The sequence below is a fragment of the Lygodium microphyllum genome, chromosome 15 (genome assembly GCF_053477565.2).
Source record: "Lygodium microphyllum isolate KBCC chromosome 15, Lygodium_microphyllum_v1.1.10, whole genome shotgun sequence".
NCBI lineage: Eukaryota > Viridiplantae > Streptophyta > Polypodiopsida > Schizaeales > Lygodiaceae > Lygodium > Lygodium microphyllum.
In genome coordinates, this window is record NC_141149.1 from 14,087,082 (window position 1) to 14,231,260 (window position 144,179).

General features: G+C 41.8%; 2 protein-coding genes and 1 pseudogene across 4 annotated transcripts in view; all 3 read left to right on the forward strand.

The window, feature by feature from the left end:
• The window catches only part of LOC148024279 (pentatricopeptide repeat-containing protein At1g74600, chloroplastic-like), a 6,104-nt gene extending 3,333 nt beyond the window's left edge, over positions 1-2,771 (forward strand). The window contains exon 1 of the mRNA XM_087693887.1: positions 1-2,771. This exon is cut by the window's left edge and continues 3,333 nt beyond it. Coding sequence (XP_087550013.1) covers positions 1-1,286 — 1,286 coding nt within the window. The 3' untranslated portion in view covers positions 1,287-2,771.
• A 53,846-nt stretch (positions 2,772-56,617) lies between these two features.
• Positions 56,618-95,211, forward strand: LOC148024280 (uncharacterized). 3 transcript variants are annotated; one of them, XM_087693890.1, is made up of 6 exons: positions 56,618-56,762; positions 79,038-79,372; positions 93,581-93,744; positions 93,833-94,064; positions 94,267-94,534; positions 94,732-95,211. In XM_087693890.1, the coding sequence occupies exons 1-5, from the start codon at positions 56,690-56,692 to the stop codon at positions 94,507-94,509; spliced, it is 1,047 nt and encodes a 348-aa protein (XP_087550016.1). In that variant the 5' UTR covers positions 56,618-56,689; the 3' UTR covers positions 94,510-94,534; positions 94,732-95,211. The 3 variants fall into 3 exon arrangements, with proteins under 3 accessions (XP_087550016.1, XP_087550014.1, XP_087550015.1); XM_087693888.1 differs by having other exon boundaries at positions 94,708-95,210; XM_087693889.1 differs by lacking the exon at positions 94,732-95,211 and having other exon boundaries at positions 94,267-94,627.
• LOC148024281 (cyclin-dependent kinase G-2-like) lies at positions 56,934-58,023 on the forward strand (annotated as a pseudogene).
• Positions 95,212-144,179: the final 48,968 nt, after the last annotated feature.

A 144,179-nucleotide genomic window follows, 5' to 3' on the forward strand; every position in this document is an offset into this window, starting at 1 on the left:
CATTACATGTTGATGCTTGGAGCAAGGGGTTAGTCAAAGATGTTTTTGTGGCAAACACATTGATTGATATGTATGGAAAATGTGGAAGTGTTGTGGAAGCAGAGAGCGTGTTTGATAGATTATCTAACTGCACCATTGTGACTTGGAATGTGATGCTTTCATCCTATGTTAAGCAGGGCAAAGGAGGAACTGCTTTACAGCTGTATATGCAAATGCAAGAGGAAGGTGTCAGCCCAAGCCAGCAGACGGTTGTCATTGCAGTTCAGGCTTGTAGGGCTCTTTTGGACACTGGGCACCTAAATCATGTGGTGTCTCTGGAGATCAGTAGAGCATTACACATCGACGCCTGCAGAAAGGGCTTTGGCTCAAACAGCTTTGTTGCTAGCACACTTGTATCCATGTATGGGAAGTGTGGAAGCATTGCAGAAGCAGAAAAAGTTTTTGATAGGCTACTTGAACATAACACTGTTGCATTGAATGCAATGCTTTCAGTGTATCTGGAGCAAGGTCGAGAAGATAATGCTATGCACTTTTACAGGCAAATGAGAAAGAAAGGTGTTCCACTTGATGACATTACTATTGTGTGCGCGTTGGCAGCATGTAGATCAACTGGTTCCGCAGAGTTTTGTAAAGAGCTCCATTTTGATGTCATTTTTATGGGGTATGACCTCAACCCAATTCTAGGCACTGTGCTTTTTCGGGCGTACAGCCATTGTGCACACATGATTGATGCTCAATCAGTTTTTGATAGGTTGGTACAGCACGATGTTGCATGCTGGACTGCTTGCATTGCTGGGTATGCACAGGAGGGCAACAGTTTGGCAAGTTTACAGACATTTGAGAAAATGCAGTTGGCAGGGACCAAACCCAATGAAATTACATTTCTTTCAGTTCTCTCTGCTTGCAACCATGCTGGTTTCTCTGACAAAGGTGTTGAACTATTGGGTTTGATGAACAAGGACTATGGCTTATCTCCAAGTCTGGAGCATTATATTACTGTCATAGATCTTCTTGGCCGTGTTGGAAAATTTGAAGAGCTTGAGGAAGTTCTGTTTAACATGCCAGTTCAGGCTGATTGGGCTACTTGGATGTCTGTATTGGCTGCATGTCGTACATATGGCAAATTGGATCTGGCTAAGAAAGCTTTCGATCATGCAGTGCGTTTGGAACCCAAAGAGGCGGTTGCATATGCCCTAATGTCAGAGATATTTATTAATGCTGGATTGCAGTTCTGTGCAGATGAGGTTGAAAACTTAAGACTTGTGAAGGGCACATGGAAAAGTTAGGTGAGAGGTGCATGTCAGTGGTTTAACTGGACCTCCCCTGCTTGCATGTAACAATTTGTTACCCATGGTCCAGGGCCCACTGGTGTATTGAGTAAATATTTAAGACATGGAATGCACAAGGTAGTGTGAGAGTGCACACAATGTGAACACGGAGAGAAAAGGACAAGGGAGAAGACAGCAGGAAGAGAAGAGAAATCTGCACTCAATCTGAGATGGATGCTGAATACAATGGTGGACTGATCAGTCTCTACACATAGGCCAAAGCGTCAGTGAGGGCACTGGATCAGGCTGGAAAATGATGACAGCACTAGAGATAATGATGGTGACAGACGGAGTCAAAGTGTGCACCTGCAAGAGAAAGAAAAGAATGATCTGCCCCAAGCAGAGGGCTGGCTATATACAACCAAAATATCCTAAAACTGGCCGACCTGCCAAAAAGGACCTCTAGATATGCAGTCGGCTAGTATAAAAACAATCAAACCAGCACATACTGCTCATGAAAATGATGACATGGCATTGGAAAATGATCAACAGAAGCTGGCAAGGTAGATCTCAATATGCAGGGGGTGCACAAGCTGTCTGGCACCTAGCAGCACAAGGAAATGCACACTAAAATGAATCAGAAAATAAATGCATGCTTTCAATAGAGTTGCCTCCTTTGTCAAAGCACACGGCAGACATATCAAAGCTCCTAATGTGGGCTATACAAGCTGCATTCCCTTTCTCTTATGTAGGATCCTAGAAGGTAGTTGTCCATTGCTGCAATCGTTCTCGATTGTGCACCATCTTTCACACAAGTTCCATTCCATTCCCCACCATCTCCTCTAGTGGTTCCCTTGTATGTCCCATCCCTTTTAGAGGGGGAAGATCTTAGTGAGGCATTGGCACTCTTTCTATCCACATCTTTTTTGGCCTTTATCCACATCTAGGATCTGAGGGGGGTGTTAGCAGTCATGTTTGTCATGTTCTACCATCTCTTGCTTATGAGCCTTGGTTGAGTCAAACAAGGACCAACTTGTCATTAAAAGAGCTCATGCAGAAGAATCCTCAACAAAAACAGCTTGTTTGGTGAAGATAACCTGAGTACACAGACTAGTAGGGCTATGGACGAAGAGGAGTGAAAAACCCAAGTCTGTAACATGTAGAACTTCCAAAATAGAGCTTGAGGAAGAGGTTGGCAATAACGGCAAAGTGCCAACATGACTAATAGACACTAAACAAATGTCACCAATAGTAACAAGACCCTTAGATAGACGAAGATCTTGTAGCAAATCTCCTTGTGGAGTTGTATGACTTGAAGCACCATTGTTAATAAGCCAAGGCCTCTCGAAAGATGAGGCATCCACTAAAGAAGACTCTGGTAATATTCGGTGTCTCTATATCTACAAACACACTAAATTTGATGCATTTGGCTATAGAAGAGGTTGAACAACAAAGAGAATAATCAGCTACACCTGCAAGAAAAAGGTTGTAGATATCCAATCTTTGTCAAAAACACTTGTAAAACGCAAAAAACTTGCATTTTTTATATTAAAATAGCAGGCTGAAAATTTTGTGTTTTCAACAATAAAGTAGTCTTCTTTGAAGGAAACCTTTTCATCCTCACTTAGACGATGATACTATGTGAGTACGCAATGGAAGAGGAACACAAATACGGAGAAAAAAGGAGAAGAGAGAACAATACGAAGAGAAGAGAAATCTGTAATCAATTTAAAATGAATGCAAGATACAATGGTGGATTGATCAATTCTTGCGCTAGCCCAAAGTATCAGTGAGGACACCAGATCAGGCTAGAAAATTATGATAGTACCGGAGTTTGTGACAAAGATGGAGTGTACGACTAGCAGTCTTTGCACGAAATGGAGAGGAATGGCCAAGTCAGAGTAGCAAAGAATGATGTATCCCAAGTGGAGGGGTTGGCTATATATAGCCAAAATACCTTAAAATTGGTCAACATGACAAAAAAAATATCCAAATATATAGTCAGCTAGTATAGAAACAATCCAATTAGCACATATTAGTCATGAAAATGATGATGTGACACAAACAAAATGATTGACAAGGGTTGGGAAGGCAAATCACAATATGCAAGGGATGCACAAGTTGTCTCGTCCTTGATAGCACAAGAAAATGCACATTAAAATGAGTGAGAAAAGAAATGCATGCTTTGAATAGAGCTGTCTCCTTCGTCAAAGCACATGATAGACGTGTCAAAGCTCCTATATCCTTGTTTGACTCAGATTGAGGCTTATAGATAGGAAATGATAGTGCATAGCAAATATGACTGTTAATAGCCAAAAGAAGGCATCCTCTTGTAGGCAAGAGACTATACATCCAAAACATTGTGGAGCTAAAGATCTTACATGAGGTACATGATAAGAAACTAGGACAACATAAGGGGCAAAGCAAGAGCTTAGAGGCCTCATGGAGAGAGTTTTTCTAGCCAAACATGAAGAAGGATATCATTGATTACATAAAGACTTAACCCAACTTGCCACATGGTGTAAACCCCTTGCACAAAGCCAACAAGCTCACTTCAACCGATGCTTGTATTAGATCACCCATGGATGTCATTAACATGGACCTTATTGTGAAACTCCTCGAGTCCCATAATTATACCATAATCTCTATAGTAGTGGAGTACTTTTTCAAGCAAGCACACTTCATTCAAGCCAAGTCGCCACTCACCGGCAAGGAAGTAGCCTGCCTCTTCTTCACTCATGTTTTCGAACATGGGCTACATTTTGCTACTGTCTTAGATTGGGATAGTAGATTCATGAGCAACATGTGGAACAAAACGTTAGAGACACAAGTTAGATTATCCTCATCATTTCATTCATAGATAGATGGGCAAACCGAGCAAGTAAATTAAGGAAAAGAAGACTATATCAGGAGCTATGCTCCAATGGATCAAAAGGATTGGGCACTCATTCTCTATACCATCTTCTACCTACCCTCACTTCACTACCCCTTTGCACCATGTTGCACATTAGGGGGAATTCCAACCTTTAACATTGTGCATTCCACGTGCCCACAAGAGAGCACTTCTTTTTACTCTAGGACGGCTATGATGGGCATCTTCTTGACTACTTGAGGACACTCAACATTCCATTGATCGACCTTTTAGATGCAAGGGTTTCCATCCTCTACTTTATTGAGAAACACGGATCCTTGAGCAAGGTTTAGCTATGGAGGACGGAAGTCACTGACAAGATGCAAGATGAATGAGACTAGATACACTGACTATTGCTTAAGTGAATTAGATTCCAAGATAGATTAAGTTTGACTCATAAACACAATTTTGATTAGAGAGAGACAAGACTAAAAGTACAAAGTACAACAGTATTCTCATCCAAATGATTGTCAAATATACTCTTTTATAGTTGCAAGATGGTACCACTTTCTTGACTATGCCTATGGGATAAAGGCAAATGCTCCTAAGTTATTGCATGTCCCTTGCCCCACTGCTCCATACAAAGAGACCTGAGGAGTGTGATTGCATAATTCTCAACACCCCTTCTCAATCACAACCATAAAAAACAGAGTATACAGAGGCTATCATGAGTAGAACCTTGCTAAGTGTAGACATGGAAAAACAACCATATAAAGCCTCACTAAGTGTGCAAAGGTTGTAGTGCAAAGATTACATGAGGGTCACAAAGCTTATGATTTGAGTATCAATACAAGTACATACAAGGCTTAAAAAAGTTTGTCTAAATAGTGGGAATAGAAGGGTTGATGAGGCTTGTCCTTCAGCTCTTAAGTATCTTCTTCTTCTTCATGGTCTTCTTCCTCTTTGCTAGTTGCTAGGTAGGCCTTTTGTGATCTTTTACTGGCATAACAAAAATTTTCAATGTGTCTCATTCTTTTGCAGAAGTCACAAACAATGTATTTCTTCCTTTGTACTTATTATTGACATACAGAACTTGCTCTTCCTGTGAAGTGCTTGCTTCTTCTTTTCCTTTGAGCTTTTTCTATTCGTCAAGAAGTGATGCTTTAATGTCTACCAGCTTTGGATTTGGCATATTAATTAGTGTAGTGGAGACATTACCAAATTCTAGAGGAAGACTCTTGAGCAAGACTCCAATGCATATGTCTTCTTTCATTTTTAAGTTAATCCCTACAAGTTGAGTTATCAAACTTTGCCTATAATTAAGGTGAGTAGCAACGGATGTATTAGCCTTTATATCCAACCTGGAAGACTCAATCAACAATCCATATTTTGAGGATTTAGATTGGGTACCAAACAATGTATCCAATTGTTCTATATCACATATGGCTACATGGTGGATATAACTGCCATGAAGCTCAATCTTGATGATGGCTTGGGCTTTGTCATCATTCTTTTGCCATATTGCCACAAGAGCAGTATCTATGGATTTCTTCTCTTGGCCACTGGTCATTGACCAAAGGCCTTTCTTCATCGGGATCAACTTGATCCTTGTGTGCCAAGTATGGAGGCTCATTCCTTTGAAGTGGCATGACGGTGAATCTTTTCCCATATAGATGGCAAGAGTAGTAGCAAATCAACACCAATAATCTCAAATCAAACTAACGACAACTGAGTTGCTTGGATATGTCAAGAGGCACAAGTGCTAAGTAGCACTAACGAGTATCAAAAAATACTATGCTTAATGAGCTTAATGTTGAACTTTGATGATTGAATCTTCCCTTCTTGCTGATTTGAAGTGTAAATCTTGCTAGAAATTTAGTGGTACAATAGATCAAAGTGCTGTAAAATACGTGGAATCTAGAGCATGGCAAATGTGGAAGCTATGGAGGTTGAAAGAGGAAAAAGAAACTCATGAAGACATTGACCTTGACTAGGACAAATTGTTACACAAGTGAATTAGGTTCCAAGATTGAGACTTGGACTCATAAACACAATCTTGTGTATTGACAGTGACATGACACTTTACTAGAAAGAAAAAAGTACTATCATTGTATTAGAAAAAGAGTACAAGTACAATGCTTTATAGGAATTGAGTGGCAGTACTTTCTTCTACTATGCATATGGGATTTTGGTCCTGAGCCCTCACTGCTCCTCACAAAGGGACTGAAGTAGATGTGATTGCAAATATCTCAATACCTCTCCTCAATCACAACCAGAAGTACAAAGTGTGTAGAGGCTTTAATGAAAGCAACACCTGTAAAGTGTGGGCATACCATAAACATGGCAAAAACACTAGAGGCTATCGCAGAAAAGGCTAACTGTGGGTACCACAAACATGATCGACATCTAGAGGTTATAGTAGGGGCCTCACAAAGTGTACAGAGGCTGTAGTACAAGGCTAACTGAGGAGTTTACAAGTTTATGTCTGAGGCATTAGGGCTGAAAGGGATGCAGGAAACGCAGGAGAGAAGAGCATACACAATGTAGGTGCTGTCAATAATGTTATGGCAACCTTATTGCACTTTCATATATATATGAATAAAGAATATGGGCGGTCACTGTACACGAGCAAGCCCAAGGGCCTTTTACCCCAACAACCTCCCACTAAAAGGCCAATGGGCCAGGGAGTGAAAAAACAAAACAAAAGAAAAGAGACATGGTGAGGAATCATGACATCTCACCTAACGCCCAATCGGAAAGTGAGATATGCAATAAGTGTCGAGAATCTCCAAGTCCAAGACATCCAGGAGGCAAGTGATCCCGCAACTCCATACAAGGAAGCAATCCAGCACAACTCATGAGTGCAAGGTTGTACATCATCATCATCAGAGTAGCACATAGCATCAGCATGGCACATACAAGACAACATAGAGCATCCAAACTCCCCAGACTCAATCACTGAAAGAGGGCCACCATCCCGGACAACGGGGTCTCAAGACAATATGCGGCCTTAGCAAAGCAAAAGACTGACATACAGCTATAGAATCAACCATAAAGCACACTGAACATGCATCAAGAGGCCTGAGATGTATTTGCATCTCATAAAAGACAACATGATGGCTGCGTAGAACCTGTTAAGCATCTAAATCCCAAAACCTGTAAGTCATAAAGTCACCATCTCCATAACCAAGGAGTATGCACATGTGTGACATAGGCTCATATGGCATACTGATAGATGCCTGGCAGCCAAACATCCTCAAGTGATCATAGGAGGGTCTCATGCCACTCCATGCCTCATGCGGAGTAATAACATCCAAAGAGAAACACAACGTCCGATTAACCAAGTAGACTGCCATCATAAGGGCCTCAGCCCAAAAGCCATAAGACAACCTAGCCGTGGTAAGCATAGAAGCAACCTTTGCCTGTAAAGTTAGGCACATGCCATGAGCAATCCCATAATATCGTGGGCATAAGAAATCAATGACATATTGCTGATAAGAGATCCATAATCTGGGAGAGATAGCATGACTCTCATAATCCATCTACAAGCATCTAGGCCTGCTACCAGTAGAATCCATAAACATGTCAAGCATAGTAACAGCATCCTCAAGGGTAAGCCCAAACATGGTGGGTTGCATAATCCATGGGGACTAGATCTAGAGGAGCATGCCTCACATAATCGCCATAAGCCAAAGAGGCTCTACACAAACCATGAGTACAATGAGGGCAAGTAGCATGGGGAAGAGCATGCAATAAGCCCATATCACATAAAGCATCCATCTCAGTGTGTCATACATGGCCTAGGCGACAATGCCATAACAATGCATGTGGTATTTGCATAAACACAACCATAGAATCTCCCACGTGAGAGACATGCACTACATAATCACTGCCATATCTAGCACCTTTGGCCAATACCAAGCAACCACGACGGATTTTCCATGAAGTATCCCCAAGAGAGATATAATATCTTGCACCATGCAATTGACTGACTGAGATCATGCTCTTACTGAGCATAGGTGTATGCAAGACATCACGGAGCATAAGAGAAGACCCATTTAGCAAAGCCAAGTATATATCCCCAGTACCAATAACATGACAATCCTGCTCAAGGCCCAAAGAAATACATCCGTCAACCTCCCTGTAAGAAGAGAACCAAGCTCTATGCGGAGTAACATGACAAGATGCCATACTGTCTAAAAGCCAATCAAAGGTATAGGCCATATCACTAAGTAAGTAATCTGCAGGGTAACACGATGCTAGGAGTCTAGACTCAGCTGCATCATCATGGGTAATTACATGCACCATACCACTATCAACAGTGGTCTCACCTACTGTATCACTGACTCTGCTCTCATGTCTAGTGTGGCGCAATATTTTCTGCTCTCTAATTTCACTTAAAGCATTTACGCTTCACATGCCCTGTCTTTCTACAATGAAAGCAAACAGAACCTGTAAAACCTGTAGAAGAGGACAACTGCTCTATAATAGCATGAGTAGGGCTATCCAATACATCCGAGGAGCTCAAAGAATCAGGGGAACTCTCATCAAAGAGAACAGGCTCATCAAGAGGACTATCTACATGACTAGAAGAGCTGGAAGTTGTCATAGCATACTGCAAAGGGGACTCGTCCAATCCAGAAGGAGAGAATACAAAGGCATCAACCACGGATGCAAAAGCTCCCACACGGACAAGCCTAGCTGACAAAAGCATGACATATCCAACCACTGTAGCTCACAACCATAAAAGCATAAGCATGCCTCGAAGCCATAAATGCATAAGCATCCTCGAAACATAGGAGTATACATAACTTTGCAGTGTCTCATACCATATACTGACATACATGTCCAGCCAAGAACGACACGTGGCAAATAAACCAGTAAGAATCAAGCTCCAATAAAAGCCCAAATATATGTGTAAAAGCATCCAGGTAAGAGGCTCTATGAAATATATAGCAGCAGACCATGTGCATAAGAAGCATGATAGCCATAACTATAAATCCCAAGCACTATCCAAGTCCACTGATCAATAAGTATCCTGCATATCAAATGCAAACGAGCAATCACAGCTCAATAGGCAACTGCCAAAACAAGGAAGCAATTCACTACTCAATACCTGTAAGTGCACCCAAGTAATAGCCAAGATCCATAATCAAAGCATCAAATCCCCTATAGCATCCAAGGTCATAATGGAAAAAGCCAAGTCAATGTCCAAATACTCAAGGGAATACTCAAATGAATGTCGAGATGAGCCCAAACAACTGCCATCCACAACCAAAGCATAAAGCATTCACCAAGACATCATAACCCGTACTGGGTAGCCTAGGCATAAACCATGTCATAGATGAAATTATCAGCTGCAAAGAAGTGACATTCAAACCCAAATTGAGCTCTAATCTCAGCTCAAAAGCATTCAGGAGCATAAACAATACATGTGGCATAGTCCAAATACATCATGACATCATACCGAGTAGCTGGGAGCACCCCATGATGACCAATAGGCATAACCCAACTGTAGCATAAATAGCTTCAGCCCTGAAGTTTCCAACAGCAAATAACAATCTAAAATTGAGTAAAATAATGCTCAAACCAAGCTCAAATCAAGTGCCAACTCATAGACATACATTCCCAGACATGTAGGCACCAATCAGGCATCAAATGCCAAGACCTATAAGCATAAAATTGAAGTAACAAGTGGCTGCCCTGTTTTGGACAAATGTGGGACTATTCAAAACAGTCAATGGCTAAGCTAAATTAGCTCCAAATGCATCTCACATAAGAGGCATAACATCCACAAGTGATCCAGTATCAATAGACATCAGTAGAAGCATCACAGAAGCCATAGGCATACAAATACATGCTGTCTCTGACCTGAAATCTATTGCAAAATATTTTGTCATCAGAATTTGGTAAATCCGACATCACCATCGCGTGTTCGGAGCATACGAAAACCCCAACTTAGACTCTTACCTTGCTTGAATCAGGTTCCGAATGCCCGAGATATGACAAAAAGAGTGATTTTTGAGCCATTTTTGCAAACAAGCGCAAGTAAAACGTGAGCATGCTGCTCTACTTGAGGGGCCAAATCAAGGTGGATAGGGGATAAGCAGGAGCCCAATGAAGGCCTATAATAGGCCTACACAAGCCTAGGACAAGTCCAAGCAAGAGGTAAAGAGAACAAGCTTCAATGATGGAAGCTATGGCTGCCTCTTCATGAAACCCTGTTGTTCATGTAAAAGAATGGCTGAGAACTGAGCAAGAAGCAAGCTCTCATACCTCGTGTAGATGCTGGGGAAGGCCGGGAAGCACTCGCGAAGGAGTGGCTCTGATACCAGTTGAAAGGGATGAAGGAGATGAAGGAGAGAAGAGCACACACAATGTAGGTGATGTCAATAATGTTATGACAGCCTTATTACACTTTCATATATATATAACTAAAGAATATGGGCGGTCACTATACATGGGTAGGCCCAAGGGCCTTTTACCCCAACAAGGGCTAGGAAATACATAGCTAAAAAAGTATGTCTGAATAGAAGGACTGATGAGGTTTGTCCTTCTCCTAGTGGTCTTCTTCTTCTTCTTCTTTTTCTCCGTTTTCTTCTTATTCTTTCACTACAACTAGATAGGCCTTTTGGGACCTCTTTGTGGCATGGAAGTACTTCTCGGTGTGTCTGGTCCTTTTGCAGAAGTCACAGAAGAGCTTATCCTTCTTGCCTTTGTACCTGTTGCCAACATATAATGCATGCTCATCTCTAGAGGTACTTGGTCCTTAGTTTTTAGCTTCTTTTCCTCCTCTAACAGTGATGCCTGGATATCAACAAGTTCAGGGTTTGGCATATTAATTAGAGTTGTTGATACATTATTATATTCAGGAGGCAAACTCTTAAGTAGAACACCAATGCAAACATCTTCTTCCATTTTAATGTTGATTCTTGCAAGTTGGGTAAGAAGTCCTTCCATGTAATTTAGATGTGTGGCAAATGATGTGCTGGACTTCATTTCAAGCCTGAAAAACCCAATCAGGAAACCATACTTTGATGATTTAGACTATGCACCGAACAAAGTGTCAAGTCTCTTCCATGTATCCTGTGAAGTCTCACAGTTATCCACATGGTGGATATAGTTGTCGTCTAGCTGCAGTTTGATAATGGCATGAGCCTTATCATCGTTCTTTTGCCAAGTGACAACAAGATCTGCATCACGAGGTTTCTTTTCTTTTCCAGTGGTAATGGCCGAGAGGCCCTTCTTCATCAGGATCAGTTTGATGCGAGTCTACTAGGTATGAAATCCGACTCCTTTGAAATGGGCAGTTGGGGAATCTTTGTGATGGACCTAAAAACGGGCCGGCACTGGCTCATGCACTAGCCGGACCTCGTCACTACGCACAAGACAACCCCTCGGCCTCGCGGCCAGGAGCGTCTATCAAAATCTCTGCCTTCCTAAACATTGCGTTTGTAATACGTTGTAGTCCAACTGATCCTAACCCAATATTGCTCCTCAGAGGGAGTCCCTTTCACATAGCCAAAAGGCTCGAATCACATACACATGGGGTTCCTCCTACGGCTGAATGCCGTCAACCCTCTGCGACTCTCCTACACCTTGGGGATTGGCCCCTCGATGCGTCGCTCGACATTTAGACATTTCGCACAAACGTCGCTCAAGGTACCAAATAAACGTATCCAGGAATGTACCATTTCCTCACTTACTGTCCCCTATAACCCTCGTCTATCCTACAGCATAGGAACCTCACGCTCTCAACGGTGGGTCACAGGCCTACTAAAAACAATTGCTATGCATATCCAGGAGCTAACTCTGATACTTTTTATTTTCTCTAAATGATCATGCAAAGAGGTGGATGCCTAGTGCTCAAACATTTTAAAAACCAGCAGCGTGCAAGTGCAAAACATCTCCTTCATGCTTTTCTTTCTAACCGCTTTGTGCTTCGCTGCAACACCTAGCACCGAAGTGATCTTCGTGCTACTAGGTTTTAATTTTTATCATTATTATTCCGTCCTAGATGCAATGCATATAAAATCAGCAAATTATTCCTCATGCTCAGCGTCATTTAACCATTTTTTCCACAACTCTACCCTTCCCCGTTGATAGGGCATCATTATATTCATTTCTTTTAGGGTTTCCTTGTCATTTTATGTGGAGAAAGGAAGGAAACACGCACTAAAACATATAAACAAGGCTGAACTGAAGCATAACTTCATGCCCCAGCCTTGCTATACATCAACAAACATAAATCCTATTTTTCTATATTTTTCGTAGCCCCAAATGTATTTTTCCCTTATTTTTCATGGTTTTTTTTATCATTTTTTCCCATTTTCTTCATTTTCTTGTATTTTTTTAAATTGCTGAAAATGAAAACCAGTTTATGGGCTGTGGCCCTTAGTTCATTTGCAACAAAACTGAAAGATTAGTTGATGTGTATCGATGGTTTTCCCCATTTATATGCCCAAAACCCTTGTTTTCCTTCATTTTTATGGTTTTTTCGTGTCTCGGTTCCCTATTTTCTGCTATCCCACACATGGTTTCCTGATTTTTAAATGATGAACAGCTAGAAACCAACTCAAAGCACGACATACTCAAAACTCAATCCATATGAACACATTTTTATCAACCAAATTTGCATCAAAAGACCATTTTCTTTGTAAAAACAATTATTACCATGTCTTGCGGGTTTTTTCATTAAATTTGGCATGTCCCACGATTGATTTCCAGCCATGAATTCTGCTTGGAATCAGCAATCTACAACGGTTTCGCATTGCTCTTTCAGCCCGTCAAGAATCGGCATCCATCCGGCCGTCCATCTCCATCCTATTCCTTCAAGCACGAACGGGGGCTAAGAGGAGAGAGAGAGAGGAGAGAGAAAGACTGGTTTTCTCTCTCTCCAACCAGTCCACCATTGCGGGAGCGGAGACCGGCGATTTGATCGGCATGATGCTTTTACCAGGCCTGCAGGTCCATAACCATGGCTTCTTTGTGAGCCAGCAATCGATTGGGGGGGGGGGGGGCGCGTTTTTTTCGGCGGCTGTTTTCAGCCGCCGCCCCCCTCCATATTCACGATTTTTTTTGAAGGGGGGGGTCTCAAAGGTCACCCCCCCTCTCTTGCACCTTTTGAATTTTCCACTTTGGGCCCCCTCTCGGGCACCCCGGCCGGTTTCGGGCCAACTCTCGCGTGCGAACTCCGAACTGCGTTCTGAAAATTTCTGTGAGCTCGTCTCAACATTCCGGACAGGCCTGCAGCTTCACTGACTGGCATGGGTGCACGGAAAAATTATGAAAATTCTCGGAGTGTCGTACGGGCGCCCGTCAAGTACTTGACGCTTAAAATCGTGCTTGCTCGAGCTGCCGCCTTCGTGGTTGAGCATTTTCCCCCGCATTTCCATATTTTTCTCCTATTTTTAGGCATGTTCCGGGGCCTAAAATCCATCCTTCATTGGCGACCACGGGATAGGACGACTCAGTCCGTCGAACCCACGAACCTATCTGCACATAAACAACCAAAGAAGCATCAAACTGATACAAAACAATTATAATAAAACTCAGCACAATGCTCCCCCTACCCCGAGACAGAACCAAGGCATGACATCCACAAGGAGTAGGCCTAGCATCATCTAATAAAAGATCCGAAGTGAGTCACTAACCAGCTGCTCCAACACAGCCAAACTAAAAAGAACTGCCAAAGAGGTTGCCCTAAGTGGTAGTCTGAACTACTTACCCACTAAAAACAACACAACTAGGAGCTCCTACAAGGCGAGGACTCCTATAGCCTGAGCAAAGGATATTTTCTATCAGTACATGTCTTCTTTGAGGGTTTTGATTGGATGAACATACTTGGGCATGTAAAAAGGAGGGAGCTGAGCGTAGTGACCCAAGGAGAACAGGGCATCGGTCTCAGGACCTGTCTCGGCACCCAAGAACCTACCAAGCCCTCGCAAGGCGACACTGAATCCTTTTCTAACGCTCACTTTTATTTTCGCTCCAACCTTCCTGGTTTTGATATTATTTTTTCCAGCAAGAAGCCACCCCTAGGAAGACAAGGTATCGGCCCCGGGTCTGACTCGTCCCCAGGAACCTACCAGGCCTCCGCAAGGCAATGATCAACTGCTTATATCTTTTCATTTCTTTTCTTTTCATTGATAGGGGTTAGAACCCCTTTTTACACACCTTCGCATTTATATTCATCTTTTAGGATATTCAGGATTTCTTGACATCATTATTATTATCTTCTAGCAGGCTTCTCTAACTGCCTCACTACTAACAAGAACTCCTAGAACGGCTGCCTAGCAGGTTAGCAGGACAGGGCCACTAGGACTTCCTTCTAAAACAGGTCTTTCAATGTCTAACAATGTCTTTACAGGAGGCAATGACTACTCCGACCTTCCTCAAACATACGTAGCCTAAACCTGGGACTTCATGCCTTGGTTGCCGGTCCCCAAAAAAAAAATGTGTCCCCTTAACAAGTACAAATACACATATAACAGGAAAGAAAGGTACTCGTAAAGGAGAAATATCACCTGGAATGGCCACAAGAAGCTTCCATCGCAGCAAAGGCTCCTCCAGGCTCCACAAAATTCCACGAACCATGAAACCTGTCCAGCACAACACTCAACAAAAACCCAATTAAACGCACCCGCACTAGACAGGAAAATGGCCCTCTTGGCCTAATGAAATCAGACATGACTTTGCTACAAAACTGAATCGGCCCTCTTGGCCTAATGAAATCAAACAAGACTAGGCAGAACATCCACCTGGAAACAACCATGATAGACATCAAAGCATACCATTCCCAGGGGAACAAAGGCTCGTAGCCCTAAACGAGGTGCATTAAATTATGACCTATCCCCCCTGCGTATATCGCAAGAGGTGTTCGCATCACATGTCGTCTAATCAGTCTGTGGGTCCCCGATAATAAAGGTAGATGAGTCTCGCTTACCCTCTGCATCGCCCAAATCAACCATCGTCTGCCAAAGAGGGCATGTTCAGAAAGCATACCCCACAAACGACCAGGTCCTGTCTCACCATCAATAGATATATCGGGACAAGGGCCACAATTAAAGAAGAGGTCCTCTTCATACGCAAGATTAGCCAATGAATCGGCAAACTGGTTCCAATTTCGTGGAATCAGCTGAAAAGACACTCTATCGAATTCGTCTAGCAGGGCTATGGCAGTGTGATGGTACATACAAAGGATCGGGTTCCGCACCATGTACGTCCCATTGAGTTGATTTAAAACCAACTGAGAATCCCCTTTTATCAACAACTGCGGATACCACCCTTCTTTGCAATATTCAAACCCATGATCAGGGCTTTGTATTCTGCCATATTATTGGTAAAATTCGCCCCGAGATAAGCGGCTAACTTCATGACAATGCGTCGGCGGGGGTCTCGGATGACAACTCCTACACTTCCTTTTTTGCATGCACCCCTGGACGCCCCATCAAAGTACAAGGTGTACGTCCATAAAGGGTTTACATATCCTGCCATCCTGAACTCTACTCGTAATTATGGTAATCGAAATTCAGCATATTCAACGGGTGGACTATAGGCTCCATCCCTCCATCATCATTGAATTCAACAGGGATGCTCGTCAAAATTTGTAGGCAGTGATGGCAGAAGACCTTGATTTCCCAAATAAATGTCCCGCCTTCTTGCTCAATCACCTTGTATCCTTTGCTCCACCAAATGAGCTTTCCCTGATGATACCTCTGTTCCAAATATGGGTGTTCTAAATAAGGGATCAGACGACCCATCAACCTCTATCACGATTTCCTTGCAGATGTTTGATCAATCTTGCCTAGACCTGCAAGGCAGTCATAGCATTAGTACAATCAGAAGTAATAAGGTTTAATCTTATTAAGATTAACCTTATTTTTAAATTCTATCCCCTCAAGGTCAGCTAACAACACTGTAGATTTATTCTTTCCTATCCTAACGATCTTATAGGGCCCATCCCATTTGGGTTCTAGCTTGCCTGGGAATAATTCACGTCGTGCGTCATAATACAGAACAAGCTGTCCTTTCTTGAAGGTGTATTTCTTGGCTTTAAGGTCGTGTAGCTTCTTCATTCGGCGCTTCGCCACTTCTTGGTGCAATAAGCTCTGCAGCTTAAGCTCATCTAAATGTGCCAGTGTCGTCAAGCGCTCAAAAAGAGCGTCTTCATCGCTCAAAGAATGATTGATGGCAAACCGAATAGTCGGCAGCTCAATTTCTAGAGGCAAGACACACTCCTCCCCATATACTAACTTGAACGGGGTATGGCCAGTGGCTCGTTTGAAAGTCGTATTATACGCCCACACTGCCACGTATAACTTTTTATCCCAATCCCGTTTCTTTTCCGACACAATTTTGGACAGGATGCCCACAAGCTGCTTGTTGGTGCTCTCAACTTGCCCATTGGCTTGCGGATTATATGGGGTTGTCTTGTTATGCTTGATGTTCCACAACTCTGTCAAACCTTTGATCACCTTATTCAGGAAATGAGTTCCGCGGTCCGACACTAATTCTTTCGGTGGACCAAACCGGCATATTATCTGCTCTAAAAGGAAACTAGCAGTTTCTTTAGCATCATCTTTCCTTGTTGCACGTGCTTCTGACCACTTTGTGAAGTAGTCAGTTGCTACAATGATGTACCTCTTTTGCGTAGTCGATGACGGAGTAATAGGACCCACAAAGTCTATTCCCCACTTCTCAAATGGAAGTATCGCCATAATAGGGTTGAGTGGTCGTTTCCTATTCTCTCGACTATCATGTCGTTGGCAAATATCGCATCGCTTAACATACGCAAACGCATCCTGGAAGATGGCAGGCCACCAATACCCTGCTCTTAAAGCCTTTTGTGCTGTAAGCCGTCCAGCAAAATGGCCACCGCAAGCAGAATCATGGCACTCCTCCAAAATGAATGGCACCTCGTCAGGCATCACGCATCGGCGATAGATATCATCAACCCCTTGCCGATATAATGTACCTGCGATCAAAGCAAACTTTAACGCTTGCTGCTTAATTTTCCTTTTCTCAGCCTTAGATAATTCGGATCCCGCCTCTCCTGTTGATAAATAATGCGTTATTGCAGCATACCAGGAGGGAATAGATGCCGTATCTATTTTAAATATCATCTCCATGTCACTACCTTCAGCCACAGATTCTTTCGGCTCCCCAAAGTCCACAAGACATTCCACGATGCCTTGCAACCTTGGTGGCTTACTCTTGATTTCATAATCAAATTCCTGCAAAGTGATCAACCACTTCGCTAAACGATCAGGCGGCTGTAACTTATTCATCAATAGTCGAAGTCCCTCCGCCTTCGTATAAAGTACGACTTTCTCATAGAGAATGTAATGCCTGAACTTCTTGGTCCCAAAGACCATCGCTAGACACAGCTTCTCCATGTAGGTGTAATTGATTTCGGATACCCCCAGCTTCCGACTAGCAAAAGCAATCGGGTGGTACCACTTCTCTTCCCAAATTTGGGCTAAACAGCAGCTGATACTATACATGGTGGCTGCTGAAAATATATAGAACACCTCACCTCTTTTAGGTGCTTTTAAAACGGGCGCTCTTGCTAGCTCTTGTTTCACATCCTCGAATGCTACCTTACAAGGGTCACCCCATACAAATGAACAGCTAAAGGACAATAAATTTGTAAGTGGCAACGTTCTTTCTGCTAAGGCGTTAATGAATCTACGGTAGTAACCAACCGAAGACAGAAAGCTATGAACTTCTTTCGGAGTGCGTGGTGGACCCATGGCGACTATAACTTTCACCTTCTCGGGGTCTGTCGCAATTCCTACCGAACTGACCACATGGCCCAGCAATAGCCCATAAGGTACTCCAAAAGCACACTTCCGTGGGTTTAGGGCGATGCAAAATTGTCTACAGCGCTCAAAGCATTTTCTCAAAATGATCAACTGCCTTTCTCTCACGGTGGCGGCCCCTAAGTCATCAATAAACACCCTCAACTCTTCAGGGGATATGTCACCGAATGTCTTATCGGCTGTTCGTTGCCACGAACCAGGCGCATTGCATAAACCAAAAGCCATCACGTGGTAAGCAAAAGTACCAAATACAGTGATGAAAGTTGTTTTCGACTTATCCTCTTCTGCAATTGCCATTTGGTTGTATCCTGCAAAGCAATCCATAAACGAATATATCTCCCTACCCGCTAATTGATCCAAAATCTGGTCAATAAATGGCAATGGGTAGTAGTCCTTAACTGTCTGCTTATTCAGCTCCCTAAAGTCTACACATAAACGGATCTGATTATTCTTCTTCTTTCTAATCACAACTGGCGAACACCATTCCGTGTGTTGCACAGGAAAAATCAAACCCGCTTTTCGAAGCTTCTGTAACTCTTCAAACAGCCCGTCCCTCAATTCGAAAGGCATACGCCTTACTTTCTGCCGTACAGGATGACTGCCCTCTTTTAACGGAATTGTATGAACAGCAAGACTGGGAGGAATGCCTCTCAACTCATCATAACTCCAGGCAAAGATATCACGGAATTCCTGGATCAAGGCCACATAGTCCTCCCTTTCTGCTGTGCTGAGCATAGAGCCTAATTTGATTGGCCGCGAATCATCAAGCGTACCAAGGTCTAGCTCGATAACATCTGCATCTCTTATACGATCTTGGGCCTCTATCGGCTCGTTCAAAGTGATCTGATAGATGTCCTCTGTGGTGGATCCCTCTTTGGACTCATCACTCGATGATGTCTCACTAGCAGATAAATCTTCTAATGTCTCCAATTCTGTAGAAGATAGAGGAGCTCTCTCACTCTGCGGGGACTCAGGATAAGCATCAACCACCACACGCTGAGCACCTCTGCCGAATATTAATCGACCGGCGGGTATATCCACTTGGCAATCCGCTTGCAAGATCCAAGGTCGTCCAAGTAATACTTGGTAACTTGGCCGCCCTGCAAAACGAATCACCCTAAAGTCCAACATGCATTCTACATTTGCAACAGTGACATGGACCTTAGTAATGCAACCTTCCGGCTGTCTCAAACTATCATCTGCCATTCTGAGAATTGTGGAAGTATCTTTTTGGATCGCAAGACCCAACCTTTCCATCAGTTCAGAACTCATAATGTTAACAGATGATCCTGTGTCGACAATGGCATAATCTACTAATATCCCATCGACATAGGCTGCAACCCTTGGGCAATGCTTCTCAGCATGCTCAAACCAGTCATCACCAACTCGCGCAATACCCAAAGGTTCTACGATATACCCGGTACGTAGGATCTTTCTAAATTCCTTACGTACTCCTGGGGAAAGCTTAATGAGCTGCAAAAGGTTCACATCCGGCTTGACTTCGCAAAGAGAGCCCGCCAAATCGAATTCATGATAGTTCGATAGAGCTCGCTTTTCACGCCAAATCATCCGCTCTTTAGGTCGCTGAACTGGCTTTGTTGCCTCTTTCTTAACTTTCACCTTCTTCTTTGGTGCTTCCTTATCGGCTTTACTCTCTACGGGCTTCAAAGGTCCCCCTTCTAGGGCAGGATCCAAAACTTGCGTTCCTTTGTCGCCTTGTTTAGGGTTTCCGTCGACAGGCTTATCCATGTCGGCTTCTCTACCCTTTTTACCTCTTGTAAGGACAGCTCGTAGATTAGAGGTTTCAGCATCATTAACGCGTACAGCCTCAATCAAACTAACCCCACTACCACTTGGTAGCTCTTCCACTGTAGTCTTTGGTCGTTGAAGTATTTGTTTAGGCCCATTTTCTGGCTGGGAGTCATTTCCTTGAGCACGATGATTAACAGGCCCTGGTTGCCGACTACCCCGCTGGAGAGAACTGATCTTACTCCAGCAAGTAGCCGCTAGATGGCCGGATTTTCCACAAATATCGCACTTAACATTTGGGCAATTTCTTGGATAGTGCTGCCCGCCACACCATTTGCAACTAAACCTCGACGGCGCACCCTCTTCTGGGTATCTACTTCCTATCAAATTTTGTTGTTTTTTAAGGAAGTTGACATCAACGGCTATTTGTCGATACTGCTCCGTAATCATGTCGGTATAATGCTTCATCATGTCCTTAACCTCGCCAAGAACATTGGAAGAACTCGACTCATAGCCTTGGTCATTACCGTGTCGTTCAATCGGCCTAACAATTCGATTAGGCACAGGCTGTTGAGCTGCAGGCATGGTGTTAGAATTGACCGCCTGGCCTCCACTACTTGGAGCCATTTGACTGCCCGTAGGCATCGACATGCTAGGGGGAGCTGGTAATAAAGGGACATTCTGTATCATGTTCCCTCTCCCATTAGGGTTAGCCATCGCTATCCCTTGGCCACTACTGCCATTGGCTATTGCCATATTGTTTCCCAATACTAAACCCATATTCGAATTGCCTCGAGAAGCATAGGCCGCTTGTAGTCGGGATTCCACCTCTTGTGCTCGTGTAATGGCAGTATCTATATCCCCCAATGTTGAGATATCGAGCTCCACTCGTGATACGCCAGGGTGACCGTTGTGTATTTATGTCACCGACTTGTCAGTTGCAGATGCGGTTGGTACACCGCCCCTGAATAATAGCTACATGATAGCTATCCTTATCTACTCTAGTTCGTGGCTCAGTTAGTATGCCACCTTAGTTAGTTGAGTTTGGTTTGAGACCCATATAGAGGGTTCTTCTATTTCTTTGTACTAGAGTTCTTTTGGCTTACACAACTAAGAAGAGGAAAATTGTTTTCAGCCTCCACCCTTGTGTGTCTTCCCCCATTGTGCAAGCAAGAAAGCTTCAAGCGAGACTCCTTCCTTCTCTCCCACAATCTTGACATGGTATCAGAGCCTTGTTCGTGGTAAGGAGCTCAAGAAAGCAAGCCAAGCTCGCGGTGGTCTGGTAAGAGGAGCAGTGTTGCTTTCATTTCCTTTTTGGGAGCAGATCTCTGCAGGTAGCATAGCCGAAAATTGCAGGAGTGCATTGTCTCAGGTTGAGACGCCCTTCGCGGTGAAGCAAGAGGGCAGTATATGCTGCGGGAGAGGGCTTTAGCCCTCGGCGACCTTGTTTTTTTGATTTGAGGCCATTTCGGGGCCTGTTTTGCAGACGGAAGTTTTCTGCACGCACTCAAGAAAAGGCTCAGTTTTATGCTGTGCGACCACTGTTCTACAGGTCGGTGAAAAGTTACTGTAGAAATTGCATCGTATGCTTGTGCGCAGAGACATTGGGAGTTTCAGAATCATCCTTGGTTCCTGTTTATGCAAAATCGTCACTAGGAAGTGACTGTGTGGTCAAATACCACTTTCGCCAGTTTTGCAGATTTGCCCTTGTGAGGGTGAAGCTGTGTTTTTTGCAGTGACAGAATTTCTTGCAGTATTCTGTAATGGCGTCTGATTCTCTTTCACAGATTGTCACTGAAAAGCTTGACAAGAACAACTTCCAGGCATGGAAGTTTAGAATGACGAATTTCCTTATGGGAAAAGGATATTGGGAATTTGTTGCAGGAAATGAAGAAGAACCAGTTCTTCCTGATGTTCCCAATCAACAACAAATGCAGGCATTTAAAACATGGCATGAGAGAGCCAGGAAAGTTATGTATTGGCTGTCTATCAGTATTTCAGACTCTATGATTGTGCATATTCAGGATGCAAGTACGCCAAAGGAGGCATGGGATACTTTGTCAAAAATGTATAGCACAAATACGCAAGCCAGGAAAATGCAGCTCAAGCAAGAGTTGCATAATGTGCAAAGAGAAAGTATGAGCATCAACGACTACCACATGAAGGTGAAGAAGATTGCAGATGCACTTGCTTCCATTGGGTCGCCAGTGGAAGATGATGATTTAGTTTCCGTGACCTTGAATGGTCTAGGAAAGGATTATGCACAGTTTCGGACATCCATTTCAGTTCGTGAAAGATTTCCTGATTTTGAGGAGTTGATTGCTCTTCTAATTTCTGAGGAGCAGAGAAATGGTGGTGCATCTTCTTCAGGAGGAACTTCAAAAGAAGCTGTCTTCTACTCAAATGCTGGAAGAGGTAGAGGCAGAGGTAGAGGAGGCCGATTTGGAGGCCGTGGTAGAAATCAGAATATGCAGCAAACTCAAGAAAACCAGTCCTATGGAGGAGGACGTGGTAACTCTAGAGGCAGGGGGAGCCAAAGAGGTCGTGGTGGATGGCAAAGAGGCCAAAATGCAAACAGTAATGTTGAATGCTACTACTGTGGTAAAATGGGTCATATGGCTAAAGACTGCTATAAAAAGCAGAATGACATCATGAATGGAAAACTGCAACAAGGGAATTATGCATCTTCTAGCAGACAGGGTGATGACAGAAATGAGCATTTGTTCATGGTGCAGCACATGAACAATTCTGTGACAAGTGCAGAAGAAAGCAATGATGTATGGTATGTTGACTCAGGTGCATCAAACCACATGACAGGTCATGCAGAATGGATGGAGGATGCAAGGAAAATGGAAAAACCAGGATTTGTGGAGACTGGTGATGATACTGCACATCCTATTGTGCAGATTGGAAAAATTCCCTTGTCTATGCAGGATGGGAAAAAGAAATACCTGTCCGATGTATTTCATGTCCCGAATATCACCAAGAATCTGGTTTCTGTCGGTCAAATGGTTGAGCAGGGCTTGCAGGTCAGATTTAATCCTCATGGATGTTTTGTTGAGGATATGAAAAATAAAGGTCGCTTGATAGCAAAAGGAAAGAAGAAGGGAAGAATGTTTACGTTGGATGCAGATATGTCTGAATTGAGTGCAGCAATGTTTGCACATGGGACCGGTGTAGTTGCAGATATTGATATCTGGCATAAACGCATTGGTCATGTTAATGTGTAGCGACTTAAATCAATGCAGGCCCAAAATATTGTTGCAGGATTGCCAAAATTCAAGGTTGCAGAAATGCATAAGGTATGTGAAGCCTGTCAGTTTGGAAAACAGGCAAGGAAACCATTTCCTAGACATGTTCAAGAGAGTGAGAAGCCATTGGAATTAATTCACTCTGATGTGTGGACAACTAAAGCTGCATCTCTTGGAGGCTGTCATTATTTTGTCACTTTTATTGATGACTATAGCAGAAAAGTTTGGGTGTATTTTATGAAAAAGAAAAGTGAAGTTTTTGGGCATTTCAAAACCCTTAAAGCTATGGCTGAAAAAGAAACAGGTCTGCAAATAAAATGCCTGAGGTCAGATGGAGGGGGAGAGTACCTCTCAAATGAGTTTGCAAAGTTCTTGCAGGAGCATGGCATAAAGCAGCAATATTCATGCAGTTATACCCCACAACAAAATGGAATTGCAGAAAGGAAGAACAGGCATATTGGAGAGGTATCTCGTGCCATGCTCAATGAAAAAGACTTGCCAGATTTTTATTGGGCTGAAGCAGTTGCTACAGCAGTCTACATAATGAACAGGACTCCCACTGCAGCAATACATGGAATGACTCCAGAGGAGAGGTATATTGGTAGGAAACCAGATATTTCTCATTTGAAAATTTTTGGTTGCATTGCCTATGTACATGTGCCAGATGAGCTGAGATCCAAGTTGGATCCAAAAGCTGAGAAGTGCATCTTTATTGGTTACTCTCTGCAGCAAAAAGGGTATAGATGCTATAACCCTTCTACTCGTAAGTTTACAGTGAGCAGAGATGTTGTTTTTGATGAGATGAGTAGCTGGTATAAACCAGTAAATGTGATTGATGATGTAGATGCACAAAATGGTAATGCTGCACAAAATTCACAGCAGCAGTCACAAAATATTAGTGGACCTGGAGCGTCCTCTAGTAGTGGTTCACAGTCTTCGCCATGGACAGGCAGATTGAGATCAGGAGAATCTTCTCAAAGTAATGCAGATAGTGGTATGCAGGTATCACGAAAAGGAAAAGAGAAGGTTGATCAGCCCATGTTTGATGTGAATGCAGGTCACTCTTATGTGGATGGTGAATCCAGTGGCTCAGAACAGAGCATTGATGATGAGTTGGGTATTCCTTCTATTGTTACACCTGGAGTAAGGAAGACCAGGGATGTTTTGAGAGCACCTGGGAGTGAACCCACTTTGCGCAGGTCTACCAGAGTTAGGTATCCTGTGGATAGGCTGAAATATGATGGATTTACAGCCATTCACTATGCATATATGGTCAAAGTGATACAGGAACCAGAACCCACTTCTTTTGAGCAAGCCATGGGAAAAGAAAAATGGGAGAAAGCCATGGATGAAGAAATGGATGCCTTGGAAGCAAATGCTACATGGGAATTGGTACCTTTGCCTAAAGGTAAGAATGCAATTGGCTGTAAGTGGGTTTATAAGGTGAAGCACAATGCAGATGGTTCTGTGAACAGATACAAGGCAAGATTAGTGGTCAAGGGGTATGCACAAACATATGGCATTGACTATGAAGAAACATTCAGTCCGGTTGCAAGGATGGCAACCGTAAGAGCAGTCATTGCTATGGCTGCATCAAAGGGATGGTCTTTACATCAGATGGATGTAAAGAATGCCTTCTTGCATGGTGATTTGCAAGAAGAGGTCTACATGGAGCAGCCACCAGGTTATGTGCATGCTGTTCATCCTGAGTTTGTTTGCAGGTTGAAGAAAGCCTTGTATGGCTTGAAGCAAGCACCTAGAGCATGGTCTGACAAGATAGGACAGTATCTTGTCACTATTGGCTTTCAGATTTCCAAGGCAGATTTCTCACTTTATGTGAGAAAAACAGAGAAAGGTATTATGCTGCTTGTCATTTATGTTGATGATTTGATTATGACAGGTGACAGTGATGAAGATATCCTTCATGTGAAAATGCTATTGAAGCAGAAGTTTGAGATGAAGGATTTGGGAGAGCTGCGTTATTTCTTGGGCATTGAGGTGATTAGATCACCAAGTGGGATACAGCTCTTGCAGAGGCAGTATGGATTGGACATGCTGTCCAAATATGGGATGACAGGCTGTAAGCCTATTTCAGTTCCTTTAGAGCAAAATGTGAAGCTGAGCACAGATGCAGGTGAGCTTCTAGAAGACCCTACTATGTACAGACGCATAGTAGGAAGTTTGATTTATATGACTATTACCAGGCCAGATTTGAGCTATGCTGTTGGATTGGTAAGTCATTTTATGCAGGCTCCAAGGAAACCACATTTGGATGCGGCTAGACGCATACTCAGGTATGTGAAGTCCACATTGCAGTATGGACTATTTTATGAGACTGGGGTTCAGATACAGTTGCATGGATACACTGATGCTGATTGGGCTGGTAGTATTTCTGATAGACGATCTACCAGTGGATATGTATTCTCTTTTGGGAGTGCTGCAGTCACTTGGAGCAGCAAGAAACAGCCTACAGTTGCCTTGTCGAGCACAGAGGCTGAGTACAGGGGTGCAGCAATGGCTGCATGTGAGGTAGCTTGGTTGCATAAGCTACTTTATGATATGCATCAGTCTACAGATGGGCCAGTTGTCATTTATTGTGACAACATGAGTAGTATACACTTGGCAAATAACCCAGTCTATCATGCTAGAACAAAGCACATTGAGGTGCATTATCACTATGTGCGAGAGAGGGTTTTACTAGGTCTTATTGATCTAGTTTATGTCAGCACAGAGGATCAGGTAGCTGACATATTCACGAAGGCATTGGGTGCAGAGAAGCTGCGCAAGTTCAGAGACCTGCTTGGTGTGCAGGAATTGGGATTGAGCTCGAGGGGGAGTGTTGAGATATCGAGCTCCACTCGTGATACGCCAGGGTGACCGTTGTGTATTTATGTCACCGACTTGTCAGTTGCAGATGCGGTTGGTACACCGCCCCTGAATAATAGCTACATGATAGCTATCCTTATCTACTCTAGTTCGTGGCTCAGTTAGTATGCCACCTTAGTTAGTTGAGTTTGGTTTGAGACCCATATAGAGGGTTCTTCTATTTCTTTGTACTAGAGTTCTTTTGGCTTACACAACTAAGAAGAGGAAAACTGTTTTCAGCCTCCACCCTTGTGTGTCTTCCCCCATTGTGCAAGCAAGAAAGCTTCAAGCGAGACTCCTTCCTTCTCTCCCACAATCTTGACACCCAAGGGGACACTACTCAACTGCAATTGGATATTGAAGTCCAACCCATGTAGAAAATATTGCAATTGGGCAGCTGCGGGGATAGGAATAGAGGTGTCCAACTTACGGAAAACCTCTTTTATCTTCTTCGCATAAGCACGAATATCCTCGTGTGGATCTTGGCGGGTCACGTTGAGTACACGCAACCAATATTGCCCACCCCTTTCAGGGGCAAACTCCCTTCGAAAAGCTCCATAAAATGCATCAATGTTCAATATGGTTCCGGCTTCTAAACCATGATACCATATAGCGGCTCTTCCTTTGAGAGTCATGTTGAAGAACATCATTAAATGTCCTTCTTCTTGAATGCGACAGTTAAACATCAGCTTTTGAAACTCCCTAATGTGGAGTTCTGCATCTTCCTCAACTAACCCATTAAAAATGGGTAGCGGGTAACCTAGAGCCGGCAAATCCGTCGTTCCTGCTGGAATTGCAATAGGCTGCGCCATGACGCGGATTGGATTTGCACTAGGAATAAGGAACGGTGGGGTTACACCTCCCGTACTTGACGTGGACTGGCTTATAGAAGGAAGGGGAGCACTAGAGCTTCCACCTTCTCCTAACTTACTGCTCGTGGTACTAAGACCACTAGATCCACTCCCTCGTAAGGGTTCAGCGCCGCTACGCTTAGGGGAATATCTCCTAAAAATTTCAGCATGTCGCCTAGCTCTTTCGTCTCTTTCTTGCTTTTGGATTTCTGCTAGACGATGCTTATCAATAAATAACGGATCAATCTCAGTATCCTTTGGCATAAACTGCTAGTTGGTCCTTAAACAACCAGGATTCGAGAACCGCCACTTTTAAGCAGCTCCCGGCAGACGCACCACTGATGGACCTAAAAACGGGCCGGCACTGGCTCATGCACTAGCCGGACCTCGTCACTACGCACAAGACAACCCCTCGGCCTCGCGGCCAGGAGCGTCTATCAAAATCTCTGCCTTCCTAAACATTGCGTTTGTAATACGTTGTAGTCCAACTGATCCTAACCCAATATTGCTCCTCAGAGGGAGTCCCTTTCACATAGCCAAAAGGCTCGAATCACATACACATGGGGTTCCTCCTACGGCTGAATGCCGTCAACCCTCTGCGACTCTCCTACACCTTGGGGATTGGCCCCTCGATGCGTCGCTCGACATTTAGACATTTCGCACAAACGTCGCTCAAGGTACCAAATAAACGTATCCAGGAATGTACCATTTCCTCACTTACTGTCCCCTATAACCCTCGTCTATCCTACAGCATAGGAACCTCACGCTCTCAACGGTGGGTCACAGGCCTACTGAAAACAATTGCTATGCATATCCAGGAGCTAACTCTGATACTTTTTATTTCCTCTAAATGATCATGCAAAGAGGTGGATGCCTAGTGCTCAAACATTTTAAAAACCAGCAGCGTGCAAGTGCAAAACATCTCCTTCATGCTTTTCTTTCTAACCGCTTTGTGCTTCGCTGCAACACCTAGCACCGAAGTGATCTTCGTGCTACTAGGTTTTAATTTTTATCATTATTATTCCGTCCTAGATGCAATGCATATAAAATCAGCAAATTATTCCTCATGCTCAGCGTCATTTAACCATTTTTTCCACAACTCTACCCTTCCCCGTTGATAGGGCATCATTATATTCATTTCTTTTAGGGTTTCCTTGTCATTTTATGTGGAGAAAGGAAGGAAACACGCACTAAAACATATAAACAAGGCTGAACTGAAGCATAACTTCATGCCCCAGCCTTGCTATACATCAACAAACATAAATCCTATTTTTCTATATTTTTCGTAGCCCCAAATGTATTTTTCCCTTATTTTTCATGGTTTTTTTTATCATTTTTTCCCATTTTCTTCATTTTCTTGTATTTTTTTAAATTGCTGAAAATGAAAACCAGTTTATGGGCTGTGGCCCTTAGTTCATTTGCAACAAAACTGAAAGATTAGTTGATGTGTATCGATGGTTTTCCCCATTTATATGCCCAAAACCCTTGTTTTCCTTCATTTTTATGGTTTTTTCGTGTCTCGGTTCCCTATTTTCTGCTATCCCACACATGGTTTCCTGATTTTTAAATGATGAACAGCTAGAAACCAACTCAAAGCACGACATACTCAAAACTCAATCCATATGAACACATTTTTATCAACCAAATTTGCATCAAAAGACCATTTTCTTTGTAAAAACAATTATTACCGTGTCTTGCGGGTTTTTTCATTAAATTTGGCATGTCCCACGATTGATTTCCAGCCATGAATTCTGCTTGGAATCAGCAATCTACAACGGTTTCGCATTGCTCTTTCAGCCCGTCAAGAATCGGCATCCATCCGGCCGTCCATCTCCATCCTATTCCTTCAAGCACGAACGGGGGCTAAGAGGAGAGAGAGAGAGGAGAGAGAAAGACTGGTTTTCTCTCTCTCCAACCAGTCCACCATTGCGGGAGCGGAGACCGGCGATTTGATCGGCATGATGCTTTTACCAGGCCTGCAGGTCCATAACCATGGCTTCTTTGTGAGCCAGCAATCGATTGGGGGGGGGGGGGGGGGGGCGCGTTTTTTTCGGCGGCTGTTTTCAGCCGCCGCCCCCCTCCATATTCACGATTTTTTTTGAAGGGGGGGGTCTCAAAGGTCACCCCCCCTCTCTTGCACCTTTTGAATTTTCCACTTTGGGCCCCCTCTCGGGCACCCCGGCCGGTTTCGGGCCAACTCTCGCGTGCGAACTCCGAACTGCGTTCTGAAAATTTCTGTGAGCTCGTCTCAACATTCCGGACAGGCCTGCAGCTTCACTGACTGGCATGGGCGCACGGAAAAATTATGAAAATTCTCGGAGTGTCGTACGGGCGCCCGTCAAGTACTTGACGCTTAAAATCGTGCTTGCTCGAGCTGCCGCCTTCGTGGTTGAGCATTTTCCCCCGCATTTCCATATTTTTCTCCTATTTTTAGGCATGTTCCGGGGCCTAAAATCCATCCTTCACTTTGCCCATGTTCAAGACCAACAGCAAATCAGCTTCAAACTTATCAAATTTAAGTAGCAAAAGAGCTGGTTGAGATGTGTCAAGAGGCACAAGTGTTTAGATCACTAAAAAATGAGTGTTAATAGACACTATGTTTCTTCCCTGAGTCTTTCAAACCTACAAAAATCCTTCAAGTTCTTTCAGATCCAGATCTTCCCCTTCTTGATTTGATGCTAGGACCTTCAGTTCTGAGTGGCAGTGGGTTGTTCCAGCAGGGCAGAAGAGAGAAAATGATGAGATTTTTAAGCTTGGTGAAGTTTGGCTATGGAGTCACAGTTAGGGTTTCTAAGAGCAGCCTAGTTTTTTTGACATTGCAGGAGCTACACTTGATCATTTTGAAAACTTTTTGTATGGAAATGTAGCTCTCTTGATGCTCTACCAAAGCCCCATGATGCTCCTCAAGATTGATGCATGATTTAAGTGCACAAGGAGGACGACAACAGCAGGTGCAGATTTCATCAGTTTTTCACAATTTCATCAATGCTGGTCGAACTCTGCATCAATCCCAGCATTTGTTGTAATACGATGGAGCGCCTGATGTTAAGGAAGATTTCCCTAGAAGACATCATGATCAATGGTGGCCTATAGTGAGAGATCCACAAGCTCCAAGGTGCCTAGGTACTGCCTAGCTATGGAGGCCACATAACAGAACTTGAGAAAATTGACAATGTTGAGTAGTGGATGGGGCAATGTCAAGTTCTGAAAAGATACAAAGAAGTATCAGTAGTGGGGAAACACTTCTCTAGAAGGAAGCTCAGTGAGATTTGGCCTGTGGAGTGAGATACAAGAGCTTTAGTCTGATAGGGTGCTGCTAGCTATGGCAGCCATGAAGGCAAGCTTGAAGGTGGAGATGGAAAGTGAGTTCATAGACTAAGACTAAGCTGAGTAGAGATGGACCAAAGATGAAGATCTACTAAAATGGGCTAAGCCATGCTCAGCTGAGCTTTGATACCATGTAAAATACGTAGGATCTAGAGCACGGCAGATGTGGAAGCTATGGAGGTTGAAAGAGGAAAAAGAAACTCATGAAGACATTGACCCTAACTAGGACAAATTTTTACACAAGTGAATTAGGTTCCAAGATTGAGACTTGGACTCATAAACACGATCTTGTGTATTGACAGTGACATGACACTTTACTGAAAAGAAAAGAGTACTATCATTGCATTAGAAAAAGAGTGCAAGTACAATGCTTTATAGGAATTGAGTGGTAGTACTTTCTTCTACTATGCATTTGGGATTCTGGTCCTGAGCCCTCACTGCTCCTCACAAAGGGACTGAAGTAGATGTGATTGCAAATATCTCAACAAGTGGCATTGGGTCGGTTGAACTGAGAGGAGCAAGAAAATAAAATGAAAAAAGATCTTGAAGAAAAAATGGCTAAGGCTATCTTTAAGGTTTCTGGACAAGAGCTTGGTTTTTTCTTCTATGCAACCACTACAATGAACTATTTGGCACAAGATTTGAATGGGGAGTAGCCTAGGTCATGGTCTTCAAAATCCCCAAGCAAATCATCGACATTGTGGAGCATGATGATAACACCAGCAGTACGACAAGAAACATCGTAGGTTTGAGCAACGAGTTGAATACCACACAATGGTGGGTAGGAGGAAGGCCAATATTCTACTATGATATAACAAGGAGAAGTTCTAGAGTAGAAGAAGATTTTCCTAGAATAAATCTTAGTGAGATATGGCCTAGTTGAAGAGATCCAGGAGCTCCAACAAAGCTGGGTGTTGGATAGCTATGGCAATCAAGAGAGGTAGAGTGAAAATGGAGTGAGATGAAGTTATCTACTGAGGTTGAGGAGAGCTGGAAGAACATTGAACTAAGCTAAACTGAGCTCACCATGGCTCTAATACCATGTTGAGAAACACGGATTCTTGAGCAAGGTTTAGCTATGGAAGAAAAAAGTCAATGACAAGATGCATGATGACTAAGACTAGACACACTGACTGTTACTCAAGTAAATTACATTCCAAGATAGATTAGCTTGGGCTCATAAGCACAATCTTGAGTAGAAAGAGACAAGATTGAAAGTACAAAGTACAATAGCATTCTCATTCAAATGATATTCAAGTACACTCTTTTATAGTTGCAAGATGGTACCATTTTCCTCACTGTGCCTATGGGATAAAGGCAACTTCTCCTAAGCTGTTGCATGTCCCTTTCCCTAGTGCTCCATACAAAGAGACTATCTTAGGAGTGTGATTGCATAAATCTCAACACGCTTATGGTGCATCGTCATGCACTCCATGGGTCACTCCCACACAAGGATTTCCATCCTCTGCCCCACATGTCCCTATCCTCATCCATGGTCTCCTCATGAGATTGCCAATGCCCACATTTAAATCCATTGTGCACACTTCTCACATGCATGGTGGGTACTCTAGGATTAATTTCCATGTGTACTCCACTTCCCCACCCTATCCACCTTTCCCATCCTACATCACTGCCACTCCTATTGCTACGGCTAAGAATGCCTTCGTGGATAAGACTCATTTTAAAGGGTTGAATTTCACCACTTGGTCAAACTTCATGAAACAAGTTCTTGAATCTTGGGGATTTTGGGGCCTCCTCGTTGGTTTAGAGCCTATGCTAGACCCTTGATTAGCTCATCGTGAGCACATTCATCAATGGAAAGCCTTCAATGCCACAACTAGTGTTGAGTTAATGCAAGGGTTACTTCCTAAGTTCCATTCTCAATTACAACATTTTCCCTTTACATCTAAGTGTTGGAGTTATCTCATTGGCCACTATGTGACACGAGATCACAATCAGCATATCAATCTCGATTTGGAGATTCAAGAGTTTTTCATTAAGGAAGGGAATGATTTGAAAGTCAAGTTGGCCAAATATCGTGATTACTCTCGTTGAGTTTGTTAGTACTAGCTCTCTGAAGTCAGATGACGATCAAGTTACATTCTTTTTGAATAAGTTGCTTAAAAATATTTACATTTCATTCAACACATTATCTCCATACCCCTCAATTGTTGACCTTCCATGAGTTTGAGTATCAATCTTGCATTATGCAAGGCTACACGATCAAGTCCATAGGAAGTCCTTCACATACTCTTATTTAGAGAGGGGTCTAATTGCCTCTTCTTTGCATGGACATACTAGTAGTAGTAGCAAGAACTAACAAGATGCAAAGGCAAACCAAAACAAGGGTGATACCTCTTCCTCCAAAAAAACCAAAGAAACAAAATCCATCTAGCAATAAATTCATAAAAGAAAAATAGGTTTTGCACACACTGCCAAAGATCGGTCCATGTGGATGAGGAGTGCCATATCAAGGCCCAAGGTCTTCCTCCTAAGAAACCCCAACAAATTGCTACAACTATGTCTACTCCCACTAGACAAATTAGTGCCTATGCCTCCCACTACTATCCCATCTGCTCCACCTGCCCCAATAAATACTAGATATGTGACACATGGACAACCTTACCAGCCTATAGCTTTTAGTTCCCCTGAAGAATTAGTTTCTGATGGGTCTGCTAGCTCCCCACCCTCACACTCTTTGCATCCGTTCCTAGGTCATCCTTTGTGCCCTCATCCAAGACCACTTTTCCATAGGCATTTCCTTGGAAAATACCTACTAATGGATATATGCGATGGTGGCCCCATCTTTAGTCTTTAGTTGCGTTCACTCACACCACATACACATTCATTGCATCATTCTTTCCCTTAGCTTTACTTTTTGTTTTGTTTTTATCTGGAGCATCTCCCTACTGACCTCTATTTTGTAGATTCTAATCTCTTTTGTAAGGTTTTGTATTTTAGTGTAGAGCTAGCATGCAAGTTTTTGCACCAATCCTTTCTAGGCAATTGGATGGAATGTGTACCATTCCTTGCATGGTTTCATCTTCCTAGGATATTTGCTATTCCACTAGCATGGAGGCTTTCCCTCCTAAGGTGGATCGTATAGTATCTCTCGTTATGCTATCATGGCAGTGACTTTTACCTTGCTCTTCCAATTGAGGTGCTTCATCCTCATCCTCATCTTCATGGTTCTAGTGGGCACTACATGAAAGTTGACCTTAGGTCCCTCTTCCTCTTTCCCCCTTGACATCTAGGATTGAAAGGGGGTTCCTACACTTTCATGGTATTCTACAGGATTCAACACTTGTCTTTTACATCAACCTCCCTTCCCTGTTGTACCTTCTCTTTTGTAATTCATGATTTCATCATCTTTTTAAAGGGTGCTTGGGTAAGTGAATAATTTTTCCACGAGGGGCACTATCCACATGGCATGTGCTGCATGCACATTATCTTCATATAGCATACTACTCTGTGCATCTCATTCTGTAGAGCACACCTAGGTGGATAATGAGATGTCTCCACCAGTGGTTCTTCACCACCTTACTCCTTCATCACCCCTTTCCTTGTCACTGATATCCTTGAGTGGTTGGGTTACCTATTTTGTTTGGTGATGTGTTGGATCTAACCATCCCTTTTCATTTTCCCTATGGGACACAACTACTTGAAAGGCCACAAACCATATTTATTCTTACCCAAAAAAAAAGTTCAATGTGGTTCCATTTGCCTTTGCAAGACTTAGTAGGCCACTAGGCAGTTAATGAGTACCCTTTGTCCAATGCCTCATCCTCTTTGGGGTGATTACTTGGACTCCCTTGGTAAGATAACTATTGCCTCTGTAGTCTTAATAGGCCACTGGGCAGTCAACATGCACCCTTTGTTCAATGCCTTGGCTACTTTGGGATGGGATGCCTTGGGTAAAAATGTGCTTGAGCTTTTCTTCTAGTCTCTTCTTGGTTCTAGTTTTAGGCCTAAGAGAGTGTGTTGAGTAAAAAAATCTTTACCCACTGATTAGCTCTTTAAAATGGTAAATTACCCAAAGTTTCAATAAATAGGAGTGATGAGAGTTTTTGTGTCCCACATGTAAAACCCTAATTTGGGGGGATCCTTCAATATTTATAAATAGATAGGCTGCCCACCATTCAACTCCATCCTTGCCTTGTAGGTTTCAACCCATTAGTCCTCTTCCACTAGCTATCTAGCCAAGAATGACTTGTGCTATGTAGTCTATGCTATTGCTAGCCTCCCATTGCTATCAGTGATCAGCTTCCATCAACTACATCAAGCCGTTTTTGTGTTTTCGACACTTCATCATTATTTTCTCTGATTGGTGGTTATTACACTCGAGGTCTATCTCTGATGGACAACACAAATTGATATCTCCCTCAACCCTCTCCTAGGATATCCACCAATTGTTGGAAAAATCTACCCTTACGCATCTCTACATTCTTTTCTTCATTTACAACATTCATTCATTCACTTTAGAGTTCTCTCTCTTCTCTATTTGTGTTTATGTTTTTGCATTTTGCATTTAGGGTTTTAGTTTTACTTATCACTATATGTGTGTTTTAGTCGTGGTCTCACTTTGTGTGTTTCCTTAGTACAAATCCTAGCATATCTTCATAGATCGCTAGTACTCGTGGTGGTCATAGGTCCTTTTTGCATTCCATTCAAGGTCAAAGCCCTTGGGTTACTTGATCATAACTTTGTATCTTAGCAAAGAGACTCATGTTGTCTTGGTTGCCACTTCTTTCTCCTTTAACTTATTCTACTTCATTTGCACTTTGATTGGGGATTTATATGGATGTTTTGGCATCTTTCATATAAGAATTTTATACTTTCTTCTTTTATATTGAGTAACATCTCATTAACTCATTTTCCATACATTGCTACGAAACTTGTCATAACACAAAGTTATCCATAGGTATCATCAGGAAGTTTAGCTCAGCCTTCCATTGTCCTACCTTGACTAGCACCAAGAATGCATGTTTACCTATTTGGCTTCTCCTTGTGCAAAGGTCATTATTAGATCATCTGGTGCTTTTGTCAACTTCAATCCATGCTTTACTGTACATTTTGGGGTGATAAAGTTGTGAGTTGCTTCCATATACACCACGATGATTGCCTAATGTCACCTTCTCTTTCACTATAGATGGTGCATTGCTGTCACCCATGTGGCCATACATGATGTGAGCCCTAAAGTGGAAGCATGGAGTAAAAGCAAGAACTATGGTGGAAGGAGCAAGAGCAAGAGCAAGAGCGAGAGACACACGAAATATGGGAAGTCCAAAAATCACAAGGTGTGACCGACCTTTCCTTTATTCAAATGTCACTGAAAGAATAAAGAATGAAGTGATAATGATGGGTGTCCGCGACCTGTAGTGTACATGTGTGCAAGTATGCGGGTACTATCAGTGTAACTAATATATGGGCAGCTAGGCATAGGCACCTTTACCCCCCAACAACCTCCCACTTAAAGGTGAATGTGTCCCTAGTGAGGAGAGAATAAGAAAAAAGTGACACAGCACAAATATACATAAATACAATAGGATGAGGAAAGACATCATCTCATCCAATGCCCATCAACTTCCTAAGGAATGCAAAACGCTCCGCTAAAGAGACTTAGTGAGCAGATCTACAAGATTTGGGTCACTTGAGATCTTGACAAGCTCAATGGTCCTCAATGACCTCTCGAATAAAGTGGTAATGCACCTCAATGTGCTTCTTCTTCACATGGAAGACCGGATTCTTGGCCGACTGAATAGCACTCATAAAATCCAAATGCAGTGTAGGGACCACATCAATAATGCCAAGGTCCACTAGATGACCTAACCAAAGAGCCTCCTTGCAAGCCTCAGTGGTGGCTGCAACATACTCTGTCTCTGTACTAGATAGAGCCATGCATTTCTACACCTTGGACATCCAAGAAACATTACCTCCAACAAAGGTGAAGACATAGCTAGAGGTAGACTTCCTACTGTCTGCATGTCCTGCATAATCAAAGTCAGTGTATGCCACAACTCCTATATCCTAGCCACCATAATAGACGCACATAGCTACTTTGCCCTTCATGTACCTCATGATACCCTCAATGGCATCCCAATGCCATCTGCCAGATGTAGCCATATAGCATGCCACAACCCCCATTGCAAATGCTATGTTAGGACGAGTGGCTATCATGGCATACATCAAACTGCCCACTACAGATGCATAAGGAATCTTGGCGATCTCGACCTTTTTCTCCTTAGACTATGGACAATCTGAAAGGCGAGAAGGATGGAATCTTGGACTCGAGAGCTATGGCGGGAGAGCAAGAGCAAGAAAGAGAGAGACAAGAAATGGGAACTCCAATAGTCACAATGTGTGACCGAGCCTTCCTTTTTTCAAATTGTCACTAAAATAATAAAGAATAAAGTGACAGGATGGGCGCTCGCCACCTGCAGTGTGCAGTGGCGGTGACTGTTAGTGTAGTAATACATGGGTGGCTAGGCGAAGGCGCCTTTACCCCAACAATCTCCCACTTAAAGGCGAATCTGCCCTAGTGAGGAGTGAAAAAAGAAAAGACAGTACAACATGTACACATGTACAACAGGATGAGGAAAGACGTCATCTCATCCCACGCCCATCAATCTCCTAAGGAAGGCAAAGTGCTCTGTAGAGAGGCTTTTCGTGAGTAGATCTGCAGGATTCTGGTCAGTCGAGATCTTGACAAGATCAACAGACTTGTCCTCAATGACCCCATGTATTAAGTGATACCTCACCTCAATGTGTTTCACCTTCGCATGGAAGACCGAATTCTTGGCTAACTGAATAGCACTCATAGAATCCGAATGCAGTTTAGGGATAGCATCAATACCAAGGTCAGCAACCAAACAACCCAAACAAATGGCCTCCTTGCAAGCCTCAGTGGCTGCAACATACTCGGCCTCTATATTAGAAAGGGCCGTGCATTTCTGCACCTTGGACATCCAAGAAACAGCACCTCCAGCATATGTAAATACATAGCCGGAAGTGGACTTCCTACTTTCTGCATGTCCTGCATAATTAGAGTCAGTGTACCCCACGTCTCTTATATCCTAGCTGCCATAGCATATGCACATATCTGCAGTGCCCTTTAGGTACCTCATGATACCCTTCACGACATCCCAATGCTTCTTGCCAGGTGTAGCCATATAGCGTGCCACAACACCAACTGCAAAGGCAATATCTAGACGAGTGGTTATCATGGCATACATAAGACTACCCACTGCGGATGCATAAGGAATCTTGGCCATCTCGGCCCTCTGCTCATCTGTATGTATGCGGACAATCAGCGTGCGATACCTTTACATAAGAAGGCAATGGACAGCTAATAGGCTTTACGTCTTGCATGCGGAAGCGCTCAAGGACTTTATGAATGTACTCCCTCTGTGAGAAGTAGAGGAGTCCCTGATGCCTGTCGCGTCTAATGTGCATACCAAGTATGTGAGAGGCTTGTCCCAGATCTTTCATCTCAAAGCTCTTCTTGAGCTGAGCCTTAAGAGCATCTAGCTCATCATGAGCTTTTCTTGCAATCAGCATATCATCCACATAGAGTACCAAAATCAATAAAGAACCATCACGGGCTTTCTTCGTGTAAAGACACGGATCCATAGCACTCATGCTGTAGCCCTATGACTGCATAAAGGCATCAAACTTATGATACCACTCCCTAGGTGCCTGCTTCAAGCTATAAAGACTTTTCTTCAATTTGCACACTAGGTGCAAAGCCCTTAGGCTGCTCCATATAAATCTCATCATGCAAGTCCCCATGTAAGAAAGCCGTCTTGACATCCATCTGGTATAAATCCAAGTCAAGCTGAGCAACCAAAGCCAAGACTAAGCGCAAGGTGGTCATCTTAACCACTGGAGAAAAGACCTTTTTTGCACTAAAACTTACCAAATTTGGGCCTTTCAGTAGATGTACTTAGTTCCATCCATCTTGTCAATATTAAAGATAACACTAGCACTTGAGCCACTAACCATAATGAAGGTAAGCAAGTGCACAAACTATCAAAGAAGGCTATTGTAATTACTACAAATATCCCTAAAACCACTGCTAAATCAAGCTAAAAATAAGAGGAACTGCTGAACCAAGAAGCTGTCCTTCACAAAGTATGAACAAATGATTATCAAATGGAAGTGACTGCCCTCATGAAAACTGCCAAAGTCTACAATTACAGTTTGTTGTAATAAAGTGTAGCAATAAGAAAATCAAGCTAAAATTGAACTATCACTAATACATGACAAACTGGAACTGCCAAGTAATATCCTGCATCATGTGGAGTATGTAAGAAACTCTAGAAACTAGCATACATAAGACAAGCACCCAAAGCTATCAACTACAATCTTTCAATGTGTGGAATACATCAACTGGCATACCAATCATGCATATAGCAGGTCTCAAAGTAATGAAATAGACTAACCAAAGGCTGATTGACTGAGAAAAACCTCTAATAAAGAGCCAAGACAAGTGTATGCATAACTGATAAGGACCTGTCAGAGATCAATACTAGTACAAGAAAAGTGACAACTCAAATCAACCCTCAAGGCATAAAGTACAGACTATAGCATGTAAAGAGATCATGTACATAAAGTGAATATCCCATTGTGTCAATAAGCAAGCTCAATTGCATAACCATGAGCTCTATGTAACATCAAAGTCAATAAAGTGGCTCCCAATGGTACAAAGTCAAATGCAGAATGAGCAAGCAAAGCTCAGATACATCATGTACATAGTGTCAAACATCCAAGATCCAAAAGTGTATACATCCGAAGCATCCAAGTAAAAGTAGTCAGCACAGCATCCACTATAACATCCAAGTAGGTAACTAACAACCAATGTCAATGTCCAAAAGCTATAGAATAACTCAAATGCAAGTCAAAGGCAAAGCTCAGTGTCCATCAAGCATATCCAAGACATGTAGCATCCATATGAAACATAAACATCCAAGAGGATTGCCCAAGTATCATCCAAGGATAAGAGGCATAAACTGTCTCAAAGAATGCTTGTTGTAGGCAAATGATAGGCAATGTCAATCAAAATGAGCTTCAATCACTGCTCAAAAGCATTCTAGAACCATGACAAACATGTAACATGAACCATAATCATGGTATATCAACCCAAGTAGTGAGCACAAAAGAAGCAATAGGCATGTATTTCACTAACCAAATGAGCTTTATCCTTGGTTATTATAGCAACCAAATCATCGTCAAACTAAGCAAGAACAATGCTTAAATTAGCTCCAAAATTATTTCCGATCAATGGGTAAGCTTTCCCGAATGTATGGGCATCAACCAAGCATGAATGGACATAATTTATATATCACCATGAAGCAAGGGGCATCAATGATAGGGAATTGCCCTATTATTACAACCTATAAACTATGTAAGCACTGTTAATATGCTGAAGTATAATACTCCAATGAAGTGCTCAAGTAGAAAATGCCAATGCCAAGTGGGATTGGCAAGGTATAGAGGACCACCCAAATGCTAGAGGGGCTACCAATGACAGGAGGGGCTGCCAATGATTATGGGGAGGAGCAGTCCAGATTGGTACAGTCAGTGCAAGCCTGAAAGGAAGGGCTGCTCCACGTGTGCCATGATAAGGCTGGTTGGGGAGGGTAGGGAGGCACTAAGAGGTACCCAAGAAGCCATCGAGAATGCTCAAACAAAATGGGAAGCAAGCCAAGATTCAATGAGAAGCTGTAGGTATGGCTGCCCTATTTTGCAAATTGTTTGTTGTGACTAAGCTGAAATGTGGCTCAAGATCAAGCTCAAGAGAGATCATTGAAGCCTTGTAGCATGTTCAAAAAAGTGGTGAATAGGGGAGAATCACAAATCATACCTCTTCAAGGTGAGCTATGGTTGCCATGAAAGGGATTGCTATAGGTAGCTCGAATGGAAGCTGAAGAGGACCAAGCTTGAACTCACGGAGAAAAAAGTTCTGATACCAAATAGAATTGAAGGGAGGTGAGCCCTGAAGTGGAAGCATGAAGAAGAAGAAAGAGCTATGGTGGAAGGAGAGAGAGAGAGAGAGAGAGAGAGAGAGAGAGAGAGAGAGAGAGAGGAAATGTGGGAACTCCAATAGTCACAATGTGTGATCGGCCTTCCCTTCATTCAAATGTCACTGAAAGAATAAAGAATGAAGTGATAGTGATGGGCACCCACCACATGCAGTGTACAGGTGTGCAGGTACTGTCGGTGTAACTAATACACAGGCAGCTAGGTACAGGTGCCTTTAACCCCAACAATACATTGGGGTGTGCACTCATTGTATCAACCCTTGGGTGATCTTGGCTCTCTTCACTTTCATTTGAAAATTCTTGAACACATGGGGATTGTGGCTTATCTCCTCCATATGCCCTTGCAGCTCTACTAGTCTCAACCCACTTAATATTGTGTCTTCCATGGGGCATCTAGACTAGTAGTATGGTCCTCTACACTTGAAACATATCACTTTAGTAAAATGAGAGATCTCCACCACAATGCATTCAACCTCGCAAACCTATAGGATACACTTTGGTGTTGGTTTGTAGTGGATATTCCCCCACTTTCTCCCCTTGGTACCAAGGAAGATTATAATGTGGCTAGGGTCCCTCCGAAAATTCCACTTCTAACTTCTATCATTAGTCCTCTTGGAGGGGTTGGCTTTGGGATCCATTTGTTGGTGGTGAGACTGGTATTGTATCATGTTTGGCTCCCTTGGACTAGTCTCTTTCCTTTCAAGTCCACTAGCCTTTCAAGCACTCTCATGGCCTTAGCTAGGTTCTCATGTTCTTACCTCTCCATATCTCTTCTTGCTCACCCTTGTATGCTAAATAGGAATCCATGTAGCTTGATAAGTGCATCCATGTTTGGGAGTCGCAACATTAGCTATTGGTGGGACTTGTGGATATACTCCATCTTGCCTTGGGTATCCTTAAGATTCCTCCATTCTTTCCCTAAATTTGAACTTCTCAATCTTTTGTATGTAATAATCCTTCAACTCTTCCTATAGGTCCTCCCATGAGAAGATGGATTGTTGACCTTGTTCCTACTCTACCATGTGCCCATTGGCCTTGTCCTCCTCGAGGACCCAAGGTAGATGGCTGCTGCTACTCCCTTCCTCTCATTTAGCACTTTAGCATACTTCAAGTACTTATCCACTTCTTAAAAATCAATCCATCTCTATTGCTCTTGTACTTGGTATGCTGTATCTCTTCTTTTTTCCTTATGTATTTCCAGATGGTGTCTAGAAGGCCAAACATGTTTGTTATCTACTTTTGTAGCCTTGGTACTTTCTCTTCTAGGGCTTCTCTCTATTCATGATTGATGACCATGTCTCTTCTTCTCATAGCAGTGTCAGGGGCATTGTCTCCCATTGTTGTTGCAAAGTGGAGGAAGCCACACCTCGACTTTGGGTGGTACGCAATGGGAAATTGTGCCTTGACTCTAGATGGTGTGTTGGGAGGAAACTGCATCTCACCTTTGGTTGGATACCCTCAACTCGCTCACTTGCTCTGCTTCACCCACTCAACATAGCATAGAGAGAACACACAAAATATGAGAACAGGGTATGCTTTTGTATGACTCAAAAGAAAGGAAGGTACAACACAGACATGCCTCAGGGCTACACCCTCATGATGCTACACATGAGAGGGTTCACCACCAATGAGCCTGGGGAATTGCACATAGAGTGTATGCCAAGTTGCACCCAAGTCATTACTACTCTCTACATAAGTGCATTTAGCTCCCATGCCAAGGAATAGCTAGTACTCTCTATAATATAGGTGCACTTAGCTCCAATGCCAAGGAATAGGTACAAAGCCGCAAGAGTGGGAAAGGGGGAGAGGGGATGTCATGAAGAGGGGGGCTAACAAAACTAAGGATATAAGTGATGGTTGATGACTATTCTCAGAAGTTGATATATAGGGAAGGTTGACACTACATATCTATATGTAATGTTGGAGGTCAGCCACCACTGGCATATGCATGATGGTGCTTTAATTGGACTTGTGCATTTTTCAATGTAAGCACCTTGCCACAAATTATCTATTTGCCCATGCCAAGGAAATATTAAGAGTATCCCCTATCCCATTGGGCCTAGGGATATGTTTTGAAGTTGGAGATCCTTAATTAAGATGGGCTACATATGTTGGATGAATTTGGGAAAAAAGGATGCATGATAATGTGAAGTGGATTGTTTTAAACCCTTAGTAATGTTAGATTTTGAAAGAAAACACAACACAATGGATGATAACATTGAATGCAAGTGCAAGAGAACATATGGGTAGAGAAATATTGTCAACAAAACTGATATACTTTTTGACAATTGATGACTCTTCTTAATAGTTGTGATACATGAGAGGGTAACTTTGCATATGGATAGTGTTGGACATTGGCCAATGATAGATGCATATCAATGGTCTGATTAGACTCGATCCCTTTGCACTTTGAAGAACTTGCTAGCCTAAGCTACCTAAAATTATCGCCTAAATTACCATATTTTTTTGGATCTTAAAACAACTTCAAAAAGTAATTGTTCATTTGAGATAATACCTAAGACTTTTCAATAGATCAATTGGCATAGAATGTTCTATAAAAAGGGACTCAATTGCACTACCACTTTCATCCCTTTCCTTCATCCTCACTTCAACAGCCAACTTTCCATCTTCATCTCTTCCCATTATTGTATAGCCTATTGCTTACATGCTACTCCACTCATGTTGTTGGACACTCTACCACAACATGTTTATTGCATCACTAGCCAATTGCCATCACCATCTACCCTTTGGATTGGTATGTTTGCCCCTACTTTGCATTGTGGCAACCTAGTGACCTCCTGAACAACTACATTTGGCTCATATCTACTACATTTCAGTCATATACTACTCATGCAATCTCTCACATAGCTGGAATGGATGTGTCTACACAATTACTACCTCGTCAAACTTCTCGCACATCCTCATCACTATCTAGCATTGAGAATAGGTGGTCTAGGGACTAGCTATGCATTTCCTCATGATATTTGGCTTATGTCTATTACATTTTAGTCATATTTACTCACGCAGCCTCTTACATAGTTGGAATTGTTGTGTTTGCATAGTTACTACTACCTACTCAAACTTTTGGCACATCCTCTTCACTATTTGGTATTGAGAAAAAGTGGTTTGTTGCATTGGGATCCATTCTTAGAGGAGAGCACTCTATAACACTCTCCAACAACGTACTCCCTTGAGAGGGAATGGCTGCTAGGTAATCTCCACTTCTTGAGCACACTTAATTGTATCTCTTCTCTTCATTTGTTATTCATTCATTTACAACATTCATCTCCTTATCCATTCATGTCTAGGCTCATTGTATGCTACGTGTTTTGTTTACAAGCCTTAGTGTATCATCATACGATATTAGAGCCAATGCTCTTTTAATAACTATCTTATAAGATTATCATGAGAAGCTAGCTTTGTACTAGCACATGAATTTCCTTGTGATGTCTTAGACTTCTTCATATTGGGAGGCTATAGTGTATCATCAAAGTACTCCTTCACTCAAGACCTAATTTGATAATTATTTTTCAATATGGAGGATAATGCTTCATCACTCTCTTCTCTCTCCTCCAAGTAGACCACATTTTGGGTCAATGACCAATGCAATGTATATTGAATTTATGCAAATAGGGTGGCTCAATTTCTATCCTCCATAAATTCCTCCATGTTCATTCTAAACTTGAAGAAACATTATGAGGAGGTGTATATCAATCAAGGCATTTGAATAATGAGGTTAGCCACATCTCAACTTGAGGATTACACACCACCTTTGGGATAATTAGCAATCCAAGGTTTTGATCTCGATTAAGGTAGATGGTAGATTTTGATTTGTATGAGCCAAAACCCCTCTTTTGCTCTTGTTGTGCAAGAAGCTATTGTAGGTCACTCCAAAGACCTAGGCTACTACTAGTAACAATAAAGGAAACTCTAGATGCAAAAGAACACCTACAAGTATACTTGCAACTTTATCTTTTGTTTCATATAAACATGATTTTGGTGCTACTCAATCTCAAATCCTCCTCATGTTTGTCCTATCAAGTTTTTCCTTAGGCTCTCTTTCTCATGTCTTTAGTGGCTTAGGATTAGATTCCATTATTATGTCCTCATCTTTAGGTCTTATCCCCTCTCTCTCTAACACCTTAGGTTTAGGATCTTCAAAGTCTAATCCACTTTTCTTTCCCTCAAGTTGGCTTAAATCCCTCTTTTTTTAGTGCAATTTTGCACCGTGTTGCGTAGATCACTCTTTTCTAAGTGTTAGGACTTCTTTGGTCTTTTGTATACATACTTTTGAGTGAGTGTCATTTTGCACCATGGTGCTTTTTTGGGAATGCCACATATCAGGCATGCACCTTCAATGCATCATTGTCTATCATGTCATGGAATTGACAAGCAATGCAACTGGAGTTTATGTTGAGTATTCCCCTCATACCCTTTAGATCTCTTCCTTCATTTACTTAGATACAGGATATCTATGCTATGCTTATAGTGCCCCTATCCCCTTCTTGGCTACTCAAGATCTCTTCCTTAATTTACTTAGATACAAGGATATCTATACCATGCTCATAGTGCCCCTATCCCCTTCCTTAATTTACATTGATACAAGGATATCTATGATATGCTCATAGTACCCCTATCACCTTTCTTGGCTACTCAGGACATTGCCTATTGCTATATTGAAGCATCCCGTCTACACCATTAAATCCAATATGTATACTTCACTGTTGCATGGTGAGCACTTTGATGCAAACACTCAAGTGTACTCCATACCCCACCCATGTCCTCCCTATTGTCCACTTACTAATGACACTCCACTTGCTATGGTGAGAATGCATTTAATGACAATACTAATTTTAACAGGCTAAATAGCCTTCTTGGTCCAATATTATTGAATGAGCACCTAAATCCTAGGGTCTTTGGGACTTAATCCTTAGTGTGAGGCTATTTCAAGTCCCCCACCTTGATCTTGTCATTTCAACAAAAGGCTTGTAATGACACATTGAATGCCAAATTAATGCATGACCAGTACCCAAATTTTGTCTCAATTACAATTATTTCCTAGATTTTGATCATTGGAGTCATCTTATAATGCTATGGGGCAGGAGATTGAATCTAATGCGTGATTCTTTGTCATGAGATGCAAGAGTCCTCCATTAAGGGATGGGGTGATTTGAAAGTCATGTTGGTTGAATATAGATGTTGGGACCTCCCACTTTCCTTGAGATTTTTGTTTTAAGCAAAGCATACTACTACACTATGTAATTATATGCAAAAGCAACTTCTTTTTATTAATCCATTATGGAAGGTATGTTAATAAAACCTTTAAGCACATGAATGAACACTTTAAACACTTTAGGAAACAATAATGTATTTATTCAAAAAGCTTATCACAAAGTCATCACTCCCAGGAGCATGGCTAAAAATTGTCTCGCCCAAGATGCAACCTTCTAACCCCACAAGATAGGCCGTATGTGATCACACTCTTCCATGGTCACAAATGATTTATGAGCTTAGAGCTTTGTAAGATTTTGTGAGCCTCCATAGCCATCCTACATTATGGGGGTAGTTACCACTCATGTAAGAGTGTAAGGCCCTCACTTACAAGGTGAGATTTTCTAGCATCATATAAGATGATCAAGACTCTTTGCTATGGGGAACCCAATGGTCTTAACTAATATATAATATTTTCCATCTAGCTATCACAAGAATAAATTTAGGGGAAGATAACTATTATATACACATGGATCCAAAGATAATCCTATCACAACGAGAGAGAGTAACTTTAATGATTAAGACCACCTTGCTTTATTCTTTTTTTTTTCATTTTTATAAAGAAAAAATCCATCTAACGTTGGTTCCATATATTTTGGGCTTTAATTAAGTTAGTGTATATCTTAAAAGCAAAATACTATCTTCAACATTATTTTATAACTTTCTCATGTTTGCTTTTATTCCCCCTTAGTGTGGAGTGACCACCCATATGATTTTAAGAGAAAGAATCAAGGAATGTAAAGTGAAACTTCATGGAAATTTATTTACTTAAAATTTATCCCAACTTGGTTATCCTCATTTGCAAAATCACCGCTATTTCGGATTGTGGGTCTTCCACAACTTCAAGTTTGAGCTTTTAAAAAAGGTCAGTGTATGATTGCTTTACAACACTTTGGAGCCTTAAAAGTAGTCTTCGAGATGTCTTTCATGCATTCACAAGGGACTGAACTCCAAACACTTATCTATTATTGCACAAGGTAAAGCGGGACCACGATGGAATTTTGAAGCTCATTTCAAAGTTGTTTGTTTGCTCGCATTGTCCCTAAAGAAAAGGGGCTAATGAAAGTGAGTTGGAGGATGTACATGCACGCTCCAATGTGTATAAATGGAATTTAGAGAACCATTAACATGAGATATTTGGTGAGAAGACAAAGATATGGTCAACATTAATATGCAAGTATTTTGATGTCAAAGGACGCTAATTTTGGCACCGTTTGATCTATTATAATGAACAAAATGTGCCATCAAACTCCTCTTTGTCCCTTGATCATAGATCTCTAGGGGCTTAGCCCTAATTTGAAGCACAGATGAATGTTAGATTCTTGCCCAAAGATGGAAGTCTAAATAGATGCTAGGGTCAACAAGGGAGAGTAGGACATGCTTGAATTGCCCCTAAAGAAAAGGAGCTAATGAAAGTGAGTTGGAGGATGTGTGTGTGTGTGGAATTTAGAGAACATTTAACATTAGATATTTGGTGAGAAAGACAAAGATACGGTACATTAAGATGCAAGTATTTTGATGTTAAAGGATACTAATTTTGGCACCATTTGATCTATTATCATGAACAAAATGTGCCATCAAACTCCTCTTTGTCCCTTGATCGTAGATCTCTAGGGGCTTAGCCCTAATCGAATCACGGATGAATGTCAAAGTCTTGCCCAAAGAGGGAAGTCTAAATAGATGCTAGGGTCAATGAGGGAGAGTAGGACATGCTTTTTCTCTATTTTATATTTTTTCTCCAAAAAAAAAAATATTGTGCCCAAGCAATGGATACTCAAGCACCTTGCATTCAACCAGATCAAGAGCTCGACCAATATATGTAATATCATGCACCATCTACATAGCATGGTGAGGGCAACCATGAAGGAGGCTAAGAGAAGCAACCATGGTGAAATTCTTTCACCACACACACACACACACACACACACACACACTCTCTCTCTCTCTCTCTCTCTCTCTCTCTCTCTCTCTCTCTCCTCTCTCTCTCTCTCTCTCTCTCTCTCTCTCTCAGATATCCCACTAGCCTTCAACCTATAGATCCCTCATGCAAGTAGAAATTCATTGATAATTGCAATTCCTTTAGAATTCCCACCCAGCTAGTTGGTTGGCATCTATCCTCTCACATTGTGTGCTATAAATTCTATGGATGGAAGATGATAATGGCTAGACTGGTTTTCAGTACCACCCCCAATATAAGCTTGCTAGTGTGCTTTGGCAAGAAAAGAAGATGCATTTCTTTCTACGAATGCTCTAACAAGAAAATGAAAATCTAGGAAAATTGAAGCCATGCTACATTTGCCAACTCTATTGATGCGTCTACTAGGCCCAGGATGCCAATGACAAGCTGCTTGCATGCTAGAGGTTGTAGAGATTTGTCAACAAGATGCGGCTCTCTTGATGCATCTCCTGGACTAGAGGATACCCAAGACAAGCCAACTCTCTTGATGCATCTCCCAAACTTGATGATACCTAAGACAAGCCACGCGCATCCTACAAGCTCTAAAGATTTGTGTGAAATCTCCTACATGCAAGCCAACATGATTCTTGGCCAATGTGGAAAAAAATGACGATGAATCTGAACAACAAGCAAGCAAAATGGGCTCTTCCTAGCTACCTAGGTTGTAGCCATGGTGTAGTATGAATGGGATTTCAAGGATCCATTCGATAGACATGGCACATGCAAATCTATGTATCTTTAAATATGTGTGGGGTTTTTAAGTGTACAATCTTATTGGAGTACTCCAATTCTTGCAATGCTACCTTGGTGAGGAAAGAAAAAGAGGCAAGGTGGGGAACAATACACATTTATGAAGGAAAAAAGTTTTTGATCTTCATATTATACCATTAGGAATAATGAGTGAGAACATTGTGTGTGTCATTAGCGATGGAATTTTTGCTCATTTTCCAACCTTCTTTGATGAGGTAGACAAGCTTGAGTCTAGTAGTGTTAATTGCAAAGGAAGACATTGGATTTCTGATCATGCCCATCTACTATTTTATTTGCATCAAATAGTTGATGGATACAAAAAGCTAAACTTCAAGGGTCTATGGTTTGAAAAATCAAGCACAATATTGGACCATGCTATGCAAGCAAATATATCTAGAATGGTGTGAGAGTTATTGATCTTAGGCATATGGACACCTTTAAGGAAAAGTTGGGGAAAACTTGGCACTATCTCACTAGGATGCATTATCTCAACTTGAAGGGTTTGAATATGATGAGAAAGTAATTAATAAAGAGGTATATAAATACAAGAAATTTGCTATATTCTTGAAGCCTTTCATCATAGATTTTATGCAATATGTCAATGATACTTATCGAAATGCGAATGGAGCATTGGTAGAGTGCTACCATGTGAGGGGGCCCAATAGAGAGAAACACAAACATAGAGGGAGAAGGAAAGAGAAAGATTGCAATGAAAGAAGAGAATGGAAGAAGAAAATCTACATAGAACTTTGAATGGAAGCTAGATACAAGGTGGAGTCTTGTACATCAACAAAAGTTTTAGACAGGGCACTATATCATGTTGATGGACTGAAGGCAACATCAAAGATGAAGGAGAGTCCCTAAATATTGGAGTGTGTCGAAATATGCAAGAATGATGATGGAAATTATTGGAGGTAGGCTATGTATAGCCAAATATGACAAAAATCGACCTACTTGATCTTAAAGGAGATGAAAAAACTAGTCAGCCTCAATAAATGATACAAGTGGCTTGAAAAATGTTGATCACCACCTATCTGATGTGAATACATAGCTACACCAATGACATCATCCCCCTCTAAAAGGATGGGGGTACAAAGGAACCGCAACAAAAGATGGTGTGAGATGGGATGTAACTTGTGGGACGGATAGTACATAATCAAGAAGGGGTGCAACTATGGAAAACTATCTCAAAGGACCCTATATAATGAAAGGGAAATGGAGCTTATATAGCCCCCTCTCCTGCCAATCTGTCACTAGAATGGCTCTTGAAGAAGAATCCTAAATAAAGATAGCCTTCTTGGTTAAGAGAACCTAGGTATCGAGTCTAGTAAGGCCATGAACTAACGGGAATGGGAAGCCCAAGTGTAGGACTTCTAAAATGGAGCTTGATGGATGATCAAGCAATATATGCATGTAGAGTGCCAATACCACTAATAGGCACCAAAAAAATGTCACCAATAGTGACTATACCCTCCAATGGATCAAGATCCTACAACAAATCTTCTAGAGGAGTCATGTGACTTGAAGCACCACTATCAATGATCCAAGGCCTCTCAAAAGACATGACAACTGATGAAAATGGCTCCTCCATATCTCATAGAGATGAAGGACCATAGATTCATGTGTAATGACTAGTGAAGAGATAAATGAAAGCTCAAATGATTTAGCTCCATCTTGCAACCCTACATATGAAGGTGAGGGTATTTCTTCTAAGCACTTCTCCTCTTTAGGATGAATTTCCCTTCCCAGAGTGTGGGTATTTAGGCTTCTCTAAACCGATGTTAGAGCTAAAACAAGACTTTGAGTGTTTAACCTACTTCCTCATCTTGTTTTTGGCCTACTTGTTATCTTTCACTTTAGTAGGGCTAGATGTAGTGGCACCAATCTCCTAAAGTTGATGTTCATGCTCCAAAACAAGTGGAACTAGCTCTTCCCATAGAGTAGTCTCTTGAGTCTTGGAGATAAGCAAACCGATATAGAAGATGCCATACTTGGAAGATGGTAGATGAATTACTTTTTGTTGATGTGATCTACATAGAATGGAAATCATTTAAAAAAAACATTTAGAGTTTCTTCTCTAGGATGATGGTCGGCTACAGTCTAAAAGCACACATGCACAAGGATGAAATCCTTGCAAACTCATGAAGAGAAAAGACTGTGCTCTAGAATTGAGTCAATGTGTAAAGGGCTACTTGGTCCATCATACTAATACTCCATTGGATGGGGGATTGGGGTAGATACAAATTTCCACAAGTTGAAGGTGTCAAGTATACAATCCACTTTGTAAGACCAAAGGGAGTATTTCACATCATCAATTTGACCATCCCGCACAAGCACCTAAATAGAATGTGTCATCATGGCTATGCAAGGACCTTTAGTATAGGCCTTATGAGGAACATGTAGAGAAGCAAGAGGGGGAGAAGATGCTTTGATATTCTTGATCTATTGGAGTAAGAATGAGGCTCTAAATATCAATCTTTGCATTGCACTTCACAATAATTTGACTAACAGGACTACCTATTGACTAAATGATCTTCTCATCTAAGTAATCAAATATGTCAAATTGGCACTCCATAACTCTTCAAATAGACCTACAAACACACAAAAAACTCTTATGTGTGGTGGTGGGCTACCCAAACGAAGGATAATTAGCTACACCCTACAAAGAGAAGTTTTAGATGCCTTAGACACTTCAAAGAAGGCCCAAACAAGACAGAAACTTTGCATTCTTCACAACAAATTTGCTCCAAAAAACAAGCTCTGTGTGGTCTTTTCTTTGCAGAATCTCCATGTTTTCACTCCGGCAATGATACTGTGTGAGAGTGCGCAACAAAAGAGGAAGATGTGAACATAGAGAGAGAAGAATAGAGAAAGACTATAATGAAAAAAAAGAATGCAAGAAGAAAATTTGCACTGAACTCTGAATGGAAGGTGAATACAAGGTGCACACACACACACACACACACACACACACACACACACACACACACACACACACACACACACACACACACACACACACACACACACACACACACACACACACACACACACACACACACACACACACACACACACACACACACACACACACACACACACACACACACACACACACACACACACACACACACACACACACACACACACACACACACACACACACACACACACACACACACACACACACACACACACACACACACACACACACACACACACACACACACACACACACACACACACACACACACACACACACACACACACACACACACACACACACACACACACACACACACACACACACACAAGCATTAGTGAGGGCGCTACATTAGGCTAGAAGGTAGGACCAGAACATGAAGGGGTCCTTGAATGCCAAAGTGTATTAAAACATTAAAGAATGATGATGATGGCCATTAGAGGCAATCTAGATATAGCCAAATATGCCAATACCTAGTTGACATGATCCTAGAGGAGATCAAAAAGTTGGTTGACTTAAAAAATATGAATAAATTAATACATGCAACCTAAAAAATGCTCATTGCTACATACTAAAGGCTATCACCACTTGTCCAATGCAAACATAGTGCAAATCAATCGAAGAAGAAATGTGCTGGTCTGTAAAATAACTTAGATAGTGTGACACATCTAAAACTAATTGAAAGAGAAACACATTGTAGCGCATGCTCTAGAAAGAGCTACCTCCATCAAAACACATGACAAATTGAGTGTCAAAAGTTCCTAATGGCTCGTAGAATCATAGGCAAAAGATTATTGTGCATGGCACACATGATTGCTAATAGGCCATGCCACACATGCTAGATGTGGACTTTGGCAGTTACTCTTTTGTGACTCCATCAAATCCATCGACATGTGGAATTTGCACAGGCCTAGGCATTGCCCTAGAAAGTTGGGGTTATAATTAGTGTGGCATGTGCTTCTTTGAGATTGATCAAGATGCATAACTTTTATGAAAATGCAAATTCATCATGAGCTTGAACTCAAAGAGGTGTGTTTTTTTATTCTTTTGAATGCTTGTAGTTGGTTCCATAGGTGATGCTATCAATCAAGAGTACAAGAAGGCTGAGGATGAGCTTTACCGAAGACATTTAAATCTTAGGGATGTGACATTAACATAAGCAAGAGCTGGACTTGATGTTAAAGAGATAGCGCAAGGCAAGTAAGAATGGCTTGTAAATTTCTATCCTTTTCTATTTATCCCTACTAAGAAACTTTTTCAATTTTGCCTATCCCTACTGAGCCTTTCTTTTGGCTTATGTTGAAGTTGATCATGAAGTGAGAAAATACATAGACCCTTATGACATTCTCATTGATATTGAGGTACACTTGTCATATAGGTTTAGGGGGGTGTTCTCAAGGACAAGAAGGGGGTAGTTTAGCATCGTCAATTTATGGAGGTGAGTTAGATACTAGCTTAGGAGTATGCTACTTTGTGTTTCTCATTGCTAATTCTATAATCACATTATTGATGCTATATTCTCATTATTGTAATAGACTTAAAAAGTAGCACAAATTGGTTTCTTAAGGCATTCCTTTATGTGATAGAAAGATTGCTTGTTAGATACCATTTTAAACAATAGAAAAAAATTGTTGCATTATGTAGGCAAAGCTAAATACATAAAAAGAACAAGGTTGAGGAGTGATATAGCATGGGGGAATGCCGTAGATTTCAAAAAGGGAAGCAGTGGAGGATGTTAGGAGGCTTGATTCCTACAAACATTGTTGTAGACTAAGGAGCTTTGATCATTGTATCAAATAATTGTAGTAGAAACTGAGGGATTGGAAAGGAGTCACGTTCACATCCTTCTCTCCATTAGAACTTGTAGGCCAACTATGATTCATTCTTTATGGCATAGCTAGGAATGTAGAGGTTGTAGTGGTGTGTTCGATATCTTGTTCTCCTCTTATAACATTTGATCTGAGATGACATTCAAATTGGAGTTGATGCGTCTCCCATTTTCTTCCTTTCATCTCTTGCTGATCCTCTTCTCATTGGCATTTCCTTGCTTCAAGGGTAGCCAAATTCTCTAATTTTCATTGCTTCCTTTTTTTGTGCATTTCCTCCTTCATGTGTGTGATGTTTGCCTTCTTGGAGTTTTCGGTAAGCATCATTTCAATGTAATGATCATATGCCACTATAAGGAAGTTAGAATAATCCACAAATGCTTCACCATTTACTGATCGCATGTACTATACAATCCACAAATGCCTCGCTATTAACATAACAATAGTGTCACTCTCTCGAGGTATATTGAGAAGATCAATATGTGTGCCCATTGTGGACTTTAGCAACATAGTTGCATCACCTTCCATGTCTTCAAGTGCTAGAATAGGAACCTTTGTTTCCCATGAGCATAGGAGGATATCCATGCAAATTATACATGGTTACCGAGTAGAGATGGATTGCTCATGATCAGGTCCAAAATTTTAATGACTCAGAATGTCAATTCCAAGTGCCTCTTTCCACCAAATCTTTCTAAATGTTTGAGTTGTGAAGGGGCACCTCCTTTTGCAACTTTGAGCTTCAAACACCTCAATGTAACACCTTGCCCAAGCTCTTGCATTTGAAAGGTCCAATTACCAACATTTTCTCCTCTTCTAGATGGCCAACAATGGGAGAAACCTTTCTTTACTTTTTGGTACGACCATCAAGCCATGCTAAAGAGCTATCCAACTCATACCAAATTGTCTGCAACACTTTCTTATGGACATACTAGCCCCATCATTGACTATAACTTTTGAGGTACCTTCCTCATGGAAGGACTTAGTTTTTGGGGGTTTCTCTCTATTCACATGTATCAATAGAGTGTTTATCTCTTGGTTTATAGTAGCAACAATAACAAGACCCCTTGGATACAAATTACTAGTTGGGGGATCAAGCATCTTTTGGAAGGTGCAAAGAACACCTTTCTACTTCTTCTCTTCCTTATGGAAGGCATAGCCACAATTGATGCAAATTTGCATTCAAGAAACACAAAGTTGGAACTAGGAGGCGTTCTTATGTCGATCAACATAGAAGAATATTGTTGCAGAAGTAGAGAATTATGTTGAAGAACACAACTTCAAGTTAGAAAAGCGGTATGAACCTCAATACAAGTAGGAGCTATAAAAGAAATTAGCTAGCTAGACATGCAAAGTCATCTTCAATCAATTTCAGACATTGAAATGTAAAATCCATATAGTAATAATAGCCTACCCCCTCAAGTCAAGAGATATGCATAATCGATGCATCAACATTTCTTTCTTTCCTAAAGTAGGGGATTGAAATTCTATGATTGTTCTTGAGGTCTGAGTCGGGGGATGGGAAATTGCTAGTTTTCTTGAAACATATGGGGGTTGATTGCGCATAGATGTCATAGTAGTTGATGGTGCTACTTTAGAGAAGGTACCTTGGTGGAACCTGGTTGGTTGCAAATTAGTTGTAGATTTGGGAGTGTTGTCTAGAGAGGCAGATTTAAAAGTACTACAAGTAGCTAGTTGGATGGAGCATAGAAAGCGGGCTTGACATGAAGACACCAACAATGGGAGATCCTTCCTCCTTTTTTACAATTGCACCTTAAGTTTGTCTTTTAAATATTTTTAATCCTCCTTTTGGAGCTATCTTTTATTAAAAATCGAAAGTATTTCAAAGGAAAAGCAAAAGCAACAACATAGGCATGTAACGAAGCGTAAGTATATATAACAAAGCAAATAAATTAGACCCATCGAGGGCCAAAGCAAATAAAGTAGCCTCATTGAGAGAGGAGTTCAAGTTCAAGAGTTCACAGTTCAAGCTTATTTAGGTAAATAAGAGGTGCAACACATGCAAGTCCTTGCCATTTATGGCTGAACTTTCAAATGACTTAGTACAACGTCCACACAACACGTATACTAATCCCTCCCCTCACCCCTTGTTCCCTTGCCCCCCACCTTGAATTCCTTGCACATCAATTGGACGAGGAACAAAACACGAGAGCCTCTGCTCTATTATTCAAATTAGTTTCAAAGCAATTGACTCCCCCCCAAATGCATTTCCTCACCAATGAAAAGAAAACTTGGAGCATTATCTTTTACAATAATTATTTTTGAATTAACGAATTAATTGATGGTGCATATGAGTATTTGAAATTTGAAAGAAGCAACAAGACATGACGATTAGAAAATAACTTGGTAGGCCATCGAGCGAGACAATAAACAACCTTAACGATACGGGAACTTGTGAAGATAAGCAATTTGATCAGTGCACATCCCGTGATCATCCACGGCATTTGCATGCCTACAAACAAAGAAAGTCATAAACAATGAATGAAAAAAAATATTTGTTTCTTCATGAAGAGAGAGAGAGTAGAAGGCATGTAGGCAATCCAATCCCTTCCCGCCCCGGCCAAAAAACACTTTCGATTTTTAATAAAAGATAGTTCCAAAAGGAGTATTAAAAAGATTTAAAAGACAAACTTAAGGTGCAAGTGTAAAAGAAAAAGCAACAACATAGGCATGTAACGAAGCGTAAGTGTATGTAACAAAGCAAATAAAGTAGCCTCATCAAGAGAGGAGTTCAAGTTCAAGAGTTCACAGTTCAAGCTTATTTAGGTAAATAAGAGCTGCAACACATGCAAGTCCCTCCATTTATGGGTGAACTTTCAAATGACTTAGTACAACGTCCACACAACACGTACACTAATCCCTCCCCTCACCTCTTGTTCCCTTGCCCCCCACCCTGAATTCCTTACACATCAATTGGACGAGGAACAAAACACGAGAGCCTTTGCTCTATTATTCAAATTAGTTTCAAAGCAATTGACTCCCCCGCAAATGCATTTCCTCACCAATGAAAAGAAAACTTGGAGCATTATCTTTTACTATAATTATTTTTGAATTAACGAATTAATTGATGGTGCATATGAGTATTTGAAATTTGAAAGAAGCAACAAGACACGACGATTAGAAAATAACTTGGTAGGCCATCGAGCGAGACAATAAACAACCTTAACGATAGAGGAACTTGTGAAGATAAGCAAATTGATCAGTGCACATCCCGTGATCATCCATGGCATTTGCATGCCTACAAAAGAAAGAAAGTCATAAACAATGAATGAAAAAAACAATTTGTTTCTTCATGAAGAGAGAGAGAGTAGAAGGCATGCAGGTAATCCAATCCCTCCCCCCCGCTATCACAAATATGTATGTTGAATATTCTTTGAAAAGATAGAGACAGTGGCTAAATTTGATGATAGACAAACTCAAGGGGAGTAGAGAAAATTTGTCTAAGGAGAGAGGAGACAAGTACAAGCCAGCAGATATATGCCACATACTCACTACTTTTGCAAGTGAATGGAGTACCCACCATTTTTGATTGTACTCCGTTCGTTGGAATAAGTTAAGCTAAGTCAGGTCAAATTCATTGGCCTCACAAGCAATTTTTTTGATGGAGTCCACTAGTGGACGTCAAGTGAGCTGCACGTGTCCTAGCTCTAATCCATCCAAGGTCCTAATCCATCCATGCTGTTGGAGTAAGTGTGGGGTCCACATTTTGTAGTGGTGGAGGCTAGCGAGTAAGGCCGCGAGAAAACACAGCCTAAGAGCAGAGCTTGACACGTGTCTTCGAAAAACATATACACACATTGGCGAGGCGAAGACAAAAAGCGTGATAGTGTAGTCTAATGAGGGCAGGCCGAAGCAGAAGATGATGCGATTCCTCGGCGGTACGAGACGCGCAGCAGCTGCTGGAGCAGCAGCAGCAGCACGTCCTGGCCTTGGTAAGAACCTTCGTACACGTGAGTAAGCGCTACCGAATTCTTCGTTATTCCAATCAGACGCCATTGCATCGTCTGCTTGCCGAGATCTTTGCAATCAGACCCTCTGTATTACCATTCGTGCCAGAGGTTTTGTACGCTTGATTTCACAGCCTCGAACACAAAGGGCAAAAAGGATCGTCTGAGTCTGAGTTGTTTGCCTGATGGAAGAGGACTTTCTTGACCGGTCACCTGCCAGTAGGCAAAGCAGTATGATTTCACCGCAGAATTTGAAAAGGACGTGTTCTGCAATCCAACAGCCTATCGATAACTATAGCGGTGTAATTCCACTGCAGAATTTGAAAAGAAAGTATTCTTCGATGCGACAGCCAATTGATATGTTGCAATCTTGCAGAAGTGTTGATGAGTTTCAGAGATTGAACAGAATAAATGAAGGCACTTATGGTGTGGTTTACATGGCACGGAATAAAAAGACAGGAGGGATTGTTGCTTTGAAAAAAGTAAAGATGGACCAGGAGAGAGAAGGATTTCCTGTAACGTCTCTGAGAGAAATTAAGATATTGCTTTCAGCTCACCATCCTTGTATTGTGGAACTTAAAGAAATAGTGGTGGGCAGCTTCTGGTAATGGAGTATATGGAGCATGATATGGCAGAGCTAATGGAAACAGTCAAAGAGCCATTCAGCAAGAGCAAGGTTAAATGGCTAATGCTGCAGCTCTTGGAAGGTGTCAATTATCTACATGACAGATGGGTCATACATAGAGATTTGAAGACTTCAAATCTTCTTATGAACAATTGTGGTGAACTTAAGATTTGTGATTTTGGACTATCAAGACATTATGGGAGCACACTCAAGTCATATACACCTCTGGTTGTCACCCTTTGGTATAGGGCACCAGAATTACTGCTTCGTGTGAAGCACTAGTCAACAGCTGTGGATATGTGGTCTTTGGGATGCATAATGGCAGAATTTCTCAGAAGAAAGCCTCTTTTCACTGGTAAAACTGAGGTGGATCAGCTGAACAATATATTCAGAACATTGGGAACTCTGAATGAAGCAAACTGGCCAGGCTTTGCTGCATTTCCCGGTGCAAATTGCAATTTTGTGAGACAACCTTGTAATAGGCTGAAGGAGAAATTCCCAACAACAGCATTTGGTGGAAGTACACCTTTGTCAGCAAGTGGGCTTAGTCTTTTGACAAATCTTCTATCATATGACCCTAACAAACGAATACCTGCTGAAGAGGCACAGAATCATAAGTAGTTCATTTGCATTTCAAGACCAAATAGCTTCATTTTCTCCTGACTTTGAGCTTTACTGGAATGTAAGGTTCACGTACAAACAAGTAGCTAGCTGATTACCCATGAATTGCAACATGTATTCCGTGAAAGGGATGTGGACAGATCAGTGTGAACTCATAACTGTTTCTGTATGCAAAGGGACATAGGATGGACCTTTTGTCTCTTAGAGATGGGAACTCGTAATGGACCTTTTGTTTTATAAAAGGCACATGAATCAGCTGAGATGACCTTACCTTTTAGATGCATGTGCATAGTAATGCTTTTAACCATACATGACCTTTTAGATACATGTGGCATCTTGACATTTTCCAAGTTTTCTTTCCGTAATGTTGATGCTATTGGGATGTTCTTGGGACAGTCAAATAATTGGAAATGTTTTGGAAGGCTGAGACAAAAGCATAGTAACAGAAGTACAAAATATCTTGGGCTACCCCATTCAGTTCTTTTGCCTCCACAGGCTGGGCCAACTGACCTGCAAAACTTTTGACACACTATTTGTTGCTCTTGGTTATCCTTGTTGTAGCCACCTGACCTGTAGGATGCCTTGCTGAGATACTGATTCCTTTTCGGTCATCCTAACTGCTTTCAGAACACATGCTGGTATAAAGTCTCTGTGTCTTTATGGTCTTCAGCCCAGAGTGCTGTGATGCCAGCCCCATGTTAAAATTGACCACTACATTACTCCATGCAGGCCTATAGACAGACGATTGCAACCCTCACAACCAACTAGGACACCATAAGGAAGCAATGTGCTTTGGCAAACACCTTTTCTGTCAGTTTCTACATACAAAGACCACATTATTCGCACTAAGCAGCTTAATATGGTCTTTGGCAGATTATGGGCAGCCTCACATGGAGATCCACAAGGGCACCCACAATTCCTTAATGTGGCAATTGGTGCGGTGCAGTGAACCTGAGCAGGTGAAAAGTACATCTTTGTTTTTACAAAGAGAAAGACACACATACTTGAATGCCCACAAGGGCTGTGTCTCTCCTCCAAATATTAGCTGAGAGAGCAGGCAAGAAACATGCTAGCATTGATATGTGGAGATAGGATAGCTTGCATGTTGAATGAACAACGAAGCTTGGTTGCATTGGGACCCTCCTCAGCGACCTCACTGAGGAGCAGGACCAACCCAAGGCTTGAGTGGCAATAGCTCTGATTTCATGAACTCACCATGTGAACATAAGTGTCCAACCAAGTGATGCACCTTGCAAGACTTGAAACCATAATGCCCTTGCTGTTTGCAGGGGAAGAAGCACCGGCAGCCTCATCGCGAGGTTGCCACTAGGAGGGCTTCTACCCCACTTGAGTTGGTTCACACCAACCTTTGTGGACCTATCGGCATGGCCTCCCTTGGGAAGGCCAAGTATCTAATGCTGATTATAGATGACTTCAGTGGTTATGTGTGGCCTTATTTTTTGGAGTACAAGAGTGAGGCATATTCCCGTTTCTGTGAGTGAAAGGTATTTATGGAGACAGAGACTACTTCCAAAATTTGTGGCGTATGAGCAAATCATGGTGGAGAGTTTATTTCTAACCTCTTTTCTTAGTTTTGCAGGGATCACGGCATTTGGGTGGAGTATACCCATCCGAACACACCTTTGGAGAATGGTGTGGTGGAGCATGCAAATCGGACCATGCTAGAGATGGCTCGATCAATGTTGGAGTATTAGGGTCTTCCTCATGGCGGCGGCTACTGCAGTTCACATCCGTAACAACCGTTCCCTGACTTTTGCGTTACAGGACATGATTCCCTCCGAGGATTTCTTTGGTCAATAGCCCTTCATGTCTCACTTCCACATCTTTGAATGTGATGCATTTGTCCATGTGGACAAGAAGAAGAGGAAGACGGAGCTTGACTTGAAGTCTAGGAAGCTTATCTTCGTAGGCTATAGCACTACCATGAAGGGCTATTGACTACGACTTGACACGGAAGCTTGAGGTGAGTAGGGATGTGATCTTTGACGAGGCTTTGGCCTTCAAGGATCCTATTTATGGTTCTTTTCCAGGTGATTCTTTGTCATCAACTGATCCTCCCCTATCCCCAGTTCCTCTCCTTCCTTCTAGGTTGCCTCTTAGTACCCCTTCATCATCTTCAGCTTCCTCATCTTCAGGAATCAGATCCTACCCCTCGTCCTTCTTCACCCTCTACTCTAACTTCCTACCACCTTTGATGGATGTGACTACTACTTCTTCTTCATTGCATACTGAGTCTTCTAGGGCTTATTAGTCATCAGAGGAGGAGGATTTACCTTCCCTTGGCGAGGGGGAGTCCCTATCCTAGATAGATGCATTAGAGGTATTGGAGGCTACTTAATCTCCCTTGTAGTGAGATGAACCTATTTGGGTTTCTCATTGGTACCAATAGCTCATGCAGGATTTTAGTGTTTCTCACATTCTTGCTTCTCCTATAGGCCCCCATAGATCAGCTCGCTTACAGGCCTAGCGGAATAGTTCACTTTGTGTGAACTATGCTCTTATGTCATAGATTCTTTATGCCAATGAACCTACTACAGTTGAGGAGGCTCTTACATAGGATATTTGGTGTTAGGCTAAAAGAGGAGCTTGATTCTATCGAGCGTAATTAGACTTGGGAATTGATTCCGCGTTCCTCGAAGCGGAAAGTGATAGGTGTGAAGTGGGTCTATAAGACCAAGTACCTTGCAAATGGTTCCTTGGACAAGCACAAAGCTAGACTTGTTGCCAAGGGTTTTACTCGGAGGGTAGGTTTGGACTATTTTGAGACTTTTGCATCTATAGCTCGGATGTTTACTAGTCGGCTTATTTTGGCTCTTACAACCCACCACTGTTGGCTTGTTTATTAGATGGACGTCAAGTTTTTCTTCTTGAATGGTGTCCTTGAGAGGCAGATTTATGTATCATAGTCTCTAGGTTTTCTTGCGTAGGGGAAGGAAATTTTGGCTTTTCATTCTAGGAAAATCTCAGCTGTCGTTGAAATAAATTATGAAATTCATGATAAGGAACTTTTGACTATTATTGACTATTTTAAAGCATGGTGACATCTTCTAGAGGAGACACCCCACAAAATCAGTGTCTTTATAGATCATAAAAATCTAGAGTACTTCATGAATTTTGGAGTTTTAAATTGACAACAAGCAAGATGGAGTATCTTCCTTTCTAGATTTGATTTTGTCGTATATATTGACTTGGCAATCAACAAAGAAAACTAGATGCATTGTCTCGATGTTTCTATCTTACACCTAAAAAAGGGAATGTAATTCATGATTAACAGGATTTTGTTCTCTTGAAACCAAGACAATTTCAACTTTCCACAATAACAAGCAAAGCTCCAAATGATTCAATCTTTATTCTACAAGTCAAGAAAGAACTTTCCAAGGATCGTTGCCTAGAATATCAAGCACAAAATTCAAGAAGGGTGTGTAAATGTTGAAGGCTTCCAAGAAGTTGTAGGCCTACTCTATCACCAAGAGCTACCGTATATACCACCCGGATCCCTTCAATTACATATATTCCAAACAAGGCACGAACTTTTTTTGGGATCAATAAAACAATAAAGCTCATCCCTCGAGACTATTGGTGGCCTCAAAATGTGGATATTAGTCAAATAATTTGTATGCACATGTGATACATGTAATAGAGTCAAAGTCCCTCGCCATTTACCTCATGGGTTGCTCTACCCCTTGCCTATTCCTTATCACCCTTGGTCATTTGTGTCAATAGACTTCATCACTGATCTAGCTTCCTTGGAGGGGTTTGATTCCATTCTTGTGGTGATAATAGCCCTAAGATAGTATACTTTATCTCCATCCACAGACCACAAGAAAATTACTTGCGAAGGCATGGATTGACATTTCCTTGAACATATCTACTGTTATCATTGATTGCGAGATGACATTGTTTCAAATCAAGCACCACAATTTGTGTCAATTTTTTTGAGAAGTCTCCTCAACCTCCTAGGCATCTAGACCAACCTCTCTTTAGTCAACCACCCTCAAAGTAATGGATAAATAGAGAGAGTAAATCAAGTCTTGGATTAATATCTTCGATGTACAATTAATTACTATCACGATAATTGGATGAATCTACTTTCATTGGTTGAATTTGTTATAAATAATGATAGTCATACCTCTTCTAAGCAAACTCCATTTTTTGCTAACTATGGAGACATCCTAAAATGGACATTTATACAAGTCACCCATTAAAGAATCCAACAACTATGAATCCAGTTGGATTCTTGTCAAAGATCCATAAGGAGTTAAAGTCATGTATTCAACAAGTCGAAGAAAGATATAAAGAGAATGTCAATCCACTTACAACATTAGAGATTGAGTTTGGCTTTTATGACAAGGTTTGTGCTTAGCTCACCTTTCCTAGAAGCTAGATTATTAAAGAATTGGGTCATTTAAGATCATTGGCTAAGTAATCTAGTCACTTATCATTTGCAGTTACCACAATCCATGAGAATTTACTAAGTATTCAGCAGACATGCCATGATCAAGTGTACAGATTAATTCTCGCTCATGCCATATGAATCCATAAACCATGTGAACGCACCCTTAACATGATATCCTCGAGCCAACTATGTGAACCCATCCTTGCTATGTCATCATAGAACCTTCTAGAAAATATGTGCTTGCATCATTGATGATGTCAACATGGAACATTCTAGAAGATCTTTAGCTGCCCTCCAAAACCTATAAAAGAAGGGGCTCGCCATAGAGCTGCTCAGTCTTGCCAATGCCAGTCTTGGGAGCTCAAGGAGTTGAGACCTCCAAGTAAGTAACTTTAAGTTCTAGTTCTAGTTCTTGTCTAGTAATGGTATCTAGTCTTGTCTTGTCTTCCATTATACTCCTATTTTTTGTTACCTTGTAATCTGGTAGTACGAGATCTTGTCTAGTACTGCCTTGTATCTTGTTCATTCCCGTCAAGAGAGATCTTGTAATTCTGATATCTTGTATCCATACCTACGGTTCTGTGGGTTGTGGAATCCTTCATATCCTATTGAGTCTTGTTGTCTATACCTATGGTCCCGGGTTCTGGGATTTTCCGTATCTTGTTAAATTATCATTGTACCTTGTGTCTCTACGTGGGATTATCTTCTAATCAGAATTCTTGTAACAAATCTTGCATCTAGTCTAGTCTCTCGAGCACAGTCTAGTACTCCCATAAGAGTTTGGCAAGACTACTTTCTAGCCCTACTAGGCATCATGGAGGCGACCCTTGAAAGAATTGTAGCTTCCCTTCAAAACCTCCAACAACAAATTCAAGTCTTGAATGAACGACAAGTGTAGCTTCAAATAGAACATCCTATGCATATACGTCTTGTGCTTTAAGAGATGCAAGACCAGATTCAAGACTTGCAGAACAACAGAGGAAGTGATTAGAAGATTTTGCTGTTTATTAACCCCCAACAAGAGAATCCAAGATCAGCATGCCAGAGAAGTCCAATGGTGACTGTTTGAAGTTCAGGGGATTCTTGCAACAAGTAAAGCTCTATATCCGCATGCAACTGGATAGGTATCCAGATGATGCTTCCAAGGTGGGATTCATTGGGACTTTGCTTTGTGGTCAAGCTTCATTATGGTTTGTCTCAATCTTGGAAAAGAATATGCTAGTACTTCATAGCTATGAGGCATTTCTTTGCGAGCTCACCTCCACATTTGGAGATGCAAACATTGGTCGAGTAGCAGAAATAAAACTTTGGAAGCTATAACAAGGTAATTTCCTTGCCTTTTTTTTATGTGTCTGAATTTAGGCAATTAATCTATGACCTCACTTGGCATGAGGAGTATCTTATCAGCCAATTTAGATGGGTTCTTCGAGATGATATCAAGGACCTCATGCTCACTATGTTTGAGGCAAAAACACTTGATGATTATATCATGCAAGCCATCTAGTGTGATAATAGATTGTTTGAGAGAAAGCAAGAAAAGTGAGAAGAATTAAGGCCTTGCCAATGGAACCGAGCCCCAATCAAAGACCCAATCAGAGAAGAAACGGAGTCCGAACAGATGCTAATAGATAATACCAAATTCCAGCCCTTGATCCCATAAGAAAAGCAAAGATGAAGAGAGAATCATCTATGTCTATATTGTGGAAACCCTAGCATATCACCCTTAATCGCCTAAATAAGAGGGTAAGAACTCCAAGAGTTGTTGCAACCACCCTTGAGTAGGAAAATGAGGATGTCTAGTTGTGAATGAGACCGTACAACTGGACCTTGACTCAAGAAATGGTCTCTTGATTCCAACCACACCCATGGAAACTTTCCTTGTCAAGGTCCATATGATCTTGCCAAGAAAGACCCTTTTCCTTAAAGCCCTGATTGACTCTGGGGCCTCGACATGTTTTGTTGATGATGGCTTTGTGAATAGATACTAGATTCCAGTACTCCAAAAGACCAATCTTGCACCAACTGAAGTTGTGGATGGAAGACCTCTAGCATCTAGAGATATTACCAAGGAAACCCGACCACTCATGGTAACTCTTGGCAATCACAAATCTTGTGTATGCTTTAATGTCATATCCAGTCCCACAAATCCAATCATCCTTGGGATGCCTGAGTTAAAGAAACACAACCGAGAATTGATTGGGTTAATAAAAAGATTACAGGTTGTGAAAATCAAGGAAAGTCGGTATATTTAGGAGTCAAAGCCTTTATGCACACAACAAGGCAGGAATCGACCTACATGATATATCATATACCGACTCAAGAATCTAGTAAGAATGAGTAAGTTAAGCTACCAAGCCAATATCAAGGATTCCAAGATGTCTTTGAAAAAAAGAATGCAGATCTCTTGCTCGAGCACAGACCATATGATTGTGCTATAGAACTCCATGAGGGGGCTCAACCACCTTTTGGAGTTGAACTACACAAGAACATGGATGAGAACTTAGCCAAGGGGTTCATTAGGCACTCGAAGTCTCTTGCTGGAGCCCCAATTTTGTTCATGAAGAAGAAAGATGGGTCACTTTGAATGTATGTGGATTATTGAGGACTCAATAAGATAACAATCAAGAATTGATACCCTTTGCCGTTGATACTAGAGCTCTTGGAATGCTTGGAAAAGCCGAGATCTTCACAAAGATTGATCTACGAGGGGCTAACAATCTTGTATGGATCAGAGAAAGAGATGAATGGAAGACAACCTTCCGCACAAGGTATGGTCACTTTGAGTATGTTGTTATGCCATTCGGTCTCACGAATGCTCTTGTACTATTTCAACATATGATGAATGATATCTTTCGAGAGCATCTAGATGATTTTGTAGCTATATACTTGGATGATATCTTGATATTCTCAAAAGATCTAAAGGAGCATGAGCACCATTTAAAATTAGTTTGGGAAAAGCTTAGAGAAAAATGACTATATGCAAAACTTGAGAAGTGTCTTTTCCATTAGACAGAAGTGGAATTCTTGGGACCCACAATGTCTCCCAAAGAGGAATCTTCATGGACCCCAAGAAGATCAAGACTATTCTTGATTGGCAGACATCCACATGTGTTCGCGATATCCAACGTTTCCTTGGCTTTGCCAACTTCTACATGATATTTATCAAGGATTACTCAAAGATAGTCACACCACTCACTAGACTCACAGAAAACTCAAAGTTCTTATGGATCTTAGAAGTCGAGAAGGCCTTCCAAACCTTGAAGACCGCTTTCACCATTGGCCCAATCCTAGTTCACCCAAATTCTACCGAGCCATTTTTCTTGGAGATCGATGTATCAGACTATGCCCAAGGAAGCATCTTGTCCGAGCATGGAGATGATGGTCATATGCATCCAGTGGCATTCCACTCAAGGAAGTTCTCCCCTCTAGAGATAAAACTATGAGATCCATGACAAAGGACTTACCATTGTAGATGCCTTTGATACTTGGCGTCATCATCTAGAGGGTGCAACCCATAAAGTTATCGTCTATTTAGATTGCAAAAATCTAGAATACTTCATGACAACCTGCATCCTCAATTGAAGACAATGCCGTTAGAGCAACTTCCTATCTAGGTTCGACTTTATCATCACCTATCACCTAGGGCGCCAACAATGCCAATTAGATGCTGTATCAAGAAGATCCTACTGTTAGCAGTCATGTTTGTCATGCCTTGTCATCTCCTGCCTGTGAGCCTCAGTCTGAGTCAGACGAGGACATTAGGAGCTCTGACATGTTTGTCATGTGTTATGATGGGGGAGGCTAGTCACTCTTGACTGGCTGTCTTAGGATGTGTATTTCTTTTTGGCCTCTTTTAGTGGGCAGCCACTGGCTGCCCGGCCACTTTTTGGTCACTGTTGTGGGGCGCCCATTTTAGGGCATTTTTAGGGTTTGCGCCCATTTTAGGGTTAGGGTTAGGGTTTGTCCTTTGCCTATTTATAGGCAGCCCCCCTCCCCACTTGGTCATTTTGTCTTCTTGCAGATTCCGACACTCCTTCTCCCCCATGGTGGTGCTGCCATCATCATCAGCTTGATCTGGTGCCCTCACTGACACTGTGGGCTGCGTGCAGGGACTGATCAGTCCATTTCAGTGTATTCGGCATTCATTTCAGTCAGTGCAGATTTCTCTTCCTTATTTTCTGCTTTCTCTCTCTCTCTCTCCCTCCGTGTTCGTATTTCCTCTTCCGCAGTGCACTTTCACATGGTATCAGAGCCGAAGGAGAGTACACGGAGCTGAGTTTTACGCGGGAGAACACCCACAACTTTGCGTTTGCTGGTCAAGACGTCTCCAACAGCTGAGGCGTCACCATCTGCACCATCTCCTTGATCAAGGCGGCCTGTTTTGGTGTCACATATTTGCGTTTGCTGCTGGCGCCTTCTCCAGTGGCTGCCATGTCATCACTAACCTCTTCCTGCTTGCGTTTTCAGCCTGGGCGGCCCTCCTCCAGCTGGGCGACACTCCTTCAGCCTGCGCCTTGCTATCCTGGCTGTTGTTCCATCTTCAGGCTGCTCTTTTCCTGCTGGCGACCTATTCCCAGGCTACGTTTTGAGGCAGGAGGCTTTTTTTCTGTGGTGATTGCATCGTTAGCATTTGCGTTTGACATCGTCCTTGCGTTCTGTGCAAGGCGGCCAGCTCAGGAGCCTCTGGTGTTTGTGTTTCGGCACCGGCAACCTTTCCTTGTGTTTTGGTGTTTACAGATTGGAAGATGTCTTCTCATCAGTTTACAGGCTTTGATGACTCAGATGACGAGCTTTTGTCTCGACACTCATTTGAACGGAGGCGTGATTTTTATCACGAGGACCGTCGTCCGGAGTCTATTCCTCTTTCTCGTCCCCCTTCTATTCATGTATCTCGGCGAGCCTCTTCCAATGGGCCGAAGATGTAGCCTTTGATACCCCGTGTACAGGTACCCGTACTTCCTTAGCTGCCCAAAGAGGACCGGTTGGATGGCTCCAACTTTTCTCTATGGTCCTGCAAGGTGGAGTGTATCTTGGACTCCTTCGATCTTTGGGAGCTTGTTTCTGTTCCTATTCCCCGGCCTAAGGTGGATCCCGCAGATGGGACATCTATGGATCGTGCAACCTTATGGGATCGGCTCAATTCTAGAGCCAGATCTTTCCTCTTTCTGAGTTTGCAGGATTCTGTCCTTGTTCATGTTCACAGGTTGAAGACTGCAGCAGACGTGTGGAGAAAGCTCGCGTCTTTCTATCATCAGAAGACGTTTACCCACCGGATATCTTTCGAAAAGAAGTTGCGGATGCTCGCTATTGATGATAGTCCTTCCACGAAGGACCACATCAACAGATTACAGGATATGAGGGATGAGCTTGCATCTCTCGGTCGGACGATATCTTCTGAAGACATGGCTATGATTCTTTTGACTCAGCTGCCATCGCCTCGGTTTGATGTCTTCTACACCAGCCTTCTTACATCGAGGACCCGTGAGAAGCTTCTATGGGAGGAGCTATCCCCGCTTGTCTTAGAGCATGACGAGCGACTCAGAGAGGTCAGTGCTAGTGGATCCGACTCCACTAGAGCCTTTGTTGCAGGTTCAGGAGGACAGAAGAAGAAGAAGAAGAAGTCAAAGGCTAAGAAGAAGGACAGTTCTTCAGGCTCTGACACAGATTCAAAGAGCCCGAAGTGCCCACACTGTGGGAAAGGGACACATCCCGAGGAGAAATGTTGGAAGAAGTACCCTCACCTTCGTCCGGGAGCGAAGGGTGGATCTACATCAGAGCCTTCTTTTACCTCTACACCAGTTGTTACCCATGAGTCAGTGTTCCTTCATATCCATGCTTTGGAGGAGGATCCTTCTTCCGTGGCTGCAGTGTCTTCTGCGCAGCCTTGGTTAGTGGACAGTGGTGCTTCGAGTCATATGACTCCCCGAGGTAATTTGTTACAGGATCTCCGTCCATCAGAGGGTTCAGTCACTGTTGGTGACATTTTATCGGTGCCTATTAGTGGTGTTGGCACATTGCCTTTGTTTACCGATCGACCTTCGAGCTCCTTTTCACAGGCCCTACATGTTCCGGATTTGGGCCTTCCCCTCCTCTCAGTTTATGGCCTTACGAGGCTTGGCACACGAGTGATCTTCACCGAGCATGCCGTTGTTATTGAGGATTCTCTTACAGGAGCTGTCTTATCTACAGGTTGGCAGGAGAGCGGGCTTTACAGGCTCCATTCCCCTTCTTTGATGCAGGGTCCTCCGAGGCAGTCTATTGCTACACCCGTTCCCGCTTGTGCACTTTCTATTCCACATGTTCCTTCCCATCCCCCACCCTCTCCTCCGGTGGTTCCCTCGTACCCCCCATCCCTTTCAGAGGGGGACGATCTCGGTGATGCGGCTGTGGATTCCCTGGCTCCTAGTGTTTTAGAGGGGGATTCCCAGGATCGTGAGGAGCTCCTTCAGCGGCAGTCTACATCGACGGACTTCATCGACATTGGCATTTCTCTTGCCACCCCAGGATCTATTTCCTCTTCGGCCTTCAGCCACATCCAGGATCTGAGAGGGGGTGTTAGCAGTCATGTTTGTCATGCCTTGTCATCTCCTGCCTGTGAGCCTCAGTCTGTGTCAGACGAGGACATTAGGAGCTCTGACATGTCTGTCATGTGTTATGATGGGGGAGGCTAGTCACTCTTGACTGGCTGTCTTAGGATGTGTATTTCTTTTTGGCCTCTTTTAGTGGGCAGCCATTGGCTGCCCGGCCACTTTTTGGTCACTGTTGTGGGGCGCCCATTTTAGGGCATTTTTAGGGTTTGCGCCCATTTTAGGGTTAGGGTTAGGGTTTGTCCTTTGCCTATTTATAGGCAGCCCCCCTGCCCACTTGGTCATTTTGTCTTCTTGCAGATTCCGACACTCCTCCCCCGTGGTGGTGCTGCCATCATCATCAGCCTGATTTGGTGCCCTCACTGACGCTGTGGGCCGCGTGCAGGGACTGATCAGTCCATTTCAGTGTATTCAGCATTCATTTCAGTCAGTGCAGATTTCTCTTCCTTATTTTCTGCTTTCTCTCTCTCTCTCTCCCTCCGTGTTCGTATTTCCTCTTCCGCAGCGCACTCACACCTACCTGTCATCTAAGAAGGGAGAAGAAGCCTTTGATCGACAACGAACAATTCTACTCAAGCCAGAGCACCTCCAACTAGCAACCATCTCCAGTTGTCACCAAGACAATCCTACCTTGATCCAGTTAATTCATGAAGCCCTACCGCATGATGATTTCGCCAACTATATCGAGACAAATCAAGAGGGAAAAGGAAATGAAGTTTGTGAGTTTCAAGAAACTAATGGATTGTTATACTATAAGGATTTACTTTACATCCCTCTAGGAAAGTCGAGACTCTAGGTACTCTAACAACGCCATGACACCTCAGCAATAGGACACTTTGGAGTTAATAAGATCTTAGAGCTTATTTCAAGAGATTTTTGGTGGCCCCAAATGCGGAAAGAAGTTAAGGAATATATAAAATCATGTGATACTTGTAACAAGGCCAAGGTACCTTGTCACAAACCACATGGCCTCTTGTAACCCTTGCCCATTCCAGTGCGATCCTGGTCTTCTCTGTCCATGGATTTCATAACAGATCTTTCCAAATTAGACAAATTTGACTCTATGCTTATTGTGGTAGATAGGTTAACAAAAATGGCACATTTCATCCCTACCACCAAGACCATCACAAGCGCAGCTCGCTAGACTCTTCCTCGGATACATTTTCAGATTACATGGACTCCCAGACGACATCATCAGTGATCGGAGTCCCCAATTCATGTCTAGTTTTTGGAAGAGCCTTTGCAACATCCTTGGAGTCTAAGTTAAGTTATCCACAGCTAATCATCCACAGACTGATGGCAAAACATAACTGATAAATCAAGTCTTGGAACAATATCTTCGCTGCACCATCAACTACCATCAGAATGATTGGTTTGGGCTCTTGTCCTTTGCAGAGTTTGCTTATAACAATAGTATCCATGCATCTACCAAGCAAACTCCTTTCTTTGCAAACTATGGCAAGTATCCAAGGATGGATATATATTTCTCCAATTAAGTAAAGAACCCTGCCGCTTGAGATAAAGCTCAACACCTGGCATATATACATCAAGAACTCAAGCAACAAATCCAAAAAGCTCAGAATCAATACAAGCACTATGTGGACTAGTATCGTCTCCAACATCCAATAAACAAAGTCGGTGATAAAGTATGGTTACTCGAGCATAACCTCCAGATAACAAGGCCCTCCACCAAGCTAGACCACTAGAGATTTGGGCCCTTCACTATCGTAGCCCAGATCAACCCAATTGCTTACCGACTCCAACTCCCCACCACCATGAAGATCCACCCAATCTTCCATGTTTCCTTGCTCCAGCCATACCATAGCTCACCATTGAGGGGGGAGAGATCTAATCCCCCACCACTTGTCCAGATTGAAGATCATGAAGAATTCAAGGTTGAGCATGTCTTAGACTCAAGGATCTCCCAAGGTCGATTGGAATACCTTGTTCATTGAAAAGGATATGACATTGATGATTGCACTTGGGAACTTGCAGAATATCTCGAAAGAGTACCTCTCAAAGTTAAAGAATTTCACAAGAGGAATCCAACTTGGATCAAACTACCAAGCTGCTCCTCATGGAACTCGTCGCTAGAGGAGGGGATGCTGTCACGGACATACCATGATCAAGTGTATAGATTAATTCTTGCTCATGCCATATGAATCCACCCCCGATGCAAACTCACCCTTAACAGGACATCCTCGAGCCAACCATGTGAACCTAGCCTTGCCATGTCATCATAGAACCTTTTAGAAGATATGCCATGTCATTGCCTGGATCATCGATGATGTCATCACGAAACATTCTAGAAGATCTTTAGCCGCTCTCCAACAGCTATAAAAGGAGGGGTTCACCATAGACTTCCTCAGTCTTGCCAATGCCAGTCTTGGGAGCTCAAGGAGTCGAGACCTCCAAGAAAGTAACTTCGAGTTCCAGTTCTAGTTCTTGTCTAGTCATGGTATCTAGTCTTATCTTGACTTGCACTATACTCTATTGTCTTGTCACCTTGTAATCTTGTAGTATGAGATCTTGTGTAGTACTGTCTTGTATCTTGTTCATTCCCGTTGAGGGAGATATTGTAATTCTAATATTTTATATCCATACCTACAGTCCTGGGTTGTGGGATTCTTCATATCCTATCGAGTCCTGTTGTCTATACCTATGGTTCTGGGTTCTGGGATTTTCTGTATCTTGTTAAATTATCATTGTACCTTGTGCCCCTACATGGGATTATCTTGTAATCGGAATTCTTGTAGCAAATCTTGTATCTAGTCTAGTCTCTTGAGCTCAGTCTAGTGCTCCCATAACATATTCTATATCTCAATCTTTGCCATTTATCCTCAATAAGGAGGAGGAACTTACAACCACCACCACTTGTGAAATCGAGCCCCTAGAATACGAATTTGAGACTATCCTTAGTTCTAGAATCTCGTGGAAGGCTTGAATACCTTGTCCATTGGAAGGGCTATGATGCTAGTGAGTGAACATGGGAACCAACCTGCCATCTTTGTCGAGCACCTGCTAAAGTAGAGAAGTTTCATCAATGACATCCATTGGAGCCAAGAGCCTTACCAAGAAACCCTACTAGTCCTTGTGGAACTTGTTGTAAAGGAGGGGGTAATGGGATGGACACCAAGAAACCTAGTATCTCCTAGAAACTGCTAGAAGATCCAAGAAAGTTCCTAATTCTAAGAAGGTTGTTTGGAAGGTCCTAGAAGAGTGCTTGCATCAGGACTTCTATAAGCATTGCTTCTGTTATCATGATGTCATCATCTAGAAGCTTCCCTTTAATCTTCTCAACTCTAGTATAAATAGGGGTCTTGGGTGGCAAGCCCTTTAGTCTGGCCAATGCCAGTTATGAGGCTCCTATGCGGTAAGTGTGAGATTGTGCAATGGAAGAGATACATGAATACACAAAGAGAGAGAGAGAGAGAGAGAGAGAGAGAGAGAGAGAGAGAGAGAGAGAATATTGCACTGAAGAAGAATGTTGATATAATGGGGATGGATTCATCAATCCCTCTACACAGCCCACGGCGTTAGTGAGGGCAGATTAGGCTGATGACGATGGCAGGACCAAGCACAGAGTGCTGGAATGTTGAAGTGTGCACCTGCAAATGGACTAAAGACTGAAGAGTGAGTGTTTGCCAAGTGGGAGAGGTAGGCTATAAATAGCCAACAACACTAAAATTTGGCCGACCTGCACTAGTAGTAGGTGCCCAAAAAGCTAGCCAACTAGCATTTAATGCTGGTCACTTTGAAGAAAATGCTAACAATCTCACGTGATGAAGCATATAAGCCTTAGGTAAAGGCTTCGTGAAGAGATTCGTTGCGTTATCCATCGTGGGACAATAGGCCATCGTTAACTCAAAATCCATGATCCACTCTTGAACACAGTGATACTAAACTTCAATTTGTTTGTGTGAGCATGAAACACATGGTTCTTCACCAGAGTTAGAGTACTCCGATTGTCCACACGGCACACGAAGCTTTGTAGGTCCAAGTTGGGGAATGGCAATCTCCGCCAACATATGGTGAAGCCAAACTGCCTCCATAGTTGTAGAACAGAATGCATGATACTTTGCCTATGTAGAAGAAAGGGCCATAATAGGCTGCTTCTTACTGCTCCATGAGATAGCTCTGGATCCAAGGGAGAAGACATAACCTGTAGTGGACCATCTTGAATCCACATCACTTGCCTAGTTGAATCATTTCAACTAGAGAGAGTAACCCCCTCTTCATACATGAGCCTATAGGATCGGGTCCCTTGTAAATAAGGAAGAATGCACAAGGCTGCTCTCCAGTGCTCTTAAGTGGGAGTCTTCATGAAAGAAGACAACAAAGCCATCACAGAAGAAAAATCCATCCAAGTGTGAATAAGCTAGATGATGGAGCCAACAAGACACCTATAACGGGTGGCATCTGTAAGGGGAGCTCTTGCTACCAAAAGTTTGAACTTTGGGTATATGGGGCATGAAATAGGCTGACAATCAGCCATACCAAACTCCAAGAGAAGCTTGGAAATGTACCTGTGCTGCGAAATAAAGATGCTCTATGCCATCTAATAGATCTTCAATTTAAGGAAGAAGTGAAGGATCCCAAGATCCATCATGTCAAACTCTTGTCGTAAAATCTGGAGTCCGATCAACATATTGAGTACAACTCTCTGTGATGATAAGATTGTCCACATACAATATGAGCAAAACACACCTGTCACCCTCAACCTTGAAGTATAGGTTGGATCATAAACCGATCAATGGAAGCCATTTTCTAGAAAGAATCGATCAATCCTTTGGTACCAAGCTCTAGGAGCTTGCTTCAAGCCATAGGGGGCCTTCCTCAATTTGTAGACATGGTCCTCCTTTCCCTGCACAAGAAAACCTGGAGGTTGTGAAACATAAATCTCCTCCTCAAGGACGCCATTCAAGAAGGAAGACTTTATGTCCATTTGATAAATAGGCCAGCGGTGGTGGGCTGCAAGAGCCAAGATAGCTCAAATAGTAGACATCTGAGCTATAGGTGTAAAAGTCTCAAAATAGTCCAAACTTTCCCTTTGAGCAAAACCCTTGGCAACAAGCTTAGCTTTATGCTTGTCCAAGGAACCATTTGCAAGGTACTTGGTCCTATAGACTCACTTCACACCTATTGCCTTTCACTTTGGCTGATGCGGAACCAACTTCCAAGTCTGATTTTGCTTGATAGAATTGAGCTCCTTCTGCATGGCCTGATAGCCTATGAAGAATCTATGACATAAGAGCATAGTGTTAGAGTGAAGCAATGCGGAAGTTAATGACCGTGATAAAGAGTGAATAGAGAGAGAAGTGAGAGAGAGAAAGAGACAGTGAAATGCAGTAAATGTGTAGTAAAGAATGCTGTATAAGGATGCAGAATTATACATGGGTGCAGAGAAAATATCTGCGTATGTCTCCACCTCCAGGACCTCGATCTCCGTCAGCCTTGAGTGCAGTCTCCGTCACTAGCAAGCTGAAATCTGTCAGATACAAGTGTCCAAGTCTGCTGGAAACTCAGCCTTATAAAGGCTGAAAAGAATGCCTGAAAAATACCTGAAATAATCAGGTCGGCTGCTGCATTTAATGTAGCTGACTACAGTCCCCGACAGTTTGATTGTTGCCACGTGGAAAAACTGCCATGTGGCACTGCTGATGTGGCAAGAGATGACTCTCAACACATAGTTCACATAGAGTGAACTATTCTGCTAGGCCTCTAAGCGAGTTGATTTGCGTGGACTTGCAGGAGAAGTACGAAAAGTGAGAAACACTTGAATCCTGCATTCGTTGAGACGATACCAAAGAAGAATCTAAATAGGCTCATCGTGCTAGAAGGGAGACTGAGTAGCCTTCGGTATTTGCAATATACCTGTCTGTGGAAGGGACTCTCCCTCATGAAGGGAAGGTAAATTCTCCTCATATGAAGAAGGCTCCCCCTTTGACAGTTCAATATCCCTAGAAGACTCCAAAGGGGAGGTTGAAGGGGTGGAAGTACTCAGCTAAGGAGTAGTCACATGTGTCAAAGGTGGTACGGAAGCCGGTGCAGAGGGAGAAGGAGGGCTAAAGATGAAGAAGGGGTACTAAGAGGCAACTAGGAAGGGAGAAGAGTAATTGAGGGTGGGGAAGGATCGATCGATGATGAAGAATCACTTGCAATTGAACCATCAATACGATCCTCGGAGGCCACAACCTCATCAAAGGTCACATCCCTGCTCATCTCAAGCTTCTGCATCATTGAGTTGTAGAGGTGATAGCCCTTTGTCGTAGTGCTATAGCCCACGAAGATGAGTTTCTTGGACTTGGAGTCCAGCTTTATCGCCCTCTTCTTCTTGTCCACATGGACAAATGCATCGCACACATCTTGACAAATGCATCGCACCCAAAGATGTGAAAGTGAGACATGGAAGGCTTTGGACCAAAGAAAGCTTTGTATGGATTCATTTCTTGTAATGCAAAAGTCGGGGAGCAGTCGTAGATATGAACCGTTGTAGTCGCCACCTCACCCCAAAGGGAATGAGGAAGACCTTATGCTCCAACATTGATCGGGCCATCTCTAGCATGGTTTGATTTGCACGCTCCACCACAACATGAGGAAGACCTTGATGCTCCAACATTGATTGGGCCATCCCTAGCATGGTTTGATTTGCACGCTCCACCACACCATTCTCCAAAGGTGTGTTCATATGGGAATACTCTACCCGAATACTGCGATCCCTGCAAAATTGAGAAAAGAGGTTAGAAGTAAACTCTCCACCATGATTTGCTCATATGCCATGAACTTTGGAAGTAGTTTGTTTCTCCACAAACACGTTCCACTCGTAGAAACGAGAGCATGCCTCGTTTTTGTACTCTAGTAAATAAGGTTACACACAACGATTGAAGTCATCTATAATTAGCATCAAATACTTGGCCTTTCCAAGGGAGACCATGCCCATAGGTCCACAAAGAGTGGTGTGTATCAACTCAAGCGGTGTAGAAGTCCTCCTAGTGGTAACTTGAGAATGTAGTTGCGTATGCTACTTGCCTCTCAAATAGCTAGGAATAGAGTGTGAATAGGAGGGAAATCGAGAAGTCCCTCCACCATCTTCTTCTCAGAAGCCCATTGAATAGCATTAATGTTCAAATGACCATAATGAGCATGCCAAAGCAGCCAAGCTCGTGGGAAGACCTCACGGCTAAGGCTGTGAGCGTGTATAGCCCACCCTCTCGGGAACGTGTTCAAAGAACAATACTTGTAGAAGCATCCTCCATTGCCACCACATCCCGAGTAAAGACCACGCAGGTACCAAATCGTGTAAGATCATGAACAGATAAGAGGTTAAAACCTAAAGCCAATACATAGAGGACTCTAGCTTAATAAGATAGCTTGTCTAGCAATAAAGGAATAGTCCCCACTACCCACGAGCCAAGGCTTCTCCTAAGCAGAAGAAGCAAGAGTTGCATCCTCCTCAACAAAGATATGCACAAAGATACTCTATTGTAGTGGGGGTGGCCTTTGTATCCTTTGAATTCTTCTCCTTTGGCTTCAAATGGGGGTACTTTTGCCAACACTTCTCTTCGGGACGAGTGCCCTTACTATAGTGTGGGTACTTGGGCTTCTTCTCCTTTCCATTCTTCTTGTCCTTGGCTTGCGCCGCCTTCTTCTTGCCACTTGTACCTGCGGTGAATGCCTTGGTGGAGCTAGAATCATTGGCCCTAATCTCTCTGAGTTGCTCATCATGCTCCAAGACAAGGGTGAAAGCTTCTCCTAGAGGAGTGTCTCGCAGGTCCTTGATGTGATAAGGTTGGTGTAGAAGACATTGAATTGAGGAGATGGTATTTGAGTCAAAAGGATCATAGCCATATCTTTAGAGGATATTGTCTGACCAAGAGAGGCAAGCTCACCCCTCATGTCCTCCATCTTAGTGCTGTGCTCCTTCATAGAGGAGGAGTCATCAAGAGTGAACATCTACAACTTCTCAAAGGAAATCTTGTGGGAAAATGTCTTGTGTTGATACAAAGATGCAAGCCTCTTCCACACTTCTGCCATGTTCTTCAACCTACGAAGATGCGTAAGGATAGAATTTTGCAATCTCATAAAGAGAAAGGATCTGGCTCAAATGTGTGCATGTTGCGGTAGGCAGTGGAAGTGTGGACAAAGCTTGCTTCTTTGTACCATTAAAAGACATTTGCCCATCGGATTACTCTTGAGAAGAAATTATGAACACTCGCAATTGATGGCTCTTCTTCCATGGAGGATCATATCAACAGGTTGGAGGATACAAGGAATGAGCTTTGTTTCCTCGATAGGATCATCTCTTTGGAGGATATGGCCATGATTCTTTTGACTCAGCTGCCCTCTTCGACATATGATGTCTTCTACACTAGCCGTCTTACATTGAGGACCCATGAGACTTCTATGGGAGGAGCTTATCTTGCTTGTCTTGGAGCATGATGAGTGTTTGAAAGAGGTAGCCAATGGATCTAGCTCCATGAAAGCTTTTATTGCAAGTACAGGAGGGGGGAAGGAGAAGAATGCGAAAACAAAGGCCAAGCCTAAGATGGAGACATAAGAGCATTATTCAGGTTTTGATACAGATTCAGAGAAGCCTCGATGCCCACACTATGGGAAGGGGACACATCCTGAGGAGAAGTGTTGGAAGAAGTACCCTCACCTTCGTTTGGGATGAAGCTTACCCATGTCTCTGTGTTTCTTCATATCCATGTGTTGGAGGAGTCTTCTTCAGTGGTTGTCTCGTCTTTAGAGAGCCCTTGGCTCATAGTTAGTGGTGCTTGGAGTCATATGACTCCACGAGGAGATGTGCTACAGGATCTTCATCCATTTGAGGGTTTACTCACTATTGGTGACATTTGTTCGGTGCCTATTAGTGGTGTTGGCACTTTGCTGTTATTGGGAAACCATTGCTCTAGCTCCATTTCGAAAGTCCTACATGTTCCAGACTTGAGCTTTCCTCTCCTCTCCATTTATGGACCTACTAGACTTGGTACTCGGGTTGTCTTCACCAAGCATGCCGTATTTATTGAGGATTCTTTTTCCGGATTTGTTTAAGCGATAGGTTGGTAGGAGAGTGTACTCTATAGGTTCCATTCCCCTTCTCTTTTGTAGGGTCCTCTGCGGCAGTTGTCTATTGCTGCACCCATTTCCGCTTGTTCATTGTGTGTGTGTGTGTGTGTGTTCGTGATTCTCTTCCGTTGCACACTCTCATAGGATCTGCTTTTGGTATTGCCCTTCCTGCAGAGAGACAATATCCTTGATGTCCTCCTATCCATCTTTCATTGATTTCACCCATTCGGATTTGGGTTTTGTTTTCAAGTACAATGCCAATCTGTCGAGCACATCTTGAAGTTCCCCCCCCCCCCCCCCCCCCCCCCCCCCCCAAAATTTTGAGATTGTGTCATGGTGAGTTGATTGATCAACTATCTGAGCAGCTGTGACAAAGAGAGAAGGATTATCTAGGCATGATTGGGAGATTACTGGCATGCTTGGCAAGGTGGTTGTGACAAGGTAAGGTCGTGAGATAGGGATCTCATGATTGAGGGGGAAGGAGCCCTCTGTGGGCAGTGATGGGGAATGGTGCCCAAAGGCATTAAATGGGCCATTAAAATGGCTATCTATACTTATGAAGATGAATATCCATTTGCTTGTATTTCTTCAAATGTCTTTCTGCTGAAAACTAGCTTTAAGTCACCAATCAGGCAACAATGAGCATGCCCACAACCTGAGGGAAATGTAGAAGCTAGTTTTAAAACAATATTCAATATGAAGTCACAAACATAGATGTGCTACAGTTCCTGTACAGTGCATTGAATGTGTAATTTAAATCCTGGTTTGTGCCTGCAGTTGTCATTTTTCCTTAAATATGCAACCAGTTGCTCTTGTGCTTGTGAATATGAACATTGCATTACCATGTACTGAGATAAGAACCGATTCCAATGTTTCCAATCCTCAAGCATCAGCTGTTTTGGATGGAGTAATGACCTATGAATTGTGTGCTTTATCTGCAGTGGTTGTAGGTTCAAAGAGGAGGTGCTCTCTTGAAAGTGGCTATAAACTATTCCGTTTTACTGCAAATGACTCTGTTTACATGAGCTCAAAGCTAGAATTTAATTGGCCATTCTGTTCTAAGTCAGCCTGCCAAAGTATAGATTCCGCAAAAGTGCTTGAACAACAGAAAAAAGCAGGGGGACTCAAAGATTACAAATGCATTGAAAGGACTCTTGTTGAAGAAGGAAGAGTTGGTTTGGTTGTACTGAACAGGCCTGAAGTGTTGAATGCACTCTCTGAAGAACTGATGCATGAAGTTGTTGACGCTCTTCAAAATTTGGATGCACTACCTGAGGTATAAGAAACGTTTCACTTTTTGCTATTCAGTTTTCTTGCTTAAAGGATAAAGTAGTGCTCCCTTACTTCTTATCTGTGGTTTCTTCAAATTCCAAGCCCTATCATCTTTGAAAGTCTCTCCTAGATTGCTTGTAGCTCAAAAGCAGTTGGCGCAATGGCCTGCTTGTCTGTTAGGAAATGACTTTTTAACCTTTCTGTAAGATGCTAGCAGTTGCATGATATTGTCTGTTGTAACCTGGGCATAAGTTCACAAGAGTAGAAATTTTTCTTCTTGTTTCTTCATTGTTCAATCTTGGACACATAAAGACTAGCATCTTCACAGCTATCCATACTCAATGGATTTTGTTTAGAGCCGCTTTCAAGAACTAGCTTTGAGATTTGGTGATCAAAGTTCATTTATCATCTTCAATTGTCAAACTACCAATGGCATATCAATGTACATACATGAACACTCAACATGCATCCTAACACTTGAAAAACATATAAAATGCACACTTTCATGAGCAAAAGGTATATGGAATTGAAGGAATTGTGCGTTCACATTTCTTCTTTATGTTGGAATGCAAGTGGCTTTTGACAAAATATATCTCCCGAAACTCTAGCTTATAGTGATAAGAGGGGTTTTCCTTCAAAAAATATAGTCAAACTTTTGTTTTTTGCACCAAATTTGTGAAGTTTCACCAAAAAAACACATTGACTAGGTTGATATCACAAATCATAGGTATAGAGAGTGGCCAACAATCATGATATTCGAAAATACTTCATTGGTTCGTGGAGAATGTGTTGGACATAGATAAGTTACTACCCTTTCAACGTGATGAGGACTGCAGGGCAGCAGGGCTGCAGCAACTAGGTGACAGCCTGCAAATGACCAGCAGCTCCAAAATACAGCAATCGAAGGTATGGTGACTGCATGTTTTGATGGGGAGACCTCCTGGCAGCATCAGCTGCAAGGGCAGCAGCTGATCTCCTCTTTGAACGCAGGCCTCAGGGTGTAGGCCCGAGGCAGAACAATGACCATTATGCTGGGCAGTACAAGTACACATGTGACCAATGAAAAGAATGCCAGAGCTCCTCCATCTCTGTCATACTTTGTCAGAGCTGACAACTAGGAGATGACAGCATGATACATAGAATGGTTAACATATATCTAGAATGAGAAGAGAATTTGATACTGATTGTTTTAGCAAGGATGTTATGGACAGTCCCAACAAAAGTTAGTAGTCTCCACCGAGTGATCTCCAATCTATCTCACTTTCCTTTCAGGATGAGGACAATTCCTTAGACAGCCTCTTTGGCATATCTCATGATGCCATAATCTCTTGGAAGGCTGCAAGAAGTCCTACCTTGACAAGGTCCTTGTAGCTCAAAAGAAGGCCACGCCCAATCCATTGTCCCTTGGAAAATCTCAGTCAAGGCTAATAGCACATGGGCGGGCTACATGTGTGAAAAGGAAGCCGTAGTATCTACTCCTACTCTCAATGGCCACCTTTCCTGCACTCCACTTAAGAGTCTCTCTCTCTCTCTCTCTCACACACACACACACACACACACACACACACCCCCACCCACCCACCCCATTTCAGTGTCTTTACATACAACAGCAGGTAAAACTTTTCCTCACTCATGGCCCACACAATGAGTTTCTTACTGCAGTGATAACCCGAAACAATTGGTATGATAAAGAGTGCCGGTGACACTAGAGTATATCACTAAGGGAGAGAGTACGAGAGTGCATAGTGGAAAGAAAAGCGGACATAGAGAGGAGGTTGAAAGACAATTCAAATGAGAGAAGGAACAATTTGATTGCAATGGCAGAAAGATACAAGGCTGCAATGGTTGGTCCAACATGTAGCTCTATCCGTCAATGTGGATGCTAGACTATAGTAGGGGGATTCAGAGAATTAGGAGGGCTGGCTGATGACAATGGATCAATGATGGATGAGTGAATGATGGGGTAGGCCATCTTTAAATAGGAAAATTGGGGCCACAATTGGTAATCAAGTGGCCAACGCCATAATGTGGGTGCCCATGGCAGCCTACAATACCTGAAAGGAAACACACTTATATACCCTTCATCTAAAGCACCCAAGCACATCAAATGACAACAAATGACAATGTTAGAGCTTCTAATGTCCTTGTTTGACTCAGACTAAGGCTCATAGGTAGGAGATCATTGTACAAGACACATATTTGCTAATAGATAGCCTTACGAGTTGTGAAGATATGCTAGGGTTTGCATTGAGGAAACAAAGCATGCATGTGTTAGAGAGTCATTTCCTGGACAGCAGAGTGCCACATCAGCAGTACGGACAACGCAGAGGAGCCACGTCAGCAGGTGCAGGTGCCACATGACACAACAGTAGTCGGACAGGATTTTTCTGCAGTTGGCCAGGTTTTCTGTGCAGTCGGCTGCATTAAATGCAGCCGACCTGTTTCTGCCTATTTTTTCGTGATATTTTCTGCTATTTATAGCTGACTGGTCCAGCACTTGGACACATTCTGGATCTTGAGATCAGATAGAGACAGCCTGCTCTGACTAACGGCACGTGGGCTGACGGAGATCGAGGTCCTCAAGGTGGAGACAAACGCAGATATTTTCTTTGCACCCGTGTATATTTCTGCACTTCTATACAGCATACTACATTGCAGATTTTCTGCGTTTCACTCTCTCCTCTCTCTCTCTCTCTTCTCTCTGTGTTCACTCTCTCTTAGTCTTAGTCCTACGCTTCCGCATCGTTGCACTCTGACATGGTATCAGAGTGGTTAAATCGGACTGATTGATTGAAGAACCTACTTGAAGAGGAGATTTCAGCGCGACACGGGGCTGCGTTTTCAGCATTCGAGGGCGAGTGGGAGGGCTGCGCATTGGAACAAGGCTGAAGCGAGTGTGGGCGTGTGGGAAAGGAGTTCAGCTGGTGAATTTGCTGTAGGTTATTGTTGTTCAAAGGGAAGGAAGGCTATGTTTTAGGCCTTCCATTGCAGATTTTACCTTTTCATCGCCTCCGACGGTTAAAGAAGGTTTAGGAAGTAGAGGAAAGAATCCTAGCAGGCTGTGTTTACATAGTCAGAGGGGGCTGATTTTGCGTTTGTGCAGGCATTTGAGGTGAACATGTCTACAGAGACTGATTTGGAGTTCCAGGCGATCATGAACAAGAAGGTGCGTGTCCTACCGACTCTTCCATTATATCAGAAGCTTGATGGTGACAATTACCGCATCTGGTGGGCGATGATGTTGGCCATTCTGGAGTCTTATGATTTGGCAGAGCTTGTGATGGAGGAGATTAACAGGCCCTTGGTCAGAGATGAGTCCAAACTCTCTTCCAATGCTCGTGCGGAGTTGACCAAGGGCTAGTCTCATTGGGACAACAAATTGAATGTCAGGATTCATTCTTTTCTTTTTTTGTCTTGCACTACAGCTGTGATAGCTCACATTGAGCACTTGACGGTGGCTTGAGAGAGATGGTTGGAGCTCGATCAGATGTATAACTAGATGACCTTGATGAAGAGGGTTTCTATGCGGACCTTGTCCGTGGATAAGTCTTCTTTGCTTCGGGAATACATCAACAAGCTTCGCCAGCTTCAGATGCAGGTTCAAAATGCGGGGAAGCCTATTTCCTCCAAAGACATGGCGATCACTTTGTTGTCCCAGTTACCGCCACGATTCGATACCTTTTATTCCTCTCTTATTGCAACAGGGCGGGAGTTGACTCTTCAGTGGGAAGACTTGGTTCCTATCGCTTGGACCAAGAGGAACAGTTGAAGGGACAGAATGCTTTCAAATCAGAGGCTTTGGTTGGTTAAGTCTCTCAGAAGAAGGGGAAGGACCAAAAAAAGGAGGACACCAAATCCAAGAAGGACAAGGAGAAGGAATCAACTTGCCATATTTGTGGTAAGACCGGTCATTGGAAGAAGGACTGCCTCGACAAAGATAAGAAGGATACCAAGAAGAAGGATATGAAGGATTCTGGAGTTGTGGCTGCACTCTCATCAGCTGCTTTTCTTCACTTAGCAGTCATTGAGGATTTTACACCGAAGACTTATGATGTTGTGATGGCAGCTCCCCAGGCTCGAGAGTGGATCGTGGACAGTAGTGCCTCACGGCACACGACTCCTCTCATTGGTGTTGCCCATTTGCAACCTTTGCGTGGGCAGATTCTCATCATTGGAGATGGCTCTTCTGTGTCTATTGCTACGCGGGGTGAGATGCAGCTAATTCTAGATGGACGTGGTGATACCCATACTTCAGAGGTGTTGCATGTACCAGGCTTGGGATATCATTTGCTTTCGGTCCATAAGATTTGTTCTCTTGGTCTCTTAGTGGAGTTTGATAGTGATGCTGTTTGAGTCCTTGATTGTGGATCGAGAAAGGTTCTCTCTGCAGGTTACGAGGAGAATGGCATCTACAAATTGAAGTCTTCTACAGCTCTTACCTCTCTTCTTCTTACCTCTCAGACGACACAGTCCGAGCTATGCCATGCTCTGTTTGGCCACCTAAACTATGGGTACCTTTGGAAGGCGTTGCGAGGATTGTTTGTCGGACATAGTGGTGAGCCATCAGCCATGTGTCTTTGCATTCGTGGGAAACTACATCGGGATGTGATTTCCAGCAAAGCTTCAAGGCGGTCTACTTGACCTATGGAGCTTGTATCTATGGATCTTTGTGGCCCGGTTTCTGAAAGGGAGCTTGTACTTCATGTTGATCGTAGATGACTACAACAGGTTGACATGGGTCTATTTCTTGACACTGAAGTCGAAAGCTTTCTCTCACTTCAAGGATTGGCTTCTCTTTGAGGAGAACCAATCTGGCCGGCGACGACTGAAGACCTTGCGTTCAGACAAGGGCGGTGAATTTATGTCTAATGAGTCTGCTCGTTTTTGTATAGATAAGGGCATTTACCAGGAGTTTGCTAACATCAACACTTCTCAAGAGAATGTCATTTTGGAGCAGAAGAACAGAAGTGTGATCAAGATGCCGCGCACCATGATGAAGCACCGACAAACATCTTAGTTTCTGTGGGCCGAGGCCGTGGCTACTGCAGTTTGTATCCTCAATCGATCTCCCACTTCGGCCGTTGATAGGATGACACCTTTTGAGGCTTACTTTGGGACTTAGCCTGATGTCTCTTATTTCCGGATCTTTGGGTGTGACACCTATGTGCACATCCCTAAGATGTAGCGTGATAAGTTCGAGGCGGCTTCCCAACAACAGGTTTTTGTTAGCTAGAGCTCCCAGTCCCAGGATTATCATCTGTTTGATCCTGTCAAGTGGGATGTCTACACGAGTCGAGATGCACGGTTTGTGGAAGTTCGGGCCATAGAGAGAGGTGAGGAGCATCCCGTCCTCGGAGATCTAGAGGGGAGAGTTGGGCTCTCGAGACAATTCCTTTGGAGCTAGAGCCTGTTGATGGAGATTCTTCTTCTAATTTAGAGTCTTCCCTTCCACCGGCCACCCCAGTGGAGCTTCCGCTGGTGGATGTACCCGAGTCTTCCGTAGATGGAGAGCGACAGGGAGAGGTCCGGCCTTCTTGTTGGGCCCGTGATACACTCCGAGATTCACGGATCGAGGGGGTCCCTAAGAAGTGGGAACCGCAAGATCGACCGCGGAGGTCACGGAGGAATCAGGCACATTCTACGGAGCTTGTTTGCTCTAACTATTGTTTGATGACCCGTGTTATGCAGGATCGAGAGCCCACTTCCGTGAAGGAGGCTTTGCAGTCTGATTATTGGCAGACAACTATGGAAGCTGAGTTTGAGGCTATTGAGAGGAATGACACTTGGTCCCTTGTGTCTTGTCTCTCTTACAAGAAGGTGATTGGCATCAAGTGGGTCTTCAAGACCAAGTACCTTAGTGATGGTTCTTTGGACAAGCACAAGGTTCGCCTTGTTGCTAAAGGTTTTGCTCAGTGCCCAAGCATTGACTTCCATGATACTTTTGCTCCCACTACTCGTATGGCGACTATTTGAGCTGTTCTTGCCTTGGCTGGCTATAGGAGATGGCTTGTCTATCAATTGGATGTGAAGTCGGCCTTTCTCAATGGTGACTTGCAGGAGGAGATATATGTTGAGTAGCCTCTTGGCTTTGGATCCTCGACTGGGAAAGATTACAAGTTAAAGAAGGCCTTGTATGGCCTCAAGTAGGCTCCGCGTGCATGGAATGAGAAGACTTAACTCGTTTCTTTAGTCCAAGTTGGGATATTGGCGCTCCACGGCCGATTCGCAGCTTTATGTACACACTTCGGAGGCTGGTCGTGTGTTGTTTGTGTTGTATGTTGATGATTTGATTTTGGCAGGGGATCATGCACAGAAGGTCCAAGTGACCAAGACAGCTTTACATCAGACATTCGAGATGACAAATTTGGGGCTTCTTCATTTCTTCTTGGGTCACAAGATTTATTAGTCTCAGAGGGGGATTTTTATCTCTCAACGGAGATACATTCAGGAGCTCTCGGTGACTTTTGAGATGGAGACTTGTCGGACCATTTCTACTTCTATGGATCCGAACTAGAAGGCTACTTCACAATCAGATTCTCTCTTGACGGATGCTTCCCGCCACCGTCAGTTGATTGGATCCTTAATTTGGTTACTTAGCACTCGTGTTAATCTTTGTTTTGCTGTGGGTCTTTTGGCGGGGTTCATGAGTGAACCCCAATAGATGCATTGGTAGGCTGCCCTGAGGATTCTTTGGTATTTGAGGACCTCTGACTTCGGGATTTCATATCCCGTAGGTACAAATGCTTCAGATCTTGTTCTTGCAGGTTGGAGCGACTCGGATTGGGCTAGTGATGTGGACCACCGGAGGTCTACCACAGGCTACTGTTTTACCTTGGGTATAGGTGTTATCTCTTGGAGTAGCAAGAAGTAGCCCATGGTAGCCCTTTATTCTATTGATGCTGAGTATCGAGCCGCGTCTTCTACCACATGTGAGGTTGTGTGGCTTCGGAGATTGTTGGAGGAGCTTGGCTGCCCCGAGACTCGTTCTACTTTTCTGCAGTGCGACAGTGAGAGTTGCATTGCCTTGGTACGGAATCGTGTATTCCATGCCTGGACGAAGCACATTGAGATCCAGTATCAATTCATTCGGGAGAAGCTTCTAGATGGGACCATTGATGTGGAGTACTGCAAGATGGAGGATAATATTGTAGATTTGTTCATGAAGGCGCTTCCCCAGGCTCTTCTTCGGAGACATGTCAGATCCCTCAGTCTTTTGACCTGTCCAAGATCTGAGAGGGGGTGTTAGAGAGTCATTTCCTGGACAACATTGTGCCACGTCAGTAGTACGGACAGCGCAGAGGAGACACGTCAGCAGGTGCAGGTGTCACGTGGCAAAGCAGCAGTCGGACATGATTTTTCTGCAGTCGGCCAGGTTTTCTATGCACTCGGCTGCATTAAATGCAGCCAACCTATTTCTGCCTATTTTTTCGTGATATTTTTTGCTATTTATAGCAGACTGATCCAGCACTTGGACACATTCTGGATCTTGAGATCTGACAGAGACAGCCTGCTGTGACTGACGGCACGTGGGCTGACGGAGATCGAGGTCCTCAAGGTGGAGACAAACACAGATATTTTCTGTGCACCCGTGTATATTTCTGCACTCCTATATATCATACTACACTGCAAATTTTTGTGTTTCACTGTCTCCTTCTCTCTTTGTTCACTCTCTCTTAGTCTTAATCCTACGCTTCTGCATCGCTGCACTCTGATAGCATAACCAAGATTGAAACACAAAGACTTGGACAAAGACAAGTAAAACTCAAACCCTAAATGCAAAATGCAAACATAAAACTCAAAACTCAAACAAAGAGACAAAACCATTCATGAAGGTAGACTTTACGTTGTCGCAGCGTGTAGGGTTGAAGGTCACCACAGGGGTTTGGCAAGAGAAGAATGTATGGGGGTTCAAGAGCTTTTACTCCAGAGATGGTAGAGATAAGAGAAGGGTTGAAGGTTTCAAGCCAGGTTCTTGAAGATAAGAGATAGCAGGGTGAATGTAGATTTAGGAAGAGGAGTAGACGGAAGAGAAGGGGTTCGAAGAGATTGAAAATGTAGAAGAATACTTCCAAAAAGAATTAGAAAATATAGAAGAATACTAATAGAGATAAAGCCTGTCAGTTTTTTTCAGCATTATGAGAAAATATAACTCCAATAGACAAAAACGTGTACAAAATAATACATTCCTCTATGCTGCTCAGATAGCCAATTTGATGCTTTCATTGGCTCCGAAAGGGGGGTTAAATATCAGGACACCTGACTAGAGTTCTGCTAGATCACTCCTTTTTCATCTCCCACTTTAGAGTGCTGTTCATTGCCTGAAAACAATGATCGCGCGTCGGGCGATTTCGCTAATCTCTCTTTTTATATAAAATCCTCTCAAAGTGGGTGAAAGCGGCATGCTTTCTTTTACATGTCATCCTAATTTAGAAGTTGTCTATAGTTTTATGGATTTTTACAAGAGATAATATCTACAATATCAAAAATTGGCTAAAAACTTGTCCAAAAAAAATCTAATATTTTGAACCATGACACTAACACTAATGCCTAAAGTGGCATTGACTCTCTAAATCTAAAAGGAAGCTATACTCTAGATTTTTTTTACACGGTGTGCGCGTAGCGGCACGACAACGTCCATCTAATAAATAGGCCAGTAGTGGTGGGCTGCAAGATCCAAAATATGCTGAATAGTAGACATCCAAGTTGTAGGTACAAAAGTCTCAAAATAGTCCAAACTTGCCCTTTGAGCAAAACCCTTAGCTACAAGCCTAGCTTTGTGCTTGTCTAAGGAATCATTTGCAAGGTACTTGATCTTATAGACCCACTTCACATCCATCACCTTCCGCTTCGAGGGACACGGAACCAACTCCTAAGTTTGATTTGGGCATACCATGGAGGTCCATACCATGCTATCTCATGTTGCATTATCCATGATTTGGGCAGAGGCTGTTATAGAGGAGAAATGTAGTATAAATTATGGGATCCTGAGAAAAGGAAAATTGTATGTAGCAATGATGTTATCTTTCAAGAAGATCGCATGCATAAACAACCTAAAAAGACAAAGGAAGTCAGAACGGTTGTATTTTGAGAAGAAATACCAATAGGACAGTCAAGAGTGCCGGTACAACAGCAAATACCTGTTGTAAATGACCCTATAAATGCATGGAATGATGTCACCATCATCTGCTTAGTGTCAACATTCTTCTCCTTCAGGCTTCACCTTCAATTGCGTTTTTTAGTCTGGAGGCCTTCTTCTTGCTTGGTGTCATCATCTCCAGCTTGATGTCAGCATTCTAGCCTCTGGCGGACAGTCCACATCATCGAGAGCTAGTGATTTCATTACTTGTCTATCATAGAGACTGTTGGAACTGTGTTTTCGCAGCATGGCTCCTCCTCCATCACCTGGCTTCTCCTCCATCACATGGTGTTACCTGTGTCACAGAGGCTGCTGGGACTCACATTTTTGCAGCCTGACTCATCGTCCATCATCTGGCGTCATCATTATCCACTTGGCGTCAACACTTAGGCTGCTCTCCCTACGTTTGATAGCTTCGATACTCTGGGATTTGCATTTTGCTACCTGGGTCACTCCCCGGCATCATTAGAGGATTGTGGTTTACTCCTTGGACAGTTGGTGATCATCTTCCACATCTCCGACAGCATTAGAGGACTGTGGTCCGTTCCCTCGATAGTTGTCTTTTACCTTCAAATGATTACTTTGATAGCCCACTACTCGGAGGATTGTGTTTTGCTCTCTTCACTATGCAGATTTTCCATAGGTGCTACTATCTAATTCAGACATGACAGTGCGGTTATCTTTTGAGCTTTGGCTCCGCTGTCTCAGCTTTTCCTCTCACAGCATGATTTAGTGTATCATCATTGTGTTCTTCTTGTGATCCTGAGTTTCTTTTCTCTCTCAGTGTTTGCCATATATACACTGTGTTACACCCCGCAAATCCTACTTTCTATCTGCAACGTCGCTTATTTTGGTATGGTATTAGAGTAGACCTATTATTTTTGACATGGTGTCAGAGTGCAGGAGCATTTTCCATCTGGCATTACCATCATCTGCTTAGCGTCAGCATCCTTTTTCTTTAGGCTCCACCTTCACCTGTGTTTTTTAGTCTGGAGGCCTTCTCCTTGCCTAGTGTCATCATCTCTAGCTTGGCATCAACATCCTAGTCTCTAGCAACAGTCCACATTATCGAGCGCCAGTGATTTCATTACTCGTCTATCACAGGGGTTGTTGGGACGTGTTTTTGTAGCGTGGCTCCTCCATCACATGGTATCACTCATTTGTCATCATTTATCATAGGGGCTATTGGGACCTGCGTTTTTTGTAGGCTGGCTCCTCCATCACTTGGCTGCTCCTCTATCACCTGGCATCACCCGTCTGTCATAGAGACTGCTGGGACCTGCGTTTTTGCAGCCCGGCTCATCCTCCATCATCTAGCGTCATCATTATCCACCTGGTGTCAGCATCTAGGCTACTCTCCCTACGTTTGACACCTTTGACACTCTCAGATTTGCGTTTTGCTACCTAGGTCACTCCCTAGTATTAGAGGACTGCAGTTCGCTCCCTCGACAGCTGATGATCATCTTCCACATCTCCGACAACATCAGAGGATTGTGATCCACTCACTCGATAGCTATTTTTAACTTTCTAGTGATTACTTCGGCAGCCCATTGTCGAGGACAGCGTTTTGCTTCCTTCATTGTGTAGATTTTCCATAGGTGCTGCCTCGTGATTCAGACAGGATAGGGCAGTTATCTTTTGAGCTTCACCTTTGTTGTCTCAACTTTTCTTCTCATAGCATGATTTAGTGCATCATCACCGTGTTCTTCTTGTGTTTTTGAGTTTCTCTTCTCTCTCAGTGTTTGCCGTATACACGCTGTGGTACACCTTGCAAACCCTATTGTCTGTTTGTAGCGTCACTTAATTTGACATGGTTTTAGAGCATATCTATTATTTTCAGTAGAAGTTGCCCATGATATACTACAGTTTCAGCAAGAAAATGTGCCATTGGAATAGCCGGAACAGGTAGGACAGCATGTTGAACTATTTGAACAGCAAGCTGTTAATGCAAATTTGTAGGTTGAAAGCTAGCAAATTTGAACAGCTGGTACAGGTAGGATAGCATATTGAACCATTTGAACGGCAAGTTGTTAATGCAGTTTTGTAGGCTGAAAGCTAGCGAACACTGATCATTGGGTCCGTAGGTCGACCATAAACATCAAACAGCTAGATAGATTTGTTCCTGATACAAATTATGTTGCAAATTATGTCAAGCTGACAAATTGTGGTGAACCATCAAGGAAGCAATGGACAGAGAGAGCAACAAGAAATGGCATAAAGCTATGCTGTCAGAGTTGGAATCTCTAAAGAAGAATGGTACTTGGGATTTGGTGTATTTTCCAAAAGGGCAAATTTTCCTACCATGCAAATGGGTTTACAAGGTAAAGGTCACTTTTTGTTCCATGCCAAAGTACAAGGCATGACTTGTTGTAAAAGGGTATAAGTAGGAACATGGGATTGACTTTGACGAGATCTTCTCTCTTGTAGTCAAGATGACTACTTTGCGAACCATATTGGGCTTGGTTGCATGTGAGGATATGGAACTCATATAGATGGATGTAAAGATTGCTTTCTTACATGGAGATCTGTATAAGGATATATATATGCTACAACTAGAAGGTTTTGTGGCCAAGGGGTAGGAAAAGATGGTATTTAAACTCAACAAAACCTTGTGTGGGCTGAAACAGGCACTACGTGAATCATAAGTTTGAGATATTCATGCAATCTCAAGGATTTAAAAGAACTCAAGTGGATCACTACTTGTATACCAAGAAGGTAGCACAGTAGATGACAGCCTTATTATATTGATTTTGTATGTGGATGACATGTTGATTGGTGGTAGGGATGTTCATGCGTTAGACACATTGAAACAAAACCTACATAGTAGTTTTGACATGAAGAATCTTGGTGAAGCAAATCACATCCTTGGCATGCATATACTCAGGGACAGATCGAAAGGTCTTCTTTATCTGTCACAGTAGGAGTATGTATCCAAGGTTTTGTAGTGTTTCAATATGGAGGGGGGAAAAGTAATTGGTGTACCATTGTCTCCATATGTGAAAGTCAATGCAGAGGACAACCCTACATCATGTGATGATGAAAAGGATGAAATGGCCAAGATTCTGTATGCTTCAGTTGTGGGTAGCTTGATGTATGCTATGGTTGCTACACATTTTGACATAGCATTTGTGGTGGGAGTGGTTAGCAGGTACATGGCACATCTTGGTAGAAAGCATTGGGAAGCAGTGAAAGGTATCGTGAAATATCTTAAGGGCACAAAGGATTTGTGCATTTTCTTTGAAAAGCAGAAGGCATTTGTCGTTGGCTTTACAGATGCAGACTATGCTAGTTATGCTGACTACATGAAGTCTACTTCAGGGTATGTATTCACCTTCACAGGGGGAGTAGTTTCCTCGATCTCTAGGCTACAAAAGTGTGTTGCATTGTCTACTACAGAGGTAGAGTATGTGGCTGCCATTGAGGCATGCAAGGAGACTTTATGGCTTTCACGTTTGGTGGGAGAGCTTGGTATTACCGAGACCCCTTGCCCTCCATTGCGATAGCTAGAGTGTTATCTTGCTAGCACGGAATCCCATCATTCATGCAAAGATGAAGCACATATAAGTGAAGTATCACTTTATCAAGGACTCCACAACAAAAGCATTGAGCTTGTCAAGGTACATACAGATGATAATCCTGTAGATCCTAGCACTTAGTTGCTAGAAATTGTGTAATTTCAGCATTTCCAAGAGGTTAGCTCATTCCAATTTAATTTGGGGCTAAGTTTGACCAGCCAAGGGTCAATTGAAGGAAAATTCTGGGGTGAATCAAGGGGAAAATTGATCATAGTAACAAGGGATGCCCATTTTCTAGCTTTGTGTCCCAATCCCATCCTGTCCCCATATCATTTCAGTCCTGTCCCCATGTTAGAGCCCCCTCTCATAGTAATAGGGGATGGCAATTCCTATCCCCATTCCCATTCCTGTTCCCAAAACCTATCCCATGCTATTGGAGCAATCTTAGTGTCTTCTTCCAATTGCAATACAAGTTAAAGAAATACCGCCAGGGGTGCCAATTTTTGGGACCAATCATGTGTCCAATGTTCAAGATTAAGTGGTAACATTTATATTTCAGTTAATGTGAATTTTAATTAGTGCTTAATCAGGTTATTACCACCCGTTTGGATGAGGAAGGCTGGTTTCAATCCACTCTTCCTGTCCCCTCCAAAGTCTTTGCCATGTTAAAATCCAACTATCTAATGATTAGCATGAGGTAAAGACTGGGAGAGGGCGATTCAGAAATGTCTTCTTTCTCTCTGGGCATGCATGAAGCCAATGCTCACCTACACAGTTCTTGAATCTCTATGGCACTGACCGGTGGAGCCTAGTATGTGAAACTTTGCCTTGGCAAGATTTTTCCTCTACACTGGGATATTCTCTCTGCTTGCACTGTTCTTTCATGAGAATGTCACCGTCGTTTATCTCAAGCCTTCCTCATTGCATTTTGAGGAAAAGAACCGTATACTGTTGTTCTGATTGAATAAGTTCCTTGGTGTCATCTCTTTGCTGGGGAGGTGCAGCATGGGTTTGCACCATAGGGTGTGGCTAAAATTTCAGGAGTCACAACGTAGCAAATGCTTTGCCTTTCCGCTTGTTCTTTGCTCCAGTTCAATTTGACATCTCATTCAGATCATTAACCTTCAATTTTATTCAGTTGGGTTGTTCATGTGCCATAAATATCATGTCTTAGCTTTAACCTTTCATTAAATGTATTGAATGGACTCGTTATTCTGACCTTAATTTCTAATGCCGACCAAACCTTACTCTGACTTTAGCTATTTTAAATATATTCATTGTCCAGGTTTTTAAAAAGATGACATATTTTCATTGGCAGATGTCTATTCTCGGTGTCTGGATGTATGCATTGGTTTGTTTGCATTCTTCTCCAGCCTATGTATGTGACATTGATGCATGATGAATGCATTTTTCTGAGTCCTTATGCTTGAGTTTTCTGCATATTAGGAATCCAAGTTAACATGGCATCTAAGCAACAACCTATGACAATTCATGATGAATATCTCTTTCTTACCTACGTTACAAAAGGAGTCTCAGCTGATGTCTAGTACTTGTGGAAAAGGTTGGTGCCATTGTAATTACAGGGAAGGGTAAAGCCTTTGCAGCTGGTGCAGATATCAAGGAGATGAAGGATAAGAATCCTGTTGACATCTATATGTCCTCCTTTCCTTCAAGGTGGAATGATGTAGCTAATATACGAAAGCCACTTATTGCTGCAGTGAATGGGTAAAATCTGAGATTGTGTTGGCCTGCTGTATCTATTATTTGTCAAAACATGGCGTGTTTTGATTTTATTTGAACATCATACAATTAGATATGCGCTAGGAGGTGGATGCGAAGTTGCTTTAATGTGCGACATTGTTCTTGCTGGTGAAGCAGCTGTATTTGGTCAACCAGAAATAAATCTTGGAACAATACCTGGTATGGGTGGTACACAAAGATTAATACGTGAAGTGGGAAAATCCCGGGCTATGGAGATGATTTTGACAGGAACCTTCTTTATTGATGCTCAAGAGGCCTGTCAAAGAGGACTCGTCAGCCGCATTGTAAGATCTCTTAATTCTTGCTCAACATTTTTTGTTCTGCTCTGCTGTGCTTTTAGTTGGCCCTTAGGGAGGGCACCACTAACACCGGCAAAGTTGCTTCCAACTCTATATATGGTTCACTATATTTGTACTGTGAGAATTAAGAATCTACTATTGAGCTCAAAACATTCTAAAAGCATAGGATTTTTCAATGATATTTCAGATTCTGGGAGGCAATGAAAAGCTGCTTGAAGAGGCCATTGCTGTTGCAAATAAAATATCAAAGAAATCTAGACCAGCAGTGTGTATGGCTAAGGCAGCTGTGAACTCAGCATATGAACTAGGAATAAGAGAAGGCATAAAGAAAGAACAGGCTTTATTTGGAGCAACATTTGGATTGAATGATCAGAAGGAAGGCATGGCTGCTTTTGTTGAAAAGAGATCTCCTCAGTTTAAGAACAATTGACATGGGCACTGACTGACGAGTAACTGTGAGTAGCAAAATTTCCATTTGTATCTATTTCTCTACACCTGTTGTACGTACAGTATTTTGATGGGTAATGCACCCTTAGTTTAAACTTGTATACCTTAGGGGAAACATCAAGCCTACATCTTGCGAGTTAGCCTTTTTGCATAACAACTTACATATGCTTGTGTGTGCAAGGTTCCATATACTTGGTTTGTGAAGTATTGTCTGATCTGATAAGGAGAACTTCTGTGAGACTAGTGAGGCGGCATATGGTTGCATCCCCCATTTTCACCAGCCCTTGGCGTGACAAAAGGCTTGCTTGGTTAATAAGAGAGCTAGATAACCCACGACTCAAAGCCTAAACGAGTTCTTCATAAGATGTGTAGAGTGCAAAACTTTCAAGTGGAGAGGACCACAAAACTTCCAAGCGTGTAGAGGAGTGGAGGAGCGTAAAGCTTCAGTCTTTTCGTGTACCATTTGCCATGAAGCCTAGGCACTTATATTAGGGGGAGTAATTTCAAACTCTCAATATAAGATGCTGCTTGGTACATAGTGTCTCGTGACAATATTGGGCAAATTGTAATGGTTTGAACTTCTAGACAAGCAATGGAGCTTGTACAACACATAAAATCATATATATTTTCAAGCAGTGCTAGTCAAAATGATGACCTTTGTTTTTGTGCCATAACTAAAGTGATTGGGGTGCAATAATTTTGTCGACCACTATACATCTCTCTTGTTTGTTGTACGTGAATTCTTTCTTTTGTGTTTCTTTCTCCACTTATGGTCTCTTTTGATTTACTAGTTTGCATGTGCTTTTTTGCTATCATGGTATTGGTTTGTGTTCATGGAAGGTATGTAATGAACATGATTGGGCGTGCAAAACATAACCTGCATGGCAACAACCAATGCACAAACAATGTACGTGACATTCAAATGCCAGCTTTAAAGTGCATGGTGCGGCATACTATCTCAATTCAAATGCAATCCACATGGAATTGCACCTCAGGTTGGTGATTGGTGGCAAACATCCAAACACAAAGTGAACATCAAACGCTTCACAAAAATGTTACAAACAAAATATTTTTGATCTTGGCCAACTACCAAGTCCTTAGGTACACCCTTGAGGGAACCCCTCTATTGGCAAATATAGCATCCATGGCTCAGATGCATTTTGACATGCAGAAAACCTATGTGAGAAGGTTTTAAAAGATTGTAGATGCGCAAGGATCAAGGAATAATATCAGGAAATCACTTCATTACCTGACATGAAGGGGTCCTACATAAAAAAGTCTCATCTTCAAGTGAACATATATCTCATGGTTGCTTGTAGCAGGTTATGCCTTATGGTTCATGTAAGTCAAGTTTACCACCAACCATATAGTCACCCCAAGTGCATGAGTTTGGTGAGTCAAGGAGCAATTAACATATCATTGACATTTGAGTTCATATAAATAGAAACATCTAGAAGAGGATGACACAAGTGTTGAACATTTGTGATATGAGAGACTCACAATTCAAGCACATGTAAGGTGGAGGATAGACGTGCCACTTAATAAGAGAACTATAGCTAATCTTGTGTCTTAAGGTGAAGGCACTTGGAAAAATTTGCTACCATACCTTGCAAACTAAGTGCATATTCACAAAATAATTACATGATAACTATGGAGGTAGGACAATGCATGATAACTATTCATAAGTAAGCTGAGTTCTTGCACACAAACACTCTAGGAATTAATGTCTCCATGACAGTCCAACACTTAGTATCAATAATCAAGAAGAACTCACCTTTGCCCTTTAGTGAGATGACAATCCCAAGAAAAATGATGGGGCATTGCAATGGCCAATTTGCTCAAAGTATCTGATTCCATGTCATACCTTTGAAGGGTTATCACAACGTGTATTGTTAAAAATGTTTGCACCACGAAGAAATAAGCTCCATGCATTGTAAATGATACTAAACTCTCTGAGTGGTCATGGTCATCTCTTGGTTGTGAGCCCTACATTGAGTTGGTGAGGGACATTAGGATCTCTTCCAGGTCTAGTCATTTTGATAATTTTAAGTGATTTTATCCTATCCCTAGTTTGGGATCCATCCATGTTTTTGGCTTGGGATATTGTCTTAGAGGATTTTAGATCACTCTTGCCTATTTGTAGGCCTCACTTGTTAGTTGGTCAACACTTATTTAGTCATTGACTTATCGTGTTTCCTACCTTCTCTCTCAGAGCCTCCATGTCGCTCCATGCCTTAGCATATGCAAGAGCCAAGCCTTGTGTGAGTCTCCTTTCATAAATAAGATCTGTTTCTTATCTTTCTCATTCTTGCCTTTGATACTTCTCCTTGTAAATGTGCACCCTCTATCAATGAATCTCTCACATAGTATCATTGCCATAACACCTTTTCCAGTATATCTCCTTGTCCACTAGCTTTGAGATTGCTATTGCATACCTTCGTTCCATACTCCCTTTGTAGCTATTAATCCTAGCTTTGCATGTCATTGACCTTTGGCACTTCTTTGCACAGTCATTTAGCTTAGAGACTTGGGCATACATTTGTTGCCTTCAAATCCATGATTGATATTGAGTGTACTTCAACCAACCAAGTGGACACTGATTATGGAGCAGGGACAAGACTTTCAAGGTCATGACTAAGATAATTGGGATGTGAGAAAAACCATGATGCTTTTGGTTGATGTAAAACTTGATTTCGATCACATAACAAATGGTGGTAGGCTGTCCTGGTGCGCAGATCGGTCGTAGTATGCTCACGTAGTGAATCCCGGAAGGTCCCCAAGAACAATGAACTCTACCTTTTTGCACAAAAAACAATGTAAAAGCATGAACAACAAGAAGCAAGAGACCAATAGGGTTCAATCTCCCCCCATGCCTTGTGTGAGCGCTTCACAAAGTATGTATTTTATGTATATTTCCATCTTCATGCTCAATAATAACCCAATTTAAAAAAATATGACAAGCTTTTAGTTTTTGAGTTTGCTTTCTACAAAAATAGGAAATAAAGCTAATGGACGGTGCCCATAGAGTCTGGCACGCCCAATCTCAATGTCCAAATACAAAAAAACATATCCATGCGCATATGCGCATACAAAATAATAATCAATAATCAATGCCTCAATAGACATGACAAAATATAGGCGTGGCGCCTATCAAAATATAATCCAAAGGTCGAATACTCGCTAGACTCCAATGCTTTCCTCCGCCACTGTTGCTATCTCTACACATCAACTGAAGCATTCACAATCGTTAGTAAAATAATACAATTAAACCGACAAAAGTGAATACCTAGCAGTCTTCAGCTACATAAATAAATCAACTGGTTAGAAATAAATCCTAACCTTAATTTATTACGAGTGCGCACTCTAAACTCATAAACGTTTATGGTGCGCAGATCGGTCGCAGTATGCTCACGTAGTGAATCCCGGAAGGTCCCCAAGATAGTTGATATGTGCTGGTGGCTTCTTTGAATGACAATTTGCTGCGAGATGCCCCGGCTGGTGACACTTATAGCATACTATTGGCTTGGCTTTGGTTACATTATTTGCAATGGCTGAAAGTCTGGGTACATTTGGATTTGCTTGTGGAATAGGCTTAGGATTTGGATTGACATTGGATGGTAATGCAGGTGGTTTAGCCCAATTCTTGCGGAAAGATGGTGATGAGAAACGACCTGGATTAAACCTTCTAAAATTAGAATTGAATTGTTTAGATCCATAATTACCATTGGCTTGAAATTGTTGTGGTCGTCTGTCTCTTCCGCGTAACTTATCTTCAGTGTCGTGAGCTAGGGAGATGGCGTCTTCAAGGGTAGCATGCTTGAACATGTTCACTTCAGCGTAGTAATGTCCAAGAAGTCCAGACATGTTAGATAACGGGAACAGATTTCTTGAGATTGATGGAAGCACGAGTGTTCTTCACCTCCCAGCCATGCCTAGATAAGTACTGGCCCTCAAGCTTATTCCTTTTGCCAGCCGTCAACTTGCTGGAGTCCTACTATTTCTGGACTCCCTTAATCTCTAGGCTCCCCTTAACCCCGTTCGGGCGCCCAAGAGCCCGGACGGTCTTTCTCGTGCATGTTCCCCTAAATTTACCTTAATGTAACATTAAATATTCCTTTTAATGTCACATTCCATACTTATGACCTTAATGTGACATTAAATATCACTTTTAATGTCACATTAATGTCACATTTTCTTCCCCTTAAGAATCGGTTTCGTCCTCGAAAACGATACTTGGAAGGTCTAACTGTAAATCGGGAAACCTTTTCTTTAAAATACTTACTCGCTCCCATGTTGAGCTTTCTTCTGAACAATCTTTCCACTTAACCAAACATTCTTGATAAATAGTATTCCTCGTTCGTCTATTACGAACATTTAATATTTTTTCTGGTTCATATGGATTAGATTGGTCATAGAATAACTCCTCAATATTATCATTTAAGATTAAATTATCCAAATCACCCAGCTTCTTCCTTAATTTGCTTACATGAAAAACTGGATGTATTTTACTACGAGCAGGTAGTTGGAGCTTGTAAGCCAATTCTCCCACCCTTTTAAGTATTATGAAAGGACCACAATACCTTGGTGAAAGCTTTGGACAATGTCCCTTTTTCATAGTTTTAGTTTGTTCAGGCACCTTAAGATAGACCAATTCTCCTTCTTCAAAGGAGATGTCTCTTCGGTGAGGATCTGCATATGCTCTAGCTCGACTTTGAGCCTTTTTAATATTTTCTTGAGCAAATTTTAACATATTATTCATATCCTCCAAAAAGTCTTTAGCTGCCTGAACCTTTTCCTTATGCAGTTCTATTGCAAAAGGAGCTCTGGGCTGAAACCCATACATCAACATAAATGGACTATATCCAGTGGAAGAGTGTTTGGCACTGTTATATGCAAACTCTGCTATCGGTAAATACTCTTCCCAATTAGTTTGCCTTTTGCTTACATATGCCCTAAGCATATCTTCAAGAATTTGGTTAATCCTTTTAGTTTGCCCATCTATTTGCGGATGATCCGCCGTACTTATGCTAAGTTTAGTATCCAATTTCCTAAATACCGCACGCCAAAAATGGCTATCAAATTTTCTATCCCGATCAGAAACTATATTTGCCGGAAGGCCATACAATCGGTATATGTTCTCTACGAACAATCTAGCCAATTCTGGTGTTTTAACATCAGTTGAAGTTGGAATAAACCTAGCCATTTTGGTTAACCTATCCACAATTACCCACACAGAGTCGTGCCCCCTCTGTGTTCTAGGTAGAGCAACAATAAAATCCATGGAGATACTCTCCCATTTTCCCGAAGGAATTTCTAATGGATGGAGAAGTCCTCCCATTTTTAAATTTTCAGCTTTATTAACCTGGCATTTATTACATTTGACCACATAGTCAAGGACGTCCTTATTCATTCCAGGCCAATAGAACTGCCTTTTAATAAGACTATAAGTCTTATTAACTCCTGGATGTCTCGCACTAGGGGTATCATGACACTCAAAGAGTATCTGGCGCCTTATTTCTATATCTTTCGGGACACATACCCTACCCTTGTAGAGTAAATAACCATTATCAATGGTAAAATTCTTCCACTTGAATCCAGTTTGAGCAACCCCTGATGCTCCATTTCCTAGTTGAACATCCTCAGATATTCCTTCCTCAGTAGAAGCACTTTCATTTGGATCCCCATTTTTTATTGCTTCCCATATGTTGGAATATGCCGGATCAACCTGGCATTTCCCTTTTAAAGATTCAAGCAAGCTGGAAGTGAACTGAGTAAAACTCAATTCATTAATGATGGGCATTCTGCTGAGTGCATCAGCTACTATATTATACTTTCCTTTTCTATATCTTATTTCATAGTCGAACTCTTGGAGGAGTTCGGCCCATCTGGCTTTACGCCCATGTAAATCTGGTTGATCATTAAGCCACTTAATGCTTTCATGATCCGATAAAATCAAAAGTTTGGCACCATACAAATAATGCCTCCATTTCTTCATTGCATGTACTATTGCATACAGCTCCCTCTCATAAACAGAATAATTCTGTTTTGCACGATCTAATTTCTTGCTTTCAAAAGCAACTGGTTGACCTTCTTGTAATAAGACCGCGCCTATTACCTTGTCACTAGCATCAGCTTCAACCACAAATGGTTTATTGGGATCCACTATTAATAATACTGGAGCTGTAGCAATAGCTACCTTAAGTTTTTGAAAACTTTCATTTTGGTCTGTTCCCCAATTAAAACTTTTCCCTTTCCCTTTAAGTTGGTCTGTCATTGGAACATCTATTTTGGCATAATCTCGAATGAATCTACGATAAAATCCAGATAAACCTAGGAAGATCTGCAGCTCTTCCAGGTTCCGTGGAGGTGGCCATTCAATAATTGCCCTTACTTTTTCTGGATCCATGTTGATTCCCTCTTTCGAGATTATATGCCCTAAATATTTGACCTCTTGTGCAAAGAATTCACATTTAGTTTTCTTCGCATAAAGGGAATGTGTTCTTAACAGTTGGAATACTAATAATAAGTGTTCCAAATGTTCTTCTCTTGATTTACTAAAGATCAAGATATCATCCAAAAAGACTACTACAAAATGTCCTAGATAGGGCCGTAAAACACTATTCATCAGCTTCATAAAAGTACCTGGTGCATTAGTGAGACCAAAAGGCATCACTAAAAAATCATAATGCCTGTATCTAGTACGAAATGCCGTTTTGGAAATATCTTGTGCCTTAATTCTTATTTGGTGATAACCTGATCTTAAGTCTATCTTTGTGAAGAATTTTGCCCCTTGCAATTGATCAAAAAGATCTTCCATTCTGGGCATAGGAAATTTATTCTTCACCGTTATTTTATTAAGTGCTCTATAGTCAACACAAAGTCGCATAGAACCATCTTTTTTCTTTACCAATAAAATTGGTGAAGCCCAAGGTGAATTACCAATGTTAGATAACGGGAACAGATTTCTTGAGACTGATGGAAGCACGAGTGTTCTTCACCTCCCAGCCACGCCTAGATAAGTGCTGGCCCTCAAGCTTATCCCTTTTGCCAGCTGTCAACTTGCTGGAGTCGTACTATTTCTGGACTCCCTTAACCTCTAAGCTCCCCTTAACCCCATTCGGGCGCCCAAGAGCTCGGACGGTCTTTCTCGTGCATGTTCCCCTAAATTTACCTTAATGTAACATTAAATATTCCTTTTAATGTCACATTCCACACTTATGACCTTAATGTGACATTAAATATCACTTTTAATGTCACATTAATGTCACAAGACATATACTTCCGCTTATGTGTCGTCTCTGGTACGTCTTCAAGCATGCGTAGCTGTAGGAGTGTATTTCAAAAACGCTCTGTATACTGTGGTATATGCTCACGATCCCGTTGTTGAAGTAAATCCCATTGCTTGATAGCCTTCTCATGAAATTGCGGTGGAAGGAAATTCTGCATGAACTTCTTCTTGAAATCTTTCCAAGTAGTAGGACATTCTATGCTCTTGCGTACTACAGTCCACCAAAGTGATGCTCTGTCTACCAAATGATTAGTAACACACTTGATTTTATCTTTTTCTAGATAGGTTTCCTCATGGAAATAGTCATCAAACTGGCTAATGAATGATAAAACAGTCTTTCCTTCTCGTATGCCATTGAAAGTGCGAAATTTGAAACTTCGTTTACTTATCTTTGATTCCTTGCGAATGGTTTGAGCTTCAAGAGTGGCGTCGATGGTACGTCGAATCAAATCTTCAGCTTGAGGTTCTTCTTTGTCGGTAGACGCTCTTTGTAATTTTGTCAATTGCGCTTGCAATGCTTGCCTAGCCCTTCATTCTTCTTCCAATTGTAGCATAATTAGATCCAGCTTTTGTTCCATGGTAGGCTCAGGTAGGTCGTCTTCAGCCATAGGATCATCCATATATGGGGTTGTCATCTTGTAAAACTCAATAAACCTTTCTCACTCAAAATCAGGTTAGCGGGATGAGCGTAGCTCAAATTCGGGGTTACAAGGCTATGTATTTGTGGGTATTTCTTTCTCAATTTTCAGAAAATCTACAATATTTTTGTCTTCGTTTGCTGAAAATACTTCAGCGGACGTGTAGATAGATAGAATACTTTGCCACGAACAACTTTCCAGTTCAGAATTTTTGCGCAGAAACAAGCCTTCTAGGAGTTTTGAGCACTAGTCAATTCTGACTCCAGTTGACTAGTCTGACTTGCAGAGTTGCAGACTTAGCCGACTTGTAGAGTTGCAGATTTACAGAACTTAGGCCGACTTGATGAACTTGCAGGACTTGATTCCAGTCCACTTGCAGAACTTGACTTTTGATGCGCAGGACCCGGAGTTTGGTGACTTTCTTGCCCTGTGTGACTTGCAGAACCTTGCTTTGACTTAAGAGATTAAGCTTAAAAAGCTTAATGTGGCCGTCGACTGATTTCGTGGGGGGGGGGGGGGGGCGTTTTGTTGACGACGCGTGATTTTCGGAACCTCCTCAGATACCACGATGTGAGATTTGAAGCAATTAAGCTTCTTCTCCAAGCTTATAAACTCTTAAGTTCAACTTTGAAAAAAGGGAGATATGGATTTTCTCACTGTATAACCACGACTTGATGAAGGAGATGAATACGTGGTCCTCCGCCTACACAGCTTGGTCCTTCACGATCTGATAGTAGAAACAGGGGTTCTTGATCGCCAGAAGTCTGCCTGTATCGACGGTTCGCGACGAGATTGAATGTAGAGCCCGATTGTTCTTGGAGCTCCACCTTCGCTCGAGATGGGTAGCGATTGGAAGCTCTTGATCTCAGCTCCGCTCTGATACCACTGGTGCGCAGATCGGTTGCAGTATGCTCACGTAGTGAATCCCGGAAGGTTCCCAAGAACAATGAACTCTACCTTTTTGCACAAAAAACAATGTAAAAGCATGAACGACAAGAAGCAAGAGACCAATTGGGTTCAATCTCCCCCCATGCCTTGTGTGAGCGCTTCACAAAGCATGTATTTTATGTATATTTCCATCTTCATGCTCAATAATAACCCAATTTACAAAAATATGACAAGCTTTTAGCTTTTGAGTTTGCTTTCTACAAAAATAGGAAATAAAGCTAATGGACGGTGCCCATAGAGTCTGGCACGCCCAATCTCAATGTCCAAATAGAAATAACATATCCGTGCGCATAGGCGCATACAAAATAATAATCAATAATCAATGCCTCAATAGACATGACAAAATATAGGCGTGGCGCCTATTAAAATATAATCCAAAGGTCGAATACTCGCTAGACTCCAATGCTTTCCTCCGCCACTGCTGTTATCTCTACACATCAACTGAAGCATTCACAATCGTTAGTAAAATAATACAATTAAACCGACAAAAGTGAATACCTAGCAGTCTTTAGCTACATAAATAAATCAACTGGTTAGAAATAAATCCTAACCTTAATTTATTACGAGTGCGTACTCTAAACTCATAAACGTTTATTAATTTAATATGCATTTTGCGGAATCACCCGCTATGGAATCACCCATGTACACACTAAATTAATGAAACGCCCGAAAAGGACAGGCGTCCCCATCAACTTCTCGCACAAAGAATCCTCTTTGTGTATGAGCCCCGATCATCTAAGTTTACGGAATCCATCGTAAAACCTCACGGAATCCACCGTGGAATATGCCTCCTGGCATCATGTCCCTACATATTAAAAGCATACTATGAAGGTGCCAACATTCTATGTTTTCATGTTGGTCAACTTCTCATTGTAAGCTCTATTAGAGTCTAACGGAGAGAGAGGAGCTTTGACAACTATTCATGCATTCACATTTCACTCTCTAACTTAATCATTAGTCTTCAACCATGTTCATATTGTATAGTGGTTATGTTTTGCATTTTATGCCATGTGGTAGGCATGCGCTTGTATTAGAGGTTGGTTGAATAATATTTCACATGATTATTTTATTGTTGAACTAATTTGCAACATCTCAAACCCATTTTCAATAGGTCAGCTTGTTTTGCATTATTTAGTTATACATAGCTTCCCCTTTTAGTGTACTAGAATAACCATATTTGTACACATTTTACTAACCCATTCCGATACTCTTAATGATGCAGATTAGCAAGATATAGGGGATGTTTGATAGAGCCTTGTATTCAGCTTTCATTTATGTGTAGTTTTGTTCATTTTTTTCTACGTTTACTCCCTCTCTTTCGTTGTGTTTGTGATCTTTTGTTGCACACTTTGACTTAATCAAATAAGCTTCTCGAAAGGAAATGGTTAAGGATTTTCCATACTTGCCTTTGAAAGTTTCACATCATGTGTCTATGTCCAAGACATCTACTTAGAGAGCATCTACTCCTTTGGAATTGGTATCTTATAGTTGGTGTATAGAAATTTGTATAGCCCCATGCACATGGTTTCCTCAGGGAAAGCCAAATATTTACCTTAGTAGTAGGTGATGACTTCTCAAATATCTATGGGTCTATTTTCTAGAGCTAAAACCAAATGCTTATTCTTGATTTTGTGAGTGGGAGATCTATGTTGAAAATTAAATTTCCTTTAAGACTTCAGGAATTTGAGGTGATCTCATTAGGAAAAAAAATGAACACAGAAATGGGCCTTTTAGCCTTAGCTCCCCCTTCCCCCTTCTTCTTAACACAAGGAAAAGAGGAGAGAAAAATAGTAAAATAATCCTCTTCTCTCTCCACTTTTGCAATTTCGTTTTGCATTTTTTTAAAATCCACCACAAAGGATTTGCTTAGATTCCTTCTCTCTCCTAATTCAATAACCCTTTTTCAACCAAATTTTATATTAAAAAAGGTGTTAGTTATGGGAGTGTGGTGCTTGATTTTCAATGCAAAATGATTAGTAGATACGAAGTAATTGATATTTCAATCGAAAATAAGAAAAAAAAGTTTTTAAGTTAATTTTAAGATATTATGGCGATTTTATATTCTATATTTTGGGTCAAAAAATAAACATGTTGATTAATTTTTTCATTTTTTGGAGTGTTTTTGGAGGTAAATTTAAATTTTCTAAAATATGAGAACTCTTGGATACCCTTATTATCTGAGCCATTTTTTCCCATTTCTTTACTCTCTCATGGCTCTACTATAACCTCTTCTATTTGAATACGCAACCTTCATTATCACAAAGAACTATTTACACCTCTCTTGCTCACAATCACTCATCCATAACTAGTGTATGCAATCTATCTATGTCTATCTATCTATCTATCCTCCCTCATTGCACTAAGCTACCTCCTCCCCCTTCATACCTAGTTTATCACTATAAACTCAATAGCCCTATTCCTATTAACATACGAGTGTGTCATTTGACTTCTCTTCACTCTAACTCTCTAGATACTAAACCTCACATTCTCATTAGTATCTCTATGTAATCAATTCATATACATGCAGATGGGCATGAGCAATAAGTAAAATAAATACATGAAAGGAGTTGCATATTGAGGCATAGGTTGAATATGCCCCATTATTTAAAAGTACCTAGCGTACCAGTGACAACTCTCATGTTCCACATAGTTACAGACAAATGGGATTGAAGCACGTGGACTTGTGGGTTGATGGGAGAATCTACCCAATTGATCTTCTAACTAATTAACCTTCAACTTTCTAAATAATTACAAATTTTTTGAAGTATATGTGTGAAGGTAATAATGGGTTTCTTAGTTACACTAAGCAATTTAATGATCAAGCATTCAAAGTGTTTACAACCTACCAAGAAACTATAAAAGATAATCATGATGTATTCACTACACATCAACTTTATATACAACAACTCATACGATGTAACGTACCCGCCTTTGATTACGTGACGATAAACGTTTTAGTAGTCGCCTAGAGTTTATCTTCCAACCGTCACCATTTGTACTCTAACCAGAATGATCGAATTTTGTCCGGCTAGTTAACCCTAGGTCTACCCCGCAAGGGAAGCGTCTTGTCGTTACCCACGGAGGACCGACTTGAAGGTTTTTAATTGACCTAACAATCACCTATCAACAACTAACTCATATCTGGAGATGTCCTTCAAGAGGCTTCTTCTCCGGAAGGAGCAACTGCCATTACCCTTGGTTCATGGAGTACAACACTCTTTTCCAGTAGTAGGCTAAGGATTTATAAAATCCCTTGCAGTGCTCTGGCATAGCCACCGTACATTTCCCCTAAGATAATTTACAGTTCGGGTTTTGAGACCAAACCCTAAGTAAGTCAGTGAATCGGCCCTTCCTAGAGTTTCTTCCTAGTGTTTGTTTTGGGGAAACCTCTCGGCTAACTGAGACCACCCTGCCATAGGACTAGATTCGTTGAGAATCCATCCACTCGTTTCCCTCTATGGAAGCTCTTAATTATCGAATTACCTACCACATTACGTGAAACATATAAAAACAGCTTCATTAATTAAAATCCTTTTATGCACAATTGTTTGTTTACGTAATTTACTCACGGACATACAATTAGAATAAAAGAAATTCATTGATTATGTTCCATAATGTGTGTTCTCCTGCCCATAAAGGAGAAAATTTACAATTTCACGTGTTGCCTCATTCGGTGCATTTACACGTCACCAAGATCAAATCCACCTATAGCTAGCGTTCATAAGTAGAACTCGGGCCATACAGGGGACCGAGTAGTTCCTAGGTGTGAAAAGGGATTTACTAGCCAGAGCCTCCCTGGCACCCTATCCACCTCCTACTTAATATGATCTGTGCTGGGAGACCTCTCGCCATTGGAGCCGACGGTCCATGCTTCTGCGGCGGTAAAAACATCCCCTTTGGTATGGGGATTCAACACCTATCCTTGGGGGAGGTATAGGGCTCCTCAATTCTTATATGTTTCAATTCTTAATTCAATCAGGATCTAATCTAGAAGATCACAAACAAGATTGATGTCTACAAGCACTTATGACTTCAATCAATCATGCAACTTTCAAGGGATGCTTAATTCTAGTAGCAATCGACACTTGAGTTTCACATAATGAAATCTTTCCCTTGGAATTTAACTAGGGGTATCTAGATTTTGGAGTCTCTAACTTCCCAGTTCTTGTAACCAAGTTTCTTGGCCTTACGTCAGTATTTCTCAAGAGACTTATCTTATTTCTATTGAATTTGGATATAACTTTTTTAGAGAAAATCCTATGGTATCGTGATTGATAAAGGGTTGTTATCCACGCCCGTGAGTTCGTTAGTGACTCCCGTGCTTGCAACTCCAACTATTGCTTTCACGTTAGTAGGGTCATTTGCAAATTTTCCTTTTGAATTCTTTTTCTTCAAGGCCATGTCAGAAATATGATTCATAGAAGAAGAAGAAGAACACGGTAGTAATACTAGTTGGCAAGGGTGTAAGACTCTCGATGATGATGGATATTGCGGGATTCAATGATGTAGGCCTTGCGGATGATTCTTCTTGCCTTATGGAGAGCAATACTTCACTCTCTCTAAGAGACGAAATAGAGATGAGAATAGAGGTATGATAGAATAGGATAGAGTTCTTCAATGTCTTCTCTTCTCGGATCAGAGTAGAAGAGGATGAGAGATCTTCAGCGTATCCCCTTCCTTGGGTTGAATGGAATGATGTTTCTTTGTCTCATGGAATAGTCTCCTTCTTCTCGATCAATGTCTCGTCTCATCAGGATTGCTTTTGTCGCCCTTCCTTCTCGATCAATTTCTCATCCCATCAGGATTACTCTTGTCGCCCTTCTGGTTATCCCCAAGCCCTCAATTTATAGTTTTGCAAGGGGGTAGAAGAAAGGAGCTTTTCGTTTTAGTGATTTTCTATGACATCATCGACGACAAAGAGAGAACACTTTCTTTTAGCACTTAGCTTTAAAGCTTACGTTATTTTTTTTCACTATTTTCGTTTTTTTCTGCCCTGCAACTTTTTTGGATCATAACTTCGTCGTATGAACTCCAAATATAGTTGTTCGGGTACTCAAAACAATCGGAACACATTTGGTCGACAAGCTAGAATGGGCAGAATTGCAAAAATCTATGAAAAATAGGTGAAAATGATAAATTTTTAAATCACGTTATTTTTATCCATATTTTGTCTTGGACGACTTATTTCCTTCAAAATAAGTCATCGTATATATTTGGATCCATCTAAAGTGGGAATTAAGTCATCTAAACACAATACTAGAGATTTCAGACTATTCTAGTAAACCAGTCTTGCTTCTTGTAAATTCTGAAAAGATTCTGCAATTTTTTTCATATATGGATGCACCTTAAAATAAACTAAGTAATGGGGATATTACATATGACAAGTGGCATAGCTGAATGAGACTATAATTCAGCAAAATAATCAAATTATCACAATGCACAACACTATCTATGAGATTGGTATTCTATAGGAGGAGGTAAATTTACAGGGATGAACTTAGAAAGATCAATAGCAAGCTAATGTAAGGGTGCAAATTAAAAAAAAAACCTCATTAATGAGTTACTTGTGAATAACAATCGGTGGAAGCGATGTATTAAAGCATGCAAGGAAGCTTAGAATGAAAACCTAAGTGAGGGTGAGCTTGGATTATCTATTAGAAGATTGCTAAAGATGAGTACATTGGAAAATACTTTGAGCAATCCAAAGTTCAAGGCTATGAAGGAGAAAGTGATTGAGTCCACATTGAAAGATGTGTCAACAGCTATGGATGCACAATCCATTTATGAGAAGGCTAGGGGAGATTTGAGGTCAATTTTTGGCCCTGTAAGAAATTAAGGAGAGAGAAAGTGCTGTGCAATTTATAAAATAAACCATTGGAAAAAAAGAAAATCGCAATCCAAGGAAAAAAATGGCCCTTGGTGGGTGGAAGCACAGTTTGGTGGTGCAAAAAAAGGGCCAATTTTTGTTTGTGCTTGGTTGGTGCTTCCATTACTTTTTTATTTGGATTTTGGAGGGAAATCTCTAGATAAGAAAAGTTAAAATCGTAAAGAATTTTGAGCACTTGCTTGGCCAAATGATGTTATGTTGCGATGTACGTGTATGGTGTCATTATGATCGCGTATGGATGGAGTTTATGGAGTGGACTCAAGTTTGAACTACTGAGTAATGTCCTATCCCACAAATAAATCTCATCATCATCCAATTGATGGGGCACAAGAGGTGTGCTAAAGATCATTTCCTAGATACATCACAAGCCTCCTCCAACCATTAAGCTCTCGACGCATCTCCTTCTTGGTGCTTTGCACCTAGTTTTCTAGTTTGCTAGTTGCCATGAGGACTCCATGAAGGAAGGGGACTGTTAAATCCACCCTAGTGAAGCCCCCAATGACGAAGCTTAAGGAGGGGATGAAATTCCCTCGCAACATCAACAAGACATTGAAGTCTGTGCTAGAGGAGACGTGGATTCCAAACATTGGTGCAAGCAAGGATAACTACTCCATGAGCAATCCGAGAAAATGTTAGTCCTTTTTTGGTGATGAAGACAAGTCCTTGATGAAACCTAGAGGTGACCTTCCATGGTATTACTTTGTTTGAGATTCACTTTGTTTGTTCTGTGTTTTTTCACATTTAGCTAGGACTTCATGCAATCTACCATACTGGCATATATGGTGAATGGTGACATCAACGCAACATTATTGCTCGATCTCAATGTTTCAATTCCTAAGATCTTGTTGCTGGATCATGAGTCTTGCGTGGTTTAAACCTATAATGGGTCACCATGAAGCGAGAGAGGCCACTTCCAAGGAGGGTAGAGAGTACCATATCACTTGTTGGTGACTCTTTTGTGAGGTGAACCTTGCATGGGTCGCCACACCAAGCAAGAGATCCCCATGTTAATGGGGCGAAGGGCCCTCATATCACATGGTCATGACCCTTGCACGTGGTGAGGATGAGAATTGTGTTTAGGAGGTGAGAAAAGCCTAAAGATTGAAGACCTCCTTTTGGTCATGGATTTTGGAAAAGCTTATGATAGGGTCTCACAATCCTTCCTGCTAGGAACCCTCCAATTGATGGGGTTTGGGGAAACCTTTCCATGAAAGAACTCCTTCAGATGTATAAAGACTTTTCTCTCCCTTTTGGCTCTAAAATCAGCAAGGCAAAAATCGAGATAATCATGCTCTCATGGAACCCTCCCTCGAGCTGGCTCATAGAGATAAGCTTTAACACAATATAGCTTGAGGCACCACTGAGATACCTCAATCGTCCAATTGGGGTAATTCTAAAGCAAAGATTTGATTGGTTGTATAGCAAGATTAAACTCAAGATGTAAAGCTAGTCCAAGGGTCTCCAACTAGTCCTAAGAAATGAAAAATAACATGGAACTTTTCATTAAACTGCCAACCTAAAAAATTGTCAATCTATATGGAAGTGTAAATTTTTTGAAAAAATATTGATGGATAGGCGCAATAATAAGAAATGCCCATCCAAAATAAAAAAATAATTAAAATTTGATAATATGTTCTCAATAATTATCTAATATTTTTACTCTTAAGGGTTAGAGTGGGTTCTCTATATTGTAACTTTGAATTTCAAGTGATAATGAGTACAAATTTACTATCTCCAGAGTTCATCTTGCTAGCAACATGTAGTTCCTCCTCAGTCAGATCCAAATAGGGGTGGACCATGACATGTTCCTCTAAAGGTTGTTTGTGCATGATGGCCAAGACTTTAAATGAGGCAGGAGCCATATAGGAAGAGTCATACTCAATAGTTTTGATTGCATGTATCTACTTGGCATTGGTCATAATTTGGCAGCCCTCTTGTTCCCACTAGAAACATACAACATACCATTTTCATAGAAAGGAAGAGTTAGAGTCGGCTAGATTTGTCAGCTCTTCTAGCTTCGGGCTTATTGTAGAGACTTTGCTCCTGCAATAGGATGTGATCATTGCATGTGAGCTTGCTCTTGAGAGATCTCGTTATCAATCAAGGCTTCAGCCATTTCAGGAATCTTGACAAACACAAACTCATATTCCTTCCAAGTGCATATCAAGGAGTGTACTTCCATTGCTAATGTCTCATCGAGGAGGCCTAAGTTCTCTAGTCGTTCATAGCTCCTAGCTAGCACAATGAATGTGGCATCTAAGTGTCTCATACACGTGACAAGGTCATCCCTTGTATTTGCAACTAGGTCTGATCAACGTAAGGATGGATCTATGCTTATATGGAAGTGTTAGGTTGAGTTGGTTTGGGAAAATTTGGTTGTGGTTTTGGTCAATAGACTTATTGGGGCTCGATGGGTTTGGTTCCTTTTGGATCAATTGGTCTCTCAGTTCCTCATTGGCTTACTATTTGGTGGAGATGGGCTAGAGGGCCTGGGTGGAGGGATATGCGTGCCACTCATAGTCTTGGGCAAACAAATATAGTAGTTGCCTTCATAGTAGCCTGGGTTCGCAACATGTCTTTGGGCACCCATTGTGGCTTGATCATTCGTCTACTTCTATAGTGCCAAATTTTTCTCCTTGGCCTAGGGCTTGATGTTTTGTGTTATGAGTTCATGCAATTTGGCTTTTAGGTGGCTGCGGTTTGGTGTTTGGGCACCCATTTGAGATGTTGCTCAATGGTCTTGGGTGTGTCTCCCTTGGGTTGTGGCTATTTTGTTTTGGCAAGGCGGAACAAGTCATGAACCCCCTTCTTAGACCTTGCACTTGGTTCCTCTACTGGTGACACTGCAGGGCTGCGATGGAGCTATGCTGCCCTTGCTGAAAGCCATCACTATCTAAACATTGCCAATGGCAAGGAGAATATGCTGCAAGTCATAATCAACATTGCAATGTACTTGTTTTTTGAATGTGATCACCTCCCTTGTCAATGAGTGTATCAAGGAAATATGTCTTGTGACCAGTGACCGATATACATAGATAGGGAGGTGCATTGCTTCCTCATTCTCTTCCTCAATCTTAGTGATGGTGGCTACTCTTACATTTATAGGTGGGTTCAATATTGGAGGCTCGTGTGGTGGGTACGCTGGTGTTTGTGAATTGCTAGAGCTCTTGGCCATCATGCAGAGTGGCACTGATGGTGGGGTCCTACTCTTTGGCAATTGAGATGGTGTGCCTTTGTGGGACTCCCGTGGCTGTCTTTGTAGCCTGCTTATAATCCTCTTCATCATTTGAGAATGGCATGTTAATGGTGGCCAGCACATGCATCCAATCCCGCTTGTCCTTAGGGAAAGGGATGTACTTTGTTAGTGGTTGATAAGAATTACTGACTTGTGAGTCTCCTTTAAACATAGCCGAGATAGCATCTAGGTTGACTGGCATGGTCTTCCAAGTATCCATCTCAACTCTTACAACCTCCGATTTATTGCTTAAGAGTATGAGATCCGTTGCCCACCCCAATCTTCTATCACACATGCATTTTGCATCCAGGGTTGCGGCCTAGTAGGAAGTTGTAGTTCACTCCCTTCATGACTATGAAGTTCATTGAGAACTGGACTCCTGCTATCTTCAAGGGCTAGTCTTTTAGTACTCCAAATGGTATGACCTTCATTCTATTAGCCAGCATAACATTAAACCTTGCGGTCTCCATGGGTGGGTTACCCCAAGCCTTGCAGGACTGCACGAATGAGCACACTGACTCCAAGTCCCCTATCTACAAATCCCTTCCTTGTAGCATCTCCTAATACATTGACCATGCAAGATTATGTGCATCTCTGTGCCTTTTCAAAAGACATTTACGTGTAAAGACTTAGGTATTGAGTTCAAGGTTAAGTTTGGTATGTGCGTTATTGCATTGTGGTTAGGCAAGTCAGTCACTCCAAGCTTGTCATGTCATTCTACCCACTGCTTCAACCCTTGCCATAGCGTCGGGTTCTGTTTAAGCATCTCTCCTAAAGGTAGGGTCACAGGGGCTGATATCAATGTCATGAGCAAGTTGTCAACTTCTTGCTTTTCGTTAGGCTCTATACTCTTGTGCCAATGATCTTGGGCAGTTTACCTACCTGTGTCATCTAGGTTTTCTTTATGCGGTGCTATGTGGGGTGTAGATGCGTCTCTTGATTTGAACCAAGTAGGCAAGAACAGTGTGCTCACACTAGAGTGCTCATCGATTTCACCTTCGATAATGGGTTCCACATCTTTTAGGTGTGCTTGGGCTTTTCTCAACCACTCCTTAACCTTATCCACCACTTTTAGTTTGTGCCTCGGATGGGATATTCTCCAACCTTGGCACTTCCCTTTTCTTCTATCTTAGCAGCAGATATCTTTGCTTTTGTGTCCATGACTTGCTTCCCCTTTGGTAATGTGGTGGAATTGTCTATCTTAATAAGTGTAATCTTTGTCTTAGCTCTCTTTTTCCTCCTATACCTTTTCTTTCCAATTGAAGTTGCATCGAGGTTGCTAGATCCTAGTAATGAAATACTGGCTTCCTTGCATACGTATGGGTCATTACATTTAGTGGAATTGGTGTGGCTTTGCCATCAAGTGTTTCAACTGCGAACAGTCCCAATGGTACGGATGGTAGTACAATAGTCAAACTAGTGAAATATTTTCACCTAGGGCACTCCATGTCAAGATTGTGGGAGAGAAGGAAGGAGTCTCACTTGAAGCTTTCTTGCTTGCACAATGGGGGAATACACACAAGGGTGGAGGCTGAAAACAGTTTTCCTATTCTTAGTTGTGTAAGCCAAAAGAACTCTCTTACAAAGAAATAGAAGAACCCTATATATGGGTCTTAAAACAAACTCAACTAACTAAGGTGGCATACTAACTGAGCCACGAACTAGAGTAGATAAGGATAGCTGTCATGTAGCTATTATTCATGGGCGGTGTACCAACCGCGTCTGCAATTGACAAGTCGGTGACATAAATACACAACGGTCACCCTGGCGTATCACGAGTGGAGCTCGATATCTCAACACTCCCCCTCGAGCTCAATCCCAATTCCTGCACACCAAGCAGGTCTCTGAACTTGTGCAGCTTCTCTGCGCCCAATGCCTTCGTAAATATGTCAGCTACCTGATCCTCTGTGCTGACATAAACTAGATCAATAAGACCTAGTAAAACCCTCTCTCGCACATAGTGATAATGCACCTCAATGTGCTTTGTTCTAGCATGATAGATTGGGTTATTTGCCAAGTGTATACTACTCATGTTGTCACAATAAATGACCATACTTGAGTATGCGTCTAGCCGCATCCAAATGTGGTTTCCTTGGAGCCTGCATAAACTGACTTACCAATCCAACAGCATAGCTCAAATCTAGCCTGGTAATAGTCATATAAATCAAACTTCCTACTATGCGTCTGTACATAATAGGGTCTTCTAGAAGCTCACCTGCATCTGTGCTCAGCTTTACATTCTGCTCCAAAGGAACTGAAATAGGCTTACAGCCTGTCATCCCATATTTGGACAGCATGTCCAATCCATACTACCTCTGCAAGAGCTGTATCCCACTTGGTGATCTAATCACCTCAATGTCCAAGAAATAACGCAGCTCTCCCAAATCCTTCATCTCAAACTTATGCTTCAATAGCATTTTCGCATGAAGGATATCTTCATCACTGTCACCTGTCATAATCAAATCATCAACATAAATGACAAGTAGCATAATACCTTTCTCCGTTTTTCTCACATAAAGTGAGAAATCTGCCTTGGAAATCTGAAAGCCAATAGTGACAAGATACTGTCCTATCTTGTCAGACCATGCTCTAGGTGCTTGCTTCAAGCCATACAAGGCTTTCTTCAACCTGCAAACAAACTCAGGATAAACAGCATGCACATAACCTGGTGGCTGCTCCATATAGACCTCTTCTTGCAAATCACCATGCAAGAAGGCATTCTTTACATCCATCTGATGTAAAGACCATCCCTTTGATGCAGCCATAGCAATGACTGCTCTTACAGTTGCCATCCTTGCAATCGGACTGAATGTTTCTTCATAGTCAATGCCATATGTTTGTGTATATCCCTTGACTACTAATCTTGCCTTGTATCTGTTCACAGAACCATCTGCATTGTGCTTCACCTTATAAATCCACTTACAGCCAATTGCATTTTTACCTTTAGGCAAAGGTACCAATTCCCATGTAGCATTTGCTTCCAAGGCATCCATTTCTTCATCCATGGCTTTCTCCCATTTTTCTTTTCCCATGGCTTGCTCAAAAGAGGTGGGTTCTGGTTCCTGTATCACTTTGGCCATATATGCATAGTGAATGGCTGTAAATCCATCATATTTCAGCCTATCCACAGGATACCTAGCTCTCGTAGATCTGCGCAAAGTAGGTTCACTCCCAGGTGCTCTCAAAACATCCCTGGTCTTCCTTACTCCAGGTGTAACAATAGAAGGAATACCCAACTCATCATCAATGCTTTGTTCTGAGCCACTGGATTCACCATCCACATAAGAGTGACCTGCATTCACATCAAACATGGGCTGATCAACCTTCTCTTTTCCTTTTCGTGATACCTGCATACCACTATCTGCATTGCTTTGAGAAGATTCTGCTGATCTCAATCTGCCTGTCCATGGCGAAGAATGTGAACTACTGCTAAAGGACGCTCCAGGTCCACTAATATTTTGTGACTGCTGCTGTGAATTCTGTGCAACATTACCATTTTGTGCATCTACATCATTAATCACATTTACTGGTTTATACCAGCTACTCATCTCATCAAAAATAACATCTCTGCTCACTGTAAACTTACGAGTACAAGGATTATAGCATCTATACCCTTTTTGCTGCAGAAAGTAACCAATAAAGATGCACTTCTCAGCTTTTGGATCCAACTTGGATCTCAACTCATCTGGCACATGTACATAGGCAATGCAACAAAAAATTTTCAAATGAGAAATATCTGGTTTCCTACCAGTATACCTCTCCTCTGGAGTCATTCCATGTATTGCTGCAGTGGGAGTCCTGTTCATTATGTAGACTGCTGTAGCAACTGCTTCAGCCCAATAAAAATCTGGCAAGTCTTTTTCATTGAGCATGGCACGAGATACCTCTCCAAGATGCCGGTTTTTCCTTTCTACAATTCCATTTTGTTGTGGGGTATGACTGCATGAATATTGCTGCTTTATGCCATGCTCCTGTAGGAACCTTGCAAACTCATTTGAGAGGTACTCTCCCCCTCCATCTGACCTTAGGCATTTTATTTACAGGCCTGTTTCTTTTTCAACCATAGCTTTAAGGGTTTTGAAATGCTCAAACACTTCACTTTTCTTTTTCATAAAATACACCCAAACTTTTCTGCTATAGTCATCAATAAAACTGACAAAATAATGATAGCCTCCAAGAGATGTAGCTTTAGTAGTCCACACATCAGAGTGGATTAATTCCAATGGCTTCTTACTCTCTTGAACATGTCTAGGAAATGGTTTCCTTGCCTGTTTTCCAAACTAACAGGCTTCACATACCTTATGCATTTCTGCAACCTTGAATTTGGGCAATCTTGCAATAATATTTTGGGCTTGCATTGATTTAAGTCACTGTACATTAACATGACCAATGCGTTTATGCCAGATATCAATATCTGCAACTACACCAGTCCCATGTGCAAACATTGCTGCACTCAATTCAGGCATGTCTGCATCCAATGTAAACATTCTGCCCTTCTTATTTCCTTTTGCTATCAAGCGACCTTTATTTTTCATATCCTCAACAAAGCATCCATGAGGATTAAATCTGACATGCAAGCCCTACTCAACTATTTGACCAACAGAAACCAGATTCTTGGTGATATTGGGAACATGAAATACATCGGACATGTATTTCTTTTTCCCATCCTGCATAGACAAATGAATTTTTCCAATCTGCACAATAGGATGTGCAGTATCATCACCAGTCTCCACAAATCCTGGTTTTTCCATTTTCCTTGCATCCTCCATCCATTCTGCATGACCTGTCATGTGGTTTGATGCACTTGAGTCAACATACCATACATCGTTGCTTTCTTCTGCACTTGTCACAGAATTGTTCATGTGCTACACCATAAACACATGCTCATTTCTATCATCACCCTGTCTACTAGAGGATGCATAATTTCCTTGTTGCAGTTTTCCATTCATGATGTCATTCTACTTTTTATAGCAGTCTTTAGCCATATGACCCATTTTACCACAATAGTAGCATTCAACATTACTGTTTGCATTTTGGCCTCTTTGCCATCCACCATGACCTCTTTGCTCCCCCTGCCTCTAGAGTTACCACGTCCTCCTTCATAGGATTGGTTTTCTTGAGTTTGCTGTATATTCTGATTTTTACCACGGCCTCCAAATCGGTCTCCTCTACCTCTGCCTCTACCTCTTCCAGCATTTGAGTAGAAGACAGCTTCTTTTGAAGTTCCTCCTGAAGAAGATGCACCACCATTTCTCTGCTCCTCAGAAATTAGAAGAGCAATCAACTCCTCAAAATCAGGAAATCTTTCACGGACAGAAATGGATGTTCGAAACTGTGCATAATCCTTTCCTAGACCATTCAAGGTTACAGAAACTAAGTCATCATCTTCCACTGGCGACCCAATGGAAGCAAGTGCATCTGCAATCTTTTTCACCTTCATGTGGTAGTCATTGATGCTCATATTTTCTCTTTGCACATTATGCAACTCTTGCTTGAGTTGCATTTTCTTGGCTTGCGTATTTGTGCTATACATTTTTGACAAAGTATCCCATACCTCCTTTGGCGTACTTGCATCTTGAATATGCACAATCATAGAGTCTGAAATGCTGATAGACAGCCAGTACATAACTTTCTTGGCTCTCTCATGCCATGCTTTAAATGCCTGCATTTGCTGTTGATTGGGAACATCAGGAAGAACTGGTTCTTCTTCATTTTCTGCAACAAATTCCCAATATCCTTTTCCCATGAGGAAGTTCGTCATTCTGAACTTCCATGCTTGGAAGTTGTTCTTGTCAAGATTTTCAGTGACAATTTGTGAAAGAGAATCAGACGCCATTACAGAACACTGCGAAAAATTCTGTCACTGCAAAAAACACAGCTTCACCCTCACAAGGGCAAATCTACAAAACTGACGAAAGTGGTATTTGACCACACAGTCACTTCCTAGTGACGATTTTGCATCAACAGGCAACAGGGATGATTCTGTAACTCCCAATGTCTCTGCGCACAAGCATACGATGCAATTTCTACAGTAACTTTTCACCGACCTGTAGAACAGTGGTCGCACAACATAAAACTGGGCCTTTTCCTGAGTGCGTGCAGAAAACAAGGCCTCCAAAACAGGCCCCGAAATGGCCTCAAATAAAAAAAAACAACTGCCCTCTTGCTTCACCGTGAAGGGCGTCTCAATCTGAGACAATGCACTCCTGCACTTTCCGGTTATGCTACCTGCAGAGATCTGCTCCCAAAACAGAAAATGAAAGCAACACTACTCCTCTTACCAGAACACCGCGAGCTTGGCTTGCTTTCTTGAGCTCCTTACCACGAACAAGGCTCTGATACCATGTCAAGATTGTGGGAGAGAAGGAAGGAGTCTCACTTGAAGCTTTCTTGCTTGCACAATGGGGGAATACACACAAGGGTGGAGGCTGAAAACAGTTTTCCTATTCTTAGTTGTGTAAGCCAAAAGAACTCTCTTACAAAGAAATAGAAGAACCCTATATATGGGTCTTAAAACAAAATCAACTAACTAAGGTGGCATACTAACTGAGCCACGAACTAGAGTAGATAAGGATAGCTGTCATGTAGCTATTATTCATGGGCGGTGTACCAACCGCGTCTTCAATTGACAAGTCGGTGACATAAATACACAACGGTCACCCTGGCGTATCACGAGTGGAGCTCGATATCTCAACACTCCATGTACAAGTGTGTAATGCCACACTCAGGGCATCTAAGGTCCACCTTGTTTTGATTGGCTTGCTCCCGTTTGGGGCATCGAGATGAGATGTATCTTGGGTGACCACACGTCCCCAACATGCGATGGGTTCTTGGTTGTGTCCTTCTAGACCTCTACCTCTCTTTCCCTGCCCAATGCCATCACCAAAAGATGTAAGGGTTTACATATGCTTTGTCCTCTTTTGGATCCTCTATGTAATGTATTAGAGCGTCGCTCAGTGGATGGGTCACGATGGATACAGGTGGTCTAGGTATCCCTGTGGGGTTGATGTCCATCCTAGAGATAGTTGGTTTTGAATCATTGGGTGTTGGGAGAGCTAGTGGAACTTCCCTTCTGTAATGTGGTGGTCTATTCCCTAGGTAGTAAGGCTGATTGTATGGTTGTGGGTATGGCAACCACCTTGGTAATCAACAATACAGTGTATCATGGCCAAACCTACCCCAATTGGCATAGGGTCCAGATCTGGGATCCATGCACTCAACTAAAAGGTGGTGTACTCTGTAATGCATGCGTTGCACATGAGGTCTTTTGATCGTCTAACACTCCCCCTCAAGCTCAAACCAACTGATAAAATCCAAGTAGCTATCTGAAGTATATGAAATTTTCTTTACCAAGAGACTTGGTAAATATATCTACTACTTGGTCTTCAGTCTTCATATGAATCAAGTCAATCTGTCTTGTAAGAACCATTTCTCTGATGAAATGGTAGTGAACCTTAATATGTTTTGACCTAGCATGGTAGACATGATTGCTAGCCAACATAACATTGCTGAGGTTATCACAATGCAATCTCACTCTGCTTTCCATCTGTATTCCCAAGTCTTTCAATACTTTCATCAACCAAACTGCTTCGCAAGACGCTAAAGCAACTCCTCTATACTCAGCTTCTGTACTAGACACAATGCAATAGTAGGCTGTTTCTTACTCTACCAAAATTGATCATACTGTTGCCCAATCCAAATGCATAACCACTAGTTGACCTCTTGACATAGGCACAACCAGCCCAATCAGCATTAGTAAACCTTGTTAAGTTAAGAGATTTTCCATATGCATAAAACAACCCATAATTTATAGTACCCTTTACATATCTCATGATCCTCTTGACTGCATCTAAATGTGGTTTGCTGCATGAACTGACTAATCAGCCCCACTGCATAAGTCAGGACAGGTAATAGTCAAGTATATCAAGCTGCCCACCATTTGTCAATACATGGTCACATTCTCTATGTCATTCCCAACATCAATCTCCAGCTTGACATTCTGATTAAGAGGTGTCTCCGTAGGCTTGCATTCAACCATACCATACTTTTGTAACATGTCATGAGCATACTGCTTCTGTAGTAGCCATATACCTTGAGTCATAGATACGACCTGAATTCCAAGAAAATACTTTAGTTTACCAATGTCTTTGACTATGAATTCAGCTTGTAAAAATGATTTAATTTCAGCAATGCCCTCTTCATCATCTCCAATGATGATAAGATCATCTACATAAACCACTAGAAACACATATCCATTATCTGTCTTCTTCGTGAACAGACTATGATCTGCATCACTCAATCTAAATCCATGTTGATGTAAATAATTGATAATTCAAGCATTCCATGCTCTAGGTGTTTGTTTTAGTCCATATAAAATATTTTTCAGCTTACATACATGTGTAGGAAAGTCCGGGTGAACATAGCCTTCAGGCTGCTCCATATATACTTCCTCAACAAAATCACCGTTCAAGAAGGCATTCTTGATGTCCATTTGCCATAATTTTTAGCCTTTGCATGTTGCCAAAGCAATGATAGTTCTGATTGTTTCCATTTTAGCCACCAGACTGAAAGTCTCCTCATAGTCAAGGCCATATTGCTATGCATACCCTTTTGCAACCAGCTTGGCCTTATAGCATTCTAACGAACCATCTCACTTGCACTTAACCTTGTACACCCATTTGCAGCCAATGGGGACTTTGCCTTGAGGCAACTCGACCAATTCCCATGTCTCATTTTCAGCCAGGGCTGCATACTCCTCATCCTTGGCAGCACACCGTCTATCATTTGTAACTACATCATCAAACTTTGTAGATTCTTTGTAACCTATCACACTAGCCATATATGCATAATGGCAGGCTGAATAACCAGTGTATGTAAATATGTCAACTGGTTTTTTGACTCTCTCAGATCTCCATAACCGTGGCTTTTGCCTCTTATGAGGCACTACATAACAACTCTGCCTTGCTCCAGGCATCATAATAGATGAAATGCCTAATTCACTATCCAAGCTATCACTGCTGGACGACTCATAACTTGCTGTAAGTGGACCTATCACATCCTCAAGATGTTGGGGGTAAAGGCGCCTTTGCCTAGCTGCCCGTGTATTACTACACTAACAGTCACCGCCACTGCACACTGCAGGTGGCGGGCGCCCATCACCGTCACTTTATTCTTTATTCTTTTAGTGACAGCTTGAATAAAAAAAGTCCTGGTCACACATTGTGATTGTTGGAGTTCCCATTTCTAGTCTCTCCCTTTCTTGCTCTTGCTCTCCCGCCATAGCTCTCGAGTCCAACCTTCGATCCGTCGCTCCCTTTCAACTGGTATCAGAGCTTTGCTTTCCGACTCTTGAGCTTGGTTCGTGGCATTCTCAGCATCCCATCGACTCCCTACTTGCATTGGGTCTCCTTCCCAGCAGCCATATCTGACTCCTTCGAGCTCCCGTCACTCCTCGGCTTCTCGAGTACCTTCTCGACATTGTTGGGCACCTTTAGGGAATTACATAAGAGGTATTTGATCATTTTTTTCAGGGTCTACTTTAGTTCTCAGGTCTCACAGGCTGTAAACAAGTTGTGGGCAGCCATAGCTCATACCTCTTGGAGCTTCCTTCACCTGGATCTTGCTTCCAGCCTATCAAGGCTTGCTGAGGCTTGGTGTAGGCCTTCTTTGGCCCTCATTTGTGCCCCCTTTGGGCCCCATTATTGACACGTGGGACAGCAGACCCCCCCAGCCAGTTCACGTTTTTTTTTGCGTCTGTTTCAAAATCTGGCCCAAAAATCACTCTTTTTGTCATATCTCGAACATTCAGGACCCAATTCCAGCAAGATAAGAGTCTAAGTTTGGGTTTTGGCACACTCCAGACGCGATGGTGATGTCAGATTTGCTAAATTCTGATGATAAAATCTTCTGCAATAGATTTCAGGTCTGAGACAGCATGTATTTGTATGCCTATACTTGTTTGGGCATGACTACATAACCGGTTTGATGCCTATTGCATCCCAATTGATTGGGGGATTGAAGCTACATGTAATGCTATGATTTTGGCCTGATTTTGGGGCTAGAAATACACAGTTTATAACAGTAAATGCATGTTGAATACTCTTGGGTTGAAGCTATCTTTCATGCTTTGACATATGCCTATTGGTTCTAGATGTATGTCTTGGGTTATGCTATGATGTATTGATCATCGAGGGATGACTTTGAGCTTGTCGTTGAATCCGGATGCTTTTGAAAGCTTGAGCTTATTTCAGCCCGCACTTATTGACATTGGTATATGCTTTGACAGTGATGCTTCTTGGGTTTATGCATACCCGTTGCCTACGGCTTGATACTCATGTCACGGTTGATTACCCTATGCATACGTTGAGCTTGAGTGCTCATTGAAGCTCCACCTTGGATGCATTTTGAATTATCTGGAGTAGTCTTGGATGTTACTTGGCTTGTCAGAGTTTGGATTGGGATGTATTTGATGTCTTACATGCTTACAGATGCTACATATGGATGCTCTACCGCCTAAATGTTCGGGATGTACTATTGATGTATTATCTTGGACTTATGTCATTGGCATTGTAACTTGCCTTGGCTTGAGCTCTTGAGCTCATACATACGACTTTTGTGTCAGTGGGAGCATTCTTGAATGCTTATCAGACATTGAGTAGGTGGTACTTTTATGCATTGAGCCGTTACATACTATTGAGCAGTTACAGACACTTGAGACTTTGGGACTTCTTACCTTTTGGGATGATACATAATATGTCTTGGTTCACTGTATGCTTATCAGCTAAGCCTCAGTTTTGGATCCGAACTAACACCTACTTGTGTCAAGTTTTGGTAGTGGCAGGAATACTTTGCCCCGTTGACTAGGGGTGTGCCTACTCAGGCAGATGTTTGTATAACATACTTGGGTGTTGGATTCATGCTTATCGACTGTCATATACTTATGTTATGCCTGCATGATGCCGGCTTTGGTCTTGGCAGTATTTGATTGCCTTGGGATCCGATTTTGGCACTGTTAGCTCTCTTTTACTGAAATCTGTAATTTATTATAGCAAGCATATATGTATGGACTGACATGGATTTTTCATGCTTAAACACTCTGAAATGATGTACTTTCACTAGTATTTGGTGGGCAGCAGCTTTGGTTCCACTTTCTTCACCATTTTTCCTCGATTTTGGTGATTTTTTGGTCATTTTCTGTAGCAAACAGCAAGCAGTTTTGAACTGTCTATAGTCTTCCAGCCTGCATTATGGTGAGTTCGTCCACTTATCATGCTATTTTCAACATCACTAAGCTTGATAGTATGAATTACTCTTATTGGAAGAGCCAGATTTGGTAGGTGTTGGTGCAGAAATTACAGATCAAACCTTTGAGGTTAAGCGGGCATCTGCCTGCAACTATGCTAGATGAGGAATGGCTTGAGCTTGATGAGTTATGCAAGTCCACTATTGTATTGTCTCTCACAAAACATGTTCACTATAATGTCTTTGAGAAAGAACAGAGTGCATGATAGTTGTGGGAAAAGATAAAAAATCTCTATGACAAGAAAAGTCCAATGAGTCAGATGTATTGACTGAAGCAGCTTATGGATCTGCGCATGAAGGAGAATGTGACTATGTCTGCTCACTTGAGCCAGTTCCATGCTATACTCAAGAACTTGACTTCGCAGGACATCACTTTTGCAGAGGATGTCACTTCTCTTTTCTTGCTTGGTACTCTTAATGAGTCATGGGATGTATTCCGCACTGCATTATGTGCCTCTACTGCTACCTTGAAATTATCTGATGGTGAGAGTGCTCTTCTGCAGGAAGAGGTTAACCGTAATAATTTGGATGCCTCTCATGTGTCTCACGCTATGATAGTTAGAGGTAGGAAGAATGATGGATATGGAAAGCATGGCAGTGGTAGTGGTCGTGGATGGGATTCTCAGAAATCTCAGTCCAAGTCTCGTGGGAAGTCATGTAGCAAATCTGGTGGCAGGAATGCAGATGTTACCTGTCACCATTGTGGGAAAAAGGGCCATATTAGGCCACAATGCCATGAATTGCGCAATGAAAGGCGCAAAGATAAGGGGAAAGACAAAGTGCAGGATAAGTCTTCTGATCGCAGCATAATACATGCAAAGTCCAGTGTTAAAATTGAAGAGATCAATGTTATGCAGCTTGAGAATGTTGATGATGATGATTATATCCTAGCAGCTTCTTCTAGTGCATTGCAGATGACAGAGATACACTCTATGTATGCACAGTGTTGGCTCTTGGACTCAGGTGCGTCCTTTCATGTGACACCTTGTCGAGAGTGATTTCATTCATACCGTATTGTTTTAGGTTATGTGCGCTTGGGTGATGAAAGCTCTCTTGATATTGTGGGCATTGGTGATGTTAGGCTGCAGTTTCCTTCTGGCAGCAGTTTTGTTATGCAAGATGTACGTCATGTACCTGCTTTGACACGCAGTCTCATGTCAGCTAGACAGCTTGATGACGCAGAATATCACATATGTTTTGGAGACTCTGCATGGAAGATCACTCGTGGCAGACTTGTGATTGCGAGAGGTACCGAGGCTGGCAGTCTCTACCCATTGATTGTATCGGCTTCTTCCCTTGATCATGTTTTGTCTGTGGGTTCTATCCCACATGTATCTCTTTGGCATGCCCATTTGGGCCATATGTCTTTGAAGGGAATGAAAATGCTTTCTGGTTTGCAGTACTTACCGCCCCTTGATTATGCATGTTTTGATTCATGTGAGCATTGTCTTTATGGCAGGCAGACTAGGTCTATGCATAAGAAGTCTAGTAGGCCACGCATGAGTGAGCCCTTGGCATTGGTACATTCGCATGTCTGTGGGCCCATGCCTTGTTAGTCTATGGGTGGTGCAAAGTATTTTGTTATGTTCATAGATGATTTTTCACGAAAATTTTGGGCTTATCCCATTAAGCTGAAATCCGATGTCTTGGCTGTGTTTCAGAGATGACTTGCATTGGTTGAGAACCAGTCTGGGTATAGGCTAAAATGCCTAAGGATAGATAATGGGGGTGAGTATGTCTCACGTGCTTTTGAGCAGTTATGTGATGAGAGGGGTATTAAGTGTCAGTTGACCGCCCCCTACACCCCCCCCAAGAATGGTTTGACTAAATGGATGAATAGAACCATCCAGGAGCATGTACGCAGTATGCTTAGCCATGCAGGCCTACCACAAAGCTTTTGGGCTGAGGCAGTTAGTACAACTATGCATGTCATAAATAGATCACCCTATATTGGTTTGGATTTCCAAGTTGCAGAGGAGGTATGGACTGGAAAACCTCCCTCTTCTGCGCATCTCCGTGTCCTTGGATGTGAGGCATTTTGCCATGTGCCCAGGGACAAAAGAAGTAAGCTGGACCCCAAGAGTGTCAAATGTATTTTTCTTGGTTATGATGATGTAGGCAAGATGGGTTATTGTCTCTGGGATCTGTAGGCGCGGAAAGTCATCTGCAGTCATGATGTAGTCTTCCATGAAGACAAAATGCATAGGTAGTGTGAGAGAGTTGTTGAGATCCGCAGGGTCATATTTCAGGAGGAGCCGAGAGCTCCTGCACAGCGAGTTGGACAGCCTACAGCTGCAGCAGATGCTCATGGTTAGGGTATTGGACAGGCACCTGGGCAGGTAGTAGAGCCTGCCGTGAGACGGTCTACTAGAGACAGACGTCCATCAAATAGATTTCAATCCTCGATGCATTATGTCTTGGTTACAGATGCAGGAGGGCCTTTTACTTATGATGAGGCTATGCGCAGGGGTGATAGTCACTCCTTGGAGAGGGCTATGCAGTCTGAGATAGACTCCCTACATAAGAATGACACTTGGGATTTGGTTTCCTTGCCTACGGGCAAGAAGGCTTTGCCATGCAAGTGGGTGTACAAGCTAAAAAGTACCTCTGGACACCCCAATCCGGCATACAAGGCTAGATTGGTAGCAAAGGGTTTTAAGAAGGAGCATGGGATCCACCACCTCTATCATGGGGTGATCTCCCCTTGCCTCTAAAGCCGTTAGGTGGTCCTGTGTATTTGTGGCATGCCAAGCATTTTTCTAATGCTATCCATAAGTGTTTCGAGTATCTCATCGACCTCGAAAAGAGCCACGGCCTCTGCGCTTGTGCCACGCTAGCTAGTGTAAAAAACATTGTCTCTGCTTTGAGACATACTAGAACCTGTATTCAGCCTAAGCTTAACTTCCTCATGCAGCAACAAAGCAATCAGCTCATCCCAATTAGGGGATTCAACTCTCATAGAAATAGACATATCAAATGCTTTATACTCTTTGCCAAGTCCATTCAATGTCACTGCAATTATATTATCCTCAGACACTGAAGATCCAATGGTGGCAAGCTGATTCGCTATGTTCTTGATCTCTATAGTGTAGGCCTGAATGCTTCTGCCATTCCTAGACATGTTATTGAACTGTTGCTTTAGCTGAATCTTTCTTATATGTGTTACATTTCCATAATTCTTCACGAGTATGTCCCATGCATCCTTTGGGGAACTGTATCTAGTAATCTGTATAACCATAGGATCTAATATACATAAGGAAAACCAATGTAACACCTTGCCTGCTCTCTCAATCCATAGCTTATGAGCCATTTTCTGATCATTTGTCGGATTCCTTTCATGCATTTTAGGTTCAACCTCATTACCTGTACATAAGTCCCAATAATCTCTGCCAACCAAAAAATTCTTCACACAGAACTTCCATAAAGAAAAAATTTTGTTGTCCAGCTTTTCTCTCACAATTTGAGTGATATTGTCAGTGCCTTGAGCATTTGCCATAGGTGCAGCCTAGGTATTCAATGATGTATACAACTTGTAAGTATCTAACTCATTTTCCTACAATTCAAGACCAGTTTCTTGCTATTCAGAACAGTTTTCTTGACAACTTGCTTGCTGTAAACGGTATTCCAACATTGAAAAAACACAGTCAACTGAGCATAAACCAAGCTCAAATCAATTCAAAACATTCTATGGTAGTGGCAAAACATCCCAGCAACAAACTATGTCCATACAAGTATCAATTTTGTAATGTATGCAAGTAGCAATACCAAATACAACCAGCCCACTGCTATAACCAACAATATTTTCTCTATTAAAACAAGAGTAGTATGTCAAGTAAAGATGATAGGTATTTTTCCTGCAGACAATAACCAGTCAATACCCTGGCACAACCAATAACAAATCAATCCAAATTTTGGACTTTCAGCACTTGCAATACCCCAAGACATTGTAGCATTCGTTGGCCTCACTCTTAGGTCAACTTCCACCTCCTTCACCACTACATCATTACACAAAATTTACAGCAAGCAGGTTGTCTTGATTAGCTATCTTTAGTTTTCTTTAGTCAGTCTATCTTTATGTGTGTGTCCCACATTAGCTAGATATAGTTGTATATGTGTGTAACATTCAATAAGTCCATGTAGTTAGTGAGTTAACCATAGTTAGTCTTGGTTAGTTATACCTATGTGTGTAAGTCTCTTTCAATTTGTATGATGGAAGAATAATGGAAGAAGAACAACAATGAGTTGAGGCTCATCTTGTGCTCCACTCTGTCTCTCTCCCTCTATTCCAACATGGTATCAGAGCTTGAACGCATGAAGCCTAAAGGCTTGACAGTGGCCATTTGACATCAAGACATTAGATCTGAAGAAAACGTCATCAAAGGAGACTGTGCATGCAACCCATTTTTTAAAAAAAGCTATATCTTGCTACAGAAATGGTTTTTGGAGAAATAGCCCATGATTCCTAACCGTTTTGACGTGGTCTACAACTTTGCAGAAGAAAGTTTTTTCAAATTCCTCACAGATTTTGAGATATTCAGCACAGACTTGTGCAAACTGGTTGTTTATTGTAGTAAACAACATGTGATTCCAAGGCACTGGTGACTTTTCTCCTAACAATGTATATGCCCTTATTATCATGCATTTGAGCATGATATTGGAGTGTTAAATGCTTAGTTTTGGAGCTTATTTGCAGGCTAGAAACAGTGAGCTGGTTGTTCTAAATTTGGAAACAATATACCTACAGGGTTGAAGTATCTGTGATGCTTATTTGCTATTGACAAATGCTTGGATCATACCACTTGAGTGGTAGATGCAAAACATTAAACATCTTGGACAAGAGGTTGAGATTGAGCAGGTGTACTCAATGTACTTTGTCTTGGTTTGTTCCTAGTACTGCCTCTTAATCTTTTGGGAGCACTTGGTAGTTCTGGATATAAATGGTACTCTTGAAACCTTTTCAGTGCCTTTTGGCACTCCTTGGAACTCGTCTACCTATTCTCTTTACTAAAAAGCTTATTGGTATAGAATTTAGCTCTTTTTGGTATATTTTGGTGTTTTTTGCACTCTTTGATAGATTTTAAGCTCTTTGGTACTTGAAGCATTTGATAAAACTTGATATATTCTCGAAGTATTTGGTTGATCAGGTCCTATTTGATACATTTGGTTCTCTTTGGTGCACTAGAATTAGGGGTTACATTTGGTACACTTGAAAATTTAGGGTGCATTTGGTGGTTTTTCGTACTTTGGGATTATAAGGTGTTTTTTGAACCCTTGATGGAATTAGTGCTTTATTGCTTCTTAATATTTTTGGAGCACGTAGCTGTTTTGGATACATTTGGTGCTCTTGAAACCCTTTTGATACCATTCGGTGCTTCTTGGTACTCTCTTTGGTTGTTCTCATTACTAAAAAGCTTATTTGTATTGCCTCAAACTATTTTTGGGGTATTTTGGTGGTTCTTGTACTCTTTGGTATTTTTAAATCTCTCTGGTACTTGAAGCATTTGATAGAACTTGGTATATTCTTTTTGAACCTTTGGTGCAATTGGTGCTTTTTTATATTTTCTCTCAATCTTTTTGTAGAATTTTGTATTTTTGGATACATTTGTTACTTTTGAAACCATTGTAGTACCATCTGGAGTTTCTAGGTACTCTCTGTATGTTCTCATTACTAAAAAGCTTATTGGTACTATCTATGTCTCTTTTAGGTATATTTTGGTGGTCCTTCTACTTACTGTACTTCTCATGTACTTAAAGCTCTATGGTACATGAAGTGGTTTGTTTAATTTGGTACATATGGTTTCTTTGGTACTAAGTGTTTTCTTGTACTCTTTAGTACATTTGGTGCTAATTAGTACTTCCTCATGCTATTTTTGATACAAAGATTTCCCTTGTTGGTGCTTCTTATAGCTATTCTTGGTATCTTTTGTTGGAAATTTGGTGCTCTTTGGTACGTTTGGTATATTGAGTGTCATTGCTGCAATGGTTGATAATGGTATTATGGTTGGAAGTTTTGGGACTTGTTGCTTGGTTCATGTGATGTTTTGCTTTTGCAAGTTTAACTCTCTTTATTTCTTTCACTTGAAAATCACAATATGATAAGCTAGAGGCCTCTTGCAAGGAAGGGTAGGTCCACATGGACTTTGTCAACCCAATGATCACTGATGTGAAGAAGGGGAAGAGGTTCAGCCTCTTCCTCTTCCCTAGGCCACATATTGTAGACAAATCCATATGTTTGGCATTTGTGCTCCATGCGGGGAGTTGCTAGAAGTGGCACATACCATGGAAAGTTTTGTGCTCGAGTGCCAATATCAATACCTTCCATCCCCTTTGCTTTAGTACAGTTCTACATAACAATGGGTTTTGTGTGAAAGAAGGTGTATCGTTGAAGTACATACGATAACAAAGGCATGGATCATTGGGCTACCACAAATCGCATGGTTGGGAAACTTGCTTGAGCTGCTGCACCAAATACTCACTATACACACAAGAGAAAGCTCACTCAAGAATACAAGAGGAGAGATGGAGGCCAAAACATGCTAGTTTTTTCTTCTTCTTTCACACACAATACAATGGACACAAAGTATAGATAAGATATAACATAAAGAAAAGTACTCTACTACATCAAATAGTGCATGATTGACTATACTAAATGACTAGTGCTTTAACTATGCCACGTGTAGGTAGGTGCAACAAACCAAAACCAAATATAATAAGTTATACATTAATGGCCATGTGAGCATCATAAAATGACCACTAACATACTAAGTATATACATGCAGACCCATTTAACTAGGCAGTCCATCATCAATGTGTGTACGTGTTAAGCTTGCCTTCTCCACATGGGCAATATAGTGTGAAGAGTAAGTTGGCATGATTATCTATCATGGTTATTTCACATGTAGATTAGAATGTTGATTCGGTATACTCATGCATTTAGGATTGTCTATGGTCTCACTGTGCAAATGAAGAACGTATGGTTGAGATCATAAAAAATGAGAAGAGTATAGATAATGTAAAATATGATGGGCTACGGCAAGCAAAATTTGGTGCTAGTCCCATGTTCGAGGAGTTTTATAATACAGAGAAGATGAGAGATGTCCCATGAGACCTAGATTTAGGGGTTGGTACTTTTGAACCTAAGAACATCAAGAATGACATGCAAGATATGGAGCATGTTCCGAAACATGGATATTTGAGCAAGGTTTAGCTATGGTGGTTGGAATTCATGGACAAGAAGCATGATGACTTAGAGTATTACTTAAGTGAATTAGGTTCCAATATAGATTAGCTTGGACTCATAAACACTACTAAGTTTGAATAGTTGGAATAGAAGGAACTGATGAGGCTTTTCCTTATTCTCTTGAGTGTCTTATCCTTCTTCTTCATGGTCTTCTTCTTCTTTGGCAGTTGCGAGGTAGGCCTTTTGTTTTATTTTCCTAGCATGACAAAATTTTTCAATATGCCTAGTTCTTTTGCAAAAGTCACAAACAATATATTTCTTCCCTTTGTACTTGTTGTTGACATAGAGTAGCTATTCTTCCTTTGAGGTGCTTACTTCTTCTTTACCTTTGAGCTTTTTCTCTTTTTCAAGGAGTGATGCTTTGACGTTTTCCAACTTTGGATTTGGTATATTAATTAGTGTGGTGCATACATTAGCTAATTCTAGAGGAAGACTCTTAATCAAGACTCCAATGCATGCATCTTCATCCATTTTAAAGTTAATCCTTGCAAGTTGAGCTAGCAAGCTTTTCATATAATTAAGGTGAATGGATGTATTAGCTTTTATATCAAACTTAAAAAACTCAATCAACAATCCATATTTTGAAGATTTAGATTGGGTACCAAACAATGTGTCCAATTGTCCCCAATTGGCACGAGTTGTATCACATGTGTCTACATGGTGGATATAATTGTCATCAAGCTCAAGCTTTATGAGATTTCTTGGGCTTTGTCATTATTCTTTTGCCATACTGCTACAAGAGTAGCACCTCTAGGCTTCTTGTCTTGGCTACTAGTTATTGGCCATAGACATTTCTTCATGAGGATTAGCTTTATCCTTGTCTCCCATGTGTGAAAGCCAACTCCTTTAAAGCAGCAAGAGGGTGAATCCTTGCCCATTCTAGAGGTTTGAGTGGTAGCAAATAACTGGCAAGTGAGTTAAAATTGGATGAATTAAGAGACACAAGAAGTACTTATGCCAAAAAGCACTAAATGAGTATCAAAACTATGCTTGTTGAGCTTGATGTTGAACTTTGATGCTTAACCTTCAAGTTGAATCCCCTCTTGTTTATTGATAGCTTGAGTATTGTAGTAGATCAAAATGTCAATGACATGTTTGAGGTGAGAGGAATAAGAAAATGAAGAGATTTATGAGCTTGAGGGCAAATGGCTATGTCTTTCTCTTTAGGGTTTTTCAACCCGATTGAACTTTTGCTTGCAGCAACGTATACAAGCAACCGTTCCTCGAGATCTTTGATGGAGAGGTAGCATAAGGCATGGGCTTTGAATGCCCTATGGTCATAGGCGACATCGGAATACATGCTATCGATGAGAGCTCTATGACCAACATCAGGTGAAAAACAAGCAAGGACTGACAATTTCTATAATGCTGGAGTGGCATGTCACCAATGTCAAGGATGGAGGTACCATCCTGAAGCGCCTTAAGTTAAATAAAAACTCCCTAGAAGAAAGATTATTGAGATATGGCCTGGTTGAAGAGGTCCAATAGTTCTAATAGAGTAGGGTGTTGGCTGGCTATGGCAATCAAGAGAGGTAGAGTGAAAATGGAGTGAGAGATGAAGTCATCTTGTGTAGTTGAGTTGACAAGAGATTGTGAGGAGTTGGAAGAGTAGTGAGCTGAGCCAAACCATGCTCACCATGGCTCTAATACCATGTTGAGAAACACAGATCCTTGAGCAAGGTTTAGCTATGGTGGTTGGAATTCATGGACAAGAAGCATGATGAATTAAAGTAGTGAAATAGGTTCCATGATAGATTAGCTTGGACTCATAAACACAAGCTTGAGTAGACATGGACAAGATTGAAAGTACAAAGTATAGTATATTTTTTATCAAATGATTGTCAAGTACATTGCTTTATAGTTGTAGGATAGTTCCACTTTTTTATATTGGGCATGTGGGATATAGAACAACTCTTCTAGGCTGTTGCTTGTACTTGCCCAATTGCTCCATACAAATAGGCTATCATAGGAGCGTGATTGTATATTTCTCAAGAGAGAAAACTAGGGCTGAGAAAAACTCTTTGATTGCTGATGAAGCAGTGCCACATGCTATTGGGATCGAGGGGGATTGGGATAATAATGATACCAAAAGTGGGGAGGGGCTTGTTGATGGGTTGAAGGGGGGTGGTAGCAGGGCTGACAAGAAGGAAAAAGACGCCAATGAGGGCATGGTTTCTAACAATCACAAAAAGCTGGTGCATGAGGTTGTAGGGTTAAAGGTTTATGAAGAGACTATTGGAAAGTATGGATATAGGGACAGTCAAGGGTGTAGTTGCTAGCCTACATGGTGATACTAGAGGATTTACCAAGAAGGTATGTGTTAATCTCGAGGAGGTGGCTGGTGAAGTGAAAAAATCTCCAAGTGATTGCACTTTGTTGGAGCACTTTTTTGAGATAGGAAAGAAGTGTCCTTGTGGTCATTGTTATGAGCCCCCCATGCTTGAAAATTGTAGCTAGAGCAACAATGTTGTTATTGATGTAATATCCATGGGTTTTTTTGTCTCCTTCCATCACCTTCTATTTTAAAACTTGAACATTGGTTTCCTATTTGACTTGTATACTCTTCTTGATTTTGAAATAGATATTTAATATCAGAATGTAGTATGAAAGTTATGCTAGGCTCTATAAAAGAGGGCTATTGTCTAATACCAGGATGAAACATTGTTTTAACCACACTTGTCATTGTGTGGTTCTGACCCTTGCGAGCCACCAAGAGTATCATCACCAATCAATAGGAGGTAATTTCACCATTGGGATGGGGTACTCTCTCTTGGTGTTGACCCAAGTAGGGTTCATACCACACATAGAATACTAGCAAGTGATAATGGGCCACAACACCCTTGGGAGGTGCCTTCCTAGCTTGGTGGTGGTGACCCATTCAAAGCTCTCTGCATACGATGGTCACCTCCTCAATATAATTCCCCCAAGATACCATAATCAACATTGAAATTTTTAAAAGCTTGGAGATCACCATGTATCGCCACCCACAATATTTTATCACAGTTGGCACTTTTGGTTCTCACCCTTGCTACCCACGAGGGTCACCACCAAGCTATAGGAGGGAACTCCACTATTGTGATAGGACTCTGTCCCTTGGCAGTGATCCATGCAGGGTTCATAGCACATGAAGGCCACTACCAAGTAATAACGGGCCATGCCAACACGATGGTTAGCTCCTCAATCTCTTTTCCCCACCCGTAACCAACAAAATCTTCATTTTTACTCTGAAAAGGCAATTTTTGAGTTGTAATTTAATTATTACAACCATTTCTCATTATGGTTCTGCATTTCTTTTATGCATAGCCCTCAATCATGATGCAAAAAAGATCCAAACAAATTTTTGTTCCATATGAATTTCATTTCAACCATCAAACATAAAAAAGAAGCAAAATTCCTTTGTAAAAATGAGGCATATTGCTTATGCGCATATTGTGGGTTTTTTAATAACTGATACGGACTGCCAATGGACCATTGGGCGATCATTCTTCAGTGTTGAATACCTTCTCTCAACCTCCTCTTGGTCTTGGAGCAATCTAATCGTCATCATTGGCGGGGACAAGCATCCTTCAGCCCCTCTTTTTCTTGATTTCTCCCACATGAATCACCTCTTGGAAGAGAGAGAGGGAGGAGAGAGAAAGAATAAAACTAGAACTCAGCAATTGGGAAGCCATTGTTGAAGGTGAGAGTGGAGATGGGGAGCGAAAAACTTCAATATCTTGTTGCCAAGATTAGATTATATGGATACATTGAGGTGGGAGATGGCCTATAGGTCCCCTCTTCCCCATTTTTCTGTCGCACGCCATGGCACCCTCCCTTCTTTTTCTTCATAACCCCCCTGGTTGTGTGAAAATTGGGGGTGGAGGGCCCGAAGGTCACACCCCCTCTACCTTGCAAGTCCCTTTTACACTTAACTTCTTTGGTCTTTGGCCTCGGTCACCCCCATTCGATTGTCCGGCCTCCGATCGACTCCCAAAAATTGCTGCATGTTCATCTCGAAGTTCCCCACTGCTGGGCATCTCCTGAAGTTCAATCTAACATCCTGAGAAATTATGAAAATTCCCCAACCGTTTCTCGATAGGTCTTTAAAGCACTGTTGGAACTCGTCGACTGCTTGTTGCTTAAAATCGACCCAATTGCCTATGCCGCCTTTGACGAAGTTTATTTTTCTCTTGAAATTCAGATTTTTTGGCCATTTTTGAGCACTTTACTGGGCCTAAACTCGAGCGCTCATTGGTGACCATAGGATAGGGTGACTCAACCCGTCGAAGCCCATGAACAAATCTGCACATCAGCATAACCACAAAGAGCATCACACTTATATAAAAAATACTCAACAAAACACATCACAACTCTCACCCTACCCCCTTTCAAAACCAAAGCATGAAATCCACGAGGTAGGTCAAGCATAATCTGACAGAAAGCCTAAAGCTAGCCACTAACTAACTATTCCAACACAACCAAGCTAAAAAGAACTATCAAAGAGGTAATCCTAAGTGGTAGTATGAACTACCATCCTAACTGAGGACAACTCAACCAGGAGCTCCTACTAGGTGAGGACTCCTATAGCTTGATGAAGAAATATTTTCTTTTAGTACATTGTGCTTTTAGGCCTTTATTTTCCATACTTCGGTGTATAAAAAGGAGAGAGCTGAGCCTAGTGACCCAAGGAGAATAGGACATCGGCTTCAGGTCACCTTGTCTTGGTACCCAAGAGCCTACTAAGCCCTGAAAAGGTGACACTTAATCCTTTTCTGACACTCATTTTTATTTTCGCTCCAATCTTCTCTTATTTTTATTCTTTCAGCTAGATGCCACCCCTAGGAAGACATGGCATCGGCCGTGGGTCTTGCTTGTCCCCAGGAACCTACCAGGCCTTCATAAGGCGATGAACAACTGCACAAGGATGTTTCTTTCTTTCTTTCTTTTTTTTAAAAGAGGGGTTAGAATCCGTTTTTACATACCTCCATATACGTATTTTTAGATAGCTTCAAAACTTGTTCGTCTCATGATATTTAAGGGCAGGCTTCTCTAACTGCCTCACACTAATAGAAACTCCTAGAATGGTTACCTAGCAAGTTAGCAAAATAGGGTCACTAGAACTGCCTTCTAAAATAGGTCTTTCAGTGCTTGACAATACCTTTGCAGGAGGTAATGACTACTCGGATCCCCCTCAGACATACCCAACCTAAACCTAGGACTTCATGTCTTGATTGCCGATCCCCAACAAACAAAAAGAAAGTACCCCCTACATACATATATATCATTATTTGCTTAAGGGAAAAGGGAAAAGACTCGAGAAGGGAATGAAACCACCTGGAATGCCACAAGAAGCTCCTTTGCAGCAGCAAAGGCTCCCTCTAGTGACTGCACCAAAATGTACGTGCACCAAATAGACATATTGTCTTCTTGGCCTAAAGAAATAGCGCATTTACTACAACCTAATTGGCCCTCTTGGCCTAAAGAAAGAAAACATTCATGCTCAACAAAACCAGCACTCTTGGCCTAATGAAATAGATCATGTCACTGCAAAATTAGCTGGCCCTCTTGGCCTAAAGAAATCAAGCAAACCAGCTCATATATATCCCTCGTTGGAAAATTTTATAAATAGCCAAGCAAAGGCTCCATCTCAAGGAGGAAATAAGGCTTCTGCCCTAAACTAAATGCATCAAATTGTGACCCATCCCTCTTGCATATATAGCAAGAGGCGTACACATAATATGTTGGCTGATCAACCTATGGGTCGAAGATAATAGTGGTAGATGGGTCTCGGCCACTCTTTGCATTACCCATACCAACCATCGCTTGCCATATATGACGTGGTCTGATAAAATTTTCCACAAATGACCAGGTCTTGTATCGTTATCAATAGCAACATCCAAACTAGGACCATAGTTGAAGAAGAGGTCCTCTTCATAAGCAAAATTTGCTAAGGAATCTGCAAACTGATTCCAAGAACGTGGAATCAGCTAAAGAGATACTCTCTCAAATTCATCAAGTAGGGTCATAGCAGTTCCATGATACATGCAAAGGATGGGATTCTAGACAGTGTATGTCCCATTTAGCTGATTTAAGATAAGTTGAGAATCCCCTTTTACTAACAATCGTCGAATACCACCTTTCTTGGCAATATTTAGCCCCATAATCAAGGCTTTATACTCTGCCATGTTGTTAGTGAATCCTACCCCGAGATAAACAGCTAATTTCATTGTAACTCTACGTCGGGGATCTCAGATAATTGCTCCAATACTCCTTTTTTTATTGGGGCCCCTCGATGCTCTATCAAAGTATAATGTGTGCGTCCATAATGGGTTTACACAACTAGCCATCAGGAACTCCTCTATTCATAATTATGAAACTCAAAATTCAACATGCTTAGAGGATGAATTGATGGCTCCATCCCACCTTCTTCATTAAACTCAACATGGATGCTTGTCAAAATTTGTAAGCAGTAATAATAGAAAACTTTGATTTCCCACACAAAGGTACCGTCTTCTTGCTTAACCACTTTGTATCCTTTGCTCCACCAGATAAGCTTCCCTTGATGATATCTTTGCTCTAGATATGGGTGCTCCAAATAAGGAATTAAATGTCCCATCAACTAGTTTAAGCTCTCTTGTAGGTCTCAGATCAACCCCAGCATGGACCTGCAATGCATTTAGCGCATTAGCATACTTAGAAATAATAAGATTTAATCTTATTAACCTTATTTTTAAATTCCACTCCCTGTAGATCAACTAGTAAAGCTGTGGTCTTATTTTTACCTATCCTAACTACCTTGTAAGAGCTATCCCATCTAGGTTCTAGCTTCTCTGGAAATAGCTTCCTACGTGCATTGTAATACAGAACTAACTATCCTTTTTTAAAGGTATATTTTTTCACTTTTAGATCATGCAACCGCTTCATCCGACATTTAGCTACTTCTTGGTGCAACAAACTTTGGAATTTGAGCTCATCCAGGTGGGCCAAAGTCATAAAACACTCAAATAGGACATCTTCGATACCCAAAGAATGATTGATTGGTGAATCTTATGGTCGGCAACTCAATCTCTAAGGGCAAGATACACTCCTCCCCATAAACTAATTTGAATGGGGTGTGGCAAGTGGCTTGCTTAAACATTGTATTGTATGTCCATACTACCACATATAGTTTCTTATCCCAGTCACATTTCTTTTCGGAGACTATCTTTGACAAGATACCCATAAGCTGCTTATTGGTACTTTCACCTTGTCCATTTGCCTACGGGTTATAAGGAGTCATCTTGTTGTGCTTAATTTTCCATGTTGCTTCAATAAAGCTTTTAATAACCTTGTTTAAGACATGGGTTCTGCAGTCCGATACTAATTCTTTTGGCAGACCAAAACGGCAGATGATCTGCTCAAGTAGGAAATTGGTAGTCTCTTTTGCATTGTCCTACCTTGTCACCCATGCTTCTGACCACTTTATGAAGTAATCAGTGGTTACTATAATATATCTCTTTTGCGTAGTGGATGACGGAGTAATAGGACCCACAAAGTCGATGCCCCACTTCTCAAATGGAAGGATAGCCATAATAGGCGTAAGTGGCCGCTTCCTATTCTCCCTACTGTCATGTCGTTGACAAGTATTGCATCTCTTAACATACTCAAATGAATCATGGAAGATGGATGGCCACCAATATCTAGCTCTTAAAGCCTTCTATGCCGTCAACTGCCCAGAAAAGTGCCCCCCACAAGCGGAGTCATGGCACTCTTCCAAAAAAAATGGAACCTCATCATGCATCACACATCGAAGATAGATATCATCAACCCCCTGCCGATATATGGTTCTGCGACTAACACGAATTTTAAAGCCTGTTGTTTAATCTCTCTTCTCGGATTTTGATAGAGTAGCTCCAATCTCTCCTGTAGATAGATAGTGTGTTATAGCAGCATACTAGGAGGGAATAGATGCCGTATCAATCTTAAATAATGTTTCCATGTCACTTCCTTCAGCCCAGACCTCTTTTGGCTCTTCTAAATCCACAAGACATTCTACAATGCCCTGTAGCTCGGTGGCTTGCTCTTGATCTCATAATCAAACTCTTGCAAAGTGATTAACCACTTTGGGAAACGATCAGACGGCTGTAACTTATTCAGCAACAATCGAAGTTCTTCCGCCTTCGCATAAAAAACCACCTTATCATAAAGAATGTAGTGCCTGAAATTTTTGGTCGCAAATACCATTGCAAGGAATAACTTCTCCATATAGGTGTAGTTAATTTCCGATATACCAACTTTTGACTAGCAAAGACTATCGGATGGTACCATTTTTTCTCCCAAATTTGGGCCAAACCGTAGCTAATACTATGCATTGTTGCTGTTGAAAATATATAAAACATATCACCCCCTTTTAGGTGCTTTAGCAAGCTCCTACTTCACATCATCAAAAGATACTTTGCAAGTATCACTCCATGCAAATAGAAAATTAAAGGACAATATGTTCGTTAGTGGCAATGTTCTTTCTGCCAGGGCATTTATAAACCTTCGATAATACCCTACCGATGATAGAAAGCAATGTCCTTCCTTTGGAGTATGCGGCGGACTCATGGAGACTATGATCTTAATCATTTCAGGGTCAATTTGTGATCCCTACTGAACTAAACACATGGCCTAACAATAGCCCATAAGGCACCCCAAAGATGCACTTCCATGGATTAAGAGCTATGCAAAATTATCTGCAACGCTCAAAACACTTCTACAAAATGATTAACTTCCTTTCTCTTATGGTGGCTTCCCCTAGGTCATCAATAATACTTTCAACTCCTCTGGGAGGAGATGTCACCAAAGGTCTTATCGGTTGTTCTTTGCCACGAATTAAGTGCATTACATAAACCAAATTCCATCACATGGTATGCAAAGGCACCAAAAGACAATAATGAGTGTCATTTTAAGCTTGTCTTGCTTAGCAATCGCCATTCGGTTATACCGCGCAAAGCAATTCATGAACGAATATATTTTCGTACCCACTAATTGATCCAAAATTTGGTCAATACAAGGCAATGGGTAGTGGTATTTAATAGTCTTCTTATTCAGCTCTCTAAAGTCTATACAAAGTTAGATTTGATTATTATTCTTCTTTATTATCACAACTAGTGAATACCATTCAGTATGCTGAACAAGGAAGATCAAACCCGCTTTTCGTAACTTATGTAGCTCTCAAACAGCCCGTCCCTTAGTTCAAAAGGCATGCACCTTACTTTCTGACGTACGGACTGACTTCCTTCCTTTAGAGGAATGGTATGCACAGCTAGGCTGGGAGGAAAAGATGTCACGGAACTCTTGAATCAAGGACACATAGTCCTCTCTTTCTTCCGAACTGAGCATGGAACCTAATTTGATTGGCCACGAATCATTTAGTGTACCAAGGTCCAACTCAATTGCATCCGTGTCTCTTATTCAATCTTGAGGCTCTATTGGCTCATTCAATGTTATCTGATAAATGTCCTCTATAGTGCATCCTTCTTTAGATCCATCGCTCAATGACGTCTCACTACTAGATGGATCATCTATTGCTTCTAGTTTAGTAGAGGATAAAGGAGCTCTCTCACTCTGAGGAGAATCAGGGTAAGCATCCATTATTACGCAATTGGCACCTCTACCTAGAATCACTCGACTAGTAGAAGGTATATTGACTTGACAGTGTATTCATAAAATCCATGGCCTACCTAGCAAAACTTGATAGCTAGGACATCTTGCAAATCTTATCACCCTAAAGTCCAGATAGCATTCCACACTTGCAACGGTAATGTGGACATTAGTGATGCAACCTTCTGGTTGCCTTAGACTATGATCAGCCATCCTAAGAAGTGTGGAGCCATCTTTTTGGATGTCCAGATCTAGCCTCTCCATCAGGTTTGAACTCATGATATTGACGGAGGATCTAGTGTCCACGATAGCATGCTTCACTAATATTCCATCCATGTATGAACCTTGGAACAATGCTTTTCGGCATGATCAAACCAATCTTCTCCCACTCGAGCTATGCCCAAAGGTTCTACAATATATCCAATACGCATGATTTTCTTGAATTCCTTGCGTACTCCTAGAGAAAGTTTAATCAATTGTAGGAGATTCACGTCTCGTTTAACTTCGCAAAGAGAACTTGCTAGATCAAAGTCGTGGTAGTTAGCCAAATTTATCTTTTCTCGCCAAACCATTCTCTCCTTTGGTCTTTAGACAGTGGATTTGGTGCCTCTTTTTTAACTTTTACCTTCTTTCTTTGCAATTCTTTATCCTTCATGAGATCAACTTTATTGTTAACAGGCCTGAGAGGTTCACCTTCCATATCAGGATTCATGACTTGCTTTCCTCTAGCATCTTGCTTAGGGTTTCCCTCGACAAGTTTTACATTTCCTTTGTCACCCTCTCTAGTCTTTTGACCTCTTGTTATGGCTTGTAGATTGGAAGTTCCAGCGTCATTGACACGTACAGCCTCAATAAGATTGACTCCACTGCCATGAGGCAACTCCTCTACAGTAGCCTTTCCTCTCTGCAGTATTTGTCTTGGTCCATCATCTTGCTAGAGATTATTCCCTTGTGCGCGATGATTAATTGGACCTGGATGTTTACTTCCTTGTTGGAGAGAACTGATCTTACTCCAATAGGTAGCAGTTAAGTGGCCCAACTTTCCACAAATATCGCATTTGATATTCAGACAATTCTTGACATCCATGGCTATTTGTCTATATTGTTTGGTAATCATATCAGTGTAGTGCTTCATCATATCCTTGACTTCACCAAGGACATTTGAGGCACTTGACTCATAGCCATGATCATCTATCTATCGCCCCATCGGCCTAACCAACTGATTAGGAATCAGCCCCACTGACTTGCTGGGATAACATTCGGGTTTGTTGTTTGGCCTCCACCATTCAATGGGGCCATTTGACTAGCCATAGGCATAGTCACATTGGGAGAAGTTGGTAACATAGGCAAATTTGGCATGATACTCCCTCTTCCATTCCCATTTGACATGGGGTCCCCTTGACTCTCATTGGTCATTGCCAAATTATTGCCATTCCAATCTACCCTTGCTACATAAGCCACTTGCAAGCACAACTCTACTCCTTCTGCTTGGGTAATACTAGTGTCAATGTCGGCCAAAGCAACACTACTCAGCTACACCTAGATGTTGAAATCTAATCCATGTAGGAAATATTGCAACTGTGCAGCCAGTGGAATGGGAATATAAGTATAAATCAAGTTTGCGAAGAACTTGCTTTAGTTTATTGTCATGGACATTCTCATTTGGCTCCTGGTGTATTACATTCAAGACACAAAACCAATATTGTCCACCCCTCTTAGGGGCAAACTCTTTATGGAAGGCCGTGAAGTATTAATCAACGCTAGTTATGGTTCCAAATTCCATACCATGATACCATACTACTGCCCTTCCTTTTATGGTCATGTTGAAGAACATCATTAAGTGTCCTTTGTCTTGGATTCGATAGTTGAACATGAGTTTTTGAAACTCATTAATATTGAGTTCTCCATCTTCTTCTACTATCCCACGGAAGATGGGAAAAAGTGCTCCTAATACCGGTAAATCTGGTGTTCCTACTCGAATTGCAATGGGTTATGCCATGGCTACAACCGGATTGACAACAAGAGTTTGTGTAGGTAAAACTACAACCCCACTTAAAGTGGGTTGATTGACCAAAAGAGGGGAAGTATTAGGACTTCCTCTTGCACTCAAAGGGCTGCTTGTGACACTTGGGTTGTTAAAACCACTGCCACTTATGCGTATCAGGCTGCTCCTTTGAGGAGAATGATGCCTTAGAATCTCATCTTGCCGTCTAGCCCTCTCAATACATTCCTCTTTTTGTATTTTGGCTTGACGGTTCTTGTCAGAGGGCATAAACTGACTATATGGTCCCTAGAGACCCTAGATTTGGAACCACCACTTATTGGCGGCTCTTGGAAAATGCACCACCTATCTGAACCTAAAAGGGTCCCGACACTGGATCTCTAGCACTAGCCAAACCTCGAAGACACACAAGACATCCCACACGGCCTCACGACTAGGAGTGTCTAAGGTTCACCCTACACTAAACTCTAATATAGATCTTGCAATTGTAATAGGACACAATCCAACATTTACCTTCCTTTCCACCCCAAAGGGAGATCCCATAACATATAGGTATAATACTTCATATCACATACACAAGAGGCAACCCCTTGGCTGAAACATTGCAGCCTCACTCTGCAGCGCTCCTACATCTTGGGGATTGGCCCCAAGATGCGCTGCCTCAATATATAAGACACACGATACATAATCCACTCTTTGATTTATCGAATGATCTAGGAGTTTATATTACCTCACTAAACTTATGCCATAGAACCACTCATCTAACCTTTAGCAAAGGACCTTCTCGCACTCTTAACATCGGTCAATGTTCAGCATACAAGTGTTATGCATCGAGGAGATTATACCATGTGGCATGCAAAATTCAAAAGTGTATGCCTATTGTGTGAAAACATTCTATGATTAGAAATCAGCCATGTGGTGTGCAAAGATGATTCTTTAATGATTTTTGATCTACGCATTGTTGCTGCATTGCTAGAGACTAGCACCGAGTTACCTCATGCTACTAGCCTCTTAACACTTAAATCCTACATGATGTGCACAACCAAAAGATCATACTTTACTTCATTCTCAGCACTTAAACGCTTCCACAACCCTTGTCTCCCCTTACCGCTAATGTGTTGCATCATTGCATAGGTGTAGGGTTTTTTTTTTCATTTTTCGATGTATAAAGCAATAAAAATGCACTAAAACATAAAAACAAGGAAAAACTAAGGCTATACCTCATGCATCAACCTTGCCAAACATGCCCGAACATTAATCATACATTTTCTTATTTTTCGGAGCACAAAAATCTATTTTTCTCTATTTTTTACTATTTTTCTATTTATTTATGCATAAAAATATATTATTTTTGATCTATGATTAGTGACTGATTATGATAGCTGAGAAATGTTTTTTAATCATAATTTTATTCCATGCGCATCTCTTTTCCCAACTCGAAACCAACAAAATCTTCATTTTTACTCTAAAAACGCACTTTTTGTGTTGTAATTTAATTATTGTGACTATTT

What these genes read in the sequence shown, in the direction of transcription:
- LOC148024280 (XM_087693890.1), top strand. Translation starts at nt 56,690, where the DNA reads ATGATGCGATTCCTCGGCGGTACGAGACGCGCAGCAGCTGCTGGAGCA. An exon ending in ATTTGGATGCACTACCTGAG is followed by an intron (nt 79,373 to 93,580) that starts GTATAAGAAACG and finishes CTTGTGGAAAAG; the next exon opens with GTTGGTGCCATTGTAATTAC. An exon ending in CTTATTGCTGCAGTGAATGG is followed by an intron (nt 93,745 to 93,832) that starts GTAAAATCTGAG and finishes TCATACAATTAG; the next exon opens with ATATGCGCTAGGAGGTGGAT.